At 42.7% G+C, this 124355-nt stretch overlaps 2 protein-coding genes across 8 annotated transcripts; both read left to right on the top strand.

Annotated features, from left to right (window-relative positions):
• Positions 1-52025: 52025 nt before the first annotated feature.
• klhdc8a (kelch domain containing 8A) lies at positions 52026-121457 on the top strand. Of its 7 annotated transcripts, XM_086291264.1 has the most exons (10): positions 52026-52348; positions 56596-56646; positions 85785-85815; positions 85911-86109; positions 86395-86605; positions 95116-95280; positions 95359-95577; positions 115643-115744; positions 116355-116503; positions 119772-121456. In XM_086291264.1, the coding sequence occupies exons 4-10, from the start codon at positions 85945-85947 to the stop codon at positions 119823-119825; spliced, it is 1065 nt and encodes a 354-aa protein (XP_086147390.1). In that variant the 5' UTR covers positions 52026-52348; positions 56596-56646; positions 85785-85815; positions 85911-85944; the 3' UTR covers positions 119826-121456. The 7 variants fall into 7 exon arrangements, with proteins under 7 accessions (XP_086147390.1, XP_086147385.1, XP_086147389.1 ...); XM_086291259.1 differs by having other exon boundaries at positions 85785-86109; XM_086291263.1 differs by lacking the exon at positions 56596-56646.
• LOC147329873 (uncharacterized) lies at positions 64177-65110 on the top strand. Its single transcript, XM_086294153.1, has one exon. It carries the CDS (start codon positions 64253-64255, stop codon positions 65108-65110), a length of 858 nt encoding a protein of 285 aa, XP_086150279.1. The 5' UTR covers positions 64177-64252.
• Positions 121458-124355: the final 2898 nt, after the last annotated feature.

The raw sequence follows: 124355 nt of genomic DNA on the forward strand, positions 1-124355 counted from the left end.
CGTGCCATTTTCCACACATCCCCTGTTTTATACTTTTGTGTTATTGAGCTGTGTTTTCAAGCGTACAGAGGAAAACTTTTCTAATTGGCAGGCGGAGGAGGTGGGGGGGCTGTAAATAAGGTCAGGCATCCCACATATCTGATGCCAAATCACCATCATCAATGGGAGATAAATCAATCCCTCGCTGCTTTTTCCTCTTCATCCCGCCCCGCCTCCCATTCTCTCTCAAACTCCCTCTCTCCTTCGCGCACATAAGCACTCCCACCGAGGCCGATCGATACCGGAGCGGGTATTGAGCAGTGGCTGTGGTCCAAATGAGAGTTTGATTTCTCGTGGGGGGTGTTAGCCCCTGTAACCATGGTGTTGAGTCCCCATCGGGGACCTCTTCGCCAAACGCTCGTTGATGAAGTGCGTGTGAGAGCAGCGAGCGTGCGCTTTAAACACCTTTTGATTTAGCTGCGCTCGAGAACAATACTTTTCATTAGCGGCTGATAGCATTCATTAAGAGCAATTCAGCATGGCCGCTAATGAGCTGATCTGCTCTTGAACACTTCATCCTCCTTGAAAAATAATCAAGCGCGAGAGAAACTTGCCCTGACTGGAAAACCAGAGTTCATCACAGCTCCAAATCAGTGACGAATAGCCGGTTGATTCTTTGCTTGGGAAGCTCTAGCTTTGAGCTCCTGACTGCAAATCCACCCGTTGGAGCCTATTCATTTACTAATCTGGCAATACAGTTTGTCTAAACTGACACAAAGCCTGTGCCTTCAGTCCAGTACGCGGCCAGAGCAATCGCAGAATCCGTCCGTCAGCCGCTTCTTTGCCCGCGGGAGCCTCAGTTGTCTTTGACAGGAATTCGTTTGTAGCACCTTACAAATTCTTTCACCCCCGTCAGATTTCTCTGCCCTCTGTCTCCTAACAACACGTGGAGCAGCCTGTTTGTCTGAGGGTGAGCAATGCTATCTGCTTCTTTCTTATATTATTCATATCCCAGTGCCTTTGCAGCGGAAAAACAAGCAAGGCAGAGAGAGGAGAGAAAAGATGGGGAAGGGACCTTTGACAGAGCAGCTCTGATGAAGAGCGCGACATAGTGAGATACATAAACATGAGGTCAGAGAGTGCTGCGGCGAGAGACGGAGGAGGGAGGAAAAAAGCCGAGAGAACGAACGAGTACAAGGGAAAAGCAGCTGAGAGGCAGCGCACAGCTTCAGAAAGGTTGTCCGTCATTGACGGAAATCCACCAATCAATGCTTTGGCACAACACACACATTAACCTGTGATGAAGGGTGTGTGTGTGTGTGTGATGGAGGAGAGAGTGTGCTACTGGTTTGAAATGCAGAACACGTCAAGAGTCCTAGGGAGCTCCTTTTGCAGCAAAGCCTCATTAAAGAGACACTTGCCTTAAAGCAAGGATATACTGCCAGACCACACACACACACACACACACGCAGGCAGACTCACTCAGGCTAACAGAAAGGGACACACACGCAGGAGCAGCTCCGGACAAAATCGAACCCGAGTGCAGAGATAAATGTAGACGGGTAAATGCGGCGCTCTAATCCCTTTCCCCATTTCCTCTCCTTGTTCTCCATTTGAATAAAGTTTCATTTAACACCCCCCACCCAACAATCTCACATTAATATTATATTCATGTATATTTGATTGTGTCAACTCTGTGGAGAATGGCTACGCTGTATCTTGTGTGCCTTTTTAAAAATGCATCGATGAATAAATAATGTCTGTATTCGCTGATTGAAAAAGCCATATTGCCAGGAAGCCATGATGAAATGATAATGTAATATCTGTCCCTGTGCCGAATAAAGTCAAGCCATCCCTGCACCCCCTCTTTTTTTCTTAATTCTCTCAGTAAATGAAACCTGAAGCTCTGCAACTGCACCTTACACTGCCTGATGACATTCTGCTGTATGGTTTGCACTGCTGCACTAAGTGTGTTTTAATAAAGACGAAGCTTCTTTCTGTACGTCTGAATGCTGTGTGCTTGTTTCCAGATATTAATAAAGAGAAGCCTGCCATTTGCAGTCCACCCCACCCCCACCCCTCTGAGCGTCTCCCCCTGCTAATTGACAGTGATAGCAGAGACTCGTCTCCTGGGCTGATGTTGGGAGCCTAATAAAGATGCATTACCCACCTCCCATCTTCACATCCTCCCCCACCTCCTCCTCCTCCTGCTATCCCCACGCAAGCTGATTAAACTGATAAACTGTGCCAAAAAAGAGCCAGAGATGGGGATGTAAATAATGAAACAGCAGCGAGTAAAAGGAAGAGTCAGTAGGGGAGGTGAGAGCAGAGACGAGCCAGAGAGAGCAACCCCATTAGGAGCAGCTCCATGTCTAATGAATAAAATGCAAAGTTTGATATTGCCTGCTTAATTTCACAAATTCTTAATTGGTATGACATTTTAAGTTAAAGGCTCTGGCCTCTCAGCGACCTCTGAGGTGTCAGACTGTAAATAAACCACACACAAACTCTCTCACGTAAACTCGACAGGCAGCCGCTGCTGCTTGTGGCTTTGATATTCTCTCATTAGCATAGCAACAGCAAGATGACCATCCGCAAGGGATACAGTAACCCAGGCAACCAGAGCTGGCCGGTCCAACTATGGGAACCAGAGGCACGAACAGAGCTCTCCTCCCAGTCCTCACAGTAATGCTTCAGTACTCACGGCTCTGAGCAAACGAATTTGCGCCCCAAGGGTGTAGCAATGGTTTGCAGTTTTTACCATAAGTGAGAAATACATTAACGTGTACTCGTAGTCATTTTTTGTTTCCTGAATCACATGGGTGACTTTGGTGAATTTTGAATAACGTTAAGTGTCTGCAGCCTCTTCTCAAGGAAACAGAAAGTTATAAATTTGCATGTGATTAAAGAGGAAAAGGTGAAAAAACACAGCGCTGTGTAGATGCTCTTCACTTTTTTTTCAGTAATGAAACTCAGTAGCGCTTTTAATGCCAGCCAAAATCAACTGCCAGCCATCGAAGGTTTGCACATAACCCTTTGTCCTTAAAAGCCACAAACATGTCTTATGCTAATGCAACCTTATCACCATATTGCACAATTCTGCAAAACCCTGAATTTCCATCAGCCTCCTTTCTCACGACCCGTGCCAATCTTTTTTTGAGTTCCTGTTTTCTCTTAAGCTTGCTGAGCCCCAAGTGACTAAGAGCACATGAAGACTGCGATTATGGTTAATAAAACACAATTTTTAATTGTAGCATGGAGTGAATGATACTTCTTCAGCACCCCGACACCTACAGTGTCTACCAAGGTACATGCTGGCATGAACTGTATGTAAAAGACAGAGCGCTGTGACATCACCTGTTAGACTGTGGTGTCCCAGAGGGTGGCAGATCTGACTGAGAAAGTGAGGGACACCGCATGCTCACAAGGTAAGTAATAAAGATTTTAACCATCACATGCAGCCACGGCATCTTCAGTCACTCCTGACATTAATTCTCCAAGTCTCTGCAACACTACAGGATAAACCTTCTTCTTGAAGATATATATTTTCTTGTTTTGATGATGGCAGTTGTATAGAGCACCGTCAAACACATCATTCCAAAAACCTTCCATGTGTTTAACTTGGATGAGAGCACATGGTGGCTTGTAAGAAACGGTTCTTCTGAAAGATACCAGTGACATCAGGCTAGAAATAACGCTTTCCTGTTTTAAAGGCTAAAACCCTTGTTAGAAGCTAAAACAATAAAATCACATTAAAACACATTAAAAACAATCATTCAGAACAACTTAATGGATGGTGTCCAGGCTTAATGGTTTGGGATGATGATTTTTTGCAAGTCAACCCAAAAGATATCCTGGTATCTTAAAAAAACAACAACCCAAAAACCAAAACCCAATTCAACCCACAAATTTTGAGAATTTTAGTAGAGAGAAACCAAAGAGCAAAATGCTAACTCGTTTGTAATTTCAGGTCCAGTTCCTGCCACACTCTGTTGCTGCTTTATCAGGATTTGCTTATTGTATCTGTCTTTCTTACTGTTAGAAATGTTGCATTTAAATTACTTGACACATAAAAAAAAAGTTACTCCCTTTAGGTTAGCTCCTCTTCTCAGACACTAGCTAAATGCTAAAGTATCACAACCACAACTTAGGGACAAAAATGCCATTCCGCTTCACTCCAGCCCCTGTGTATAGGACAGGTGTGCTTTAAAAATATAAGGATTAGAACATACATATATATTCATGTTAAAATATAGTAAAAAGTTGTCAGAAAAATAAATACTCAAATGAAGTATTGACACCTGAAAAATCTCCTTAAAGCACAGTAATAATGTATTTTTATTAAGCAGTTTTGTGGTAGTTTTGCGGTGTTTTTTGGCGACTAGGCTCGGCTAGCATTGTTTATGCTAGGCTAAGCTAAACTGGTTTCTTTCTGGCAGTAGCACCGAACATGAACACACTGACAGAAAATAGAAAGGCAGTCTGGTTTTACTCCTTGCACAAATATGAATGAGCCAACTATTCATTCAAAGTCCTCAGCAGTGCATGATTTTTTTTTTTAAAGTGGCTTTTTAAAAAAAAAAAGTCTCTATTTGAGATGAGCTACTTCTCTCTAACAAACATTTGACTCATGTGCTATTTTTACTCTGTTCTCAGAAGACATTTCAGCCAAACAGCTCTTCACATTGAGTGAGACATTGTAACAAGCTCTCCACCCCTGTTCGTACCTTTCCCACCTCAATTGTAGACCGTGCTGCCAGGTGGAACTGTGTCAATCTCTCACTATCATTTGGCATGAAAACCTTGCAGAGTTTTTTTTCAAATGCATATGGTGGAACCTGCACAGACGGATACCTCATGCTGGCAATTTCATTCCACCTGTCAGTGTCTATCCCTTATGCCTGACATGTACAGGCGCACAGTCACGCACACACATGTGGGAGAACAGCGGAGGTGGTAGTGCTGTAGTTAATTAGAATGTAACGTATCAAACTGCATTTTCTCAGTACCTCCGTGTGTGTGGGGAGGTTAATTGTGTGGGCAGAGTGACTAGCTGCATAGCTGTTTGTGTTAATTCAACACAGAAACACAGGCTATGTATGGGAGTATCTAATAATAGAGACATGGACAGATTGGAAAATCCTCTGCCCAGGAAGAAGAAAAGTGCTTTAACTACATCTCAGAGTAAGCAAAGAGGCAGCGGGAGGAGAGCAGGAGGAGGAGGAGGGAAAAGTTGAGAAAAACGAAGACGAGGGAGAAAAAGGGTTTGTTTTCCACTCTCTGTTCGTTCTTTGTGATCAAGAAAAAGCAATGCTGTTCAGTTTCTGGATGCCGCTGTGGTGGTATACAAGACTTTTCAGCACCATATTTGCCTCCTTGCTCTTTGTGTGCAGACCCTTCGCAGGCCTCCCAAAGACACAACTCTTTAATGAGCATATTGATCAGTGTTTCTCACACCTTCATTTTCCCCACAGAGAAAGGAAGGAGGAGAAAAGGATACAAGGGGAGGGGGGAGGAGAAAGCGATGAAGAGACGAAAGCTTTAGAAAAGCTTTAGACTCACAAAGTGGGGTTTTTTTTCTAAAGACCGCAGGGGAGTCAGCTTTGTGCCTGTAAAATTCAATTTACCTTTTCACAGATGGGCTGTACTGCAGCTGGTATTGAGGTGCACAACTCGTAAACTGCTCTGAATGTGTGTGTGTGTGTGTGTGCTCCTCGTATTGCATGTGCATTAGTGAATATCCATGTGTGTGTGTGTGTGTGTGCACATGTGCAGGTGTTTGTGTGTTCATGTGTGTGAGCAAAGCAGCAGTGTAAGCCACCCTGGTGTGAACCTGGGCTTTCTCTCGGAGCGCCGTCTCGCTCCGGTCGCTTCTCTGCATCACATTACTTCTCCACCTCCACCCACCCAGCAGCACAGAGAGAACGGGAGGGAAAGAAAAACATTACAAACAAAAACAAGACGAAAAAAAACATCAAAGACAGCCTGTGAGAGCAACTTAAATTGCTGGGATATGAGTTCTTTGTTGACTCGAGGGAGAACAGTCAATACTGTGCAGTTTGGGGGAGGTGGCTCTGTTGTTAACATCCATCCCTGTGTCTCCTGGGTGTGGGGCTGCACTTTAACAAACACTATGTAAGTGATAATAATATGCTATGTCAGCGGAACATCCGGTTCCACTTTGTATGCGACCCGAGTTCTTTCAAGTGACGCTCTGCAGTGACATTTCCTCACAAAATCAATTCCTCTCAGCCAGCCAGACAGCTTGCTTGGCCGCAGAAAACATCTGAAGATTACATGCTTGTTTGCACTGGTAACTCTGCTAGTAAAACTAGTGACAAGATAGGACAAGGAACACTTGTAGATAATGTTTTATTAGATATTGAGTGCATATGCTCTGTAGCGCTGATGTTACAGAGCATATGCACAACCCTAAAATGCTACAGAGCTGGTTAACTGACAATGTTGGAAAAGCCATAGAAAGTAATTTTTCACATTATCTACACAGAAAAAAAACAAACATGCATGTTCAACTGCAGTGCTTATTTTTATTGTGTTTATGTGATGTTTGTATTTTGTGCCACATCTTTGTACACAGCAAATTCAAAAGTGTTAAATGTTTTGGTGTTAGTAGTCTTAGAGTTAATTTTACTCTAAGTAGAGTCACATTCTTTTAATGTAACTCTGAGGTGTAAAATGATAGTAGTTAAAATCGAGTGTTAAAAATGAGTGTTTCTCTGTCAAATCTGGAGGTGTTACAATGGAAACATTAACTCTTGACCTCTTAACTCTGAACTCCTAGAGGGGCTATGACACTAATAGAGTAAATTCACAGACTCCGCCCCCAGCACCATAGGCTCCAATCAAAGCTGAAGTGAAGCCGTTTCAGAACATTTTGCTCTACATATTTGAGTTGTTTGCCATGGTTGGTAAGTCATTTTTTCAAAGATTGTTTCAATTATTATTATGAGCTTTTACTTCTGTGGCTCTTTGGAGTTGAGACAAAGCTGTGTGAAAGGCATTAGCCATGTTGCTCGGTGATAGCATAATATTCTGTTTTAGCTAGCTGAAAGGTATTGTTTGCAGGCAAATATCACAACCTTGAAAAAAGCTTGCATGTGAATTTTCAGTCACATTTTTGGTCAAATACACCTAAAACAATGTCTAGAATGTGAAATGTTGGTATAATGGTGCTACTTGAAGCCTGAAAAGGATCTCCCATAAAAACAAAAACAAAAAAACCGAGCAAACAGCAGTAGCTGACATCCTACGTGGGTTACTGACCTGGTAGCCTGGCTGCCCCTGGGTGGGTCCGGGATGGGCGTGAGGTTCTGGGGTGCTCCGTCTCTGGGCTGGGACCCGGACCGGGCCTCGGGGGCTTGGGTCCTGGTTGGTGTGTTGCCGGGGTTGTGGGCGGGTGGGTGCATGGGGGCCCAGCCCTGGAACAGGGTGCCGCCGGTGCATCGAGCCACCTGGGGGGCTCTTCAACTGGTGGGGAAGATTGTCACATCTTGCAGGAGCTTTCCTCTCCTCAGGAGCTCCCTCTGCAGGAGGGGGAGATACAGGAGAGGTGGAGGAAGATCTCAGCATGGGTGTTTATTGTCTTATGTAGTCTGGAAGATGAGTGGATGGTGGGGTGGGTGCAGTTTTCTCTGTGGTGGGGTTGGGTGGACTGTCCCGGGCTCTGTGGGGCCGGGAGGCGCTGCTGCACTGGGCCCCGGTCTGGATGGGCCTGGGCCCCCTTTCCCTGGCGGGTCGCGGAGTATGGGGGTGCCTACTGGGGTCAGCGGGGGAGCTGGCCCCAGGGAGGGGTCACTTGCCCCTCCCTTCCTTCCCTCCCCATCTCCAGCTGCCTCCCTCTTCCCGCTCCACCACAACCACCCACACATGCAGGACCTTGGAGTAGGGGTATGTCACCAGGGTGCAGAGGAGGCTACCTCCCCCCCCCCCCCCCCCCCCCCCCCCGTCCCCTTCTGGCTGCCTCTGCCTCAATTTTATCCCACAACTTAGACATTCACATTACTCACACTCTCATTACACATACATATAGGATCTTGGGGGTGGGCACGATACACGGAATCCAAAGTACCATCAGGGTGTACACCCCACCCCTGGCGTCGTTGCCCACCTCTCAATTTTAAATACACGTAGACATTGAGGGCTAGCAGGAGGGACCATGCGCTTACCTGCTGCTCTCTGGCAGGTAGCTCCATGCCCTCCTGGGTTTTAAATGCACCTTAGAACACACATGCATCAACACTACAATGAGCGGGTGGAGGGAGGTTTGGAGTCTTCTCTCACCCCCATTCTCTGCGACCTGCTGGAGCGGGGGGGGCTAAGAGGAGGAGTTGGCCGTCCGACTGCGGTCTGGAGTGTGGGGCCTTCCTGCTGCTGCGGAGTCGGGGCGGTCTGCCTCCCCCCACCGCAGGGAAAAGGGTAACACCACCTGGGTCTGGGTGCAGTTCCCCCCTCCAGGGGCAAGGGTACCTAGACCCGGTTCGTAGAGTACGCTTGGGGAGTGTGATTGTGTGTACAGCGTCTCTTTATGTCTGTCTCCACGTTGGTTGAGTGTGGAGTAAGTGCATATGAGAGCATGAGGGTGGGAATGGATGTTTGTATATGTGTGTGCCTGTATTTCTGTGTTTATATGTCAGGTTGGGTGTCAGGCGCCACCTCTCTGGGGACATCTCAGGCCCTCCAAGGTTTGGAGTCCTATCTCCCCCTACCACCACTTCCCCTGCCAGTGGCGGACTCCCTCAGACATCGGTGCGTTGGTGGTTCTTTGTGTCCGGGGATGGGCGTCGAGGTACACACCGGCTCACTCCTTGGCAGCCGCTTATCGGGGCCTGGAGCCTGGGGCTTGCTCGGGCCACTTCGGAGGTGGGGTGCCCTCGGCCTCTCGGCCTGGGGCTCGGTCACTCAGGCACGGCTGGCTGCTGGCGGAGCTCACGGGCGCGTCACTGCAACTCCCCCTGGCTTCTGCTCCGCGGCTGCTGAGTGAGCCCTCATCTGGGACTCTCCTCAGCTCTTTCTGGGACAGTGGCGCAGCTGCCCCTCTGTTGGTCTTCCTTGGTCTCTTGTGTTCTGGGGGCCTCTGGATGTCTGGAGTTTTGATCTCCTCCATACCTGCTTCATGCCCTGGAGGACGGGGCTGTGGCCCCCCCACACCCTCTAGCAGATCATTACATGAAGGAACCTTTTAAAAACAAGCGCGTCCATGCTCACAGGTGTACACACGGGTGATCACACCCACAAACTACACCCTTTTTGGCTCGTACCTCAAAGCACACTGTGTTCTGTTGATCTTATGTGCCGCACAATAATGTTTAATATTTAGTATTTACTGTCATATTCCCATATATCATTGTGATGTTGTTTATTCTATTACTCTTGTTCTCTTCTGCTTGTTTTCTTTTTTCTTTCTCAGCAGGTGATCCAGGTGATTGATATATGCATTTTTTTTCTGCCCATTCTGTTGGTTTTTGTCTTTTGCCCTTCTCCCCCGTCCCTCTTCTCAGCTGTTTCTCTTTCCCTCTTTCTTTCTCCCCTTCTTTCCCCCAGTCAAGTCTGTCCCGTATTCAGTAAGTGAAAATAAAATAAACAATAAAAGGTGAATCAAATGGACCATTACGGCAAGGCTGGGATGGTCAATTTGGTAAAGTAAATCCGTTGGGCATCTTTCTTTGCCTTTAGACAACAATTCTGATGGCAAAAGAGCCAAACGGGACAGGCAAAAAAAAAAAAAAAAAAGTAGCAGACGTCCTGACTGGATTCTACGTTAGCATAGATCCCTCCAGAGTTTTGTGCACACGGTTTAGGTAAAAATGAAAAAGGTTGAGGTTTTACATTTACATTTCAGTATTACCTGTTGTCTGTGTCCTTGTCTTTTGGGAAAATACTTTACACAAGTAATGGCTCAAAGAGGATTTTTTTTTCTGTGCTGCAATTGTTTACTGGATTATTTGTGCCATTAATTAGTGTCAACTAATTTTTTTTCAATCTCCACACAGGATATGCTTGTGAGGTTTGAATGTGGGGGAGAGAAGAAGTGCGTTGAAGTTCCACAAAGGGATGAATGAAGGACATGCATATTGTATTGAAGAAATAAGTGATGAGAATGCTGTTATTTGCATTTACCATGTCAGACCTTTTGATAAACAAAATTCTAATGAAAGTGAGAACATGTATACTGTTACTACGGTGGCCCCTAGAGACAAAGCACGTACAAACTCCAAAACACATGCAAATTCCAAAACACATGCAAACTCCAAAACACATGCAAATTCCAAAACTCGTACAAATTCCAAAACACTTGCAAACTAAAAAACACTTGCAAATTCCAAAACACTTGCAAACTCCAAAACACTTGCAAAACCCAAAACACTTGCAAACTAAAAAACACATGCAAATTCCAAAACAGGTACAAATTCCAAAACACTTGCAAACTAAAAAACACTTGCAAATTCCAAAACACTTGCAAACTCCAAAACACATGCAAATTCCAAAACAGGTACAAATTCCAAAACACGTACAAATTCCAAAACACGTACAAATTCCAAAACACTTGCAAAATCTAAAACGCTTGCAAACTAAAAAACACATGCAAATTCCAAAACACGTACAAATTCCAAAACACGTACAAATTCCAAAACACGTACAAATTCCAAAACACTTGCAAACTCAAAAACACATGCAAATTCCAAAACACAACGGAAGTGCTCCAGGACGCTAGGGGCAGTGTTGAGCTCGATTTGCAAAATAAACGGCAAGTTTGTCTGTATGGGACGGTCTAGTCTCCGTCGCGCTTCCCAGGTTGCCTAGCAACCATGATACTAACCGCTGAAAACGTGTCATACAACTTGGTTTGACAGAAATGAGGGAGAACATATTTTGTTCATTTGTTTGTTTGTTTCTACAAGAGCTTTGTGTGATTTGATAAGTATCTGAGGCTGAGACCACAGGACAGTAAAACATGATTTTTGGGCTTCATTTCTGTACTGAACAGTTATTTCAAGATTAATTAGTAAATAAGAATTAGCTGATGTTGTTCATGAGACTAAAGTCATATCACTTTGGTAATGTAAATATAATATGGCCAATATTATAGTTATTATATTAATCATTATTAGCTATTACAGCAGTGAACATGAACTCTGTGTCAAATACTGAGCTTCAGTACAGATTCAAGTTGCAGTTATTTATATGTCTTATCACCTTAAATCTTCACTCAAAGACAAGTATCTTTGACAGTGCATATATAGGTGTATCATATACTGTATAAGAGACAAATGTTGTTCCTTCATGTTGGCATTACTAAATTTGGCTCATTGCTTACATATATTTATAAAAAGAAAATGTACAAGCTGTGATAACTGTTTCTGAAAAATGAAGAGTAGACCGATATATGAAATATTCCTTTATTGGGTGAGAAAATCAGACCATGTCATAACTGCTTTAAGTCATACAGAATAGATATCAGAGCCTTAAACAGGCTGACTTCTGCTAAATGGGTCAAACTGGGCAGAAAGTCTACAAACACATAACATCCTTATAGAATAGGATGTAACACTATAGATCAACTTACCTCAGAATATATAAAGCATATAAGCAATTACAGCAATATGATGCAACAAACACAGCAGTACTACTGATCCAAAATACTCAAAGCTTCACAGAACTGAAACAAACATTTATTTTTAGTTCCATTCTGCTGCTGATACACACTTTAGGTTTCTGAATATTAAACTTGTTGCTGCCTTTCATAGTGCGTAACTTGAAGGCCCTGAGTACTTTCTCCCACACTGGAAACACTGGAATGATAAAATTATTTGAACATTACCTAATAAGACTGATTCAGGACAGACAATTAGTTATGTTAAACTTTTCTAGCAGTCCTTCACAAACAGGGAACAGTCTGTCTATTCTCTCCATCTGTCAGCTGCTGCTGGCTCTTCCTCCTCCTCTTCCTCACACACTGCTGAGTTTGTCCTGGTGGATCATCAGGGGTGCAAAGCCTCACAGATGATGTGCAGCAGTGGGTCCCTCAGTCTGTCCTCACTCTGGACACTTGCAGTTGTCACACATGGAAATCAAATGTGTGATAAGCTGCAGGATTCAAACACAAGTGTGACTTATAAATACATGTTCATACTTTTATTCCACAATCAGAGAGAAAGAAACAGAGAGCGAGTGCAGGACAGACAGACAGGTGACAGTCTCAGGTGTACACACTGCTACAAAACAGCACAAAAGAAGGAGGATTTAGTGTTTGTGTTATTACGAAACAAGAGGAGTTCCCAGATGGTGCAGTGGACACATGTGTGACCCCCTTGATTAAAGCATCTTTCTTTCAGCTTAACGAGTGAACCGTCAGCTCGTTCAAACACACGTTAAAGTCCGTTTGGCTCGACACCACCGAACAGAGGCAGCAATATAACATAGCTAACATTAACAGTGCAGTGAATCCTGCTTGTGCCGTGATATTCAGGACTGCAAACCGAGCAGCATCACTGACTTTCAGCTTGTTGTGTTTGTGGATATATGACTGACTTTAATTATCCACAAAATTATCACAATCTCTGTAAGATTAAGGTCGACTATATATATATATTTTAAAGTAAAGGCTTTAAAACCAAGTTAATTCTGAGAGTACAGACATGACTAATGTCACATAACTTTCCCGACATGTGGCCAACAATAATGGTTTAATGTTCTTCATTAAAAAAAATATTTGCGCATAAATAAGTGACATAATATTCAGTACTTACTTCTGAAAGTTTACTTTTCCTACGCTCCGCTTCCACCGTTTTTTTTCGGCAAAATTATCCACACCACCACCGCACTATGAAGTCTGGGATATGTTGGGCCATGAAGGCTACACCGACCCATCCTTAAAATTCAGGGAAATTATGGACGCATTTGAGGGCCGCATTTCGAGCAGCCTTTGAATTGGGAAAGCCTTCTCTTGTCGCTGTGACGTAATCGGCCTTAAAATTCGGCCTCTAAGGCTGCAAACCCCAAATCCGGTCATTGGTACTTCCTGGCTTGTGTAGTTACTAGGTAACAAAAGCTCAACACTGCCCCTAGCGTCCTGGAGCACTTCCGTTGTGTTTTGGAATTTGCATGTGTTTTTTAGTTTGCAAGTGTTTTGGAGTTTGTACGTGTTTTGGAGTTTGCATGTGTTTTGGAGTTTGCATGTGTTTTGGATTTTGTACGTGTTTTGGAGTTTGCATGTGTTTTTTAGTTTGCAAGTGTTTTGGAGTTTGTACGTGTTTTGGAGTTTGCATGTGTTTTGGAGTTTGCAAGTGTTTTGGATTTTGTACGTGTTTTGGAGTTTGCATGTGTTTTTTAGTTTGCAAGTGTTTTGGAGTTTGTACGTGTTTTGGAGTTTGCATGTGTTTTGGAATTTGCATGTGTTTTGGAGTTTGCATGTGTTTTGGAATTTGTACGTGCTTTGTCTCTAGGGGCCACCGTAGGTGTGGACCCATATAGACACTTTAATAGTGTTGAAATCAAATCTGACAGTGTTAATTTGGACATGCTGGATTTGCTGTGTACCGGCCAAAAACAGCCCTCTTTCTTCCAGTGTGGAATGTGTCTCCTTACCCACACCGGCAGCATGCAGGTCCACTGTTCTGAGTTTCCAAGGTCCACAGCTTTCCACAGGAATTGCATGTTGGCTTTTAGAGATGATGACGACGATGGCCATATGACAGACATACTTTAGCAATAACCATAATGTTGTTGCACTGGCCCACACAGCAATTATTACTGCCCTCTATTTAAGCCTGAACTTGCAGGGTAACTCCATTATTCTGTGTTATTTTGCTGTGTTCAGAAAAACAACCAGATAACGCACAATGAAGAAGTTATCCACTGTCTCCACCACCTTCCAGAGATTCTGGGAGGCACGCAAAACAGCATATGCCTAATGTGTGTGGATGAATAAGGTTTTCTTTACATGTCATGTGCAACTATCTCATCACGAGATTTAGATTTGGTTCTTTGTGAGTCATGTGAGTCACCAGACTCAATCAGCACCACTAATAGAAAAAAAACAAGTAGAAATAAGACTCAATGATGCTGGTGATTACTAAAATTACTACAACAACTCTTTTCAATTAGCTTGTGAATGTTTGTTATATTGTCCAGGGGACAGGTATCATTCTGCACATCCACCTTTGATCTATGTGCTCTACTTTATTTCATTCTTCAATCAACTTCATCATTTTACAGTTGAGTGTGAAGCTGCAGATGACGAGAATAAGAACCTCCAAATACGAGGCCCGAGTTCTTGGGCGCAAAAGGCTGCTATGCCCACTCCGGGTTGGGAATGGGTTGTTGGCTCAAGTGGAGGAGTTCAAGAATCTTGGGCTCTTGTGAGGAAAAACGAAGGGAGGTGTTGGCTACAGTGAGGAATATAAAGGGTTCCTACCCTCACCACAAGCTGTGGGTAGTGACCAAAAAAATTACACTGCAGATACAAGTGGCAGAAATTAGCTTCCCCAGAAAAGGAGTTGGGGTTCACCCTTAGAGATAGGGTAAAGAACTCTACTCTATCAGAGTAGAGCTGCTGTTCTTCCACATCAGAAGAAGCCTGTTGAAGTTACTCAGGCATTTGTCCTAGATGCTTCTTGGACATGTCCCAGGTGAGGTGTTTCAGGCATGTTCAACTGGATTACTTGGGGATGTCCTGGTGTCCAGAAGGAGCTACAAGAGGAAAACAGAGTCCTGGGCATCTCTCCTTACACTGCTGCCCCTTAAACCCAGAGTGGACAAACAGCAGAAAATGGATGGATGGATGGATGGATGGGTGGGTGGGTGTCCACTACTGTAACAGAATGTATGTGACAGAAAAAAATAAGGAAAAGCATGAAAAAAGTAACAAAATAACTGCTTGCATTGTATAAGTATTTGCGTTACTTGTTACAACAATAAAGTAACATTATTCTAATGAGTTTCTTTGTAGAGATTTAGCCAAAACAACATGACTGTAGTTTCTTTGTTTCTGAATGAAAACTGAAAACTTTTCAATAATTTCTTCTTCTTTTTTTTGTCCAGTTTACTCAAAGAAAAAAAAAATGGAGAAAACTGAATAAGTAAATTAAACTAAACAGGAAAAGTGCAGGAAAGAAGCAAGAAGAGAGAGTGGAGTAGAAGAAATGTGAGGACGTAGGTGTGAAGAAGATGAAGCAGCGATGAGAGAGAGAGCGAGAGAGAGAGCTTGTATGTGACTGTGATGGCTCTGTCAGGTTCTGTTAGCGTGATTGAACCTTCAGTGTAGCTCCTGGTTTATGTTTGTGCGTTCATGTGAGTCCATATCTGTGTGTTTACGTGCACCTGCCACACTCCACACTTCATACAGAGTTTTTAATGAGGAGGAAAATTCTCTCCTCGGCAACCCGAAGTCTCTGCAAAGTCAGGGATGAAAAGTGAGAGAGAAACGGTTGTCTTCATAGAACAATTACAGTGACACTCCCCCTCTTTCTCCAGTAGTAAAGACACTGTGCAGCTCTGCACCAGCCACAGCAAATGCTTTGACATTTCAGAAGCCCGAAACTGGAGCAACAAAAAAAGTAGCTTTCTTTGTCAACAGAGCAAACGTCAGAGTTGAAAGGGAGATACAAGAGCGGTGGGGAATTTATTCCCTCTTTGTCTGTCAGTCTGCGTCTCTGTCTGTAAGTCTACATGTCTGTCGCACACATATTATCTCTATTTGTATGCTTTGCTGTTGTATGCATGCAGTAACTCCCCATATTTATATTTATTGCCTAAGGTTTAACCATATTAAATAATTCACACATATTCAGGTAAACACATTTGAATAATGCATCTATGACAATCATTTTAATTGTATGTGAAGGTAAAGGCTTAACGTTATGTTTATGTATTTCAGTTTGGGTTGGGTTTTTTTTTTTTTACATCAGTGATGTACATATTATGCCCAACACCATGAGCCATGAACACAGCAGCAGAAGACACTCGTGGTGTCAGCAAAGAACAGGAAACTGAGGCTACAGCTCACACAGGCTCAATAAAGTGGAAAAAAGTGGCCTGTTCTGATTAGTGTTGATTTCTGCAGTAACACTTTATAATACGGCCCATGACTAAGTGCATGAATTGCAATGCGTTATATTTAAAATTATAATGTAATTATCTTTACAGATAAATACTTAAGTTAAATTTAATATATTTAATATTATATAAAGATGTTAAAAGTCAAGTTTAAGCTACTTGATAATAAGGCCCTGAAAAGTACAGAACTTTTAGGATGTAAAATATGGAAATATTCTTTGTTTTCCTGTAAAAATTACTGTAATATTACTCAATACTTAACTGTACTTACAGTTTAATTATTCCTTTGTTTCCTGTAAAAACCTTGTTACCCTGTAATTCTGGTGTACCTACCTTTAAGTACTTGTAAGTATATTTACATTATAATTTCAAATAAAAAACATTGAAATTCCATTTAATTAGAGGGTATTATGCCCTTAGTCATGGGTCATATTATAAAGTGTTACCCATTATTCAGATGGTACGGTCAGAATTTGCTGTAAACAACATGAAACAGAGCATTCTCATTCCTAACACGTAACATGGCAACAATTTGCCATGTCCCGAGGCATCTCATAGTAACGCGAAAGATAACCTTCCGTGTCCCTATGATACGCTTCGGATTGTGAAGGGAATCCAATAGAATAACGCTCCATGACACATACATATAGGGCCTTGAGGGTGGGCACGTTAACGGCGTCCAGTGGACCGTGTGTGTATTCAACCCCACCTCTGGCGCCGGTGCCCACCTCTCAATTTTAAATCCATGTAGACACTGAGGGTTCTCGGGAGGGGCCGTGCTAACACCTGCTGCTCTCTGGCAGCAGCACCATGCTCTCCCGTGTTTTAAATGCACCTTAGCACAACACGCAGCAACACTACACATGAGCAAGAGGAGGGAGGTTTGGGGTCTTCACACACCCCTGTTCTCTGCTGGCCATTGGGGCGGGGGGGCTGGAAGGAGGTGTTGGCTGTCCAATTGGGATCTGGGATGCGGGGCCTCCCTGCTGCTGCGGAGCCTGGGGCGGTCTGCTTGCCTCCACCCCGGGGGAAGGGTAACATCTCCTGGGTCTAGGTGCCGTTTCCCCCTCCAGGGCGAGGGTACCTGGACCTGGGGTATAGAGTATGTTTGGGGAGTGTGATTGTGTGTACAGTGTCCATTTATGTCTATCCCTACGTTGGGTGAGTGCTGAGTATTTGTATATGTGTGCATGAGGGTGGGAATGCATGTTTGTGTCTGTGTGTGCCTGTTTGTCTGTGTCTGTATGTCAGGTCGGGTCTTACACTCCACCTCTCTGGGAACTCCCAGGCCCTCCAAAGGCCTGTCTCCCCTCACCACACTCCCTGCCAGTAAATGATGCCCTCAGGGGTGCCTTGGTGGCTCTTGGTGTCCGGGGCTGGGCGCTCAGGTATGTACCAGCTCACCCACGGTGACTACTTGGCGGGGCCTAGCGCCTGTTGCTCGGTCAGGCCCGGTGGCGCCTGTGTCCGGCAGCCTCGCCTCTGTCAGTGCGCCCCAGGGCAGCTGTGGCTACAATGTAGCTTGCCATTGCCAGTGTGTGAATGTGTGTGTGAATGGGTGAATGACTGAATGTAGTGTAAAGCGCTTTGGGGTCCTATGGACTAGAAAAGCGCTATACAAATGCAGGCCATTTACCATTTACCATCTTCCAGGGCGTAGGGGGCCCTCGGGCCTCCGGCCTCTGGGCCTGCGGCTCGGTTCACTCTGGCACAGCTGGCTGCCGGCAGAGCCGGTGGGCACACCACTGCAGCCCCCTCTGGCTTCTGCTTCGTGGCTTCTGGGTGACCCCTCATCTGGGGCTCTCCTCAGTTCTCCCCAGGAGGGTGGCATGGATGCCCCTCCGGTGGTCCTCCTTGGGGTCTCGCACTCTGGGGCCTCTGGATGTCTGGGTCCTGGATCTCGTCCATGCCTGCTTCATAAACTACACCTCTGTTGGCTGATATTTCCAAGCATATTGTGCGCTGTTGGTCCTGCTTGCTACACAACAACATTCAATATTTAGTATTTACTGCTGTTTACACTTAGCTAGATTAACGTGATGGTGTTGTGTTCAGTATGTTGCTCTGGTTTTTTTTGCCTGTTTTCTCTTCTTTTTCTCTCAACAGGTGATCCAGGAGGTTTTTTCTCTCTCTCTTTCTCTTTTTAAGTGCCCTCTCTCACTGTCCCTCTTCCCTTCTGTTTTTCTTTTCCTTCATCTTTCTTTCTCCCTTTCCTATCCCTCAGTCATGTCTGTCCCATCTGTAACCAGTGGCGTGTCCAGCGGGGTGGCCTGGGGGGGCACAGGCCACCCCCCCAACCAGACTGGCCACCCCAGGTGCCACCCCAAAGGCAAAACAATAAAATTCAATCAAATATCAAATGTCCGATTATGTTTTCACGGTGAAGCTGAGATATCCGAGTGTAAGTGAATGCAGCATCGGCTTCTGCGCTACGTGCATCACGTTAGCAAAGGTAGGAGAGCCAAGCACGAAAGACGGCACTGCAGGAAACAATTTTTCGGTGAAAGAAAATGAGGACAGAATAAATGTCCCGGTAAGTAATATTAAGTTTGTTGAGTTTAGTAAACTTCGGTGAAATTAGAATACCAAGGAAAAAATAACACTTAAAGAATTATTGCAGCCGTCGAATATTTCAGACAGTATGCTACTGAGGGCAGCTAACATAAGAGTTATGAGTTATAAGATGTAATCTAAGTCGTAACATTGCTGTATGGAGCTGCAGATTTGGTTGCAGGTTAACATAGCTGGACTGGCCATCGGGCATACCGGGGATATGCCCGGTGACTTATTTTTATTTTTTTTTTGTAATGGCATGAACAATAAGAGGTGGTGGATTGGCCAGATGCAGGTCGATGTGTAAAAATAACTCAGTTGTTTGGTGGTGGCTATGGCGGAGCTTCCACAGAGGCCAGCAGGTGGATGAGGGAAGGGGAGGCAGGAGGAGAGACCCGAGGCAGCCGCCAGTCCGAGTGTCAGGTGAACTGAACTCCAGGTAAGAAGTTATGACCTGCAGTCTATCTGGGTCAGATATAAACCAAGTTTAGGTGGAGTTTATTTTCGTTGTGCTGACTTTTTACCGTCAGTTACAATAACTCGTACTGCGATCTAGCCAGCTTGACGGAGTTTTTATACAGCTGGGTGGGTGCTATGATGTTACTGATAGTGAACTTTATTTTATTCATAAGGTTAGTTAGTAGAGTTGCCAACGGCTCCTTAAAAAATGGAATGGTCCCTCATTCAGAGAAAATATTACACGTTTCATATTGAGCTGAGAAGAGACGCAGTTTGTCCCGGACTTTCGCTATAATGAAAAAAAGACACAAAGGAGTTATTCTGTCGTTATGCTGCACAGCTGCCTCTTCTTCTCTCATTCTCTCCCCCTGCCTCCCCTGTTGCTACTTCAATCATTAAACTGATCAATGATCAGCTGATCGGCTTTTCTCTCTTGTTTATTTATCGCCCACTTTGCGCCAGAAAGAGGAAACCAGCGGATGTCGCTCTAAACAACAGCAGCACGTTTAAGCTTGATCAGCTGTTGTTAGAATTTATTTAATATTAATTTCTAGTATCAGCTGATGTTTGCTGGAGCCACAGCTGTAAAGCTGCTGGTCATGATATCGGTTTGGTTATGTGATGAGAGGGAAACATGAAGATGAAACCAGGAGATGTCCTTACTGAATCATCAGAGCTGAACAGGTGATGGAGAAACAGGTTTACCTTTTAGGTGACATGGATGAGTTGAAGGGAAGTTATGAACTGTTTCTGAGAGACAAATAACACCAGGATCCTTTTTTAAGCAGCTGACAGCTGGTAACTCTAAATCTTACAACCAAAGTTTTTATCTGACGTAAAATGTATAGAAATCATACATATACCAACAAGACTGTACATCACTGTCACAACAGCATTTGTTTTCATTCAAAGGCTTTATGGCTTTACTACCTGGTGGGTCGGTCTGTAGTCAAAATGCCCGATTTTCTGTCCCGGTCCAGCCCTGCAGGTTAATACTGGCAGTGTCACCATGCCAGCTGACTGTATTTTATCATCAGCCAGTGTTGTTCTTTATCAATATTACCAAAGTTTACGATAAGGCAGCATAGAAAGTATTTACTTGCTTTCAGGTTTTATTCAAATGTTAGTCTTTTCATTTGTTTCTCCACTTTTTTCCTGTTTCAAAATCAAACACCAGTTTGTGAGAAGATTATCTTCTTTTTTTAACAGGCAGATAAAGTTTTACATTGGAATTGGCTAATTTGTCAATTGTTTGTTACAAATGTTCATATTTTAATATTAAAAATGTTTTTGCCCAAAACATATGTGCACTATATGTCAGTAAAAATACTATGCAAATATTGCTGTCCTTGAATGCTGAGTAAACACTGACAAAGCACTGATTGTATCTCTTGTACTTTATCAACGCAGTATCTAAAAACTTTGCACCGTAGTGGTTAAAATCTCATTCCAATAAGAGTTAAAAGCGCATTCAGTTATTAGGTTTACAGGATTATTGAATTATGGTTAACGGTTGGTAGAATTTATTTTTAAACATTATCTGCCAATTACATCTGCCACCTCTCTCCAAATCTGTGCCCCTACCTGGCCCCCCCAACAAAAATTTTCTAGACACGCCACTGTCTGTAACAACTGAAAATAAAATAAAATAAATAATAACAACAAAGGTCGATCAAATGGACCAATACGGCAAGGCCGTGATGATCCATTTGGCAAAGTAAATCCATTGGGTATCCTTGTTGGTCCTCAGACAACAATTCTGACGGCTAAAGAACCAAATGGGACAGGCAAAAAAAAAAAAGAAAAAAGAATGACGCTCCAGGCGGTAACACACACTCCAGCCGTGTATTCCAGCCCTAACCATTCCAAATGGTTCCAATGTTTCCAAAGGCGTAACATACAGACGGGTTGGGTGGCCGAAAGCATAACATACCAATGATTTGTCACATAGCGTCGGTACGTTACGTTCTGGGATGAGAACGTGTTGCATGAAAGTGTCGATCCATCCTGACTTGTATCAACTCTTTAGACTGGTGTTGTCGGTGTAATAATGTGGGGTTTTTTGTTGTTGGTACACTTGTTAGTTCCAGCTAAGCATCATTTAAATGCCACGGCCGACCTGAGTATTGTTGCTGACCAGGTCCATTTGGTACACACACCATCTGATGGCTGCGTTCAGCAGGGGAATGGATCATTGCTTGTTTTCCAGTTTCCAGTATTAGTTAACTCTCTTGTGGTTACCTTCTGAGATGACTTGCCTATCTCGTCCTCACTGTTTCCACCTCAGTGTACATCGAGTCCTGTCTCATCTCTGTCTTAGTTGGATTTCCTGCATTGTGTTTCTGACCTTTTTCTCGAATGCCTACCTCTCTGCACCTTTTTGTTGTATCACTCTTTTGGAATGTATTGAATGGCTTTTTAAATTCAGTTTACTTTTTGATCATTTATTGTGATTTTGCTCTACTTTTGTATGAAGTCCTGTATAAACCTCAGTATATCCCTTTTATATTTTACAGAATTGCTTTTAAAACATATCAAGTCAGTCAGAAACTATGACTCACTATAGAGGAGAAAATGATCAATAAGAAATGGTCAATTATTCTCCCCCATGTTCTTCTTTGGTATAAATGCTCTATCCTTATATAGGGCGACCATGGTTCAGGGGGTTGGGAAGTGGGGCTGGGTATTGTCACTGATTTCTAGAATAGATTCAATTCCGATTCACAAGGTCCCGAATCAAATCTATTCGATTCGATTTGAATCGGGGAAATTTTGCCTCAGTCAGAAATATTATAATTCTGATCACGTATCAGTACATTTCCATATTTTTATATCTATACAAAGAAAGCTGACACTTGCGAGACTTTATCAAAGGTGTAAGCACAACAGCAGATGCCTTTGTGTCAAAGTAGCTGAGGATAAAACACAGAAAAACATGAAGGTGATTTTCCTGGCCTGGGATTTTATAGCAGATAACCTTAAAAATATTCTGCAGTAGATCAAAAATGAAAGAAAGTCATTAATCAACATATGAATATTACCTGATGCTGCTGAAGTGAAGCAGAGCAAAGTTACAGGGGTTTTATTACAGACACAACTAAGCGTTTTGCAATTTTGCATAATTTTAAAAAGTTTACATTTGTTCAGAAGCCTACTGAACAGCAGAAATGAGGCTTTCTTTTCAGAAGTAAGTAAAAGAAAAACACAGCGGCCAACAGCGCTGTAAACAAGGAAACTGTTCTTGAAGTACACTGAGAAAGAGAGAGAGAGAGAGAGCTGTGCATGAAGTGTGATTTTATCGTGGTGGAAGCAAAACAGCAAAACTAAGAGTGAACTCATGACGATGTTTACGTGAAGCGTAGTTTGGATCTTCTTTTGCTGCTGGTTCAATCAATATTGTTTAGAGAGAGATAAAACCTGCAGCTTCAGAATCAGCGCAAAAAGGGCGTAAACACAAAGCAAGCCATCAGTGAGCTGTTGGCTTTAAGCCCCGACCGTGTCCGTGCTGTCGGGTGAGAAAGCCACATCTCACTGATTCTGAAACGCGGGTCCATGCTTTGTGTTTACGTCTTTGTGCAGAAGCCGTGTTCCTGCTCTCATTTACTGTTTTAAATGTTTGGTGGTTGTTGAAATTTTGTGAGGTTTAATTTGAGATTCTGGATTAATCGATTCAGGATTTTAATGAATCGATTTTACGTTATCCAAGCTAGAATCAATTTTAATTGATAAATCGATAATCAATACCCACCCCTATTGGGAAGCTCATCTTGTAACCGGAAGGTTGCTGGTTTGATCCCCTGCTCTGTCTGTCTTGGTCGTTGTGTCTTTGGGCAAGACACTTCACCTGCCGCCTACTAGTGTTGGCCAGAGGGGCCGATGGCGCGACATGGCAGCCTCGCCTCTGTCAGTCTGTCCCAGGGCAGCTGTGGCTACAACTGTAGCTGCCTCCACCAGTGTGTGAATGTGAGAGTGACTGAATAGTGGAATTGTAAAGCACTTTGAGGGCCTCGAAAAGCGCTATATAAATGCAATCCATTATTATTATTATTACTTTGCAGGCCCAGCTGTTTCAGTGCTGATGTTGTGACACTTAGCACTCTCGGATCACTCGGGTGTAATAAAACAAAATGACCAAATAAATGATGCTGTACAAGTTACATGACTTAAATGGCATTAGTCACCAAAGAGATCGCAGTCAGTTGTTGTCAAAGTGACTTTTGTGCATCAAGATGAGTTGATTCCCTGTGATAAAGAGATGTGTCTAAGAAAAGATGCGTTGATCAGCACAGATTGATCTGATTGCAGTGTGTTTTTGCAACACTGGTGGACGTGGAGGGCGTCAACCTCTGGCTAATCAGCTGCTCACTGCAACTACTTGCAGTCAGTCTCTACCAGCTAAAAAAGTTCAGTGCTATCACTGGGCAACCACGTATTTCTGTTAATTACAAGGAGGTTGCCACAAGTTGCACACAGAACTTACACACTGGGGTGCTACAAAATTCTTCCTCTAAATCACTTTAAGGCAACATGAGAATCACAAATGAGGACTGCACAGAGGATAATGAAGTAAATATTGGAGTTATGGACCCACAGCGCAGTCATTTGGCGTGTGGAGTGTTTGGCTTCAAAGTATTTGGGTATTTTATTCACCAACTGCCTTTAATGGACCTCCATAAAGAACCTGACGATGTCTGCTGCTTAACAGAATGTGGAACTGACAATGCTCACTTATAGATTATATCTTTGTTCTTTTTTTATGACTGTCCTCACAAGAAAAACAGCAGGTTTGGGAACTTTTACAAATGTGAAAGAATCTGCCATATAGTGCAGGAATTTACAGTAGCAGGTGGTTGAATAACTGACACTGGTGAAAACATGAAGTACGGTGCAGTGAGAGGCTTTGGTTTTTGTTTTGGTTTTTTTTTACTGTTTACAGTTTTAATGGGGAAGAAGCAAAGAGTGAGGAAAACGTTTTCCTCACTCTGGTTATTTATTTTGACCACACAGGTCGGTGGTCAAAAGTACAAAAGAAAAAGTCACTGGTAACTGAAAAGTAACTGAAAGATGGGTTGTTGTCTTCTGGACTCTAGACACGTTGATGTTCAGTTTGGTGAATTAGCAAAGGGGAGGCTGTGGCTGCCGTGTTGGCACAGTTGTCATTTTACACATCCATATTCCTAACTTCTAACCTTGGATAAGTTTGGAAAGGTAGGGTAGTTAAGGTAAGTTGTGTTTCCCTTCTACAGTCTTTTGTTTGTTGTTTGGCTGTGCCCACTCTGATGTTTTCTACCTCTAAAGAGAAATAAACTATTCTGTATGGAACTGAAAACCTGAAGCTTGGAGCAGGGGAGTCACTTTTGTGTCGCGCTTTAGTTTCCCCTAGGCTGTGAAACCAGCATGCACATGAATGAGTTTTTACTTTTATTTGATGGACAGTAAAGATTTTTTAGACAGGAAAGTGATGGAAGACACACAGCAAAGGCCCATGGGTTTGAATCAAACCCAGGTTGCTATATTAAGCCTTGCAGCATATGATTGCCTCCTCAACCAGGTCAGCTAAATTTATACCTGGAAACGTTTTTTTTTAATCCAGTGGATTATAACTGCTGTTTATTTGGGTATTTTGACATGAGCATCTGAGAGAACTGACTCACATGTACGGCAAGCCTCAAGTGGCCATTAGAGGAACTGCAGATCATTAACGTTTCTGTGTTTTCTTCATCTTGTAGCCCTGCAATGTGGTAGTCAATGAACTCCATAGATGTGTTTCAGTCACCACTAACCTTAAAGAAAATATTCAGCACCTTAGCTGCTACATCCTCCAGTACCAGCCCAGCTGGTAGCTACCTATACCCTGGTTGGCGGTCGTTGGTTGGCAAAGGGCATGATGCTTTTCTATAAAACCTGGAGCATCTTTCGAGAGAGCACTGTGCATGAACCAAGACACTGATGTAGGGCAAAGAAAGTGGAGCAGTTAGCTGTAAGATGTTTAAAGAACTGCCGTACACTCATGTAACAGTTCTATATAGCTTTTGCTATGACATGCAACATCTTTCACTTAAAGTAACCACATCTACTAACATATATCATCATCCTAGCAATAGATAAGCCAAGTAAGATGAATGCAGAAGTACAAAAACACATACAGTAGGTTGCAAAAGTGTTTGGGGCTTCTAGAGAAATGAATTAAGGACCAATCAGGAGCCTTGAAGATAGGAAAGCATGCTACTTTGTCAGAAGGGCTACATTTGATTTGGCAAGTTTTTTGCAGCAGATACCCTTCCTGACTCGACCACCAAGGGATTTACGTCTCCTCCTATGATCAAACTGGGGATCTTTTGCTTTTTACACTTTTGCACCTGACTAGACACAAACAGAGAAAAGAAGAATAAATCAAAGCAAGTGCTGCTCGTTTAAATTGGACTTGCAGTCCATTCACCTGTTCCTCAGGCGTATTAGGACCGGGGAGTAGAAAACCTCAGCAGCACTGACATTCTGATGGTGTTACTGGTGGAGCAGAGACACCCAATGGCAGCTTGGAGTACTGCGACTGCCTCAGACATCAGATCGTCACTTTGACACAGATCCGCTGGGTTGAAGTTGAAGTTGTGGTGACTCAGGTAAACAAATATGAAAATAACCATGTCTCTTCTGTATTGATGTAATTAACTTGCTTTTATCCAGCCTCTGATCAACTGTACGTGTTTGTGTGTGTCTATCAAATCCCGAGGCTCTTTGACCGTTATCAGAATTTGGATTCCAGTCCCGCCGTCTCAGTTCTCCGCAGGCTTTGTCAGCCACTTGGGATTTGGAGCAGACAGTGTTGCTACTTAGATATCCAGACATCAGGACAGAGGGTGTTTCCCCTGGGAGATAAGGGAGCTTGATGGGTGACTGTATCACAGCATGGCAGGGGCCCGTTTCCAGCCGAGGATAAGACATTGGACTGCAAATCGTTCTTCATCTGTGAAGCTGAAGGTCAAAAACTAAAGTTGTCTGGAGTCATGGAGGGAGATTTAATCAAAACGTGACTGAAATGCACAAATTGAAGGCTGTTGGTGCACACTGCTCCACACCCTCTTCTTTGACAAAACAAAGACACACTGATTGTATTTGTGTTCATGTTATATCTTAACATATATAGCACATACTGTATATATTTACATAGATATTTATTAGAATACCACCTCATTGAGGCGACTGTTGTGATTTGGCGCTATATAAAGAAAATTGAACTGAATTGAATTGAATTAGCACAGCATAAAATGACTTGGTGATTGCTTTTCTCATTTGCATGATGCAAAGTTTTGAATGTGAGGAGTAATATGAGCTTCATAAAGCAGAGAATTAATTGGAAAACGTTGCACTTAATTCCATCTATTTCCAGCAGGACCAGCATTGCCAGCTGGTGACCCAGACTAAAATACTTTAGCAGCAACTGAACACGATTTAGCCGACACTCCTGGTGCTTAGACAAAGTCAGGGTGTCATCAGAGTCAGGATCTCCTGTTCTCATGTTGCTTTCAGAATACATAAAATTGGTGAACACTTTTTATCTAGCACAATTACCAAACTTGAACTTTATAAGTCTCTATAACCAAATACAGTCGACATAAATAATGATGCAGGACACTTCTTGGAAGAACTGAACATAACTTAGTAACACACAGAATAGAGCTGAACTGTTTGGTGATTAGACTCCGATGACCAATCATGGCAGAACAGAATCTCAACAGTGATGGGATTTGGGATGGAACCCCTGGGAGTCTAGAGGCTGGTGCTGGTGCTGATGAAGATGGAGGTTTGGATGGAGCTCCAAGTGACCAGGGTGTAGCAGAGATGTTGAGGAGGGAGGTTGCATGAATGCGAGTCTGAAAGGCAGAATGAGAGAAGACCAGTGAGATTTAAAGTACACAGGATTGAGGCTGATTGGCTCAAAGAAGATAAGCAAGATGATGATTGGAGCAGAGCAATGATGTCAGCACTGAGGTCGACAGCGTGGGAAAGTGGAAGTGATTGCAAGGAACAGACTAACAGCTGAACAACCAGGAAAGGGGGCTGAGGAGTTATAGATCCTCCTTATTGAACTTAGTCAGAAGCTTCATTATACTAGTTCTGTTTAACAGGGCATTGAACACTAAGCTAAAATGGGGAAGTAGGAAACTAACCTACTAAACACTAGCATTTTAGGGCTCTATTTAAATCTGCACACAGCTTTAAGAAGCTTCTGCAATGGTGTCACATTCAGAACTGAAAATAATATCAGTTTTGCATTAAAAATGGCATTCATTGTTCCGCTTTGTTGCAAGCCCAAACTCTGATTCTTTAAAGACACATTCTTTTTTGAATACACGTACATGTGTGCAGAAATCCGATCGTGATTGCCTTTTCTAAACACCAAAACCTCCCTAAGCCCTCAGCCCGGGGACAAAGCTGATATTTGGATTTTATTGTGCTGATTCTCTCAGCTCTGTGCCTGCTAGATTTATTGGGATGTTTCACCACTCGTTACACTGTGGATTCCCACTTCCAAGGACATAAAAAGACAGAGTTGGTAATGATACATCCCTTGTATTGCAGCAAGCTGACAAGAAGGAGATTTCACCCTCTTTCCAGTTCTGATGCAATGCCTTATTCATTACAAGCCTATTGCAGCTGTCAGATGGTCTCTCATTCCTTTTTATTTCTTAGTCCCCTCAGGGTAATGTACATCTGATATCAAGTTAAATTAATTTTTTTTTTCTCATAGGCCGACTGTTTGGCGTGTTGTGGCGATGCCTTTTATGCGTTAAAATGGTAAAGCTCCCTCTGGAAGTAGGTGGGTGCCGATAGAAACTACTCCCCGGCGTTTCCCTCATGCCTGGTGTTGACTTTGGCTCGTTTTTCACTCTTTCATCCTCCCTCTCTGGTACATGGCGTGTCCCCCATTCTTCCACCCTCATCTCTGTTTGTTCTGATAACGAGCATCGAGGCGCACACGGCCTGCCCACAGAGAGAGCGGTGGAGAGAGTGGAGCTGAGAGAGAACGCTCTGTTTTTCATAGGAGACTCCTTGTGTTCCACTTTTGCCGTAATGGCCTATTTGTGTACGGCAATCTCACTCCAACACCTCGCCTCTGATGCCTGGTTTATTTTAAACAATGCAGCGTATGTTTCCCCAGACGTAATTATGCAGGCATGTGGGCTTGCGTATGTGCATTTGTCTTAATGCCTTCATGTGCATGTTTGTGTGTCTTTTTCCAACTATGTGGGAGGCCCACTCCCGCGCCTCTCATCTGTCAGCTCAGCAGGGTTGCTATGGGAACGACAGAGGGCCGACAAAAGTAATGATGATGCTCCGATTTGTTGCGAGGTGACCTTGAAAAAGCAGCCTCGTATGCAGGTGAGACACACCAGAGGCTTTATTTAAAAAAGGGTGAAGTTATGGCTCTGAGCCACCCCCACCCATTTCTGCAACGCTCTGTGACAAGAATCTCTCACGGTCGTCCTTTCAGCCGTTTTACATCTCTGAACTTGTTGAATCTCTCAATGGCCCATCTAGGGTTAGGGGTATGGTTTTTAATTTAACAAACTGTAAACCAAAACCCATCCCTAACACTTGACAGGTTTCTGTTGAATGAACGGGTGAGCCATCTATCCATCAATCCACCCATCGGTTTGGATGGAGGGCAGCAGGTGGCAGCATCACTTGTACCCCAATGCTTCCTTTTGAATGAACACGTGATTCATCCATCCATCCAGCCATCCATTTGAATGGAGGGCAGCAGGTGGCAGCATCACTTTATTTTGAAAGTAATAACTTCAATATTTACTTAGCATGTGGCCAAATCCTAAACCTAGCCCATGACAGGTTGCTGATCAATGGCCAAGAACAATGAATCAGAGTTTCTTGCTCACTTGTTTTCATCCAACCATCCATCCATTTGGATGTAGGCCTGCATTACTTGTACCCCAACCATAACTGTAATGGTTGCCAGGAGTCTGGTGTTAAAAAGCTGCTGCAATGAGGCAAACCTTCTGTTTCAGATGCTTCTTCAAATATTCAGAGTTTTACACACGAGAGCTGCAGATCACCAAAGCGCTGGTGTTGACGCTCAGCTTTTAATCAGACGCTGATGGAGTGGCATGGAAGCCAGGTGGAGACTCTTTCTAGGAAATTAGTGCCATTAACTGATCAAGTAAAGTAGCCAAAATGCACTGCAGTAGCATCTGTATTCCCTAATGGAGAGAAACTGCTAATAACTGTGTGTGCGTGTAGGTGTGCTCAAGTTGGGTGTCTGGAAAACAGCAAGAGTAACAAATGCTCATCTGTGTGCAGTCAGGTCGGTGCTCATGCATGTGTGTGCCGGCTGGGGAAATGAAAAATTGAGGTCACAGGAGGTGCAGACCTACTTTGAGAGATTCCGGTTTGTTTGTTAGTGTCAAGCAACCGCCATTTAACGCTGATCCCACCTCCTCATAGTCTGGTTCACATTGACCTCTATCACCTCCTTGTGTACGTGTGTTTGTGCGTGCATGCACTCATTATGACCACACCAATCAACCAAGGACCCACTATTGATTGCGCTGCTCTCTGTTCACCTTTCCACTTGTTTACTTGTTTTAGTGATTAGCTTGACCCTCAACAAGCTAAAGCTCATCACAGCTACTTTCCAATGGAAATGGGGAGGAAGAAGCACTCTGGGTAGGAAGGTCGGGGGAGTCGTGAATAGAGAGAGGGGGTGAGTGAAGGAGAAGGTGAGGAAATGAGGAGCTGAGGGAAGGAGGCGTGAAATCCCATGATGGGCTCTGCTCAGCATCCTGAGGATTACAGCAGCATCCACCAGTGCAGGGTAAGGCAGCATTCCTGATCTACACAACGGATATTTCAAAATGAAATATCCAGCAGTGGAAAGAAAACAGAAGTTCTTTTTATAAGATGATTATGGCACGAAAGTAAACAAAGGTTATGTTGGATTTATTTCACAACAGAGATCAAATGAAAAAAGATATAAGAGTGAAAAATGGTACCAAAATGATAGAAAACAGCATAATCATTGGATATTTTATGCTGGGTTCAGACATCCCATTACTTTTGTCTGTTGTGATAGTCACTGTGTCTTGCCTTTTCATGATTTAGAGACATGACAAATACTCTGATCAGTCATATTTGCAGCTTTTTCAAGACAAGGGTGAGCGCGATTTTGACAAAAAGACATTTAACAGTCAGTGCGTATTTCATATATAATTAATATTTATTTTGCTCCCTCAGTTATATGAAGCTCACATCGGTCAACTTCACAGAAGGGTGTTAAGTAGAATTCCCTCCAAAAATCGAACATTTGAGTTTTTCTGTCGAGATATGTTGAGGCATTGGTTGGTTTTAAATTGAGAGTTGTGAACATGGATGCCCTCATTCTTATTGTAAAACCTAAAAATCTCAAAATGATTTCTTCCATCAAGAAGCCAATATTGAAGCATTTTTATATCCAACTAAAGAAATCTGCTAGTTAAAACCTCACTCTAGATGTTTAACATCTGTTTTGCGAAAAACTGCCATTTTTAATGTAATTTGGATTCTCACAGCTTGTGTAGTAAAATCCAATAAAACATGAGAAACACAAACATTAACAGTGGATTAAAAAAAATCTTAGAAAGTCTGTCAAATTTGCCATGTTGCGGACATAAGAACACATTATACCAGTTTTTTTGTTTTGTTTTTTTGCTTTATTGTTGATTAACGATGCAAATGAACACTGATATAAAATTTTGCCAGCCTTTAAGTTGTAATGGTATTGGGTTGAACCTACTCATTGTTGTCTACAGAGACAACCAGAAAGGTCGATAAACCCGGGTGATGCCAATCTTTAATGCATTCTGCTCTCAACAATTTAAAGCCTCTGAGCAATAAATTAGGATACATCTTCTCTGTAGAATCCTTTTTGTTTCCACACTTCCACATCAAAGCAGTCTGAATGCTTAAGTAGAGTAGGAAAGCTACCATCCATCCATTTACAATTTTAACTCAACAGTGCAGACCATCTCCGAGACAAGCTTTCCCAGATGAATGTGCCTGATCCCATCTGCCGGTGGATCACTGACTTCCTGACGGACAGGAAGCAGCACGTGAGGCTGGGAAAGAATGTCTCGGACTCCCGGACCATCAGCACCGGCTCCCCTCAGGGCTGTGTTCTTTCTCCTCTGCTCTTCTCCCTGTACACCAACTGCTGCACCTCCACCCACCAGTCTGTCAAGCTAATCAAGTTCGCAGATGACACCACCGTCATTGGGCTCATCTCGGACGGGGATGAGTCTGCCTACAGGAGGGAGGTTGAACGTCTGGTGTCTTGGTGCAGCCACAACAACCTGGTGCTGAATGCCCAGAAGACAGTGGAGATTATTGTGGACTTCAGGAAGCACACAGCTCCACTCCCCCCCATCATCCTGACTGACACCCCCATCACCTCTGTGGACTCATTCCGCTTCCTGGGTACCACCATCACCCAGGACCTGAAGTGGGAGCCCACCATCACCTCCGTCATCAAGAAAGCCCAGCAGAGGATGTACTTCCTGAGGCAGCTGAAGAAATTCAACCTGCCAACACGGACGATGAAGCAATTCTACACTGCAATCATCGAGTCCATCCTCACCTCCTCCATCACCGTGTGGTACGCTGGAGCCACTATCAGGGACAAACAGAGACTGCAGCGTGTTGTGCGCTCTGCTGAGAAGGTGATTGGCTGCAGACTCCCATCTCTGCAGGACCTGTACACCTCCAGGACACTGCGGCGTGCAGCCCGGATCTCAGCTGACCCTTCTCACCCTGGTCACAGTCTGTTTGACCTGCTCCCCTCAGGCAGGAGGCTCCGGTCCATTCGCACCAGAACCTCTCGCCACAAGAACAGTTTCTTCCCCTCTGCTGTTGGACACATGAACAATAACCACATGATTGTCCCCGCCACTAACACATGACCCTACGCTGTGTAACTGCATCATTTCATGTTTGGCACTGATCACCACCTGCACTCATGTATATATCTTTCTACGTAGCACTCATAATTCTTATTCTCATGTATATATCTCATGTATATCTCATGCACATATCTTTCTTTCTACATAGCACTTTAATTCTTATTGTCTGCACTGAAGCACCGCAGCAATTTCCTAATGTTGTAAACCTCAACATCTGGCAATAAAACCCATTCTGATTCTGATTCTGATTCTGATTCTGATGAACACAACAGAGTTGAAAGACTGACTTCGAATTTCTTAAAGGGGACAATCTGAGACGCACTTGAAAACACAGTCAAGGTTAGCTGCTGTTAAAACTCTAACCACCTTCTATAGCTTCAGTCACTTCTGTTTTTGCATCAAGTTTGAAAGAATGAAGCCGCCATGGCAGCATGGGTGTTATACTGACAGCTTCTTCTCCTGATTTACAGGTCATGGCTAATGTCGTATTCAGACACATCCACCAGAACAAAACAAATAATTAAAACATTATGGTAGCCAATATGCACTGTGTTCCAACTACAGGGGGATCACACTCCTCAGCCTCCCTGGGAAAGTCTATGCCAGGGTGCTGGAAAGGAGAGTTCGTCCGCTAGTCGAACCTCGGATACAGGAGGAACAATGCGGTTTTCGTCCTGGTCGCGGAACACTGGACCAGCTCTTTATCCTCTCCAGGATACTTGAGGGTGCATGAGAGTTTGCCCAACCAGTCTACATGTGTTTTGTGGACCTGGAGAAGGCATTCGACCGTGTCCCTCGGGGTGTCCTGTGGGAGGTGTTGCGGGAGTATGGGGTGTCTGGCCCATTGCTACGGGCCATTCGATCCCTATACAACCGTTGCAAGAGCTTGGTTCGCATTGCCGGCAATAAGTCGGACTCGTTCCCGGTGGGTGATGGGCTCCGCCAGGGCTGCCCTTTGTCTCCGGTTCTGTTCATAATTTTTATGGACAGGATTTCTAGGCGCAGCCAAGTGGCGGAGGGCTTTCGCTTCGGTGGCCTCAGAATCTCATCTCTGATTTTTGCAGATGATGTGGTTCTGTTGGCTTCATCGGGTGAGGGCCTCCAGCTCGCACTGGAACGGTTCACAGCCGAGTGTGAAGCAGCGGGAATGAGGATCAGCACCTCCAAATCTGAGGCCATGGTTCTCAGCCGGAAAAGGGTGGAGTGCCCACTCCGGGTCGGGGATGAGTTCCTGCCCCAAGTGGAGGAGTTCAAGTATCTCGGGGTCTTGTTCGCGAGTGATGGGAGAAGGGAGCCGGAGATCGACAGACGGATTGGGGCTGCAGCTGCAGTAATGCGGACGCTGCACCGGTCCGTCGTGGTGAAGAGGGAGCTGAGTGTAAAAACGAAGCTCTCAATTTACCGGTCGATCTACGTCCCTACCCTCACCTATGGCCACGAGCTGTGGGCAGTGACCGAAAGAACGAGATCGCGGATACAAGCGGCGGAAATGAGCTTCCTCCGAAGGGTGGCTGGCCTCTCCCTTAGAGATAGGGTGAGAAGTTCGGCCATCCGGGAGGGGCTCAGAGTAGAGCAGCTGCTGCTCCACATCGAAAGGAGCCAGCTGAGGTGGTTCGGGCATCTGACAAGGATGCCCCCTGGGCACCTCCTGGGTGAGGTGTTCCAGGCATGTCCCACCGGGAGGAGGCCCCGGGGCAGACCCAGGACACGCTGGAGAGATTATATCTCTCGGCTGGCCTGGGAACGCCTTGGTGTTCCCCCGGATGAGCTGGAGGAGGTGGCTGGGGAGAGGGAGGTCTGGGCCTCTTTGCTTAGGCTGCTGCCCCCGCGACCCGGCTCCGGATAAAGCGGATGAAGATGGATGGATGGATGGATGGAATATGCACTGACTCGATGCCCCTAAAGAAAACCTCTAAAAAGAAATTGTCCAGTCATAGCTTAGTGCCAAACTACCTTCATTTGGAACTTTAACCAGCATTTCTTTCAGTTACATGACAACCTTTTTCGTGGTGTTTCTATAGGTTTAGATGAATTAATCATTGTCCTGCTCAGTAATTGATACAGGAAGGTTTACACTCCATTGACATGGCTGATTCTGTTGTGGTACACTTCTGCTTTTGAACACATGCCATTGATTATGTATTGGTTTGTCAGGTATGTCACTGGGTCTGGGGGGTGACTGTGGAGGTAGAGCAGGTCATCTGCTAAACAGGAAGGTTGGTGGTTCAATCGTTGGTGTGCCAAAAATCCTTCAGCGAGATAGTAACCCCAAGCTGCTCTCCAAAGCATCTGTTCATCCCGATTATGGACGTGTGTGAATGATAGATGGCATGCCATTTCTTGTTTTTTCATTTAATGTATTTTTTTGTATCCATGACCCTATGTATCTTTGTTGATCAACAAATGTATTGGCAAGCAGTCCACCTCATTACAACTACTCTAACATTGCAAACTAACAAGAGAAAAGATAATCCTTTATTAGTTCCACAGGGGAGGAGATTTCAAAAGAAATACAAAAAAGTACCAAGCAAGGTCATCAGTTGTTTCACTCATGCCTTTATAGATACATGTAGCCTGGCTAAAGTAAGTTAAAGTAGGATTTGGGAAGTGGGGGATCTCAAGATCATATATAATGTTTAAAAAAAGGGCAAAGGACTCACTCAGAAATAAATCCAGCAGACTTTTCTAAACAAACTATAATCCTCTGGCTTATGTCAGAGCTCTGCTCTGAGATTCACTGATATTTGTGGACCGAATCAACTGAATTTAACAAGATATAAGCACATGTTACATGACTTATTCAGCTAATTTCTAATCTAACACTCAGTGAGTGAATGTAATCAGCATCCAATATCTAATTTGAAGGTAAAATAAACATTTCCAGTTCAGAAGATTTCACTTTCCACGAAGTTCTTACCTTTGAAAATAATATCTCATCTTCCTCTCCTGTAATCTCTACATCTTTCTCCATCTCCAATGGTATCACACTCTAACAGCTTTTGTGTCTCTGAGAAACACAGCAGCTGTACATTTAGCTGCTAAGACACAAACCACAGTAACTCTTTGTGTTTGGTGATATTTGATGAGCTGATTGAAAAGTTGCATTTGAACTTACGGCCCACGTCTCTGTTTTACACTGTTTATGCTTGCTCCTCTTTAGTATTGCTAGCTCAATGCTGAAGTTCAATGAATGCAACACATGAACCATGAATGAATCAAGAAATGAGAAGACAAAAATAAATGAGTTGAGCATGTGAGTGAGGTATGGGATGTAATTTTTTTTATTTCAGGTGAGGTATCTCCATGCTATTGTTAGAAGTGATGTCAGGTTGCAGCTCATGGAGGATTTACTCACGCCCTATTATGGAATAATCTGTCAGTCAGCTTTAAATACTCATTAACTGAAGGTTCCGATCACTTTAACCCATTCAGACGTCTCTTCTTCCTCATGTTAAGCAGGTTAATTGTTTTTTTTCCTAATTATAAAGATCATGGTTAAATCTGAGAGGGGCCCGCATTTGGTTAGCTTCCTCATGGCCTCAGTTGGTTTTTGCTCAATCCTCTGGCTGTTTTAACAAAGGCTAGCTTGCAGTCTTTGATGTGTCTCAGGGATAAGGTGTTTCAAAAGAATGTTAGTAATCAAATGAAAGGACCAGGGCAGTTTTATGTTGACATTTATATTACAATCATGCTAGGAAAAATGTAGCTTGAAGACCATGGCACAACCAAAATCATTGGAACCTCATACAACATGCAGTCACTGTCTTAGAAACAGTTGTTTCAAAGACAGTTGGAGAAATGTGGAGATTTTTATTTTGCATACCCAAGAGGACACAGAAGAACAAAGTCAAACTCAAGGCGAGCATTTATTGCTGAGATGTCCAGGAATATTAGGGAATGCAAATATCAAGAGAAGACTAGTAATACATGTCCAGGAATCACAGGGAAAACAGAACTAGGGAACAGAAGACTGAGACAATATATCTGCATATGAGTTGATGAGAGAGAAGAAACAGCTGGGGGACTACACACAGCTAAAAACAATCTAGATAAGGAGCAGGGGGAAGTCAAGATACAGAACAAACAAACAAAATATAACAGGAAATACGAAGGAATAAACAAGATTGGCTTAACCCGGGGAGGACAGAGGTCGGCAAAGACGAGAGATAAACACAGAGACGAGACTGAAGGAATAAAATGAAAATGCAAAGGGAACTAATGAGATAAAACCTCAAAGTCATCAGAAAACTACGGACTGGATAAGAATTAATACAGAAGGAAATCTGACAAACAAAACTAGAAAATAAATCATAACAAAATAAACAAAGTTTCTGTACTTTTAAATTAAAGCAACAACTCCCACCAATAGAAAACTAAGGACTAACTCAATACAAAAGATACCTAAAAAGCAAAGCACAAGTGGCAAACTTTCAGTTCAGTTCATTTTTATTTCAAACATTTCAAACATGTGCCTTCACAATCATTACAAAATATCTTTCCATTATTTGTTTGAAAAGGAGAAGGCAGAAGTATATACTTATTTGTCCCTACCCCCTCAGTCAACTTAAATATATACAAGGGCCACTGAAGAGGTAACAAAGAATATTAGCAGGACTATATTACTAAGGAAAAACTCCATGACAGAAATGAAGGACTGCCTGGAGATCCTTTATAGTTGTGTTCAAAGCAACTTTGGTGCATCTACACAGAGGTAAAAAGGCAATAGGACAGATTCAGTCTGCTATCAGAGTATGATTAATGGGGTCAGGTTGGCAATTAAATGCAATCTGCTGATGATAATGCAACAATCAACTGTGGCAACGTAGTGAAAATTGCAAACATGTTGCCATCTGTTGTTTGTTACACAGAAATTCATATTAAGTATTTACGTTCACAATTCAACCAGAATCTCATGACTCTGAAACAGATACATGTTGTTTCATGCAGTTATGAATTCCTCCACAATAGTGATGTAGTTGCTGCATGTCAGCAATTTAATTGCAAAATGACATTGGCGCTTGGCAGCCAACTTGCAAACCTTCACCAGTCTGTCTGAGAGGGATTACAGTCAGTGCAAGTCAGACCGTAACTGTGTGGGGGACAGGTTACCTCCAAATAGCCTAGACAACTTCTGCAATCGCCTTGCACGATTGTTCCATGCTCAACTTCTGGGTAATCAGTTAGACCTTAACTATTTGCAGTTGTTTGCTGAATGCAAAAAAATGCTTACAATGCCTACACCTGATGACCAGTGAGCTTTTTCTTTGCTGCAAGGTCACTGTCACTGCCTATTTTTGTTCTAGTAACTGAGCCATGAAGCAAAGCTTGTTGCACTACCCTGTCAATAAACGTGGATCATAATCAGGCAAGAAATTACTTTATCCTCAGGTTCGTATTAGAGCATGTTGAAGGACTTCTACTCTGCCAACCTACCCCTAGTTTTATTAAATGCATATGCGGAAGAACGGAGAGCGTAGCAGAACAAATTCGTACTGAAACAACAGAAATACAGTCTGACAGCATAATCCTGACTCAAGTTCCACTCAATAGAGCTTGTCACAGCAGGAAAGGCTCAGGTGTAATGGATCACCTTAACAGTGACTGGCTTCCATTAAGTGTCCCATTAATCTGTGTCAGTCACCGAGCATGCACAATATACAACAGAAGACTGGAAAGGGCTCATCTAACTGGAATGCTGCCTTCAATATTGACATCAGTAATGATGGCTGTGCCTTTAATGCCACCTCATGTGAAACTATTTGATGTGAAAAAGGTCTATTATACTTCAGGCTATGGGACAACTGTGTTTATTTTTTGTTGGTATTCAATACAACGAATCATTTATTCTTATTTAATTTCACAGTTTTTCAGAAATGTTACAAAAGGTCTGATCTTGGTAGAATCGAGACAAAGCACCAAACTTTCAGCATACTTCACTTCAGAGCTCTTGCCACAAAAACATGTCAGTTAAAAAATGTTTTCAGGGTAGAAAATGTTGACAAGCTGTACACCGTGTCCAGTCTGCAGAGCACTCACTGATACTTCACTGTTCACTTTCTATTTTGCGATTTACTTGTGATTCATCGCTTCTTGTGGGCAGATAGGGGACCTAAAATTTGAATTGGGCAACCACAGTGAATTTATAGCATCTCATTCAGCTGCAGTGAGGCACTCTTCTCTGCTGGAGGACCTCTTTCAGAAGCGGGCCAATATATTTTACATAATTATCCTGTCTTTCCCAGCATTAGCAGAGAATGTGATTACACCATGCATATTAAATGAAACCATGAAATGTAGAATATTGACTACCACTGTCAATTTCTAGGAAACAGAGACCAGGACACAACAAGAGATGCTAAGCAATCATCAGCACAACACATCATCAAGCTATTTCAGTGTGGAGTGTACTTACAGATGGCTGCAGGGCTGATTAGGATGCTTGATGAAGCATCTTGGTTATTTTACGGTACCCTTGATCATTTCTGCATGCTGGGAACATATGTAAGCTTTTCAGAGATACTTCTGATTGACACTGGTATACACGCCAAGTGAGATTATTGCTGTGTATTATCTGCTGAATGGATTCAACTGTCCATTTAGGACAAGATTTCTTTTTTAAATAAGTAAAATACCTGTTTTTAGGCCACTTGGGTCACATCCAGTATCGATAAGAAGACATGTGGCCGTTCAGCTTTTAAATGCTGAACAACTATGACTATGACTCTGTTACCACCAAAGTCTAAAACCCAGAAAATATGAAAAAGCTTGGCTTTGGTCTTGAAGGTCTTGAGTAATCAGCCCCCATCTTATCTTAAAGACCTGATAGTACCATGTCACTTTAAGAGAGCACTTCACTCTCAGACTGCTGGTTTACGTCTTTACTGCTGCTGGTTCTCAGGGTATGTAAAATGAGATGGGAGGCGGAGGCTTCAGCTTTCAGGTCCCTCTTCTATGGAACCAGCTCCCAGTTTGGATTTTGGAGACAAACTCTCGCTAAACTTAACACTTCTTTTTGATATGGTTGGCTCAGGTGACACTAAGTCCTCCCTTAGTTATCCAGAATAAACGATATAGCCATTATATAACAGATCATTCCACTGTTGCTATTTTGTTGCTGTTCTATATTTAGTGGATAAGGTGGTACACAGAAGCTTCTGGGTTTGAATCCAGCAGCTGGCCGGGCTTTTCTCTGGGGAGTTGGGGTGTTCTCCCCACACTCGCAAGTGTTTTCTCTATGGCATGCTAAATCGTTCTGGTGCACAGCCAGCAAAGTTATAGTGACTATTAGCATTTAAGCTTCTAAACAATTTCTTTTCCCATTAGATCTACATCAAGTGGCTCAAAAAATATAATGCTTACTGTGAAGAAGTGGAAGAACAAACAGTGCCTTTCATATTTTACGTTGTCTGTGTTCTGATGTACGTCCCTCTTCTGTAACATCCCTTTCTGTTGTAAGTCATCCGCTACATTCATGTGGTCACCACATGATTCACAGGATTGATATATTGTGTAACCATATGATTAAGAGCTACTACTAATAGGAAATGCAAAAGGGAGGAAGTAAGCGCTCAGCTCACTCTACATCCAAGAGAATACATGTGTGCTGCTGAGCTGGATGTGCTACGATACAACCAAGCCAGTCATAACCGAGTGAATGTTGGTCTCTGCATTTGCTCTAGCTCACTGGTTCTGACCAGTTCAGGATGAAGCCCATTTTGTTTTACTATTACCCAGTTATGATGTACTCTGAACACATGATCATGATGGTTTTTGATCAACAAAGTTAGCAGTGAACTGTTGTGCAGAGTGGAACGTTTTTCTGCTAAGGATGTGTATGCATCACTCAGGGATTTCTATAAAGATAAAAAAAAAAAAAACACGGCTTATCGCCTTATAAGCACAACTGACATGAATGACAGCTTGGCTCAGTGTCCACTGGATCTGTAAGTAAGTATATGTGAGCTAACAAAATTTCCACAAGTGGCCACAAAAATTGGTTGCAGCGTTTAGTATTTGAACATACACTACAAACTACGTGTTTACATGTAATTCTACAGTTGCTGTCAGGGTCTCATGCTGCTTTGTAAGGAATCTTTCCACGCAAAGTCAGGACTAAGTGTCTACAATCAGACAGCTGCTGTGTAATGGAGGACGTCAGATCCCAGGCTGCTGTCTATCAGTCCTCACAGGGAAAGGCAAAAGAGTCTCAACTGTCAAATTACTTTTTCAAGTCAGATTGGAACAAAAGCGGTTTGACTCAAACTTGAAGGTCATAACTGAGGAATTTATTCATTGTTTCATCTCTTCCTGGGCCAGAGCAATTACTCCTGTATATTCTAATCTCGCTTTGCATCCATGTACACTTCTGGCAAACTTCAAAGGGTTTCTTTGAAAAACACCCTTCCTCTTCCTCCCCAACCACCTCCATAACAAATTACCATACAAAAGTCTCCCAGCACATGATGCTACACTACACTGACTCTCTTCACAGACAGAGCTCCGCTGGATGATTGAAGTCGAGCTCCCCTGAATTTCCTCAGCTCGCTTCCATGATCAAAGTGGATGAAGGCAGGCGGTTAGCAAGACGGCCCCAGAAGTGAAGCTCTGCCTGGGGCTCACTCTGGTCTTTGCATGGAGAAACACTCCTCTGCCTCGTACCGTCTGCTCTGCAGAATAAGCATTGTCTAGCTCATGCAGGCCTTAGGATTCTCCACTTACTTTTACTAGTTGGAGTTTTAAGCACAGCCAAACTTTTATTAGCATTTTAATCTTATGTGGTGTATGTTTCTATAAATTTAATAAATGTCAATGAATAATGCAGGAAGTAGTAGTCGTAAGAGTTCAACTGTGATCCCATCTGAAACATAAAATATAACTGTAATGTCTTTTAGCATTTTATAGCCTGATAAAGGCTTCTGCAACTTTTTACATCATTTTAGCCTTTTATTTAAAGCAGTGCAAGACCTTTACAAACTTTTCTTTCTTACACTCCTCTCCACTAGACTCCAACTAAGCGATGTAGCTGCATTACTGTAAAAGCCATGCAAAAAGCCTGTTACCTTTTGGAACCGGGCTGTCGGGAATTAAGTCATAATATTCAGTGCTGGCGTTGCTTGCTTTTGGTGTTAGTTTCTCACACAGGGTTTGGATAGAGTTAACCCAAAGTCTCTGAGCCAACCAGTCGTCTTCTTCTACACCAATATGACCTGGTGTTGTATATGTGTGTATCATCATGTTGAATTAGAAGAGAGACTTTCCCAAAACTTCTGACACACAGTTCATCACATTTCCACAATTTGCATGCTAAAGTACTTGAATTAGGACATAAGAGACAATTAAGAGTATCATCCATAATGACTATATGTATGTATGTGGAAAAGATATATATAAATCTTATAAAGTTTGTATCTGTCTTGTGTGAAACTTGTATGAAAAGCATACAAGAGTGAAAACAGATGTAAGATCCCTTGAAAATTTATATAAATGAAACTTGTATGCTTTGGATACTTCCTAAAACAATATATGAAAGTAATGAGAAAGTGGCCACTTTCATGAGTAAATCATATAAGCCTTATATGAGTCACTATATGAAGTAGGCCACATATGCAAGTCCTTTATAAGTTTTTACTATTTCTTTTCCATATGGGTATGTTCGCTGTGGACCAGTCTTCATCTGACCAACTTTACACAAACACGGTCAAGGGCCAACATCTATATGGCATACACAAATATTTTATATAAATGCCACATCTATATATAATTGTACATTTGGCAGTTCAATTGAGCACTGAATGCAATGTCAGATTAGAATGGTGTGTAAAATACAACAAATGATAGCATAATGATGGTAGTGTCGGTTTGTATTAGGGGTGGGTTTTGATTATCGATTTATCGATCAAAATCGATTCTAGCTGGGATAACGTGATATCGATTCATTAAAATCCTGAATAGATTTTTAAATATAAATTAATTTTTGCCCAAAACGCCAGAATCTCAGGTTAAACCTCACAAAATTTCAACAACCACCAAACAGCTAAAACAGTAAATAAGAGCAGGTACACTGATCCTGCACAAAGACGTAAACACAAAGCGCGGACCCGCCGACGCATCAGAATTACTGAGATGTGGCCTTTCTCACCCGACAGCACGGAAGCCGACAGCTCGCTGATTCTGATGCGTCGGCGGGTCTGCGCTTTGTGTTTACGTCCTTTTTGCGCTGATTCTGAAGCTGCAGGTTTTATCTCTCTCCAAACAATATTGATTGAACCAGCAGCAAAAGAAGATCCAAACTACGCTTCACATAAACATCGTCATGAATTCCCTCTGACTTTCGCTGTTTTGCTTCCACCACGATAAAATCACACTTCATGCAGAGCTCGCTGTCTCTCTCTCTCTCAGTGTACTTCAAGAACAGTCTCCCATCTAAAAATCTGTTTTCTGCATTATTCCCTTACTTATTATGCACAAGTCTACCGTTGTTTACAGCGCTGTCGGCCGATGTTTTTTTCCCTTTTACTTACTTCCGAAAAGAAAGCCTCATTTCTGCCGTTCAATACGGAACAAATGAAAACTTTTTAAAATCATGCAGAATTGCAAAACACTTAGCTGTGTCTCTAATAAAACTTTGCTCTGCTTCACCTCAGCAGCATCAGGTAATGTTCATATGCTGATTAATGGTTTTCTTTCGTTTTTGATGTACTGCAGAATATTTTTATAAAATCCCAGGCCAGGAAAATCATCTTAATGTTTTTCTGTGTTTTATCTTCAGCTACTTTGACACAAAGGCATCTGCTGTGATGCTCACACCTTTGATAAAGTCTCACAAGTGTCAGCTTTCTTTTTATAGATACAAAAATATGGAAATGTACTGATGCATGATCTGAATTATAATATTTCTGACTGTCTGAGGCAAAATTTCCCCGATTAAAATTGAATCGAATGGAATCGTGGATCGAATCGATTCGGGACCTTGTGAATCGGAATCAAATTGATTCTAGAAATCAGTGACGATACCCTAACCCTAGTTTGTATGGTCCCTATCTCTCAAACAAAGCGGGGGGTGCTAGTATTGCAAAATAAACCTGTTAACTTACTCTCATAAGCATTACTCTGTACACGTCTGTACTGATAAACCTTTGTAAGTATGAAAACAGAAAGCACTTTTGCCCTCTTCAAAATTGTGCTACAGTAATCAACAACATCTTCTACCTCATGTGTTTGATCTGGTCAGTTTTAGAAATGTGGACCTGACAGATGATAAAACTGGTGCTAAGCAGCCAGTGGTCTGCACTCTTGTTGCAGCATCAGCCTAATTATCCAGACTCCATCAGTTGGTTTTCAGGAGTGTTCACAGCAATATCATGGTACCTACATCATATTGTAAAGCTCACAGCACACATTTTCTCTCACTTCCAGGTCTCTGTTTCTTTTTCTGTTCGGTTTTCTGACAGAGTAGCCTACATTCAAAATTCCAAATAATCCATATTTTATGCCACTGGTCCTTACTGGACAGTCTGAGCCTGAGCTTTTGGCACATGAACTCTTTCTGAATTCATTACTAAGATGTTTTCATTTCGTTAAAAATTTATTTTAAAATGATTTTTAATGATTCAACAGGTGGTATAACAATGTATTACCAGCAGGGTGTGCTTAACCACTGTGAGAATTAACAAATGGGATTTCTGGTGAAACACTGTGCTGTGGATCAGTGACTTTGGTAGTGTGTGTTTATTTGACCCAGTGATGAAATCATATTCTCTTGTAGTTTGATGGTTGCATCAGTATGAAGTTCAGCATCTCCGCATCACTTGCTAGGCAAATATATAAAGCACCAAATTAAAGAAACAAAACAAAACAAAAACAATATGAATGATAAGAAACACACGTTTGGGTATAAAATAACACCGAAAAGCTTATAATCTACATCTTTAATTCATTATTTTGACATGTTAACATGCTGTGGTAGGTTCTAGACCAGGGGTGTGGAACTCCAGGCCTAAAGGGCCGGTGTCCTGCAGGTTTTAGATCTCACCCTGGGTCAACACACCTGAATCAAATGATTAGTTTGACTTCTGGCTTTTGGAGAACTTCAAGACATGTTGAGGAGGTAATTTAGCCATTTGAATCAGCTGTGCTGGATCAAGGACACATCTAAAACCTGCAGGACACCGGCCCTCGAATGTGTTCCAGACATATACACCAATAAGGTATAACATTATGACCACCTGCCCTTGTTGAGATCAAAACAGCCCTGACCCAATGAACCACTTACTTCACTCCATCCGGTGTGCTGTGGTATCTGGCACCAAGCTGTTCAGAGGAGTGTGTTGCCCAAAGTGTGTGTTGACCTTCTCTAATCAACCCCCATCTACAGCCCTGCTTGTTAGATCTTCACTGAGTTCCTTGGACTTTCCTATTATTCTGAGCATTGGTCAATCCAAGGAGTGATGCCAGATGTAGTCGGTCATGGTCACCAAGTGAAACAGGCCTTTGTGCTGTCAAGTTAAAAGAGACTATAGAACTTTGAGCAGCAATTATTTAAACAACTTAGGTGAGTGGTTTGATATATTTGAGCTTGTATGTATACTTTTTCTGTACAATCATTCCTCTCTGGATAAAGGAACAGAAATCACTTAGCCCAAAATTATTATGATATTCATTGCCATGATGAATGCATATACATTTCTGACCACAGCTGTACATGTTGTTGCACGTGCATACATAGATATACTGGTGGATCCTGTGTTAGCAAGTTATTCTAAACGTATCATTTGAATTCTTTTTCTCCTGTCCAGGTGAACCCATCAGTTTGCTCATGGGAAGAGATTTAATCCAGTAATAGGATGAAACTGGAAAATTGTGATGCAGACGGGCACTGACAGTAATGGACAGATGGATCATTTTGCTGACTGAGGCTTCATCTTCTGAGCAGTAAGTTGAGCACTACACTGCGCAGTAGAGATTCTGCTACAAAACAGAGTTTTCTTTTATAAGTACACAATTGTTTTTCACAGTCTGAAAAAAAAAGCAATTTAGCCCCCCAATTACTGCTCCTGCTGACCTGGTATGAAACAAACCCCGCAGCAACATTATAACTCATACATGTGCCAAATACTATAAGCTGCAAGTTTTGCCAAGTAAAAACTGCTGGCTGTAGACAGTTTGACTCCCAGTTGAATTATAGATGTAGCAGCGGATTCCTTTCCCCAAGACCAGTGTTCTGCTCCAATGGAAACATCAGTGATGGGGAGTGACATGTCGACAAGCCAATTATGTGACTGGCCAGCTGTCATCAGCAACAGCATCTCCAAAGTCATCTCTGTCTCACTCACTGAGGCTTCAGAGAGCCTGAAAATGCAGCGCACTGACAGAGGACCACACAAATCCAAGGCTCTTAGATAATAATAATGCAGTTGAAAAGGCATGGTAAATGAGCTGCAAACTACACAGCCGCAACTGTGTGTGTGTGTGTGTGTGTGTATGTATGCATAGTGTGTGTGTGTGTGTGTGTGTGTGTCCAGACCTAAAGGAAAGAAAATGATGGTGCTGTATTCAGGCTAGGTCCCTGGAGGACAGGCAGCAGTGCTGACAGCGAATTGGTACCCATCTTCAATGCTGAATTTCTGGGGCATGGTCTTTCTGTCTGCCTTTTTAAAAAAAAAAAAAAAAAAAAAAAAGAAAGGTGGGGGGGAGGAAAAAAAGGCGAAGGAGATAAAATAAGGGGTGCTTCATTTTCAAGAGGCACTGACAGTAACAAAAGCCGGACTGTCCATCTTTCTGTCACAGCCTGACGGACAGAATGTAGATTGTAGACTGATGAATGAAGATAATTGTGGCCTTCACTGCCCAGAGAGCAGCAACTAAAGAAATACTGTAACACAAAAAGAGTTGGAAGAGTCGTACCTTTTAAGTTAATTATCAACGCATGGGCAGTTTGTCTGAAACGATCATATCCCAGCTGATTATGCCACACATACTACAAGCATGCTGCCTGATGCCTTTTTAGAGCACTGTATTTAAAACAGTGGTCACACATGGATATAAAAAGTGCAAACACAAGTTTTAATTACATTTATCAATAACTATTAATAACAGACTAATATGCACATCAAGTTGCAACCCTGTAACGCTGCAACTACAAAACCACAAACCAAACAGTAATCACCAGTCTCACACGCTTCTGTAGTCACGTGTGGGCAGACAGACGAGGCATCATCTCATCATCATCTCATCATCATCTCATCATCATCTCATCATCATCTCGTGGGAGTTTTCATTTAGCCATCCAAGTTTTAAGTCATCATTAGTGAATCATTAGTGATACATGATTAGTGAATACCACCAACCCTAAACCTAAAATCTGTTTTGGTGCTTCCCAAAATATAAGGTGACTTTTAGTGTTACCACCTACAGTATGATGACTTAGACCAGAAGCTCTGCCTCTGGTCACATAAAAGGCTTTTATAACATCTGTCAACTGTTGGACATATTTGTAGTAACATGGTTATGGCAGGTGAGGAAACAATATGAGATAACATATAGTGTAGATATAAGTTGTAAATGCAGTAAATGCAGTTTCAATCGTCCTCTGGGATTAACATCAGCAGAAAAACTGCACACCAGGAGCTTCATGGCAGCTGTGAAGTGCTGTGTGTGCAGCCCAGTGTTTTAGTACATACAGGAAATCTGCTAAAGGCACAGAGGCTAAAGTATTACTGTTTAATTCTCCTCCTTCCTTCCTTGGCTCCTTTTTGTTTGTACCATCTTTGTCTGTCAGTGCTAACCTTTGCACCACTGTGGCTCACACAAGACAAAATACATTAAAAGCTATTTATTTTCATTACAGACTCATTTCTTTGAACTCGGACTACCAGAAATGTGTCCATTTATCTCCCTTTTACCACTTGGGAATGCATACACACGTTTTAGCTTTCAAAAAGGTATACTGCCATCACATAATTAGTTTGACTTCTAGCAGTGTAGACAGTAACCTTTCATTCCTCTGGCTGTTGTGAATGCATGCTGTGTACTTATCGTCTTTTAGATAAAACTGCTTGCTAACAGCACATTTCAAACTTTTTCTCCATATTCTGATCGTGCTCTTGCCGTTGTTTAGAGTTTCAGCCCATGAAAGCTATGCAGCTGCCTTTAAGAGGCCACCAGGTGGAGGAGCAGCAAGCAGTGATGGTTTTGTAATCAGTTTTAAGTCTCCTGTCTACTTGAAATGTCTTTCACAGTGTGGACCAATTTCAAATCCGCAGCTTGTACTGGACAGTGCAGCTGATGCTGTGAGGAGTCCCCCTGACAGGCCCCGTGAGGCCACTCTGTACTAAGGGCTACTGCTCATTGTCATATAAATGAAACTGCTGGCTGCTCACCTATCTTTTGATCCATTGTGGTCTTGGTTCATTTGCTCACGCAGCTGGGCATGACTCAAAGGGACTAAGCAGGTTTCTATGTCACATGGATATGAATAAAACAAACATAAATTAAAACAGGAGCATGAAAAAAGGTAAAGCAAGAAATAGAAGGAAAAGTTAGAAACAGAGCATTTTTATTAGACATTAGGCTGTACCACAGCATAAATAAACCATTAACGATAGCGCTCTTCCGTGAAAGTATTTTTAGTGAGTCCACATGTACACAGCCTCCATATTGTTTTGGTGAAGCTGCTGATCATAATGCATCAGGACAGGAGGTCTGTTCACAAAGGATAACACTGCTGCATGCTCACTGCTTTTTACAAATGTTTTCTAGTTACATGTCTGCAATTTTTAGTGATAACATAATTTTTGAAGACACTATATTAATTATAGAAAAAACAGGAAGTTCAAACATTCGTAATTCATCTCATGTTAAATTTGATTTCCTGTAACATACCTTAAAAAGGTATATTGTTGAAAATCACAAAAAGTGGCTCATGTCTACAGGGAAAAGAGTTTGGTCAGGGCTACTGTACATATTTGTACAACAGATAAAAACAAACAACTTTGATATTTTATTTTCCTGGGAGCATCAGCAGGTATGTGTGCGCTGGCTCCAACTGTACAAACACACTCTCACAGAACAGACTGTATAAAAGATGCATGTAGCATCCTGGTCCAGAGAGTGAAGCCACAAAACCTTAAACTTTCATTCTGTGTGATGACCAGTGTTGGTCAAGTTACTTGAAAAAAGTAATTAGTTACTAATTACTGATTAACTCTCAAAGAAAGTAATCCCATTACTTTACTGATTTCACTGACTTCAGTCTGACTGAAGAAGTCACTTGGATGAGTGACAAACGTTTCTCCCACAAAACGCTACGTCCAGATGAACAGAATCAACTTTTGGAGAATTTGTTACTTACTTTATTACTTTTTAAAAACATGATACACAACCTGAATACATAATAAAGCAACAGACCTTTCAGCCCAATTCTATTTTTCTGCATAATCCATCATATGAAATTGTTTTTATTAGTCTGAATCTTTTAACTTTATGCACATTGCATTAAGTAAAAATTTAATTTTATGCAACATTCTCTGTTGAACATTGTTAAACTTATTTTCTGCATATTCCAGATTATAAACTAAAATTATGTTTTATGTTTACATTCACTCTTTCAAATAGATTCAAGTAAAACACAGCAGAAAATAAATAAAATCAAAGATTGAGCAGCACTAAGTCCTGTCTCTTAAATCTATTGTCACCTGTTTAGCAGGAGTGGGGCGGGTGAAGGTTTGCCCGGTGCCACAGCAGTCATGTCAGTGGGAGGATCCGGGGGTTTCTCTGTGAACATCACATTCCCATGGCAGTGTGCTCGGTGCTCGCTCAGATTTGAAGTTAAATTTTTCGCGGTAGAAAAAAGTTTTCTTCCCACGCAGAGTGAACAGCAGACGCTGATGTTTTTGTCACTTTTTACAGAGTCAAACTCAAAGTAATGTCAGTACTTCCAAGCATTAAATGCTGCACGGTCGTACTCTCTCCTGCACACCATATTACCCATTGTTGATCTGCACACGTCTGGTACCACGGACGTCGCACAAACAAAATTATGGTTTAGTAACACAGTAACGCAGCACGCTTACGGGAAAGTAACAGTAATCTAATCACTTGTTTTGCAATAGTAATACCTCATTTTACTCGTTACTGGAAAAAAGTAATCGGATTACACCAGCAACACATGACTTCTTCATTTTATAAAAGACCTGCGGATGTACAGAAATTTATGAGAACATGACCCTCGACACCCTGGATAGTTAATCTGAAGAAACACTTTTCTTACGGATTTCAGTCAGTAGTTTTAAGTCTTATTAAGCACAATATGATGTTCTTTTATATAAGATCTTGTTTATAGTCAAGGAGAAAGCTAAATCAGGGTATGGTGACTGGAGAGTCACCGTTTTTAATTTAAAACAATTACAAACTCATTTTTGCACTCTCTCAGATTCCTCCATCATCTGATGAAAAGGTTTTGTCTGTAGCTCTAAGTGAAATCTGTGGATAGCTAACTGATGCTGACCAACCCCTGCACCACATCCTGGACATCCAGCTAAACACGTCACCTGTAATATCCATTTGACCAAGATGCAAGATGGCAACAGTGAAAACTCTCAGCTCAAGGCTTCTCAACAGGGCTTCACTAGTTCCTGTGACACTAGAGTAAAAATAGGATGGTAACCTGCTTGTGACTAGGAAAAATTGGTGGTTGCCTGGTGACTGCTTTCATTTTTTTCACTAATTACAAGCATTTACAGAGACCAGATGTTGAGCATGCAACACTGTCAACCCTCTGGTGGGAGGCAACCATAGACAGTATTAAATTCTCCAGATGTGCTGTCCCCATCTTAGTAGCAGATAACACAGACGTGACGATGAGCAGTGGGTCTAACTGTGAAACTGCATATTTATTGACTAATGACTTGTGATTGGCAAGTCATCAGCCAAAGAGCATGTGGTTTTATGCCACAGACAATTCTCAGACAATTCTTGAAACATAATATGACCAAGATTTAAGCATTTATTTATTTATTTTTTATTCAACTTGACCCAAAACAAATTACGGAGCCCATAAATTCATCAGGAAAGTGTTTTTATAGAGATAGAGACAGAAACTGTTTTTTCTATTCGACTACAGGAAAAAAATAAGCTTTTGCAACCACAGTGTTTGTCACAGCATCAGGTCTTTGACTGTACTGTTTGTAAAAAGGAATTTATATTTCAGATCTCTGAGGTTCTGGCTGGACTCTGAATGTAAGCAGTTAACGTGAATGTCTGTGTAACAGATTTGTGATTTTGGTATATTTATCAGTTAATTACTGTAATATCGCAAACAGATTTAATGTAACTGCCAACTTGACCCCATTCAATCACAAACTGATCGCAGACCGAAAGGCGACTGAGTCATTCGCATTGCTGTTCTTTCGCCATCTCGATGCAGCAAGGTTACTTTGAAGTTGGCAACTGATTCAAACAGTTGCAGACCTCAACCTCCCATATTGTCACGGCGAGTGAGATGAGCCGTATAAAAATAATAAATGAGGATCCAATTGCAGGCAGTAGTGGAGGAGTGAAGGTGGTTTATTGGACACGAAATAAATATAGACAAACAGCAAATGGAGCACGAACTAAACTAGACTGGAGACAACTAAACTACTGAATACAAACCGGAACTCAAACATGAAGCAAGGTGGACGATGGTACAAGATGGTGACGGCAGGGAAACACACAGATGACGCAGGGTGGAAACACAGACGGACCAGCAACAACAATGACGGAAGACATGACTTAAATACACAGAGAACCACAGGGGAATTACACACAGGTGGTGGACACAGCTGGGAATAATCAACAAGACGAGACAAAGGTAAAAATGAACACACTCACATGAGACGCAGACCTTCACAATAAAACAGGAAACAAAACACACTTTACTAAGACACAGACTAGACAGAGACAGACTTGAAATGACATATGAAACTAAACCCACATCTTAGACCCAGATAAACAGAAACATGGAACTCTAAATAGACATAAACATTACCATAACACGACAAGAGAACAAGAACACAATCCCTGATGCAAACATAAATCAAAACACAATAAACTCAAAATACTGGGTCCAACGGACCCAGAACCGTGACACATATGCTGTGCATGCTTTGTATTCTGGGATTCAGCAAGGTACTACATGCATGAAAAGATCTGTTGGGCTAGCAAAAAGCCATGAAATGAACTTAAACTCTCCATGTTCTCTGATAGTTCTGAACACAACACCTTTTTCCTGTTTTCACTTTTACTCCTCCTGCCCCAGACACATCTGTCCCAAAAACCAGACTGAATTTCTAATGTAGTTTTAAGTGATGCATTTTGGTTTACTTGGATTTCTCGCTGTGAAAAGAAACCAAATCACAGTAAAAACCGAATCAGACCAGACTAAATGAACTATAGGTGTGAAAACGCCTCAAGTACTGAAACTAACTCAGTATGAGCTAAGTATAGTGTGATAAATGTCAATATATTTGGCGCAATAAGATATTGTGACCTAACCTACAATCTTGTGTTGCATTTCTTTTATTATAACATCAATAGCAGCACAAAAGTGTAGCGCGTTGCTTCTAAGCCTATCTGAGTTGAGCAGAAGCTCAGCACACCTAAACAGAATGCAGCCATCATTCATTATTTTGATTCCAGCTCTGCATTTCCTGCTTTGATGTAAAATATCATAAGAAAAAAGATCAGCTAATGTTAGTCCGTCTGTGCAGGGCTATGTCTGCTCTAGAAAATAAGATCTAAGTATGCTTTAAGGAGATCAAATAGATATCAGTGAAACTGGAAACTGCATTTCCTAATTTATAACAGCGCCACGTCCATAAAGTATTCAGACCATCTCCTCATCTCAGCTAATCTTCTGCTCCTGTCTATAAGAGACGCAATGTCTTTCTCTTCCACTTCAAACACTTCAAGTGTGTCAGTGGGCTCTCCTGTACCAAATATAGGTTAACACACATGCCCCCCCCCCTTTCGGATTATACCGTCACACGGAATGAATATGAACTTGTGCGATGAAAACTGGAGATGAATGCTTCATCTCTGACCCACATAATGGCGATATATCAGGCTGGGTAAACGGATCTGAGCCGTGTTACCGCCTGCTCCTCCGCTGTGAGCTCCCGGTGCGGTGGGAGCTTTTAGCGGCGCGCCTCGTCTCTCATCTTCCTCCGCCTGGACCTGACTCTCCTCTTCCATCCTCTCTTCCTCTCTCCCTCTTTCCATCTCGGTACCAGAGGGAGGAGAGGAGGGAAAAACTGAGGCGACACACGCCGGGAAAAGGGGCGACGGAAACGGGAAAAGTAAGTAGCTCCGGAGGGGGAAATGAATGGAAGCGTTATCGCTCTCCCTGATAGACGTGACTCCCGGCTCAGTTGGGAAGTAATGCTGGTACTTTAGCTAGCGCCGTTTCAGGACTCGTTCCATTATTCAGGCGACACGATGGAAACCTCGAGAAAGTTACCTGCTCTTAACTTCAGCTAGTGGCTGTGACTTGGGTATAAGTAGGCTAGCGGCTCCATAGTGTCCGGTAGGCTAACATAAAAACTATTTTAAGAGAACCTCACACATTCATTGTCCCTTGAGAGTAACTGTTGTGTTAACTGAGGTGCTTTTATGTCTTATACCAAACTTATTACTTCTTCCAAACCCTGACTTTACACATTGAAATATAGTTTTTTGTACATCCTTAAGCTAAAAAACAGCACTTGTCTAATGGTTGTCCAGAGATTTGAAGAAAGGGGAGATATTGGTGATATAGCACTAAAGAATAGCACAGAGTAACAGTGAATGAGAGTCCAGTATTATTTAAAAAGTAATGTAGTGAAGCCATGGGCAGCAGAGTGGAAACCTGTGCTGTAAGGTGCACATTCATACAACAATATACCCCAAGTTGCCAATTTATTGGATAAACTTGGTTAGAACTGATGCAGGCTAAAGAAGAAGCGGTGGTTCAGAGGTGGTGGTGCCTGGTTTCTTTAGCATTTATGAACAGCCTGTTTACTTGTTGTCAAATGGGGCCAGTGTAAAAAATATGTGGTACAAGCAGTCTGTGGGCTACTGTTGCTTGTGCTGCTGTTGGGCCATCAGCCAGTCGGAGAGAAGAGCAAAGTTATAACCTACAAAGGGGTGAAGAGAAACAAAGTGTTAAAAACAATGAAAAGTGTCCAGTGCAGTCACAGTGTGTTCGAACTGTATTTTTTAAATCTTTGATGTGTTGTTTTGTGTGCTTCTCCCATTCCTGGTGAACTCTGCTGTTCCCTTCCCTGTTGTGGCCCACTTGTCAACCAGTCAGCGTTCGACAGCTGCACAGCATCATCCATGTTTAGCAAAGTGCAAAAATCAGAAAGTCCTTACTGTCCCTGTATTTAGGAATACAATGAAATTTGAACTTCTGCTCCTATTTGCTGCAGTAAAATAAATAAACACATGTAAACATAACAAACAGTTTTCATATTACACATAATAATATGCATAATGCATGAAGTAGCATCAAGTGCAAGATAAACATGCTAGATAAAAAACTGGGAGTTATTTGGGGATTTTGAAGAACTGTACAGGAGCAGGTTTGCATCATTTGAAAACCCCTCTCCATAGACAAATACCTACTCAGACAGAGTTGCCATACACACACAGGCCTGCCAAGCTAAAGGTTATGAGGGTATGGACTGGGGATTCTTATAGATGGCTATAACTAGTGGATGAAATGTTACTATACTAATAGTACACTTCTCTTGCACTTCTCTAATTAGTTTTAACCTAAAGCTGTACACTCAAACCTCCATCAAGGTATGGTTAATGTTGAGGTATTATTAGGTTCCCATAAAGTTGTAACTGACTTGGACTGTTTACCTGTTTTTTCAAAGTTCACTAGTTCTCTTTCCCCAAACTTTTTCCACAGTCTGTGAAATAATGATTGATGATGATGGATCCATTGTTACAGTCCTCATGACAGTGATGACAGTGAATATAACGACCTTCCAGGCCTTATCTCAAAAGGTCACTTACTCAATATTCACCACGCTTGTCTGTCTTCAGTCTGTCTAGCACAGATGTAAAGGAGGAAGAATGACATTTCTTCCCTTCTCCCCCAGGGAGATTGGCACTCTTCTATTTTACTCTTTGCTCCAAAGTTGGAAATTCTCAGCTCAGCTTACACTTACATAAATGTCGAAAAACCCCAGGAGAGACATTGGTCCCTTTGCTCAGTGTTAACTACTGTTTCAAGTCTAACAACTACCATGTCAATTGGCAGAAGACAATTTATTTAAAGAGTGATCACCCCTTGGTGGCCATTGAAGAGGCTGCAAGTTTAGACTTGGTCACGCAGGTCACATGGGCCCAGAGACTAGCTGACGAACCCTGCCAACCCAGACACTAGGGAAAAATGTGTGTTCCTCGACTGGTTGGGAAGTAGTTGCTGGAGGTTACTGGTTGCTGCCAGGTAAAATCTGTTGCAAGAAAGGTGCTGCACCAAAGACCATCTTGTAATTGCTTTGGTTGCGAGCAGATTACAGTGGTTGCCGATAGTTTGCGTAGAAGATGCCAACTTGTCTGCAAACACTCAAAAACTAACCACAGAGGTGTAGTGAATCTTGTATTGTGTATTATATTGCAAACCTGAAACAGAGACTGTTCCTCGTCAAAGTACAAATGTGCCTTACTAAAGAAATCAGCACATTTCAACTTACAACTTTTAGTTTGAAGGGAAGCATTCTCAGTTTCCGGTTTGCGCAACCACTCCAGTCAATGACCAAAGCAATTGCAAGGTGGTTTTTGTTGCAGGACCTTGTACCTTTTCGTGACCAATTTCAGCTATCAACTGCCAGCAACATCCTGCAACCACTTGCCAACCAGTTGCCCTTCACTTAGCTACAGCTTGTTAAAGGTTAGGCCATTATTTTGTTACAATACCATTTTCAATCCCACAGTAAGACTTTGACCCCATCCTGTAACAAGAGAAACTATAGTAAAGAGATAATTTCTTCCAAAATTAACATAATTTTCAACTAATTCTTCCAATTATAAGTTAGATTTTAAAAAATAAGAAAGAAAATAGAACATTTCATTACACATCCTTAAGGTAAAATATATTTTAGAATCTACTAATAAACTAAGAGTATAGCAAACAACACAATACATTTAATTATTTAATTATTGTAGAAGAACCCCAAAAGGTTGATTCTGTTCATCTGGACGTAGCGTTTTCAGCGGGAGAAACGTTTCATCACTCATCCAAGTGACTTCTTCAGTCTCAGCTGACTGCTGGTTTCATCAACCTTATAAACAGTTTGGGGAAACCTGATTTCCCCATGGACATGATCAGTGATCTTTGATCAGTGTTTGTTAGTCAGTGGTCATGACAACCCATTGTTCATTCAGGGGGCTGGTTTTAGTCATTGTGCAAATGTACTGTTTATAAGGTTGGGGAAACCTGCAGTCAGCTGAGACTGAAGAAGTCACTTGGATGAGTGATGAAACGTTTCTCCCACTGAAAACGCTGCGTCCAGATGAACAGAATCAACCTTTTGGGATTAACTCACCTGGATGAGCATGTATTAAGATACTGTCGAAGAAGAACATTATGGAAAAACTTGACTAAAATTGAGTTTTAGTTACACTAAAATAAACAGGTTTACTGCATTCTAAAACTGAAAATTTAAGGTTTATCATCTTATTAACATCTGCCTGCAACCTCTTTCTTATCCACCTGTCATGCTTCTCCCTGAATCTGCAGCCCTTCAGTTCCTCAGCTCTGCTCTTCAGGCCTGAAACCCATCTGGTTTCTGCTCTGCATTTTACTCTTTATTTGCTCAGATCAATTCTCCACACTCAGCTATGTTTTCCTTGCTGCTCCACAGAGCCAGAACCACACCACACCGCAGATTAAAGACACACGTCCTTCGTGTGTCTTTAATCTGCTCTGTCACGGCTCAATGTTCCATCTGCGACCTGCAGTCCACTAGCTACTACGTTAGTGATAACTGATGACTAATTTTGCTATCGGATAATTGCTAATAGTTAAAAAACTAACTTAAATGTGTGCATCAGCCAGGTTAACATTTCTGATTACTGTTTAATACTTCAATGTTGTTGAAAATTAATGCTACTGTGTTGTTCAGTGTTATGAATATTAACTACTCTGTGCCTGTCTGTGTGCAGCAGTGCTGTAAAGTTATGTGTCAGCTGGAGGAGGCAAAGATGGCACTGTTAGCATCAATATTGTTGCAAATGAAAATAGTAATTTGATATTAATTTTAGCATTGATTCACATTTGAGCATAGATTGTTTTTGACAACTCATCTGTAAGTGTCTATTGTAGCCAGCCAGGGACCAGTGAACTTAATCAATGGAAAGCCCATCACATGCCCAAATGGCCTGCAAATGGTCAGTCCACTTGCCTAACATGCTATTTTAATGGTCCCATGGTCCCTACTAAACAGACAAACGAGTTTGAGTTGGTGCAATCTTTGAACAGGTCATGAAATCTGAGGATTGTATAAGACAGTGAGGTGCAGAGTTTTAAAGTGCCAACTTCTTGACTTCACAGGTGAGGCTGAGAGATTACCCAGAGCTTCCTCTGTGGGATTCCAAACTGAAGGTAGTGCCATTAGTTTTCTTCTAGTTGGAAGGCCTCACCTCCAACACCTCTGCTTTTCTTTCACTACACCTTCTCTTCCTGCTCGCATCTTTTCCTGTCTACACATGCATTGATTGGTTCCTTGTGTGCGCACACCCACATGCTCAGACACACACATAAATAGCATTTCAGCCAATTGTTGTGCATAGCTCGCAGTGGTGCATTATGTTAAATCAATGCCTGCCTCGCTGTAACACCAGCACACCCATTATTCGTAAGACAAACTAAGGACAGAGCTCCTTCCTATTGATGTTAGCAAGAAATTTACAACTGATAATACTGTGTGTGCACACATGTGTGCGTCAGTGTGTGTGTCAGTCAGTGAGTGCTGTTGGGATGATGAGCCATCATCCCAACAGCCTGACAAGGCAAATGGCACTTAAAAATATCAGTCTGGCAGTAGGTCTCCAAAGTCACAGTTTTGTTTGACAGCTGGTAGCACATGCTTTGGGTGATATGGTTGTGTTACAAAACACACAGTAAACATGTATGTCTATGCAGAGTGAACTATTTTACATTGTTCACCAGCTGTATGAAGAAACTCACCAAATGAACAACAGATAATAACATTTTGCCTAAAATCAATGTAACAGTGAATAGTCACATTAGTTTAGTTTGTATGCACTTCAGCACAGAGTCAGTCTTTTTTGTCATTTTTGCTGTGAAGTAAACAAAAATTCATTTGCAGGTAACATTTCTTTAACTTGATAGTAACAGTAAGGACACTGTACACTGTAAAAAAAAATCCTACAAAAACAGTAATATTCTGGCAGCTGGGGCGCCAAAATAATACCATAAAATAACAGAAAATAACTTTCCCATGAAAATACGGTTATTTTCAGTTATGACAATACAGTTTGTTGCCCTAATTTTACATGGGATTTTGCCCTTTTCAAGTGCTTTTAAACATTAAATTAGGAACATTTTAATGTGATTAAACAATGAAATTACCTATAAACAAGGTCAATGAATGCGGCAATATGAATAATAATACTTAAATGTACAGAAATATACAGTTAACAGTTGGTTTAAATAATAATGGATTGCATTTATATAGCGCTTTTCGAGACCCTCAAAGCGCTTTACAATACCACTATTCATTCACTCTCACATTCACACACTGGTGGAGGCAAGCTACAGCTGTAGCCACAGCTGCCCTGGGACAGACTGACAGAGGCGAGGCTGCCATGTCGCGCCATCGGCCCCTCTGGCCATCACCAGTAGGTGGTAGGTGAAGTGTCTTGCCCAAGGATACATCGAGAGTGTCTGAGCCGGTGCTCGAACCGGCAACCTTCTGATTACAAGGCGAACTCCCAACTTTTGAGCCACGATCACCATAAATAACATTATTTGATGTAAAAAAAGTTCATAAGAATCATTTTATATATTTTTCCATAGCATTACATTTGAATTTAACAGTTCAATCTTTCAAATAACGGACAAATATTTGTGAAATTATGATACATTTGTGAATGTATTTTAACAATCTAAATATGCATATGTACACACAAATATATTTAAAAAACAAGAAAATTATGTTTTATTACATTTACAGTGATTTTACGTTAATTTACATTTGAAATGTAAAATCACTGTCTATTTATGTAAATTTAATGATATTCTAGAAAAACACTACAAAACTGTAAAATGCACAATAAAATACTTTTATATTACAATTTTTTTACAGTGTAGTCCTGTAGTGCCTTGAATGCCTCACAAACTGTGTCTGGGAGAAACATTTTCATGTCGCGTTCACTCATCTTGTGAATGATTTTCTGAAATATAAAGTGAAACTGCAGGATTCTTTCACATCTCTTTAGTAAATCAGAAAATAAGCAGGGGAAAAACTGCAGGGCTGCACATGTTTTAACAAAAGGTTCTTATCTTAACTAAACAGTCGAAGCATCGGGAGCAGGATTAGCAAACACTAGGTAATGAACTGTGTGTGTGTGTGTTTGCACAAAAGTCCCCAGGTTAGATCTTTCCTGCTGATGACACAAATTGGTTGCTTTTTTGAGTTTTTGTTTTTTTCTTTTTGTAATATTGGCCTGTAGCCTCGTTCTGCTCTGTTATGTATGCAGTTTACTGAAACCAGAGTGTAGCCTGGCTTACATGACTCTGTTTTTCTGCTGCAGCCTCACATGCACCTGCGCTGCTTCTGTTTTTGGCTCATTGTTGCTGTCCTCATTATCTGTGCCCGAGTACATTTCAGGCCGAACTGTATACCCGTCAGCCAGTATACAAGTCAGTATATCTGATTACTGTACTCTCAGCACTGTCTTCATACTGAGTAGCATGGCAGCTGAGTTAGCGGTGATATGGAAACAAGTAGTGTCTCCACCTATGGTAGTTGTCTAGTTTGTTGAATACATGGCTGGCAACAGTATTGTATTCACTTAAAATAATGTCTTGGGGTCACAGTTGAGTCTATATTTCCCACAGTTAGGCTCTGTTGGTGGTTTTAGTTGTGGTGCATGTCCATGTGTGGAGTGTGGAGTGTGTGTGCCCAAAAAGAGGTCAAGGTTTTTTCTTTGTAGAGAAATAATTTTGCTTGCCAAAGGCATTTTAACCAGCACCAAAGAAAACTCACAAGCAGCAAAGTGATAATGTTTTAGAATGAAAAAAACAAACAAAAATCAAGCGGTGTGTGGATGTGTTTAATTACATCATTCAACAAGCAGCACATACTTGGTGTGTTGGTCTTCTTAGAGGCCAGCTCTTCTTTATCCCACAGCTGGTGGATCAGCAAGCACAGATGTAGTGATCTGGTTTTGACAGGGTCCCACTTTTACACTGATAGTGACCTGAGTGCTTCATTAGAAACACTAGAGCCCAGCTTCTCCCAGCAGTATATTACAAGGTGGCCAACACGCACTCATGTCAAACTCCATGTTTCAGCACCAGCGTAACATCGTAAATGTTGAACTGAAGACTAATAGTCTCTCTAGTTTCACACCGTTTTCCAGGCTTCTTTTTTTCACTGCTAAATCCTGATTTTATAACAAAAAGAGGTTCACTGACAAAATCTCCGGCCACACTTTAAAGTCTTGGTGATTCTGTGATTTCAGCAGTATTCACATGTTGAATCTTCACTCAGAGGCACAGTGTGAAGTCCTATCAGGATAAAACTTCTTGTTAGCGGCTGTACTGACGATTTGTAGTCAACAGTTCTTTAGGTTTCTACATCGGTCATGAACTGTCTGAGTAACAGTTTAAAATGGAGCGTTTCAGACAGAGGCTGAACGAAGGTCCTGCAGCAATGTACAGTATAAAGACACAAGTGTGTTCAAAACTCTAAAATGTAACTTTTCTAGTTATAAATACATTTTCACAGCTGTTTATTCAACTGACAAAGATGCTTTTTTATCGTTACCAAAGTTGTACCACAGCTTCCTGTGTTTGATGAGGTGCAGTTTGTGTATAATCTATTCAGTAATAGTCACAAATAGCAGAACGATGCAAATTTCTGTCTATTTACTCAACACAGACTCATTGCTGTTGGATTGTAATTCTGAGTGTTTCGGTGGTGACTGAGCATGGTAGTAAGCCAGAAATAACCCAGGAAGTACACAGCGTACTTTATTTAATGAATTATGAAGTAAAATAATAGATATTTAGATTACTTACAGAGCAATCAACAGTTGTGGACTGCAGCTGATGCCAGTAGTTCTGTGTAAGCTTGGTGTGCTCAGCTTGTGTTACTGCTTTCAAAAATTGATATTTATTCAACCACAGCAGTGGTAGTTACTTTACCACAGGTAACTTGTTAGAGTACTTTGTAGTGTAGTTTGTTCAGAGTCTTTTACCCTGTGGCGTGAAACCCATACTTTCGGCTTGACAGCTCATTGAGAAAGGATATAGTACTCTAAATGCAACACTTTGTACGGTGCCACACCCAACACACCTGATAAAGCGGTTACACACACACACACACACACAGTCTCACGTTATTTTTGTGTTGCTCACTTCTTTTCCGAGCGTTTCAGTGGAGGGTGTTGCACTTAGTCGGTGGCTGATAAATCTTTTGCCGCTCAGCAGGTCCGTAATTACATCTGACCTGGTTCAGCCACAGCAACACGAAGTGGAAGAAATTTGAATTTCTTCAGGTCAGGTCAGAGACTTACTTTGGTGAGTAAAAATGGTCTGCTTGAACTCACAGTACACAGCTTGCTAAATTACTGTGTGCAGCACTGGAGCTAGTGATCGTCAGGGACCTGTAATGTTAGTCTAAGTCTTCTTCTGCCTAACAAGGTGAATGTTGCTGTACCACAGCAGGTGAGCAGCGTGTTACTGCGCATCGGTCTGTGGGACAGGGGGAAAAAACATGCCAGCCTGCTTGCTGGGTTAAAATTTTCAAGTACACTAACCTTACCTCCTGCTGATTTTATATCCATACGCCCAGAGGAGGGGTGTTACACAGTCCTGCACCCTTAAACGCATCTCCTACACCTAAACCGTTTCACTCTTTATAGAAGTGCAGCCTGAAAACAAATGCCCTCAATATGCACAAATGCGCTCACTCTGAAAGTCACCCACTTAAATCTTTAAAGGCTAGAAGTGCAGCTAACACACGCACACGCACACGGACACACACATACACACACACATATTAAACAATGCTGCAGTAAAGGAACCGTTAGGGAGTTAATTCCAATTCTGCTGACAGTAGATAGGTTTTACCATTCTCTCTCACTATCACATAGTAATTACTTATAAGGCCACAGGGATTATGATGTCCCCAACTCCCCTCTGTAATAGAGCTCTTGCTCCATATAACCCTTTAGCTTTGCTTCCCAGTGTCTATCATCCCCCTAATTAAGCTGTCCCTCCCTCTCATTATCGCTGTATGTAATATCCTCCAACCATTAACTTAGCCCACTTCACCCACTCCTCACCATTACTAACCCCTCCCCCCTCTCGCTTCTCCTTCAGTTTTCCTGTCTTGTTTTTGTGCTTCTCGCTCCTGCTCTTTTCTTCACTCAAGCCTTCACACCACTGCCACACTGCATCAGCTTGGTCTAATTCTACTCCTACACAGCAGTGAAAGGAAGCAGAACCACAATGCCCTGAATATGCCCGTGTTTGAGTTCGGGGAGTGGGGGTTCGGGGTGGGGGGTGCGTCTTCACTGACACAATACAGTACAGAGATAATTCAATATGCATTGGCCTTACGTAATCAGCCACGTTTTTCGGTGCAGGCACATCATGTCCAAGCATGCATCGTGCTTCGTTTTCTCAGCTCTGATCATGTTTGCTGTTTCCTAAGTGCCTGCGTCTATTTCCGTCTTGTCTCCATGGCTCCTGTCGCAGCCACATACAAAATGCAGTTGCATCTTCAGATGAGTTGATCCACAGCTTCAGCGTACTCCAACTCTCAGCTGAAAACACATTGAGACGTTTGTGCATCTGAGCATCAAGGCACGACTGTGTGTGATGAACGTCCCCTGGGATCTGTGTCCTGTTCTTTGTTGACTCCATAGTCCGCTGTTTCCTTATTGGTGGCTTTTGAACAGTTCCTTGTTGTATTTGAGTCTTGATAGCTCAGTTAAAAACAAACATCTTTATTAGTTGACCTATGAAGATAATGAAAAGTATTCTTTTCTAAGGACTGTGTAGCTCTATCTCTGTAACTGGAAAAAAAACACCCTAAAAATGGAAAAAGCAGGAAATGTGTACCGATTTCTAGGGTTGTGTTTGTTTTTATTTGTTGTTTTTTTTTGTTTTCATTTGTTTTATGTACATTTTAATTATCCCTTCATTCTTTTCATTTGCTCTCTACTTTGCTTTGACTGACATTTTCCTTGTCTGAATTTCTACTTCACTGCAACTTACTGGTATTCAGGAGTCTTTCACCCTCAATCATTTCATAAGCAGTTTCATTCTTTCACAGTTTTTAGACTGCATGACTCAGGGCATTATCATTCCCAACGCGTAATATACCGACGATTTGTCACACCCGAGGCGTCTCATAGTAACGCAAAAGGTATCCGTCCACGTCCTTATAAAGCGCCCTGGGTTCTCACTATACTCCAATATAGCAGAGGCTCAAGCTGTCCATTCCAACACAAACACATGATAAATCAACAGTAAAATAGCTTCATGTTGTGGCCGTTACAAAGTGTATTCCAAGCTGATTCAGGATCTGAAAGTGAACAGATTAAGGTAATAGTGCTTTGTTATTATTATTATTTTCCCACCTAGAGCAGGTCGATATGACCAAAAATTTTTTTTTTCAAATATAATTTGAAAATTTGCGATAACGATATAACTGACGATATAATTGACACTAGACAAAATACTTTACAACTCCACAACTTTATTAGTGCAAAAAAAACATCAATGTATTTTCACTTAAACAAGCAGCTGATTTTTATGTGCATTAAAGTTATATAAAAATGTAACAGTGCAAATGCAAATTCTTTGCTGACAGTTTAACCAAAAGGCATTTCCAGTGGAAATTGGCCGACATATCCTCAGCATAACCATGTATAATATCCACAAAACTTACAAAGAGGTTATACACACACAATACGGTAATATTATGTTGAAACACAGTACGTATCACTCCGCGAGGCTCCTGCCTACGATAGCCATAATGCTCCGACAATCCATCAAGCGGTGCGGGTTTGTAGCTTAGCAAAGTCGTACTAAAACATTTGACAGATTTTCGAGCGCCGTGTACATACAATTGTTTCGAGGTCAGTAAACACAACCAGAATTCATACAAAAGGCACACGGGATTATAAGCACGTGCGCATTCGCTGTCAAAATAAAAGACGTGCACCAGATAAGAAGTTGCAACGCGCGTTTGCGTACACATAAAAGGCACTGTTTTTGTCCGCTAGAGTGGGATTTTCACGGCATATTCTGCACCACATCTCTGTGCATTCATCATTTTTTTTGAAGCCAGCTCACCTCCTGCAACCACTTCTCCGAGAATACGCGCTTCTTTTGCGGTTCGGACTCCTTCTGACATTTCTTTGGAGGTGGAGGAACACCAAAGTAACTGCTTAAAGGAGCTTCTTCGACATCTTTAAGAGTTTTAAACAAATGTCTGTCCTCCTCCAGAAAATCTTATGTACACAAACGCGCGTTGCAACTTCTTATCTTGTGCACGTTTTTTATTTTGACAGTGAATGCGCACCTGCGGACCACTTATGTGCACCCCTGATTATAAGGGGCACTGCCGATTTTCAGAAAAATCAAAGGATTGATTTTAAGTGTGCCGCATTTTCCAAAAAACACGGTAATAACGACGGCCCGCTAGCATGCTCTACCAAAAATAGTGCTTTGTTGTGTATCTGACGGACGAAAGCTAAACCAGTTCCAGCAGCAGTTGCAGCATTTTTACAAACCGATTCTGGTTCATCCGTTTCATTCAACGATCTGCTTTCACCCTGTGGTGGGGCGTGGTCTGCGGGGCCGTGCGGACGCACCTGCACGGCATCCGCAATCACGCCCTCCGTGTTAAAACACGGGGACTCAGGGGTTGGTGGTGGTGTGGTGTGACGTGAATCAAATAAAGTTGGCTCTGAACGTCGCTCCGTGGTCCCGCCGTGCCTTATTCATGCCACATTGGTGCCGAAACCCAGGAGGCGGCATGGCGGGTACCTACCAGAGCCAGGAAAGGAAAGAGCTGGCCGAGAGGGTGGCCGAAATAGCGGCCACCCAGCGGAAGCAGGCGGCGGAGGTGCGTCGCCAACAGGAAGAGCTGCGGAAGGAGAGCGAACGCCACCTGGGGAAGATGGCAGAGCTGGCAGCGCTGCTCTGGGCCTGGGCGCCACCCCCACAAGTGTGTCCCGAGGACAGTGAAGCGGTGGAGGAGCCGTGTGGGTCACCTCGGCTGCCGGAGGTGGTGGACGAGCCACGCGGGGGTCCGAGCCTGCCGGAGGAGGAGGAGCAGCCGGGTGAAGGGCTGCTCCTGCCGGGAGCGGTGGAGGAGCCGCTCCAATCGGAGGCCGAGGACGAGGCGGGCGAGGGTCTACACCTGCCGGAGGCAGAGGAGTCGCTCCACCCAGAGGTGGGCGAGGGGCTGTGCCTGCTGGGGGCGGAGGCGCAGTGCGGGGAGCCGCTCCAAACGGGAGTGGCGGAGGCGGTGGCGGAGCAGCTGTGCGGGGAGACGGAGGTCCCTGCTCCAGGGCAGCCTGTGCAGCCGGAGTTGGAGGCAGAGGAGCGGGACAGCCCCGCTAGGCCGGGGATCGGCGGGCTGGCTAGTCCAGCCTCGCTGCCACCAGTCGATTCTGCGCGCCTGACGTCTGCCCAGCCGCCTGTGTGCAGGAGCTCACGGCCATGCCTGCGGGGCCGTGTCCGCTTGCTACGCGGCCGACCTCCGGACCAGCTTCGCCGTTGCCGCTGGATGCGCGGGCGGCCACCAGAACGGACGCTTCCCCGTCGCTTGGTCAGGGGCTGGGGCGCCGATGTTTAGGGGCCGAGTCTCGCCCCAGTTCGCGGGGGGGGGGGGGGGTTGTAGGTTCGGCCAGATTGCTCCCCGGCCTCAATCGGGCGATGGGGGTATGTGGTGGGGCGTGGTCTGCGGGGCCGTGCGGACGCACCTGCACGGCATCCGCAATCACGCCCGCCGTGTTAAAACACGGGGACTCAGGGGTTGGTGGTGGTGTGGTGTGACGTGAATCAAATAAAGTTGGCTCTGAACGTCGCTCCGTGGTCCCGCCGTGCCTTATTCATGCCACACACCCTTCTCATTCTCTGTCGCCGCCATGCATGTATGAAAATGTGCGAAAATGTGCGTATGAAAACGAGTATGTGTAGTGCGCTCATGCACGTTTTACCCATATTCTATCGCAATATTTCATTTTCTTATCGTTGCGCAACATTATACCGATATTCGATATCCGTGAACGATATGATATGGCCCAGCCCTATTCCCGCCTACTCTCATTCCCAATGCGTAAAATAGTGACGATTTGTCACAATCGTAGCTATTTTACACGTTGGGATGAGAACCTGTTGCATCACTAGGTGCTTAATTTTATATACCTGTAGCAATGAGACTGGAAACTGGAGACTATGTTCACAGTTTTGAACCAGCCACTGTCAGTCCAACAGTCCGTTTTGTTTTAAATTGAACAAAAAGTGAGGGTAAAATATGCTAATAAGCACGGTTTCCAGTCTGTAATGTGTCAGTTTAAGTGATGGTATTGGTGTTGGTAAAGAGCTAGCAAACACAGTCAGCTAGCTAAGTTAGCTCAACCTTTTGTCCAACACAAGAATGTCCTTTTTCTGTGATACTAGATCTACATGACGCTACACTTACTAGTCATACATGATGCTCTGTGTTAGAGCAGTGTCCAGATGGTTGTGTGCAGCTCTGACTGTTGCTCAACACAGCTTAACAGAAAATCCACCACCTTTTGGTGACCAGCACCTAGCCAAATTCTTAAGGAAGCAGACCACAAAATAAGAAGAAATGACAAAACTCATGGAATCCTGTGACTATCCGGTTGTTCAGTCTGACGTCACTAGCCGGGTCTGGGCCTAAACGCCGCTGCAGGTCCATATATCAAACGATCACTATGGCATTACTGAGAGTTGAAAAACTGTCTAAAGTCTTTCATCTTTAATAAAATGATCAGCGTTCTCCTCTACCAGGTGTAACAATTGAGTTTAACATCCAGGCATCCATGAAAACGGAATTTATGACATTTAACGGAGTTAGAAGTTAGCTCGCTAGTTTCTATCTAAATACAATATAGCATGTCCTGACTGCGGGGTTTTGGAAACAAATTAAAACGTACAGCTCTGTTATCACTTCCAACATAAATGAAGACAGAAAACTAAAAAGCAGTGACGTTTGTAGGGTTACTGAAGTTTGGCTAGCTGGTATATAATGATATTCTACGTGACCGCTAGCGACACAGCTATGTTAGCATAATATAAACAAGCTAACTTTTTTTCCACTCGATAAAAGTTAACGTGAGTGTTCTCGGTGGTCAGGAACAAATGTAATCGCATGGCAGGATGCTGTAAAAGGACCAAACTTCAGCCAGGAGAACAACTTAGATAATCCATCCACAATACGAGGTTAGTCATTCATATACTGCTGCATGGGCTGGGCTGTAGTTACATCCTAAGGTTTTAAAAACTGAGCTTAAATAAATGATTAGCGGTAATAAAAGCCGAGGGAGGTCAACAGTGATCACTGACTGTTTTAGGAGCTTTTTGAGATCAAATAGAAGAAAATACAAAACATTAAACATGTTAACAACACAAAAGCCATATTAAACGCAGACTACTTTAGACCCGGAAGTAGGATTCGTCGCGTCATCACTGAACAACCGGATACTGGCTATAACCAGCTGTTATACTATACTGGAAAATGCTGTGAATGGCTGCATCCTGATATAAGAGCATCTTGTCATGTTGTCGACCACACATAAGGATTTACTTCAGCTTTGACACTAAGGATTAGTTTTGTCGTTAAACAGGTTAAATTGGCAGGCAACCTGACGTTAGGTGACTTCTCCATTCATCACAATGGAGCAGCTTTTTCCTGCTTGATAGGTGGTCAGTGTGTTTGGGTTTTAATGGACCGGTGGAGTGTTGTGAAAGCCAGAGCAGGAGAAAGAAAAAGGTGCTCTATTTTCTCCCCCTTAAAAGCGGCAGTGTTCTCACTTTTACTGCATCTGCCAGCTGAGCACACAGACACGCCCAAACACACTCGAATAAATGACACATAAAAACCATAAGGACAGCCAGAGGGAGGGAAACACAAGCGATCTGTTTGCCTTTTAAATACAGATAAGAGAGACGCCAACTGCTCCCCAACAGCCTCAGCCAACAATCAGCCACAACTGATTTAGTCTCTGCTCGCTCATTACAGGACCTGGACCCTGTGCTGGCAGATTTAGGCTGCCAGTTGACTTCATGGGTGCGAGCACAGACACAGGAACAGCTGCGCTGGAGCATTTTGTAATTTCAGTCTTGTGTAAAATATGTAAATGCTAATATAGCATAGCATGATGGCAAGCAGCAGCATAGTTTAAAGAAGCTCTGGTGACAGCAGCAAGATAATTACACCTCATTGTGATTTCCTACCACGAAGTCTCTGTCTGCTGAAAGCATTTTAATAATGATAGCTCATGGTGTGTTTGTTTGCATACAGCGGAGATAAGATTAGTGAAGAGAGCAGCCTTTGCATCTCTGGAGGCTGAGGGATGTAGTCTCTCCTCCTCCTGGCCTATTGATCTAGAGGTCAGCTCAGATTCACACAATAGAGTGCAACCCATAAGCCATCAGACATGTTCATTTTTCCCTGCTTTGTGCAGAAGCACATTTGCCTGTTATTGTCTGGAGCACTAAATCAGATGGAGCTGGGCAGCCAGGAATGCCAGAGCCCCATCTAATCTTCAGGCTGATCAGTGGCAGGGTTTCAGCTGGGAACAACAAGGTGATTCAGCCGGCTGCGAGGAGCTGAGCTGTGGATCTGTCAGCCGGAGAGGCTGAATATAGTAAGACTGGAATTTGCCACATGTTCTCTTGAGAAGAGCTATTGCACCTCAAGCTATTACAGCTAAGAGGCTATGTAAATGTCAGATAGAGTATACTGTGGCTGGCTTGAAGTAAAGCAGACAAAGGCCCTGCTGTCCGGAAACTCCTATCCAAAGGAAGTTCCTCTTTAACTTTCTTTAACTAACTCCTTCCAAAGTGTGCACCTCTCTTCAATATGGCAGTTTTACATGGCTCTCCCCAAACATTACCTGTCAGTGTGTTTCACACTTTGTGTTAGCATTTTCTTCATGTGAAGTCTGAGCTTCTTTAGCTTTCTCTGTCAGTGTCAGTTCAGCTATGGCAGCTCTTACTGCCAGTCCTTCTAATCATCCCACAAGGAGCCACAAACATAAAACCCATTATCAGCTTCTGAAACCAGATCCTCAGAATATTACTTAAAGTGCTAAAAGAGGCTTTTAGGTAGTGTGCTGCTCAAGTTTAGCAGTTGAATATGGAACAGCACTGGTTTTATTAAAATGTCACAGTGAGAACTGTGTGTTGCTGTGCAGTGCTGTTCGATATAAGGATATATATCGGATGACAATATAAAAACATCTATCGTTTCATTTTATACTATCGTTTGTTTTGTGGTGTCGCAAAATAAACTGTTTACGGCAATATTTTTTCATGGTTTTGATGGTCACTGTAGTGGTTATATTAATTCCTTAAAGTTCTCTCTTTCTCTTATATTTAATATAACCACACTACAGACGGACAAGCGCCTGTTTTTATGGGTTGTAGTTTGCAACAATGACCGTAAAACCATCGCGTCTCCGCTTGTTTATTTTCCACATAAACCTTTCACAATAAAGCTCAAGATCCTGTTGAGACTTTTCAAAATAAACTGAATTATGTGAAAGATGCAGAGTGTTTACGGATGAGAAGTAAAAAAGAGCCGCCAGGTGCCAAAAAATAAACCTTAGACTCAAACGCTAGAACAGGCTTTACCCCGCAGTACGCCGTGTAATAAATACAAAGAAAACGGCGGCCGTTACAACTTATGTCTAAAAATGTATAGTTTCATGCATCGGTTAAAACACTCGACTCCAGGTATACAACGCCCAGCTGGAAACACTTCACGCAAGTCGAGCTGCCCGAGATTCACAGAACTTTCAGAAAATGTAAATTTTTTGTGATTTATATCGTTATCAGGACGATAGATGTCTTATATCAGGATATGAGATTTTGGTCATATCGCACAGCCCTACTGCTGCGTTTAAATGTTCAGTTTCATCCAGTGAGCACACAGAGTGCTTTTGAGTTAGACGATAGGTGTAAGAAGACAGGAAGGATGTCACCAGCTGCATTATAAATGGATAGAAAGAGTTTGATTTGATTTGATATACCTTTATTAGTCCCACAGGGGAAATTTCAGGTTAACCCTCTCAGGCTCAAATTAAACTTTTTGTTGCTAATGCACAGTCCTGCAGTGATACTTCTGAGTAAAAAAACCTCATAAAATATGTATGTGGGGTAATCAGGTTGTTAGTTTTTAACTGTTGCAAATCTGCAATGCCTGCCTTGAGAGGGTTAAGGCTGCCGACCTATTGCACGCAATGGTGGCGCCATCTTACCCTCCGACCATACATACATTACACAAAAACATCACGTCACATGTTGTTAACCATTATCAGGTACACTTCTTGCTTTTCAAACCCAATCACAGGTTAGTTATCCATCCTGTCACAGTTTATGCTGTAAAGGCAGCAGAGACTAACTACAATTTTGGTTGAACTCTTTATCATTCAGAATTTGTATATGAGATATTTGACTTTTCCTTACTGATACAACTATTTTAGTGAAATTTTAAGGAAGGTGCTATTCATTTGTACAATGCAAGAAAAGAAGGAATCTTATGTATAAACTACAGTAGCAAATGATTTATGCACAGATTATTCTTTAGGTGTGCCGAATAGTGCTTTCAACTGATACTCAAAATTCAATTGTAAAGTTGAATATTTTAAAAACTGTTCAGCTGTAATCAGCTGGATTCCCACCAGAAAAGTTGTAGTAGCCAGCACTGCTGTGAGGCTAACGTAGCACCATCCACCTGTGCAGCTCTTACTGCATGTAGAGAGGGAGAGTGGTTAATGATTAGCCTAGCATAATCAAGGAACAGCGAATGAATATTAGCTGGATATTGAAATTAAACATTGAATGTATTTATTTATTTATAGTCTTTGTCAAGAAGTGTGTGAGAGCACAACCCTTATGTACATGAAGCCTTTTCTGATGAGTTAATGGTATCAATCGCAAGGCTTATTTAATACAGCACAATGTTTTTGATGGTCCCATTAGGGTCAAAAAGGAGGCTAAAGCAGGCTGTGCTTTGGGGTGACTCTATCTACTAGCTTGCATTTGAGTGTGCAGTGTCTGTGGGTTTGTCAGACCTTGTCTGTTGATATCCAGTTTCAAAACACCAAGATGGATATGGCAAAATGCTCAGCTGTATTTACATCTTGGATACTGTATATATCTGCAGACTCAATCAGCACTACAGGAAATAAGCACTGCCATTCTAGCCAGTGTGTGCCAACCTGGGCCATGACGACTGTCTCCCTTTTGTAGGCATTGGACTTAAAATTAAAGTATGGTTGAGGAAGTATTTGGATCTTAATGATTCTACTCATTAGTTTGGGACTATGTCTTTCTACATACATAGCAGAATAAATACGAAAGAACAGAAAAGTGAAGGAGTAAGATGTCCCAAAGCTCTGTGATCATTTACGAAATCATTTAATGGAGTCCGATTCACGGTGATGTTGCTCTCATAACATATTTTACCGTTTCGGTTGTCAGACGATGGACAAAAAATGGAAGTTTGATTGTTACTTATACCTGGCATGTTGATCAGCAGGCATACCAAGCTGCTGAGCTAAATGTGAAATAATAGTCATGACAACATCAGGTAAAAGAAACAGAGAGCAGCTGTGATGCTGACACTCACGGTGAGGGACGACAGTTTGAAGCTTAAAGCAATAAACTCATGGTATTTAAGTACAGTCAAAAAACATCTGTTACCAGGACATAAAGTGGAAGTTTGAAATATTGAAGAGAACAACCACTACTTTCAACATGAACCTGTCATCTATAAAGAAGAAGGTGAATTACAAGAAACAGGTTGCAGCTCCTGCATGAGCCACTCAGGTTTGTGAAGGAGCTCCGACAGGTTCCGAGTGTACTCTCGACTTAGCAATGAGCGATTCAATAAACATTCTGCTGGTGAGAGTTGGACTGGGATTTGTCGGGATCGGTCAAATTTCTGAGAGGCAATTTCTCCAAAGAAACGTTCAGCAATTTGTCTGAGGTGGGTAATTTATGTAAAAATAAAATGTGAAAAGCGAACACTCCTGTTAAGTCTGTTTAGAATAAAGCAATGCATTTAGCATTAGGCGACTGAGAAGCTATTCATGAATTGAAATTGTTTACCAAGACTTTCTGGCTCTGTTTTAATAGCAGTTACACTTGTTTGTGATTTTATTTTTTTAATAGGCCTAAATAAAATAGCCCATATAAAAACGCTACTAAATGACTGTGGTTAGTAGGAGTCAGTTTCATTGATACTATTAAGGTAATAATACTGGTGACTCCAGGTATAACAAAGTAACAATTTTCTAAGCTTTTAAACTTGAACTTGAATGATGTTGTTAGTCTGGTGACTCCTTCAACATGATTGGCTCCAGTTACGGGGTGGGCATCTCCACTGTGATATACATTGTGCCAGATGTCACCAAGGCGATATAGGAAAGCCTGGCTATCATGGTCCCCGTGCCTCGCTGGCTGACTCTGTGATAGGCAACATGTTTTGTTTGTTTGCTTTGCTCTCTCTCTCTCTCTCCTCTGCCGGGGCGGTGCTCATTACGGGCTCCCGCCCCTGGCCCACGCACCTGTGCTCACCGGCACACCTGCAGCCAATCCCAGCTGATTGGAGACTTTCTGTGTGTGTGTGTGTGTGTGTGTGTGTGTGTGTGTGTGTGTGTGTGTGTGTGTGTGTGTGTGTGTGTGTGTATAGATCTGCCCTGGACCCGAGAGAGCGTGTGTGTTTTTGGAATCTGCCGAGGAGAGGAGTTTGTATAAGATTAATCCCTGTTTCCCCTGGACCCTGGAGCCCCGGATCCCTTTCCCTGCCACACTGTATATATATTTGCACCTGGTGTCTCACTGTAAATAAACGCACTCTCTTTTGCCAAGGATTTCTGGTCTGCGCCTGAGTCCGTTTCAAACATTGTGACACTGGTGGACGAATGTCTTCCTGTGCCAAAAGCTCCTGATTGAAAGGAGATTGCTCTGGGCTTTGAGAGAAGTGGAATCTCCCCAACTGTGATGGGACAATAGATATGAAACATGCAGTGATCCAAGCACCACATAACCCAGGTTTCCCAGTATTTTAATTACAAGGCAATATACTCGATAGTGCTTCTGGCTGTTATGAATTCAAGCTACCTTTTCCTGGTAGTGGAATTTGGAACCACTGAATGATGCTGAATGTCTGGGGCCTTCTTGACATGTCTTTTTATTATAGCTGAAAAAAGTGTGTTCATTATAACATTGTAACATTTATATTATTTCAAATATCAACCAAAGTATTTAAGTGTCATTTGAGTTCACAAACCTAAACTACACATACTAGCCTACGATACAACAAGCTATATCTCTGTTTAAACAAAACCCGCCCAATTTACTGGAAAATGTTTCACCAGTACTGCTGTCCCTATAAGCATGTGAACTGGTGTCATTAAGTTCACAGTATGTAGGAGTGCTCCCCAAAAACGTGCTTGCACTCAACGCTGCACTAAAGAGGGCTGGGTATCGTCACTGATTTCTAGAATCGATTCTATTCCGATTCACAAGGTCCTGAATCGATTCGATCCATGATTAGATTCGATTTGATTCGATTCAATTTGATTTTAATCTGGGAAATTTTGCCTCAGACAGTCAGAAATATTATAATTCAGATCAGTACATTTACATATTTTTGTATCTATAAAAAGGAAGCTGACACACGCAAGACTTTATCAAAGGTGTGAGCATCACAGCAGATGCCTTTGTGTCAAAGTAGCTGAAGATAAAACACAGAAAAACATGAAGGTGGTTTTCCTGTTCTGGGATTTTATAAAAATATTCTGCAGTAGATCAAAAACGAAAGAAAACTATTAATCAACTTATGAATATTACCTCTGAAGTTACAGCAGTTTTATTAGAGACACAGCTAAGCGTTTTGCATAATTTTAAAAAGTTTAAATTTGTTCAGAAGCCTGTTGAACGGGAGAAATTAGGTTTTCTTTTCGGAAGTAAGTAAAAGGAAAAAAAAAAAAGCGGCCGACAGCGCTGTAAGAACGGTAGACTTGTGCGTAACAAGCAAGAAAATAATGCAGAAAACTGATTTCGGGGATAGACGGGAAACTGTTCAGAGAGAGAGAGAGAGAGAGAGAGCTGTGCATGAAGTGTGATTTTATTGTGGTGGAAGCAAAACAGCAAAAGTCAGAGGGAGTCCATGACAATGTTTATGTGAAGCTTAGTTTGGATCTTCTTTTGCTGCTGGTTCAATCAATATTGTTTGGAGAGAGATCAAACTAACAGCTTTAGAATCAGTGCAAAAAGGGCGTAAACACAAAGCACGGACCCGCCGAAACATCAGACTCAGCGAGCTGTCGGCTTTCAGCCCCGACCGTGTCCGTGCTGTCAGGTGAGAAAGGCGACATCTCACTGATTTTGATCCGCAGGTCCACGCTTTGTGTTTACGTCTTTGTGCAGAAGCCGTGCTCCTGCTCTTATTTACTGTTTTAAATGTTTGGTGGTTGTCAAAAATTTGTGACGTTTCACCTGAGATTCTGGAATTCTGGGCAAAATACATTTATATAAAAAATCTATTCAGGATTTTAATGAATCGATATCACGTTATCCAAGCCAGAATCGATTTTAATCGATGAATCGATTATTAAAACCCACCCCTAGCACTAAACTGTTATTGTGTGGCCCGAGTTATATAGAAGAATGGGTTTCAGAGCATAGCCACACTATTTCCCTGTTCTCAGTCTCACTGTGAGTGCAGTCCTCGTATTCACCGGAGCTAACAAGAGAGATGAAATGAAATAATATTAATTGAGTTGACTGACAGCAAATTAAGGCACTATAAGTGTAATGAAAGTATTAGACTTAACATTAGCATGAGGGCATTCCAGAGGGCAGCGACTGAATCCACCCTTTTCAGCTGCATCATCTCACTTGAGTCCAGTTTGTGCATCCTTCAAAAAGTATTGAGAGGATAGAAGGAAAAGCTGTTTGTTCAGCGGGTGAAATACTTATAAACTACTGACTATTTGCTGTTAGCTTCCTCCATGTTAAGTTAGCTCTCCTGCTAATAGCTGGTACTCTCCTGAGGTGTCTTTTTTCTTTGTCTTTTCTTCTCTGAACTCAAACATGCATATCAATAGAGGATTTTACCAGATAAGGCTTGTTTGAGCCAAACCCTGATTGATTCAGACTGTGCTGGGAGAGCTGTTGGCCAATAAACAATGCCTTGCTTAAATGCCTATGTGCACCCACAGAGAGAGAGGGAGGGTACACACGGGGTCAGTTGTAGAGCAGAATAAACACACCATGTGTTTGATCTCACCTCTAAATAATGAAAAATAGGTTACTCCACTGAAAAACAACCTGGTGTAGGAGGTTACTGAAGCCTTTTCCCAGATTTTAGCCCAACCTCTAAGACAGACTTGAAAGGAGGATTAAAGCAGAAATCACATGATGTGTTTTTTCAGAACATTCAAAGATTGCTGCTGCATTTCACTTGTAATGTTGTTGGTGCAGTAGCCAAGATGACAGTCTCTTTCATTCTAAATGTACAACCCGTTTGTAATCTGCAGGACCATGATGGTGATGAATATAGATGTCTTTAGTCTATTTGCAGGATTTCTCCCAAGCAGATTATCCTGTAAAAACAAGCTGAAGCAAACATATTTATGCAGATCAGGCACAGGAGCTGCTTGATGTTGGCATTTGTTTTGGCATCCAGTTGGCTTTTTCACATACATTTTCACATACATTTAACATGGTACTCCAGTAATTCAGCATGGCATTTATGTAATGTCAGGATCCACAAGATCCCTGACTTTTAAACACCAGATTGTTGCATCCTGTATTTCCTTCAATGCATTTCTTTTATTAGACCCTTTCTCCCTGGTAAACACAAACTCCCCAACACCAGTTTCTAATCTAATTTGCATGTCACACCCACATACATTTAGCTGTGAATGTACTGTATGTGATTACGCATGCCGTGCCACATTACAGCGTGCGATCACGTCAGATTCAATTGTTCAGGCATCGTGTAACTATTTTCATTGGTTACTGTGGTAACAACCTAGATAGTATGTGTGCATGCTAACTGCTGTGATTTCCCAGCACAGCATGAAACAACATGCCGCTGTCTATAGTGATAATGTGTCCTGTCAGTCTGTCCTAGCGGCACCTTGTCACGGTGAAGGAGTGTCTCTGTGACAGACGTGTTTAGGCAGTTGTTATTCTGAGCTTATTGGATTCTGGATGCCAGCGTATCCATGGGTGTGTTTACAACCATTAGGTTCAGTTAAAATGTGTGGTTTGATTCTTGGGTGAAAGACATATGGTCGAACACAGGATTTTTTGATAACACGGATAAGGGAACTGCTTCTTTGGTACCAAGCTGATGACGAAGTTCTGAAAGTGTGGCAGCGCTTGTTTGTTTTTTTAACGGTACCACAGGTGCTGGAGATACGGACAATGGCAGCAACATGTGGAGAGTCAGAGGTAAGCTAACAAAGCTTCAATTAGCGGCTAACGTTAATGTAGCTGTCCTTGACCATATGAAACAGGCTAATCACTCTTTTGATCAACTTGTCATTTGTTTTGATGTTAAATGACAGCTTACAGAAGCAACCCTCTCTCTTAGAGAATGCTTTGTTCATCAAGCGACCAAGCTGGAGTATTTAAATGATCTGATGTGGATTGTACCAGCTGGTGCCTGTGGTGGTGATTGAAAGGTTAAGCCTTTTACATGCAAATTTCAGGTTGGCAGCAAGTGTCACACCAAATCAGGTGAATGAGAAGTGAGACCGTCAAAGCTTGAAACTCATGTGGTTAGTTTAGCCTAAGAAAAAGACCAAGCACTAATATGTGTATGTGTGAAAGACTTTGTGTGTGGTCACCAGTATATGAACCTAGACAGCTAGATCAGAAATCACCAACACCGTCCACCAAGACAGTACAAATATGTGGGCTGCAAACAAGCAGAGTGCGAATAATCGACAAACACACACAGAGCTTGTTGCTTAATCTGGCAAACATCATACAGACTAAGGGTATTTTGTTGTCCCACTCAGACGAAGAGGGCAGCCAAAAAGAACTGATATGTTCTGATACACGAGCAAAAACTTCAGTCAGACACTGAGATGAAATTTTTATCCTACCTGTTTCCCGTCAGTGTGTGAGGGCAGCGTGGATGAATCCTGACAGCTGAGATGGAGCACAGGATTCATCCAAAGGAGGGCTGCTTTACTACGAGTAAGTCCACCATATAAATGTGAAGCCTGTGTCAAATGTGTAAAAGAACTTTGAACATTATTTTCCATCCTGACAAATACAACATTTATGTAGTTACTTCTGCTGTTCCACTGCCACTTTTCCTGCTTGTTGGATGCTGCTGCAAATATGTAGTCTAAAGAAGCTGACACACTACTCACCATAAGTAATAAGAGGAAATCAGTCCGTCTAATGCAAAATCCTAAAAAAAACTTTACTGATGCCTGAAACGTGTCATTGTAAGATTTAGACCCAGATGTTTCACATCTGCCTAAGTCATACTAATAGGTGTAATTTGATAGATAAGACAGTTTTTAAAAATGTTACGTAACAAATATGTGAGAGGAATAAAAAATTGAACTGAACCTTTAACATCTGCAGCAGTCAAATGCAGTACACATATTATTGCAGTAACCCAAAAACATAAAAGTAAAATTCCCCTAGGAAACATTTGCTGCTCAGTAGGCACTTTCATCTTTGAAACTTGACTGCTTTATTGCTACTTCTACAACTGACTACCTCCTCCATCACTAAGAGTTGTGCTTGTAACATATTTAAACCTTATTTTTTGACATTCATTCATATACACTGTTCTTTCACTCCCTCTATCAGTTCTGCATGAACTACTGTCTTTACTGTGGAGATTCATGAGAAGTGAATATTAAAAGCTTTAAAGGAAAATGGTTTGTGAAGTGTAAGCTCTGAACAGTCTGCTTAAATGTTAAAATGAGAGTGTTACATAAGTAAGTAAGTAGGTACACTTCTATAAACTCCCAATGACTGTCCTGATGTATTGGCCCTAAAATAGCTGAAAACTGTGAGAGTTTAGAGAGAGAGAGCGATGGAGAGAGAGACAGGAAGGAACTGCTTGGTAGGGTCAGTGGTCAACTGTTACTATAGATACATATAGATACATACATATCTACTTGGCTAACACCCAAGGTTATTACAATTAACTGAAACCAAGCTGAAAACTAGAATTAAGAGTGATAAAACATTTTAATTAACTTCTACTAAAGTGTTTTAGGTAGAATTTAGATTTTAGTTAGTTTTTTTTTTTAGTTTTGAAAATAATGAAAACAGCAAATCCTGTGTTTTCATCTCACCTTACTCCTAGAATCTTCATGGGTCGCAGCAACCCTCTACACCAGCGGTCCCCAGCCTTTTTTGCGCCACGTACCGGTTTAATGTCAGACAATATTTTCACAGACCAGCCTTTAGGGTGTTGCAGATAAATCCAACAAAATAAAATGATACGACCAAGACAAAAACTGTGCTATTTTGTAAATATAATAATAAAGGCGAATTCACTGTGTAATTCTGTAACTTTATTAGCAGTGTCCTCCGGAAATGCGCCAACAACATTGAGCATAACATCCTCCTCTCTGCCCCTTAATGCTCTCTGGTTGCTATGGTAACACGTAAATATTTATTTCAAAATAAGACACACAACTGCAAGGTAACCAATTCTGATCATTTCAGTTCCTTCTGCAGATTATTCCAGGAAGCAGGGGCAGCGTATTTAAAAGCCCTTTTCCCCAGTTCTGTTCTGATTTTTGGGACAATCAATTGTATGATTTTGTTCGAACGAAGGTTGTATTGGTTGTGGTTTTTACACATATAAACACATAAATAAGATGGAACCAGCCCAAGGAGAGATTTATAGATAAAGATCAACCAATGGAAGAGTCTGCGAATATGCAAAGATGGACATTTAGCAGCAGCATACAAAGAACAATGATGTACACGATTTCCATAGCCAGTAATAATGCTCTCTCCAAGTCTACAAAACACATGTGAACATGTTTGGGCTGGGTCCCACATAGCCTTGGTTGTCCTCAAGAGAATAAAGAGCTTGCCCCAGTGTTCAATAACAGGACATAATTAAATCAATGATTTACATAATCTTTTAAAGCAAAAATGAAATAAATAAATAAATAATGTGAAAATAAATGTGTAAGTAAAGTGAGTAGAGTCCCTGAGGAAAAGTAATGCTGGATTTCTTCCTTGCAAGTTTGATTAAGAAGGGATTAACTCGCATGGCGGCACAGTTGGATCCAGTTTAGTCATCTCAAGTATTCTAATTTGTTGTATCAAATGTTATTAGCAGTTGGATCCATGCCTTGGCTTCAGGTTAGCTTTTGCAATCTCAGTATTTGCATATTCATTTTTCTGAGGTCTATGAGCAGAACGACCAGCGGAGAGACTTCAGATGTTTCTCCTTCGTGATAACCTGTTTGCCACAAATTATGTTCATTGTCATTCAAACTTGGATGGATGGTTGATAACACAATAATGACTCGTAAGACACAATTTTTCATTAAAATGCATTTCAGTATGTTTCATTTAACGAATGAAGGTTTCACTAGTTTTACATTCAGATTAGAGTCCCTGCACAGTGACAGCAGAGGGATAGTAGGAAGGCAACCTAATTAAAAGTTTCAAGTTGGAGGCATGCTGATTGTAAATGACTTCAGATGATGCTGGTAGGCTTACTGTTGATCTCAAGCTGTTCAAGCAGTTAATTGAAAAACAAAAAAACAAAAACGATATGGCAAACCAAATTGGTTACAGATTGCAATTAATGCACTCTGTGAGCTGGGCTGGATGAAAACTACCCAGCCTTGTTAGCAAATCCCCCTCGCCCCCCGCTGGGGTCAGACTATAGGAACACAACCGCTTTTATTTGTTTTTCATCCGTTTTCATAAGCTATTATTAACAACAAACCAAGCGATAAGCAATCACAGGCAAACGACGTTAAAAAAACAAACCCCAAAAAACAAAAGCAGCACCTCTTGAGAAAAGCCTAACTGTTGCTATGGCAACATATCCCTGCACAATAAAATGTGGGAGATTTTATTTTGAAGGATGGTCCTCTGTATTTTCACCCTTTGTCCTTTATCGTCTCTGTTTGTGAGGTGATCAAAGGTGTGACAGATAAAGCTTGCCAGTAAAATGGACAGAGAGGCGGAGAGTGTACCTTTCCAAGGTGAGGGGGCATGTTTTTAAAAGGAGATGTAAAGCTTTAAAGGATAAACTGCTTAGAGAGTGTGTTTAATCACAGCTGGATAATTTAACAGTTGCCTTTGTGTGACCTCAAAACACCTGAGTTTGGGAGCAATAACCATCTGTGGTCTGTGAGACAGAGTGCGTTTAAGGTGATGTACTCTGTGATGTAGTCAAAATTAGCCTTGCAGTGCATCGTGGGCTTATTCTGGAAAGCTTCCTCCCACGTCTGTCACAGACTTCCTCCCCCTTTCCTCGCTGGAAACTGTGTGTAGGCAGGAGAAGTGGGTTACACGCAGGAAAGAGAAAGCTCCTGAGGGATGACATAGGAAAAAACAACAGCAGGGCCTGGCTTCACAACGACAAGGAAGGAAAGTTAAACATGAGAGATGCTGACTCACTTCAGACTACAGCTGCTGCTCATCTGAGGATACCTGTAAGAGGTGGATATTTAAATTCACAGTTACACATGAGCAAAGTGATGCAGGGAAAGGTGTGTGACTTGTAGTCAGTTATCCCCGTTCTGCAAAAGTCTGTCATGGAAGCAAGGTATTTTGTGTCATTGGCTTGTACATTATATGACAAGATGACTCAAGCAAGCAATTAATATTTTTTACTATGTAAGAAGATAAGAACAGGTGGATGGTTCTTTTTAATAAATACAACTTAAGATGAAAAGGGTGGAAAAGGGTAGTGGGCACTCTGGGTTAGGAACAAGTGGAGGAGTTTAAGTATCTTGGAGTCTTGTTCACGAGTGACAGGAGGTTGGTAGACGGATTGGCGCTGTGGCTGCAGTGAAGTGGATGCTGTACCGGTCTGTTGTGGTGAAGAGACAGCTGAGTGTAAAAGCGAAGCTCTCAATTTACATCCTTACCCACACCTATAGTCACAAGCTGTGTGTAGTGACCAAAAGAACGAGATCATGGATACAAGAGGCGGAAATGGGCTTCCTCCGAAGGCTGGCTTTTACCTTAGATAGGGTGAGGAGTTCAGCTATCCGGGAGAGGCTCAGAGTATAGCTGCTGCTCCTTCACATCAAAAGGAGCCAGTTGAGGGTTCAGGCATCTGACAAGGATTTCTCCTGGTCATAGCCAGCCCAATCCACCAAGTACTGAACCACCTGGCCCCGGCGACAAGAGTCCAGAATTCCACGGACAGTTTAACCCCAATTGATGATTCTGGATGGGTGGGGGCTGGAGACCGTAGTGCCAGCGGGGACGTAATGTGTTGTTTAAGCTGTGACAAGTGGACCTTCATAAAAAATGTAACCGATAAATGACCCGACTGACTCTGGCTGCGATCTCGTATGGGCCAATAAACATTGGATTGAGCTTCTTGGATTCGGTATGTCTATTCAGGTGTCTTGTGGAGAGCCAGACCCGGTCCTGTGGTTGAAATGAATGGTCCAGGAAATGTTGACAGCGATGTTGTTTGGTATATTGAGCACTGAAAGTATATAACATGGCCAAAGAGACAATTAGGTGGAGATGAAGCATCACAAAAGCATCCCAATTGTTGGTTGGCCCATATTGCCTATTCTGAGGGTGGTAGCCAGATGTGAGACTGGAAGAGGCCTTCCAGAACCTGGCGGTGAATTGGGACCCCATATCGGAGATGATGTCCTTGGGGAACCCATGTAGCCAGACGACATGTTCTAGAAAGAGTTTGACCGTCCATTTCGTAGAAGGGGGGGCGGATAACGCGACCAGATGTACCGCCTTGTAGAATCAATCCACAAGGGTAAGGATGGTGTTGAGATTGTTAACAGACAGATAGAAGTGACAAAATCATTAACATGGGACCACGGATGTCTGGGAACAGGGAGGCGCTGAAGGTCACCAGCAGAATGTTGGGTGGAGGATCTGACCCGGGCGCAGATGTCACAAGCAGAAACGAACTCACGGATGGCCCAACCCATAGAGATCCACCAGAAGGCATATCAAAGAAGTTGGAGGGTCGTGTTGGGTTCCAGATGGCCCAAAAGCAGGGAGGAGTGTGCTCAGACCATGCCCTCCTGACGACATTTGGAGGGAATGTAAAGCCAACCTGCAGAGGTGTGTGGAGGTGCTGGTTCGGCAGACAGGGCAGCACAAATGGATTCCACCAGGGGCCAGCGAAAGGGTGCTGAAAACCAATGGGGGCACGTAGGAATAGTTCCTGGTCCAATGTGTGTCACGGTTTGCGGGGCAAGCCATGTTGTGTTAGTGCAGGAGGACCCAAAATGCAGGCAAAGGCTGATGGTATGAGTGGCGAGGACAGAACTAAACATAGACCTAAACTGGGAAAACTAGTAACAAACAAAACCTGAAACCAAAACTCACAGAATGACACACAGAGAAAAACACAAGGGGGCTACACAAGGGATGATGAGTGAAGAGAATGAAGAGCAGAGAGACGTGGAGATTCACCGTTCCAGGGAGGAGCTCGATGGGCATGTTGTAGGAGCGATGTGGGGGTAGATTAGAGGATCCCTTTTTACACCCGACCTCAGAGAGATTGTGGTAGAAAAATCAATGGACTCCGGAAGTGGGAGTTCTGTGGAATCCATTTTGCTGTAGACACTGAGTACCCCAGCCCAGGATCTGGCTCCTCCTGGTGGTCCCTGATGGACTTGCGAATCGGCTGGGTCTGGAACCAGATAGGGTAGGACTGGAGAAGGTGGCCGTCTACTGAAGTGGCCAGAATGAAATGGTCAACCAGGCGTGAAGTGGCTGAGCTGTACCTCTCTGGAACTGGAAGAGTTCTAGAGAAGTACGAGGTCGTGACATAACTGGTTGGTCTATCTTCAAAGCTCATCAAGAGTCTTGGAAGCCTCATGTCCTGCCATCTTATCTCAGATGTCATCGGTCAAACTCTCCATAAATATTGAAAGGAGAGCAGCATTGCCCCAGTTTAACGTAGTGGCTACAATATGGAACTCTGAGAAAAAGTGACACATGGATTGCTTACCCTGACGTAAATGATATAGTTGCGACTCCACCTCCACTTCACTACAAGGGGGATCGAAGGTCTTCTTTAACTCCTCCGCAAACAGGGCATAATCATTGCAGGCTGGGGACTTGGCATTGTAAAGGGCCGCTGCCCATTCCTGGGCACAGGCAGACAAGAGGGAAGTTAGGCTAACTCCTGGTGCACTGATCATGGCTTTGGAAGCGGTGGAACCAGGATGGAAGAATGAACAAAGCTGGATAACACTTATGGCACCTGAGGCGCGCGCTGGCTGACAGTGGCAAGGGTTCTAGAGCTCCTGACATGAGGGAACCAATGTCTGAGCGGAGAACAGGTGGGTCAGTCTCCCTTTTAAACGCAAACCCCGTGGTGACCTGACCACTACCTGACAATCTTTCAGTTTTTGACAGTTTCTCTGAGCATTCAGTGGTCTGACCTTAGGATGAATTTGTTGGGACATCGGCTCCAGGGCAGACTGGCAACTATTTGGAATGTTGTTTTCCTCAGACAATAATCCTTTTCACTATACAATCATGGACTTCAGATAGTTTGGTAATGGCCCTGTAACCCTTCCTAGAGTAATGAGCAGCAGCAGATGCTTCTCATTGTTAGTCCACAGCATTCAGGCCTGTGTAAGCACAGTGCCAAGAAGGAAAGACATCAGCAAACTATTATAACTTGTGCTTTTATATAGGCTCTCAGAGGTCATCATTAATTAATCAAGTTAAGTTGATTATCAACACCTTGTTATAGTGCATATGGAAGGTATTTACAGCTTGTTCCACATTGTGTCATGTTAAACCTTGTTGCAAAATGGATTAAATTAATTTTTCAGCTCAAAATTCTATTCACAATAGCCTATGATGAGCATATTATCAGCAAAGTGTGCTTTTTAGGTATTTATCATAACGTGTTTGGAAGCACTTGGAAGTGTCAGTGAAAACAGCAAAACCTTAAAAAGCATTAATAGGTTAAAAAAATAAAGTTAAATGAAGGTTACAATCTTCCTATTTGAATATTGACCACAACATTAAACAGAGGGATTCCCATAATTGACAAAACTATACATTATGTATCTCCAAAAAGTTGATTCTGTTCATCTGGACGTAGCTTTTTGTGGGAGAAACGTTTCGTCACTCATCCAAGTGACTTCTTCAGTCTCAGCTGACTGCAGGTTTCCCCAATCTTATAAACAGTACATTTGCATAATGACTGAAACCAGCCATATATACGTATACATTATGTAGTCCAGCTGGCAGGGCAGTGGCATACCGCCTATATCCATTAGAATCCATCTAAGGTGAACCAAACTCTTCCACCTACTGCTGGGTCCATCTCAGTGGAAAGGATAATTGAAAGGCAAAAAGTACACTGAAACAAAAACAATCGGGTGCCAAACACATTAAAGTGACTCCAGGTCACAAATTCTGCTTCCCATCAACAGACTTTGTTTAGTGCATGGGTGTCAAACTCCAGTCCTCAAGAGTCGGTGTCCTGAAACTTGTACGTGAGTCCCTGCTGCAACACAGCTGAATAAAATTATTAGGTCATTAGCAAGATTCAGCCATTTGATTCATGTTACAGCAGCTCATGAGTGAATGAACATGGTGCAATAAAAGTACATTTTTCAAACACTTACATTTATTTAAATGTACTTGAGCAGGGTTAGGGGTTGCCACCTCAGCATGCAGTCAAGTTCTGTAGAGACTTGGAATTGACCTACTTTTATTCAGGTGTCTTGCAGCAGGGACACATGGAAAAATTTCAGGACACCGGCCCTCAAGGACTTGAGTTTGACATCCCTGCTCTAAACTATGTCAGTTATTACGGCTTCAGACCTTAATGCAGGGTTTGCTATGTGTGTGCGCTTAGTCTTACAAGAGTTTCATGTGTGATGCAGGTGATGCATGGCTATTTAAATTCTTCCTTTTAAGGCCGTGGCCCCATCTCCTCTCCTGCTGCAACTTTACTCCTCCCTGTGAAGGTGCTTGCACCGTCTCTACATGATAGCACGACTGTTTTGTTCTTCCTGATCTAATTATCTTAATTTGATTTTTGCACATATGTCACATGCAATACATTTGCCAATTTATCCATGGACTTCTTTGCACAAGTGATCCATTTTTCCTCACATCATAATTAAAGTTTAATAAATCTTTGTAAATCTTTATTCAGTTGGCAGTGTGACTTCGTTCTTTGTTGCAGCCTAAGTATAACACAGTACACACAAACCGAGGAGCAGAAGGAAGAATAAATCTATGAAAAATGTCAAAATTCTATTGCAAGAAATATCCCTGAATGAATTTAACTCATAACATTTGCTTAAATTGTGTGTCTTGACTTTAACTTCTTGTCACTAATCTAATGTAAACAACAATCTTTTTCTTTTTCCATTCACTAAACTTTGTTTTATCAAATAAAAAAACTTTATGGCGTCGTTGTGACATCATATGACATCATAGGTTGTCATTTTAAAAAAATATTAAGTGTGTTGTACATCTTTGTCAATGCCCTTTCATATGATATATTACAAGATCAGATGCTTAGCCAACAGAGGTATTCATGTCCCCCAAGGTCTTGTGTATTGCTGTGAAGTTTGATGACGGTCCATAACGAACTGTGGGTAATATAAAGTTTTACTGATTTTCACAGTTGGTGTGACCTTGAACCTGACCGGTTTTTTAGCAAAATTAAATAAACTCAAGCTGTTATTGGCATCTATTTTCTCTTGAAAACTGTGGACGACTGCACTGCTGACACTAACAGAGACAGAGAGACAAACAAACTGAATCGATTACATACTCCCCCACTGGGGTGAGAAAAATGAAAACATGATAAGTACAGTTCATCAATGACAACAGATCTGACTCTGATTGCATGAAAGCCTTAACTTATTTTAGATAGCGTCTAACATGTTAGACGCTAAAATTAACATGTTGTTGTAAACATTCATTCTGGTAACTCAACTGAAAGCTACATGTACACTACCATTAAACACTGCCACTGATTCCCATCTTTATGCTGTGCTATGTTGCATTACTAAAACCATTTTTGCCTGATGCTGTCTCCGCTCCAGGGCCCAGTGTGAGGTGGAAGACCATCCAGAGGTGAGGAAACACACCTTTCATCTTCTCAGCGTTCCCTGAATAATCCTGCCCTTAACTCTTCTCTGGATCTGGGCCTCCGCCTACCTGCTCCCCAGCTCCCCAGAGAGTCTCCGACTGGGTGCCGATGTCATGGCGGTGCCCAGTGTTCAAGAGTTTCACTGGCAGAGCCTGGCTCGACTGCCCAGCGGCCGTGTCTATCACACTCTGTCTGAAGTGGGGGGGCAGATGTACATGCTGGGGGGCTGTGACGCTGCAGGAAGGCCATGTCCATCCCTGGAGCTCTACTCCCCAGAGGTAAACAATGTGGACAGCGGAGCTGATAGTTTACTGTTTTCTGAGCAGGAATTAATAAACATAAAAATCTTTCAGTCCGTTAAAGACACAAATACACTTTTTTAAGCTAGAAATGAAACAGATATGAATTTATAAGAAACACGCAAGCATTGAATCTGTTTGATGTGTATGTACCCTGAACTAAAGGAGCCATGGACTTTATCTGAACACAGAACTCTAATTTAAAAAGTTAAATACAACCCAGTTCTTTGACAGCTGACGTGTCTTCCTCCTCGCAATTTTCAGGGGGACCGGTGGATAAGCTTGCCCCCTATGCCCACTCCTCGTGCTGGGGCAGCTGTGGCAGTTATGGGAAAGCAGATCCTGGTGGTGGGAGGAGTGGGAGAGGACCAGAGCCCTCTGAAGGTGGTGGAGATGTATAACACAGAGGAGGGGAGGTGGAGGAAGAGAAGTGCTCTACGGGAGGCACTGATGGGTGTATCCATTACAGTGAAAGGTATGGATTATACATAAACTGTATGCACCACACTGCGTCTGTTTCTGTTTCTATAGCAAGTTTCTATTATGCATTTTAAGCAAAATTACTTTGTAATGGTTACTGAAAATAATTAGAATATTCCTCCTTAATTGCCCCCTTACAAACAACTATTCATAGTTATGGTAGACTTGCAACATGCTAGCTTTTACTCCAGAGTTTGCACTTGGCCTCAGTTTCATATACTTTTAAGAGATTTTGACTTCTGTAAAGGTCTTTGGCTTTGCTTGTTTGTCATTTTGTGTTGTATTACCCAACATGTTCTTCTGTGGATTCTGTTTAATGGTGACTGGTAAACATCTCATAGCTACGTTGTGACTACATACTGGCAGTAGAGGTTGTATTATTGATCAGGACTGATTGTGAAATGAAATGAAATCAGCAGTTTTGAGGGAAAAACAACAAACAATTTTAAAAAAATCAAGATTCATACGTCGGGATTGTACTGTTATATCTCTTTGTGAGAATATGTACAGTCCATGGGAATTGTTGATATTGTAGAACTGTAATAACACAATGATGCCATTTGAATACTAAACCATCCCACTCAGAAAATCTGTAAGTGTTGTTGATTTCAGCTGCAGAGCAGACATGTGAAGAATACCACCAAACACCATCCTGGAGTTAAATGTGTTCTGAACACATTTAACACATTTAAATTTCCTCCAAGCTGCCAGGCCACACTGCGTTCTTGGAAAAATTTAGTTGTAACTTTTGCTGCACAAAGAGTCAAACCAAATACTGAAAGTAAAAACGTACATTATATTTTTGATTAGCTGCTGTTTTTCAAAGTGGCCACTGTTAGCTTTGATGACAGTTTAGCCCTAGCTGGCCTTATGTTTACCAGTTTCATCAGGTTACCACCTAATAGTTTTCAGTTAACAGGTAAGCTATCTTACGGATCTACCATTAGACAGATAAGCTAACAGTAACTCCTGGAAGTTTTGGCTTCTTAATGTTTCTGTGTTCATGTGTTGTATTCTGCTTAGGTAGTGTTATTGTACAGCAAATAGCCCTTCACTGGTGACACATCTGGTGATTTATTCAGCATTCCAGGCAGCAATGTGGTTTAACATTACAATAACCAAAACTCATCACCAAAATACTCTCAGGGCCATTTGGACAGGTAGGATAGTGATGAACAGCAGCTTTAGCTCACCTGGCTGCCACAAACAAGTGTTCGAAACCCTAACAACACATTTCAGAATGAGTTTAATGAGTCCAGAGTGAAGGAAAAGCAACCAGTAAGTGCTCAGCATATGTAGAAAACTTGGAGACTGTTGGAAAGGCTCCACATGATGACCTCATGAGACTGAAGAGTGTGCAAAGATGTTTTCAAAGCAAAAGTCGGCTGCTTTGAAGAATCTGAAATATAATATAAAAGAGCTTTTAGGTTTGTTTACTCTTCTCTCTGCTTTCACTGTTCTGTATTCTCTTTTGATCTTCTTAGTATATCCCTACACTGTAAAAGAAATAAAGAAAAAAACAAGTAGTGAGCATTCACAGTGAAGTAGGGAACATTAATAAGATCTGTTACAGACATAGACATACTCCTCATCCTTAGTTGGGGTGTATAAGTGTGTGTGTGCCAAAGAGCCATTTAAAACCTTTTCTGACAGCTTGTATATAAACATACATTAATAGGTCAAATTGCTGATGGACCTCATGAGCGGGCTGCTCATTTGTCTTGCTTTCAGCTGTGTTTGTCATGATTCGTTGTGTGGCAGGCAGGAGGAGGACCCAAAATGCAAAACTCACAGACACGGGGATGAACTCAAAAAATCACAGCTTTAATGCTGGAGAGGCAGAACGTAGGAAATACAAAACTAAACTGGGAAAACTAAATACAAAGCTCGCCAAGAGACACAGGGAGGAACACACACAACATGAGGGAGAACGCGACGCCGAACAGAGGGAGACGCAGACAGAAATACACAGAGGGTTAACGAGGAAAGTGGGAACACACGGGGAACACAGCTGACACAGATAACCATAACGAGACAGGGCGGGGTGAACATAACACTGACGGGAGACGGGCAGAGTCAAACAGGAAGTACACAGAGGTTCAGACAGGAGGAGAGAGCACGGGGAGAACACAGACATAACAGGCTGGGGAAAACATGGAATAAAACACGAAAGGGGACAAGGGCTCATGAATACATAGAGGGGCACACAGGGGGTGAGAGTCACAAAGGGAAAGCACACAGGGAACAACATAACAGGGCAACTCAGGAAACAGAACCTAAACAGGGAACGAAATACAAAAATACAAGAAACTAAGAATACTGGGCCCACATGGCCCAGGACCATGACATCACCCCCCCCTTAAGGGCTGGCACCAGACAGCCCAAACACAGAAAAAACCAAACGGAAAACAACCCAGGGCGGGCGGCGGGGGCCCAGGACGGAGGGCCAAAACAAAAACTACCACCAGAAGCACAGGGGACAGTCCAGAAATCAGTCCAGCGGGCCAACCCAAAGGGCAGCAGCACCAGAGTCCGAACAGTTCAGGGGGCCGACTGTGCGGACGGCAACGGCGGCGACACGGAAACAGTTCAGGGGGTCGGCCGCGCGGAAGGCAATGGCGGCGACGAAGGAGACGACGGAGCAGTTCAGGGGGCCGACCGCGCGGAAGGCGGCGGCGAAGGAGACGACGGAGCAGTTCAGGAGGCCGGCCGCGCGGAAGGCAGCGGCGGCGGCGAAGGAGACGACGGAGCAGTTCAGGAGGGGCGAAGGAGACGGAGCAGTTCAGGAGGCCGGCCGCGCGGAAGGCAGCGGCGGCGGCGAAGGAGATGACGGAGCAGTTCAGGAGGCCGGCCGCGCGGAAGGCAGCGGCGGCTCTCCAGTGTTAGGCGTGCTGGCCATGGCCCGGTGGGCACAGGACCAGTCGAGGCAGGACCAGACGAGGACGAAGACTCTGAGGCTGCAGCAGGCGAAGCACAGGCTGGAGCTGCAGCAGGCGAAGCACCGGCTGGAGCTGCAGCAGGCGAGGATGAGGCGGCCGCAGGTGGCGGCTGGACAGGCTCCTCGGGCCCTCCAGCTGACGCGGCGCGAGGCTGAACGGACCCCTCGGACCCTCCAGCGGAGACAGGAGGCTGAACGGGCCCCTCGGACCCTCCAGCGGAGACAGGAGACTGAACGGGCCCCTCGGACCCTCCAGCGGAGACAGGAGGCTGAACGGGCCCCTCGGACCCCCCAGCGGAGACGGGTGGCTGGACGGGCCCCTCGGACCCTCCAGCTAACGTGACGTGAAGCGGTGGTGTCGCCGCAGGGTGCCGGATAGGCACACCTGGGAGTCCAACAGCAGCTGCAGGACAAACAGTTATGTAGGCCCCTGGCTGGACTAGGAGCTGAGGAAACACAGGCTGCTGAGGCACAAACCCAGAGAGAGAGAAAGCAGGTAGAAAACAGTCTATAGGGCTTAACATCTTGGCACGAAAAACCATGAAGTGAACAGTGGTAGGGACCACCAGTTCTGAGCCAGCAATCATTAGGTTCCCAGAGTCTGCATCAGTCCAAGGTGGCTCACAGGTTACTGGCCCAGTCTCAGTAATCCTAGGAGAGGCCAACATAAGCTGGTTGGACTTGACCGATGGTAGTGTGCGGCTCAGAGGAGCTGGTTCAACCATACGGAAAACAAGAATTGCCACTCGATCCACAAAAACAAGGCTTAGATCATCAGGAGCTAACTCCTGAAAAAACAGTAAATACACAGGTATGGACCTAACCAATGTCACCGTGGTAGCATGACTGTGGTGTGTTGGATGGATGTGTTTGTTGGAACCTGTACCCGCAGTGATCTGTGGCGTCAGAGTGATGACTATATTGAGTGGAGAGACAGATACAGGTAAAACGGTACGTAAACCATTAACTGAAGCAGGTGACACTTCAGGCTGAGAGTGAGTGGTTACACCATTGTTCAAGGCTAAAATCTTATCCAGTGATGAGTTCACAGAGACAGGAGAAAACGGTGTCACATTAACCCTGATCTCAGCCTCCATCTCCTGAGTGGAGGTACTGGTGCTGGAGCAAAACAGTTCAGAATAACCCTGTGTATGACCTTCAGGAAGACAGAATTCATATAGTGACGTTACACAGTCCAGGTTACCATGATCAGCATTTATGTTTTCATCTTGACAGGTTAGAGTGAGTTCATGATCGGCATTCACCGTTTTCAGTTCATTAAACACAAGAGTAGCAGGGAAAACAGGATCACTAGTCATGTTACACTTTAATTCATGATTTGCCAACTCTGCAATATCCTTGCTTACTGTGGCTTCAGAGGGCCCCGGAGGTGAGAAAACACAGTTCTTGAGGTCAGGCTCAGAAACAGATAGCTCAGACTTGGATGGAACCTCAGACATGGTAAAAGACACAAAAGGAAACACCTTCACCCCACTACTCACACGATTACCCTGAGAATCAGTGGAAGCCTCTTTCAGTCTATGTGTAGATTTTGTGGTCCCTGCAGGATTGAGTGAAGCAGTCATGATCGACTGAGAAGGACTGCCTCTAGCCTGTGGCTTGGTGAATAGCTCATTGCTAGCCATATCACCGGCTAAGTCTGTAGTTACTTCACATGCCGTCCGCTCAGAGGAAACTTGGGGTGACAGAACAGGTTCACTCACCTCCGAGCGTCGGGCGATGTGGTGACGACGCGAACGCCGTTTTCTTTTGGCCGTGGGCCCCGTAGACGTGGGAGATGGAGGCTCCTGAGGCGTCGCAGCGGCTGAGGAGGCGGTAGTAAGCGGAGTGGCAGGCGGGAGTCCCAGGCAACTCCGGGGGCCCCCAAGGGCTAGCCGTGTCCCGCGGAAAACCTCATCGTAGGGGGGAGCGAGCCATGGCTCCCCTCGTAGCTCTTCCTCCAGTTGCGCGCATACGGCGCGCTGCCGCTCCTCGAGGTCGGAATCCGCGCCCCCCACAGCCACCTCGTGTTGCTCAGTGGAGGGCAGAACGGGCCGTGGCGGTGCGCGACAGCGGCGGGAACGCCGTTTCCTCTTAGGGGCGGCCGTGGGCTCAGCCTGGCCTTCCGTGGCGACCGGCTCCTCGCCCTCAGACCACATCCGTGCCAGGCAGGAAGCAGGAGACGAGTAGCCCGATCGCGGCGGCGAGGGTGGGTGGTCGGTCTGTGGTGGGACAGCTGACGAGAGCTCTTCCTCGGTGATAAGCCAGGGCTTCCAACGGAGCTCGTCCTCCCGATACGCCCGTAACACCTGCTGCCGCTCCTCTTCACCGAAGTCGCTGGCCTCTGGCATCTCCGTGCGCCACGCAGTGTAGACAGGCGGTGGCGAAGATGTAGAAGCCGATGAGAAGCGAACAGGCGGCGTAACGGTGGTGAGCCCCATGGTCCCGATCCTGACCGTTTCCGGTTCTTTCTGGGACAGCTGCCCCGGGCGGATGCCCACGGCGGACACAAGAAAGTCCCGGATGTGGGGGCGCAGCGCGCCGAATAGCCACGGGAGCCCGGACACCATCCGCTGAAGACGGACGGCTACGGTCTCCCGGTATTCGCCTCTAGGCAGCGTCGCCCATTCCTCACAGTGGTATTCCACCGTGTAGACCAAGTCTTCCTGGAGGTCCGCGGAGGGGTTGTGAGCTGCTGGGTCCAGTTCGTGGTCGCGTTCTTCTGTCATGATTCGTTGTGTGGCAGGCAGGAGGAGGACCCAAAATGCAAAACTCACAGACACGGGGATGAACTCAAAAAATCACAGCTTTAATGCTGGAGAGGCAGAACGTAGGAAATACAAAACTAAACTGGGAAAACTAAATACAAAGCTCGCCAAGAGACACAGGGAGGAACACACACAACATGAGGGAGAACGCGACGCCGAACAGAGGGAGACGCAGACAGAAATACACAGAGGGTTAACGAGGAAAGTGGGAACACACGGGGAACACAGCTGACACAGATAACCATAACGAGACAGGGCGGGGTGAACATAACACTGACGGGAGACGGGCAGAGTCAAACAGGAAGTACACAGAGGTTCAGACAGGAGGAGAGAGCACGGGGAGAACACAGACATAACAGGCTGGGGAAAACATGGAATAAAACACGAAAGGGGACAAGGGCTCATGAATACATAGAGGGGCACACAGGGGGTGAGAGTCACAAAGGGAAAGCACACAGGGAACAACATAACAGGGCAACTCAGGAAACAGAACCTAAACAGGGAACGAAATACAAAAATACAAGAAACTAAGAATACTGGGCCCACATGGCCCAGGACCATGACAGTGTTTGTTTAAGACATTCGTGATAGCTGGAGGGTTTCAGCCCAGCTAATTCCTGGGGACATGAGACTGTTCCTTCAGAGTGTACACAGAGGGAGACAGATAACCATTCACACTCACATTGACACCTCCAGAAACTCTGCAGACTACTCAAATCTGACTCCGGTAGCACGTGGGTACAGTTTTATTACCCACAGGCTGGACACCACAGTAATTAGAACTTTTGCTTAACAGCAAAGCCGGCTGGGGCTTCACAGTTTGCATGAGTTCTATGCGGGTACTCTGGCTTCCTCGCACATGCATGTCCAAAGATATGCACGTTAGGTTAACTGGCAATTTTAAGTCGACTGCAGGTCTGAATGAATATCATCAGTGTTTGGATGATGGATGTCCAGAGGCTCAGCTCAGGACAAATACGCTCTCCCTGAAACATACAATGAAACACAAACCCGTGAGAAACATCACTCACGTGCGGCTGTCTGATCACAGCTGTTTCACAGAAAATATGAATGCATTAGCATGTGGGCAAAAAATTAATCATGTTAAGTGAAACAAAGAAAGATACAGTTATATTTTTGAAACAATGGCTAAAATAACCACTCAACGTTCCATTTAAGACAAATTTAACCCAATTTTAGCCTTTGTAATGTGCACTGGTCATCATCAGCCAATCAAGGAAACATATCAAAGTTGCTAAGTGCATGAATGGGAATCAGTCACAGTTTGGTGAAGTTATCTTTTGAATAGGTTTTGGCTGGAGGTGATTGTTTTATGGCTGTATTGAGTTATATATGGTCTAAACTGATGTCTAATGTAGGCCGTTATTTATAGCGTTATTCAGACTAAACAACCCAGTTTTCAATGAGTAATTTGGGGTAAATAAAGGACAGAAAAACTATTTCCATCAATGTGTGGTGCTTGCTTGGTATTATTCCTGGTGTTGAGTGAGTCACACATATGCCAGGTCCATATGTATGATTGCCACCCTGAGCTCAGTTATACAATAGCTATCTGTCACCTTGTTAATCTCCCAATTGTCACGTTATCTATTGTCATCAGTGGAGAATAACTTTAGTCAAAATTAAAACCATACATTTTCTGTGCCCAAACTCTGAAATTTCATAGGAAATAAAAGAGTTATGGCTAATTTTATGTGCCTAAAAATGAGAGCAATAAAAACAAACAAGATGCATCCATCAAGAATTAACTGTGCAAAGTGTGAAGAAGATAATCAGAGTAGCTGCTCTCCAGTTTGAACTTCAGAACAACACTTGGGTGCACTTTAATTTTTACCAAAAAGTCGGCTCTGTTTTGCTGTCTGAAGTCATTGGAGCGATATTTGGGGGCTCTGATTTATTCCTACATTTTGCAGCTAGTATGACCGGTCTTCTCAGGGAGCTTCTCTATGACTCCGGTGCATCTGTCAGTGTCCGAGGGAACGCAGATAGATGCTGTATACACATAGACTTATTGGCTGTGTATGGGCTCCATTGTGCTCCCTCTATCTCCCTGACCACTTTTCGATCCTCTGCCCTTTGCTCGCACTTTCATCCCCCAGCTCATCCCGAGCAGCTGAAAAAGAGACAGATCGTCTGACAAAATAATCAATAATAGCAAATTAAAACAAATCTGGTATTTCTGAATGGAGCGTCAGCCACCACATTGACTAAATGATGCCATTTTTATTGACGTTTGTGGGATCGTTATTTTCTGGATATTTAATAATGAACTTGTGGTAATGAGACATTCTTTTCCCCAAATGAATATAAAGTGTTTTTGCAAACTTTCTTCCCCTCTTGTCACTAATGCAGATGCATTGAGGTTAGAATCTGAAGTCAAGTGGCTTTGTAAAGAAACACTTGACTAAAAATGCAGATTGCTTCCCTGCAGCTCTTTTCCTCTTCATTTTGACGATTAATGCTGCTTTTCTCACGCTTCGACACTCGCCTTCGCTTTCGATTCTTATGCTTGGGGTGTCATGCCAAAGTGCCAGACGTGGACTCTTGCATTTTTATTCTACTGCTGTACTTTCTGTCCTTCGTCTGTCAGATTTTCTTGCCTTGTCACAAGCTAACTTCTCATCCGTGTCTGCCTGTGGATGAGCAGATTTTTTAGCACTTCATGAAGTGCCCACAAGTTGTTTCCATCAGCTAGGATGCGGTGGAGAAGTGTAGCTCCACTTTTGTAATCATCGTGATATAATGTCTGAAATGTCCTGTCTCTGTGCATGTGTCTAGATGGCCGTGCTCTGGCTCTTGGGGGAATGTGTGCAGACCTGCTTCCCCGTAGTATCCTGCAGCAGTATGACCTTCGAAAGGACGTGTGGGCGCTACTTCCTTCCATGCCGACCCCACGCTACGATGCTAACACACATCTGCTTGGCAATAAGCTCTATGTGGCAGGTACTAACACACGAGCACAGCTATTATGTCTGCACTTTATTTGTCACTCTAGTAGACAACTTTTTTTTTACCCTTAAGGTGGCCGTCAGTGTAAGCGACCGTTAAAGGCCTTTGAGGTGTACGACACAGAGACGCGATCTTGGACTACGCTACCCATGATGCCATGCAAACGTTCCTATGGGGGTGTGATATGGGACCCAGCTGGCAGGCTGTGCCTGTTAGGAGGACTGCGGCAGGGCGGGGGACACCAAAGCTCCAAGTTCACCAAGAACGTCAATATTTTTGACACCAACCAAGGTACAGCGCTTAATGATTTTAACCTGTATGCTAGTTTTTAATTTGTTTTTCACATGTACAGTGGGGCAAAAAAGTATTTAGTCAGCCACCGATTGTGCAAGTTCCCCCACCTAAAATGATGACAGAGGTCAGTAATTTGCACCAGAGGTACACTTCAACTGTGAGAGACAGAATGTGAAAAAAAAATCCATGAATCCACATGGTAGGATTTGTAAAGAATTTATTCGTAAATCAGGGTGGAAAATAAGTATTTGGTCAATAACAAAAATACAACTCAGTACTTTGTAACATAACCTTTGTTGGCAATAACAGATGTCAAAGTTTACTATAGGTCTTTACCAGGTTTGCACACACAGTAGCTGGTATTTTGGCCCATTCCTCCATGCAGATCTTCTCGAGAGCAGTGATGTTTTGGGGCTGTCGCCGAGCAACACGGACTTTCAACTCCCGCCACAGATTTTCTATGGGGTTGAGGTCTGGAGACTGGCTAGGCCACTCCAGGACTTTCAAATGCTTCTTACGGAGCCACTCCTTTGTTGCCCGGGCGGTGTGTTTTGGATCATTGTCATGTTGGAAGACCCAGCCTCGTTTCATCTTCAAAGTTCTCACTGATGGAAGGAGGTTTTGGCTCAAAATCTCACGATACATGGCCCCATTCATTCTGTCCTTAACACGGATCAGTCGTCCTGTCCCCTTGGCAGAAAAACAGCCCCATAGCATGATGTTTCCACCCCCATGCTTCACAGTAGGTATGGTGTTCTTGGGATGCAACTCAGTATTCTTCTTCCTCCAAACACGACGAGTTGAGTTTATACCAAAAAGTTCTACTTTGGTTTCATCTGACCACATGACATTCTCCCAATCCTCTGCTGTATCATCCATGTGCTCTCTGGCAAACTTCAGACGGGCCTGGACATGCACTGGCTTCAGCAGCGGAACACGTCTGGCACTGCGGGATTTGATTCCCTGCCGTTGTAGTGTGTTACTGATGGTGACCTTTGTTACTTTGGTCCCAGCTCTCTGCAGGTCATTCACCAGGTCCCCCCGTGTGGTTCTGGGATCTTTGCTCACCGTTCTCATGATCATTTTGACCCCACGGGATGAGATCTTGCGTGGAGCCCCAGATCGAGGGAGATTATCAGTGGTCTTGTATGTCTTCCATTTTCTGATGATTGCTCCCACAGTTGATTTTTTCACACCAAGCTGCTTGCCTATTGTAGATTCACTCTTCCCAGTCTGGTGCAGGTCTACAATACTTTTCCTGGTGTCCTTCGAAAGCTCTTTGGTCTTGGCCATGGCGGAGTTTGGAGTCTGACTGTTTGAGGCTGTGGACAGGTGTCTTTTATACAGATGATGAGTTCAAACAGGTGCCATTCATACAGGTAACGAGTGGGGGACAGAAAAGCTTCTTACAGAAGACGTTACAGGTCTGTGAGAGCCAGAGATTTTCCTTGTTTGAGGTGACCAAATACTTATTTTCCACCCTAATTTACGAATAAATTCTTTACAAATCCTACCATGTGAATTCATGGATTTTTTTTTCACATTCTGTCTCTCACAGTTGAAGTGTACCTCTGGTGCAAATTACTGACCTCTGTCATCATTTTAGGTGGGGGAACTTGCACAGTCGGTGGCTGACTAAATACTTTTTTGCCCCACTGTAGTAAAAGTAGAAAGAATTCTTGCCATATGCATATCAGGATTCATTGCATATCAGGACAGATAATCGTATTAGAACTGCACATCCAGAACACACCAGCTCAAGTTTGAATCTTTCACTAAACTTAAGCGGGGCTCAACTTCAGAGCTGAACAGAGAGCAAAACATGAAACAGATCTGAGGCGTTCAAAGGCAAGTATGCGTCATACTCTTTTACATGCAGCTCTGTATCCAAAACTTATCAGGTTGTGAAAGAATAATTCAACATTCTGCAAATTATACATATTTGCTTTCCTTCTGAGAGCCTGATGAAAAGTTCAGTGTTGAAATAGCAATTCCAATCTGTCCTCAAGTCCCTTCATTGCCTCCGTTATCATTTCCCTTATGCGTTATATAGAATGGATAAAAGAATTTTCTAACCTAAAAACATTTGACAGCTAAATGTGTGAAATCTCACGTTTGATTGAACCTAATGTCAAAATGACTATGACTGGGGGAAATATTTCTTAACGAACAACATTATATCAGAAATCTGTTAACTCCAGCTTGACAGCAAGACTCCTGCATGCAGTCACTGTGTCAAGCTAATGTTTGCCAAGAAATACTTCCAGCATGCTACTTCCTATAGTCATGTTTAAACCAATATGTTGTCATTCCAGAGCATCATTTACTACTGTTCTGTCAGCTGCATCTGGTGTCTCAGACAGACACACACACACAGTAGGATTGGGCGATATGCACTATAGTCCAGTCATCCTGCTTTTTTGACTGACTGATAGAATTGCCACCAGGGCTCCAGAGGTTAATGTACGCCCACCAGGGTAGTGCTATCAACCCTCCATACTGCACACAATTGGGCTCAAAAGCTAAAAGACTCAGTAGTGTGCAGGTGAAGGAGCAACACACAAAAAATGAATGATTTAGCTTAACTGTAATTAGTTAGCATAAGTGGATGGATCTCAGCTGAACAGTTGAAACAGTGTTAAGTCACACATTTTCGGTCTTTACCCTTTTAGCTCACACCAGCAGTTCTACTAACTCATCCAGTCTTTTTGTGTGTGTTTAAAGTATCTCCTGTTTATCTGCTCCACTCTTTACTGTCCTCCCCACATACAGCAGAGATTTTCGCTGTCAAAAACACTCAGCAGGAAAAAAGTGAAGAAGAAATAAACAAGATCATCACATAATGCTGTAATTTAAATAACCTCCTCTTTTCTATCACTTGATGATAGAAAATGTTCACATCATTCTATTATTTAATGACACACACACTCGTTTTCATGTCTTAGTGAGGACAAAGAATTGACAAAACGCTTTCCTCAGCTCTATAGCCTAACCCTAACCACCAGAAATGAATGCTTAACCCTAACCTATTTGTAACCTAACCCTAAAACCATATTTTAGGCCTCAAAAATGCCTTCAAATTCATGAGAACTGGCATTTGATCCCCACAGTGACTGTTGGGCCCCCTAAGTATAGTGCCATTCCAATTTCTGGTTCTAAAAAAGACCCAAACACACACACACGCACACACACACGCACACACAGACTTACATCAATTTCAAGTCACGTAAAAGTCCAGGCAGGAGCGTGAAATAACACATTTTTCCTTCATAAACTTTTATTGCACTCAAACTATTTGAATTTCAGCACCATGGACAGCTCTAAAACACAACTGTTTGTAATGGTGAACCTACACAAATTCGGCTGCATGCACATGCAGGATATAGATCATATGTACACACACACACACACACACACACACACACACAAGACTACTCCATGTAATCTGCAAATCCATTTGGTTTTGATTAGTTTCTTTTGTTAGCTTAACAAATTGTTGTTGTTCTATTAAAACACAAAGTATAGAAATAAAGTTCTGTCAATCAGGCATTTTTGCTTTGTTTTATCCCAACGCTATAATTTATTCCGTCAGTCACTCTGACTGCCAAACTGTCACCAGACTTATATATATCGCACACAAAAGTAACATCAGTCTGTGAATGTCAGCGACCTGAGGAGAGTATCTGCTGGACTTTTGAACAGAGCCTCTTGGAAAATATGAACGTATCATAATTCATATTTTTGACCACACTCGTCTCCATTTACATGACCCTGCGTGCACTCTCATCTTCACACTGTCATTTCTTGCATTCTGTGATTATTGATGGCTTGTGTTTTTAAACATGAAGGCATAAAACAATGATTTCATTGCACTGCTAATGTACTTATATAAAATGTGAAATCGAAATTTAAACGCATGCAGTAATGCCTGCATGCTCTGGTTCAAAAATACTGCGCTGTGAAAGGGACACTTCAAATCCAACAACGAGTACATGTCCAGCTAATAGATCCAACCTGCAGTATTTATTTATTTATTTATTTAGTTATAGGTGGAAAAACTCCACAGCTGATCCTTTTATATACAGTTTCTATATAATTTCTTTGGATTTTTTCTTAACTCTCCTTTCGTGCTCTGCACATCTCTCAAAAGTTGCTGCAGTGATTTTAATGCCCAAACCAACTTTTACAGACAGGTAAGAGAGTGCAGACCGTCATTAGCGTTACAGCGGATTCCTTTGTCACGCGTTAGGTGATCGCTCAAACATCTCTCCCCACAGAAGGACAACGACCTCCAGACCAAATAACCCTCTCTGTGCCAGCCGTGATTTTAACACATGTAAGCGGTATTCCAGGAATCACTGACAGAAAGTTACATCGTTTTCAATGTATGTTCACAAACTTTTTATACAAACTTTAAATGAGGGATTGTTGCTTTTCTTATTATACTGCTTGTTGTTCAGCTGCCGCTCTTCATTGGCACTGGAATTATTGGCACCTCTTAATGCTCAAATAGCCTTCTACAGACAAGCAGCAAGACCCGTCTCTGCCTGTCTGTGAAACTTTCTTAGTGAATGCCATTGATGTGTTTTGTCCGTTAATAAAATTAATCACAAAAGATTTTCGATTTTTACATTATTGTTTTTAAAAGTATACAGTCCAGAATATGTACTAAAACTGTGGTAATACATCTGCAAACTTTGTGACATCATTTTGAATTTCTAACAGAGTGTAACTTAAAAATATATAGAAGTAATTTTTACTTGGTGCAATGATCTGACAAACCAGAACATGCCTGGTTAGTTTATTTAGGTCACTCAGTCAGAGAAACCTTTTTTAGCGCACAGCTGAAAAGAATATCATTCTTTTTCTTTTATCTTGTGGTAACTGTGAGAGCATGTAATCTCCTCCTTGAAAGAAATTGACGGTTTCAGCTGAAACAACAAAAACTGAATATCAGGAAAACCATAAATTTATAGAATTCACATAGTATGGATGGCATTTTTTGGTAGTCTTCTAATGTCCCGTTTTCGCAAAGGCACCATGAGGTTGTGTCACGGCTGCCGAGGCGAGCCGTGTGGAATAAGTGAGGATCCAGTTGCAGGCAGTCGTAGAGGAGTGAAGGTGATTTATTGAACACAAAAGAATGTGGACAAACAGCAAACGGGGCTCGAACTAAACTAAACTGGGAAACAACTAAACTACAGAGCACAAACCTGAATGAAAACGAGCAGAGGAGGATGACGATGAACAACAGGGAGAAGACACGGTGGATACACAGACTGACACTGAGTAATACAGACGAACCGGCAACAGGCAGGAGAACACACAGGGCTTAAATACACACACCAGTAATCAGGGGATGAGAGACAGGAGGGCAACACAGCTGGGAGGAATCTGGGCTGACGGGACAGGGGAAACGTAAACTGATCACACTCACATACGACACGGACCTTCACAATAAAACAGGAAACTCAGATACATGGAACCAGACAAGACATTGAACTAAACAGACAGATTCACAAACAGATGGGGTGACACCATAGACAGAGACACAGACTCAAAGGCAGACCAAATATAACACACAGAACTCAAACAATAATAATCATCATCATCATCATAAACTAGAAAATGATAACTAAAAGCGCTGGGTCACCGACCCAGGACCATGACAGGTTGTTTCTATTTGCTCAATCAAACTCTGCCCAAAAAGCTGTCCTACGCATATCTATCACAATAACGCTGGTTGAATACACTTTAATTTGTATGGTTGGTTAAAACAGAGCTTGAAAAAAACATTCCCCTCTAAGATACAAGAACGGGACTGAAAATCCTTTACAAAGCAGCCAGTGTCCAAAGAAACACCTTCATAAAGCCTGTCTCAGAATTAATTAACCTCTACGTCTGCACATCTGTGTATTTAATTTTCTTTTAAATTGCATCTATTTATTAGATTATATTGAAATGGATGAATGAAGAACTGTTTACTGGAAATAGTTTTGATGATCTGCAAATGATGATGCCCAAATTGACTGTGAAGTTTTATCCATTTATTTTACATTTTCAAAACTTGAATCAAAGTTTTTATATTTTAATCGGTGAAGAGGTTTACAACAAAACCTAGCAAAAGAATATGAAATTCAATTCAGTTTTATTTATATCGCTCCAAATCAAAACAGTGGCCTTAATGCGCTTTATATATATATTAGGTAAAGACTCTAGAATTATACTGAGTAAACCATCTATAGCTAACTTTTCTAGTCTGCAACTGAGTGAAACGACGTATTTAAAGTGGAAAGTAGATAAGAGGACAGACTCCCAGTGGCTGACTGCTAGCTGACAACTAACAGTCAGGCGGTATCTGTCTATTAAAGTAATTCATTACACTACTCACTTATTTCCACATTGCACTCTCATATAATGAAGAGTTAATAATATAAACCCAATGCTACAGTCCCAAACGCTAACACAAATCCCTATCCTAATGAGGACACATAGGATATTTTATAGTGTCTACAGAAAACCAGTGAAAGCCGTTGAAGGCAGAACACACAGACTTTGAAGGTTCCGGCTCCTAGGCTCAATTTAGTATTCGCTCAGCTTTAACATTCTTCTGGGATCTTTGTTAGCTTTGTGTTATCATGCTGTTTGTCCTCCCTGCACACAAACTGAAATCAGCTGATTGCAGCTAATTTCTGGAGGACCTCTGTGTCACAATTAAAATAATGGTAGCTGTAATGTAATTCAGTTACTTCGATACAGTAACTTGTTACATTACTGCATTACTGAAAAATGTAATGCATTCAAACATTACCTTCCATCCATCCTTCTACTCTCATTTCCTGTCTTTATTTTGCTTTTCAAAAAAGAAAAGAAATGCTAATTCCTACAGAGCACAATGAAGACTGGAGGACTGAGCACCGCTTGACTTCAGCTTGATACGTGAGGGATGTTTTCATAGCACTCAGAGGTTTCATCAAGTCTTCTACCCAAAAATAAAAGTCATTATCTCGTTTTTGCAATTGCGTCCCTCTTCAATTAGACCCTGCTCTCTTACAAAGCAGCAGAGGTGGGACCAAGTCATTGTTTTGCAAGTCTCAAGTAAGTCTCAAGTCTTTATCCTCAAGTCTCAAGTCAAGTCTCAAGTAATGTCAGGCAAGTCAGAGTCGAGTCTCAAGTCACTGGTGTAAAAGTCCGAGTCAAGTCACAAGTCTGAAACTTTGAATTTCAAGTCCTTTCGAGTCTTTAAAAACAAAAAACGAAAAAATAATGTTGCAGTTATGCTAAATGTAAATATTAGACCATGTAATTTTAAAATCTGTGTTTTTCTCAACACATGACAAAATAGTGAACTTAGAAAATATACACAAATTGTGAAATTGCACCTCTTTAAAATGCAGCTCAATTAAACCTAGCTCCAAGAATAATTTTCACCGACAGTTCTGAGATAAGCTGCATGTTATTCTTGGATGCGCTTGTAGGACCAGCTTTAAAATCGCATGACAAAAATATCATACACATTAAAAAAAACTGTATCACCAACGTAGCCTGGACAACATTTGCTAGTTAGATGAAGTCAGCTATCTCATCTTAGCATATTTATAATTATACGGTTCTTGGAGTGAGTGCATACACTCATGAAGTTTAGTAACTTCAGGTCACTGCAACAAGCCCAGGTACAGTTTACCGACGGATGGGTGCAGGACCTTGAACTGCACCGTGTAGAACGAAAGACCATCGTACGTATCATAAGTTTACCAGTCTCACAAATTGTCGTCATAAATACACATTCCTTAACCGTTTATTAATAGGACCTTTGAGCTCAATGGTAATTAATTAGTAGTGGAAATAATTTCTGGTAGCGTTACAGAAATGTAGCAGTGACAATAATATTGTATGCTGTAATCACCGCGCGGATAGGAGGCGGCTGGCTTGACCGCGGCTCACAAATGACGGCTCACTTTACCGCAGTCTGTAATCGCACTGGGCAATTAGTGATACAAAAAACCTGTTTTATCCTGTGAATAAAAGTATATGTTTTTGTCAATGTACCATAATAACAGAAGCGAAACGCAATATTGTGTCAGGACAATTCACTATTTATGCACAATAAATAAAGGAGCATAGTGCGACAATTTCTGTTCAGCGCCAGACTTGCTTGTAACCTATATCACTAATTATGTTATGAAAATGACGTATTAACTACTAAAAAACACTGACCTTCGTGTAAATGCTTGGAGCAGACTAACCTGTGAGCTGGAGTGTTCTGGGACGTTATATTTGGTCTTTGAATGGCTGCAATCCAGGCCATCCGTCGCGTCTTTGTTACTTCGGAAACATGGCTTGAACAATTTCTCTTCAACGACGTAATCCGATAACAACCGATCTCTTTACCCGTCGGCTTCCCGTGGCTGTCATGCGACCGGCTATTGCAGTTAATAACACAACAGCTTCTTGACATTTTTGTGTTTCTTTTTATCGCTGTATAACTGATTTTAATTGAAAGCCTGCGTGCGCTAGTACCGCTTGCCACGAGTTCCCAGAATCCTTTGCGGTTCTACCCGTGAATGACCTCACATTTTCAATCTCTATATAATATGCATGTTAAATTTTATATTTGGGGTAAAATATCAAGTCTTTTCAAGTAAACCGGTTCAAGTCCAATTCAAGTCCCAAGTCATTGGTGTAAAAGTCCAAGTCAAGTCACAAGTCTTAGAACATTTTTTCAAGTCAAGTCTAAAGTCATAAAATTAATGACTCGAGTCTGACTCGAGTCCAAGTCATGTGACTCGAGTCCACACCTCTGCAAAGCAGTGATTAACATCAACCTCACCGTGCAGATAGCTGGTTTCTTTCCTTGCTTAATTCTGTGCACACTCCATGTCCCTAAACACAGTGACATGACTTATCCCTCTATCCAGCAAAGGCACCCCAGAGTAACAGGTGAACAAATTGAGAAGAGACCGGAAGGAGAAAAGGGAGAAGAAAAATCAATAAGTCATTTTAGACAGCTGGAAAAGTGGTCACACTTTGGGATCGGTCGAATGAAAGCCAAATAAAGCAGAACATGGGCGTGATAATGTTAATGTATGATAATGGGGAGAAAGTTTGCTTTATGTGTGACAGAAGAGGAAAGATGAAAATAAAATAACTTCCAACACACACAAACGCTTGATACTGATCCAGGCAGACGTGCGTGCACGCACACACACACACACACACACACGAACACACACACAGCCATACCCCGTTTCTCCAATCTAATTTTGGTGGAGATGAGATGGGAGATGAGCTGCTGAGGGAGGGTTGGGGATGAGAAGCACTTTAAATTACAAGATCCAGAAACAGATTGCTTTATCATCCATCTGCAGCAGTATCTCTCCACACATACACACACACCATGCAATCTGCTGTCACACAGTGATATTGTATTACTGTTCCATTTCATATTGCCAGTATTAAGACACACGCCTGTTAGCGAATGTCGCAATGTGGGCAAGACGCAACAAGTACAAAGGAAATGCAAAGAACGAAGCTGTGGCAAGAAAATTGCCTGAAAATGACACATTTTTGTTTTAGAAAAAATATTTAAGGTGTCAGTTCACCCAAATTCCACCCATGCATTCTCTTCTGCTTATCCTTGTCAGTCGCGGGGATGGCTGGAGCCTATCCCAGCTGTCTTGGGGCGAGAGGGAGGGTACACCCTGGACAGGTCACCAGTCTGACACATAGACGACCATTCGCACTCACATTCAAATTCAAATTCAAATTCAAATTTTATTTGTCACGTACACAGTCATACACAGTACGATATGTAGTGAAATGCTTGGACAACTGCTCGTGACCTAAAGAGAACAAAAAAGGAAAAGGCTATGAATAAGATAGGAAATAAATATGAAAAATTAAAAAGGGTAAATTTAACTAGGAAGGAATAAAATATAAATTAAGGTTAAAAATGAAATAACTGTACAACACAAATTAGAATGAAGGGTAAATTTAACTGGGAAGAATAAGATAAAGATAAATATATAAATTAAAGTTGAAAATAAAATAACTGTACAACAAAATACACAATATAGAACTATATAAGAATGTATGAAGAAATCTAAATATAAATAAATATATACACAATAACAGCAGCTGTACAAGTATTAACCGGAAATGAAGAATATAGTGACCAGTGTTGTGCAAAACCAAAGTCCAGAAAGTCCAGTGTGTGTGTAAGAACCGTATGTGTGGGTCAGTACTGTGTGGTGGTGTGATTGAGAGACCGTATCGCCTGCGGGAAGAAGCTCCTCCTCAGTCTCTCTGTGTTGGTCTTCAGGGAGCGGAATCGCTTTCCTGACCTCAGCAGAGAGAACAGTCTGTTGTTGGGATGGCTGAGGTCCTTCACCATCTTCCTGGCCTTGGTCCAGCACCGCCTGCTGTAGATTGAGTGCAGGTCAGGGAGCTCGGAGCGGATGGTGCGCTCAGCTGACCGCACAACCCTCTGTAGAGCTCGTCTGTCCTGCATGGTGCTGTTCCCGAACCAGGTTAAGATGTTTCCCGCCAGGATGCTCTCTATGGTGCACGAGTAAAAGTTCCTGAGCACCTTGGAGGGCAGTTGGAAGTCTCTCAAGCGTCTGAGGTGGTAGAGACGCTGTCGGGCCTTTTTCACCACGGTGTTGATGTGACAGGACGATGACAGGTCCTGCGTGATGTGAACTCCGAGGTATTTGAAGCTGTCCACTCTCTCCACTGGGCACTCGTTGATGACGGGGGTCTGGTAGTTCCTCTCCTGCTTAGTGCTGAAGTCCACTATCAGCTCCTTTGTCTTACTGACGTTTAGAAGGAGGTTGTTCCTCTGGCACCAGTTCTCCAGATTCCTAATCTCCTTCAGGTAGGCCGTCTCGTTGTTATCAGAGATCAGGCCCACCACGACGGTGTCGTCAGCAAACTTGATGATGGTGGTGGAGCTGGTAGTGGCCACGCAGTCATATGTGTACAAAGAGTACAGCAGGGGGCTCAGAACACACCCCTGGGGGGCTCCAGTGCTGAGAGTGGTGGAGGCTGAGACATGTCCGCCCATCCTTACTGCCTGTGGTCTGCCAGTTAGGAAGTTGGAGATCCACTGACACATAGATGAGCTGAGTCCCAGATGCTCCAGCTTGGTGGTGAGTGTGGAGGGAATTATGGTGTTAAATGCAGAGCTGTAGTCTATGAAGAGCATTTTAACATAATTCCCCCTTCTAGTGTCCAAGTGAGTGAGTGATGTGTGGAGGAGATGAGAGATGGCATCGTCTGTGGAACGATTTGGACGGTAAGCGAACTGTAGTGGGTCCAGTGTGTCTGGTAGTGAAGAAATGATGAAGTCTCTGACCAGGCGTTCAAAGCACTTCATCACTACTGAGGTGAGGGCTACAGGGCGATAGTCATTGAGAGAAGCAGGGTGGGGTTTCTTCGGGACAGGAACAATGATGGACTCTTTGAAGCATGTGGGGATCACCGACTGAGATAAAGAGATGTTGAATATCTCAGTGAACACAGGAGCTAGCTGGTATGCGCAGTCTCTTAGGATACGACCTGGGATGCCGTCTGGTCCTGCTGCTTTCCTGGTGTTCACTCTCTTGAAGGCTCTCCTTACTTCATGCTCGGAGATGACGAGCACGTTTCCGGTGCTGGCAGTATCTTCCTGTCTGCAGCCGTTAGCGTCGCTAACACTAGCATTGTTGGAGACCTTAGCTGCAGCCTCGAAGCGAGCATAGAAAGTGTTCAGCTCGTCTGCCAGAGTCACGGCCGCGTTCGTCATACCGGTTGTTGGTGCTTTATAGTCCGTTATTGTCCTTAGTCCCCGCCACAGGCTCCTAGAGTCACTCTGTTGGAGTTGTGACTCTAGTTTCCTCCCGTAGCGCTGCTTCGCCTCTTTCACCGCCCTCCGCACGTTATATGACGCGGCTTTGTACGGGTCCATGTCCCCCGTCATGAGTCCCGTGTTGTAGGCAGCGGTGCGGGATCTCAGAGCGTCGCGGATGGTTTTATCCACCCACGGCTTCTGGTTGGGAAACGTTGTGATAGTCTTTGTCTCCACGGTATCATCCGCTAGTTTCCCGATGAATCCCACAACCGCTTCCGTAAACACGTTGACGTCATCGTCGGAGCTGTTTCTGAACATGCCCCAGTCTGCGTCATCGAGTGCGTCCTGTAACGCGGCCACCGATTGATCCGTCCAGCGCGCGACCTTCCTCTGAACCGGAACTTCCTGTTTCAGCCTTTGTTTGTATTTTGGCATGAGGAAGATGGCGGCGTGATCAGATTTGCCAAACGGGGGGCGGGATTGTGCCTTGTAGCCGTCCTTGACCGTAGTGTAGCAGTGGTCCAGTGTCCTTTCACCCCTGGTGGGGCAGGTGATGTGTTGATAAAAGTTCGGCGCTGCGCGTTTGAGGTTGGCGCTATTAAAGTCCCCCGTCACAATAAGCGCAGCGTCCCGGTGTTGTGTCTGGTGCTGTGTGAGTGCCTCATGCAGCTCGCATAAGGCGGTGACCGTGTCCGCTTGTGGTGGAATATAAACGGCACTTACAATGACCGATGTAAATTCCCGAGGTAGATAAAAAGGACGACACATGATGGACAGTAGTTCCAGATTTGGTGTGCAGGAGCGTGTGAGAGGAACAACGTTCGCACTGTTGCACCAGTTGTTGTTCACCATTAAACACACGCCGCCTCCCCTTGACTTCCCCGAGTCCCGTGTCCTGTCCATGCGGTGAACCGAGAAGAACTCGGCCGGCTGGATGGCGTGGTCCGGCACCGCTGGGTTCAGCCATGTCTCGGTGAAGCAGAGGAGATTGCAGTCCCGAATGTCTCTCTGGAACTTTATCCTGGCCCTGAGGTCGTCAAGCTTGTTCTCCAGTGACTGGACGTTGGCGAGCAGGATGCTAGGCAGAGGTGTGCGGTGTGCACGAGCTCTCAGCCTGTTCCTGACGCCGGCTCGCTTCCCTCTAGGCCGCCGCCGCTTCCCTTTGTTCTCCCTCGAGATCTCACTCGGCCAGCTCGGATCCGGAGTTAAAAACTTCGAATTGTGAGTACATTGTATACCAATAGAAACAAGAGTGTCACTGTCATACCTAATGTACCCAATGGTGATGATTTTGCCGATTTAGAAACGCTGAAAACTAACTTAAAAAACAAAGACAAAGAAAAAGTGGTCGGAGCAGTCGTGACGGCAGCCGACCTCACCGGCGCCATCTATATATACATTCACACCTATGGGCAATTTAGAGTTTCCAATTAACCTATCCCCACTAACTGCATGTCTTTGGACTGTGCGAGGAAGCCGGAGCACCTGGAGAGAATCCATGCAAATATGGGGAGAACATGCAAACTCCACACAAAAAGACCCCGTCCTGATGGTGGAGTTGAACTCAGGACCCTCTTGCTGTGAGGCAACCATGCTGCCTGAGTAATGTTGCACCCAAATTACTCAGGAAATATTTTTCCCACTTTCTTCAAGTGGTAACTCCTGATATGGACAGTTTATTTTTTCGAAGTTTAGGTTTTTTCATGTTTTTTTGTTTAGTTTCCAAAGTAGTTGATTTCAGTGTTGTGCACCACACAAAGAAAATTCCGTTCATCTCACTTTAACAGTGTTGTTAAGGGTAAAGGCCCAGGCTCATGTCTTAGAAACTGGACAAAAAGCTGTTTAAATATTTTGCAAGGGTCCTGGAGCTACTGGAGCAATTTCTCATGGAATTCAACTTGAAAAATATCCTCTAACTTAAGTTTATGTAGCATTCTTACAATCCCTGCTTGTGAGGTGATACTTGGCTGCAGAGCTGCTGGTGTTTGAACTTCAGCAGAGATGTGCTGAGGTGAGGTGCAGCTGATGATGGCGAGCTATCGGAGATCGTTTAACAGCAGCTCTGTGAAACAGAATTGTTCAAATAAATGATTTGTGCAAAGATACGCTAAACTAAAGGTGACAAACTCTGAGACTAACTCTTGAGGATGATTGGTTAAACATCCATTCCAAGATGCAATTAAAAATATCCAGATACCTTACAGAAACAAGACAATTTCCCAAAGAATTCCAGTCACCCTCCTGTCATCAGCTGCTAATACGAACCTGGACCCCATTTTGCCTTTAGGGCTCTCTTGCTGTGAGGCAACAGTCTTAACCACTGTGCAACCCAGTGAGGCTAACATGTTTTTTAAAACCTATTAATAAGCAAAACATTTTTACAGTATGTAACAGAATGATGAGCAGATGCCTCTCCAGTACGTTCTTTATACTATAGATGGACCCCAACGTTACAATCTAGAACTGCAGCAGGTTGTGGTAGTGCTTCTCCTGCTGTGCATTCCCACTGAGCTCCAGCATTGGTCCCCTATTAACAGTGGCTCTCCAAAGGAAAAGAATGACTTCAGTCCAACACAAGGAACATTAACAGTACCAACCTGAATCTCATGTCTCCCTACTTTGGACGATGTAGAACTAGCTGGTTAGCAGCGACTGAGCTTTCAAAACAGTTTGTTGCCCGGTGGTAAATCAGTAGTGTTGTTGTGCTGGATGACTCGAGTCATCTTTCTTGTTTTTTTGCTTAATATGACTTTGGTCAAATCCCGAGAGATTTAGCTTTAGAGAAAGAGAGTGAGTGAAAATAAAAGAGAGAGATGAGTGGCGGTGGTTAAGCAAGCTAGAAAGTGAACAGAGAGAGAGAGAGTGATGTTAACAAAAAAAAAGTGATGAAATTGGAGAACAGAAAAAGAGATGCAGACAGCTGAGATTTAATGTGATTGTTATGTTTTTATAATCCTGCTTGTAAACACAGTTGTCACTACGTCAGTTGACTAATTTGTCTAATCTTTACGGATCTTCACTGCAGTAGAAATGCAGACATACGAGAACCTGAAGGGAAAAAGTTACTTTGGGTGGAAAAACAACATCTGTGGGCTTCTCAGCCTGCATATGAACCATCCAATCAGCTTTTCAGCTTCAGCTTTATTTATATCACATCAGTTGACAACAACTTTGTAAGGTGCCTGTTCACTTGGCAATGGTGGGGAGGAAGAACTCTCATTTAAAAGGAACTGAACCAAGGTCAGGGAGGCTCAGCCATCTGCCATGGGTCAGTTAGAACGGTGAGGAGAGACGGTGGAAGGAGACAGAAAAGAGGGCATAAAAAAAACTGAGATTAATATTTCTAGTAGTAGTAGGTGTGGCCTACACCTTTTTCTATGTTTGTTTGATTCCTACTGTCACTTATAAAATGTTATTAAATAATACAGTTTATATAACAACGCTAAAACATTCTGGATGTCTTTGAATTAAAGTAGTTTGCATACTAATTGCAATTTATATTCTGACTACACTCTAGCCTTGTGTGTATAGTATTTTGTATTGAATTTTATTTTATTTTTTGTTTAGTTTAGTTATTTATTTTCATTTATTTGTGTGTGGGGAACTCATAAAGTAAAAATGTCATTGCTAAGCACCACTGCTGTGCGGCATACATGACAATAAACCTCTTGATTCTTCCTAAATTAACCAAATAATAAGTCGAGATTTGTGCTTGAGTCTTCACCAATGGTAAAAGTTTAAATCTTCAGTAAGCACAAAAGCTGTGAGCTACAGATAAACCTCAGCTGGTGTTTCAGTGTGATTGAAAATTTCAAATTCAGTTGCTTTTCTGTTACAAACCTTCAGCTGGAATAATGAATTCTGCTGCTTTTACTGCATCTAATAAAGCAGCACTTTCCTTTGTTCTGCTAAAGCTCGTACAGCTCAGGCAACATGAACAATAACCACAAATGATGCAGTCCCCCCCGAGACCTACTTATAACAAACGAACTCCCATGTTGTGACTGTGATTTATGTCCCGCTTGAGATAATTTAAAAAAACAGAAGGGACTAAAACATAACAAAGCAGATGGAATGAAGCAGAAATGAGAATAGAGCAAAAGTGGACTGGCTTCTTAGACCAGCTTGTAATTATTAGAAATGACAGAACATCATAGTGAGATACATTCTGTCCAAAAGGATCATCTGTGCGGTCAGCAGTCTGTAAGATTTCAAACGTGACATACCCAAGCTATCAAAGAGCGAGAACCAATCACCATCCCTTTCTAGTTTTAATCATGAGGGACAATTACAGAGGAGAGCCACAGACGAAATTACCACCACACAGACTACAAAGCCCAGTCTTCAGAGAATCGCTTCATCTCCTTCATTCCGTTGTCTCGCTCTCTCTCTATCTGAAATCCTCTCTCTGTGTTTTCTCTCTCGTTCTCGCCTCTTTATTCTCCTCTGCAGTCTCCCACCAGAGGAGAATAATGCATGCTGGTGTTTTCCCCGCATCCTACAAAGAAAATCTTGGCGTGAAGACTTGTGTAATCCCTCCAAAGCAAATAGGAACGAGGCCTGCAGTTGCAGCTCAGTCTCAAAGGATTGAACCACAAGTCTGTAGAAGGATGTGTTGACACAGCTGTAATTTAAAGACAAAAACCCAGCCTGCAACACTGTAAGCACTCTTTGAAAATCAGCTATTACTGTCTGAATTCTTTCTAGATTGATGCCTGTTTTTATGAATACAAATATAGAAGAAAACATCAAAGACGAGGTTATAGAACTGCCCTTTTGTAATGAAGTCTTTAACAGACGATGTAGTGCAGTGACGAGAGATATTTTTATTCAACCGCTAAAAATAAAAAGCAGACACAGGAAATGCACCGTGCTCTGAAGTGGCTCGTTTTGTAAAGACGATTTACATATCACTACATGAGATTGTTTTGCTGTCATACAGCACTTTTGTTATATAATATTTCAAAATACATCCTACAAAAATGACCCAGTATTACTGGACTAAATTACCATCAATTCCCAAAATAACTAATCTTCTTAAGGTTTAGTTTAATCAAAAGACTCTGTTGCTGCAGCTTAAATGTCGATGATTCAGAGCATACATCCAGAATCTTTCACAATGCAAAAATCAAGCAGTTTTTAGATATTGCTTTGGACAATTTCTGGTGAATCAGGTCAGGATATTTTCCACAACTGTCCTTTCTCACATGCAGCAAACAGCAGGAAATAATCTGCTTGAGATGTCTTTGCACTGGTAGGGTTGGTACAATACTAGAATATCAAACCCAGTACCAACACTTAAACTACTTGATGCCATTTTGACACCACGGGGGAAGAATGTTTTTTCTTAATACAAAGATAAAAATAGTACTAGTCTGGATGTTATATGGCATTTTTCTACTTTCGTGGAGGACTCAAAGCACTTTTTACACCATGCCTCGTTCACCCATTCATACAAGCACTTTTTTTTATGCCTAAGTGTTGTCGATCTAACGTTCACACTTCAATGATCGAAGAGCAACTTTGGGTTAGTTTCTTGGCTGAGGATTCTCTGGCATGCTGCCACAGAGCAGCCAGGAATCAAACCACCAACTTTCCAATCACTGGATGACCTGCTCGACCTCCTGAATACAGCCAAACCACCAATAACAACAATGTCAGTCACAGGACTGTACTTAAGTTGTCTGACATAGTGCCAAAAAATACAGTAACATAAGTACAGCCCAAAAGAATAAAATAAAATAACAACAAATTGAAAACAATATTGTGAGGTTGTCAGAGGTTGTCCCGCGCTCGTCATGTCTCATTGCTGATCAAATAGAGTTGGTAAGGCTGTCGTTAGTGGCTGGGAGAGTTTTTCCTGCCTCAGTCACACTGTAGACACATATAACTGTATTATCCTGTTTAATGAACACCGTCTATTAATCGTACTACTTTAATAATAATAGATTGCTATTGTGACTGTCAGTAATTGCTGGCTACTGTTTATGTGTTTGTATGTCAGCTGGAGGAGGCAGAGGCGCCACTTTTGATATCAATACTGTTGCAAATAAGTATTTAATCCAGTAGCTGTTTTTAGTCGTGATGAGTACCTGAGTATCAATGGTTTCAGCAAGAAAGCTCAGTCAGACTATTGAAATTTGCACTGACTTTGTACTGTAGAGCTGGAACACTAAAGCTCCATTAACATCTGATCCAAGTCTGTTGGACATTAGTGTTATGAAATGACTCACATACAGCCTTAAAGCTGTGATTGTGTGTGAACATTTTTTAACAAGCAATTTGATAATAAGCGACATAAAGAAGCTAAAGCTTATCTGCTTATTATGCATCACATTATTCAACATTACAACCATGTTTTGGTGGTCTAACCTGATTCCTAACTATAAATAACTTCTGGGTTGTTTTGAATTGCACAGATGATGTTCAACACCAAGACAGGATTTTTTTGCTATGGAGAAAACAGAACAGAGTGGACGGCCAGCTGGGATCTCTGCTCTGTTCCCTTTAGTTTAACTTAACCAGGCTGGAAAGAGAAGCACGGCTCTTCATTAGACACTGCTGCAACACACAGCAAGACTCACCATCTGGCTTCTTATCTCGTTTTCATTCTCTACCTCTGTTTGTCGCTCTCGACCTTGTCTCTACCTCTTAAAAAGATTGAGTAGGAAGAAAGGGAGAGAGAGAGAAAGGAGAAAGAAAAATGGTAGGAACAAGGCAATGCGGAAGAGAAGGTAAAGAAGGAGAATGGGGGGAAAAACAAGTGCAAAGAAAAAGCAGAGAGAGAAGAAAGGTGAGATAGACAAAGATAAAGTGTAAGACATTCCTTTTCTCTCCTGTTCTGTCTCTATCTTTTTAATTCTCCCTCGCTTTCCTTCACTCCCTAATGAAGTTATCTGTCTTCCTCTGTCACGATTTTCTCCTGTCTGGGTTTTCTTCAGATAAACAAAGCTTGGCAGCAACAAAGCCTGAAAGTAAAATGAGAAGTTTTTGCAGAATCTGTTGGGGAAAGAGAAACATTGTTTTCAGGGCTGAATTTCCATTTCCTGTTACTATCAACTACACATTTTATCATCGTGAGTGCCGCAGATGTCACTTCCCCGTGACAACCACATCAGACAGCACTGAAGAAAACACTGTCCGTCTTAAGTTTTGGTGATTAAGGAGATTAAATTATAAAGTCTTTCCCACCTGTCTGATGATTTTAATGTTGTTACCAATATTTTAGGATTAAAGCTGCCAATAGCTGTTTGATGGTGGATAAGAATTAGCGCTCAATTAACCCTGCACCTGCGTTCAATTCCCAGCAGTGAGGCTTCAGTTTTGAATGCAGTGGTGTTATTGACACAATCAAACAAATGTGTCCAAAATGCTGACTTTAAGTCATTTGATTACATGTAATTTTGTTACACAAGTAATAGGTGTTAAATTTAAAAAGGATCTGGTTAAATGGTCTGAATGGTTAGTATACATTCAGATCATACCAACCACAATTATAAATATATGTGTAGATGGTAAATGGACTGATTCTTATATAGCGCTTTTCTACTCACTGCATGCCATATCACTGTTTTCAGTGCCTTCCGACTAACATTCATACTCCGATGGAAGCATTGGAGAGCAACTTGGGGTTAGTTTCTTGCCCAAGGATATTTGGCATACAGGCAGGGAGCTAGGGATGTACCCACCAATGTTCCAATCAGCAGATGACCTGCTCCACCAACCTCCTGAGCTACAGCCCGATAAGGCCTCCTAGATGCACTGAGGACTGAAACAGAACAAAGTCTCCCAGCAACTTGAAAGCTTGGCAACGTACCTTACCAGCTCTGCAGTGAAATATGATGATATGACGGCTATGACAATGTTTCCGGCAGCGTCAGCCCAAATGATAAATGTTTTTTCTTGTTGACTTTTTCAGTGTCCTAACACACATTCAACTAGACTCCCTCCCAACATTATTTTGACCCTCCTTTTCTCCCTTCCTGTACTTTGAATTCGTTATAACCTTTTTCTGTCCTTGTTGCCTGTGTGTGTGCGATCCTTGTCCTGGCTGCAGCTGCCTTGTGGGTGACCTGTTTGGGTAGGTCATCCTCTGAAAACTCAGCAGCATCCTATCTCGCTGAAGGTGGACTACGGTGCCACCAGACTTCACCTCATCTACTTTATGAGCTTGTGCACACACACAAACATGCTCACCCCAGCTGTCGCTTGTTATCCTTTCCCTTTTTTCAGGCACCTGGCTGAAGTCAGAGGAGACAGTGGCGATGAAAACAAAGAGAGCTGACTTTGCTGCTGCCTTCCTGCGTGGACGGATGGTGGTCGCAGGAGGACTTGGTAAGAGAGATGAACTGCAAACTAATTTCTGCTGATCAGCTTGATTGAAAAACCTACACACAAGGACTTGATGATTTGTAATCACTTTTTACTGCCTGAACACTTTGGATTGCTGGGCTTTAGATAGTCTGAATAAATTATCAGTGGCAGTTTTGTTAACTAAGCAAAATCCTGAAACTTCTCTGTAAACATGAGCTTCCCCCTGAGAAATCTCCTGCACACCAGCAAGTATAACAAGGCCTCACAAGCAAGTTCAAACATTTGATACATTTTACTGTAACAATCAAGAGAAGATTATTATCTCCATTTGCAGTAAAGTATACTGTAATTTATACTGGCATGGCTCTCTTGTGGGACCTCCATGCCCTTCCACATGCATACATGAAAAGCCAAATACCAGGACAGCAGTAAGAAGATCCCAACACAGTACAGAGCAGCCATCAGTGACACAGATAAGACATTCAGTCAGAAACAGAATGAAAGGACATGTTGGGATGGACGTGGGTTGCAGACTAAATACATTTTAGTCTTAGCTTTGTAAACTGGATGTATAGAGGACTAGAATAAAGCATAGAGATTATTAGCTGAGCTGTTCTTCTCCATTCTTTAGGTCATGAGCCTTCAGCACTAGACACTGTGGAGGCCTTTCATGCTCAGAAGAAGAAGTGGGAAAGGTTGGCTCCAATGAACTTCCCCAGATGTTCCGCTTCTTTTATCGTCATCAGAGACCGCCTCCTGGTAGTGGGAGGAGTCAACCAGGTACACATGGACTTAGTATAAGTGGAAGGGTTATGTATAGTCTGTAGAGTAAACCAGAGAATAGTTGCATTACCTCACCGCTGAACAATCAGGACAGCTGTATCCATAGTGACAGATGCTGTCTCTCATAAGCAACCCACAGTTCACCTGTTTATTTGTTTCTAAACCTCAGCAAGCAGCTGTGATTTCATGCCGAGCGGCACTCTGTGGTGAAGGACTAGTGAGTAATACGTTCTGAAAAGGACCTTAACAGTCTGACTACCTGCTCACTGCACATCTGTCCCATTGAGATAGAGCCTCTGCTGATCTGAGCCTGCTTTACACAAAATAGCTGTAAGTGGGCTGAAAATAACATCCCCGCTCACACTGGTATTATTAGCAGATTCCCTATCCAGTTAAAAAGATCTTTATTTGCATTTCCATGCATTCTTCTTCTTGTCAAAACTTGGTGACTACATTACCCACAATGCAGCCATATTTTTTTTGCTTTTCCTGCTCCAGTGGCATCACCTGAGGACATTTGTCAGACTTCACGCAGCTCCCTCTGGGACCTCAAATGACTTTTTACAAAGTTTTTCCACACATGCAGTAGTACTCCTTGTTACCTGTAAACAGACTTTGATGTGTAAAAGCTCTGGAGTTTCCCTTCGAGCGCACTTTATAAAAAGACTTTTTTGAAGTAATGTGAACAGAAAAACAAGCAGATCTCTGTTGTGTGTCAGGTTCTGAATTCAAACAGCAGCAAAAGCTCCCCTGGCAGGAACTCCACTGCTTAAATAGTGAAAGCAGAATTATACTATTTAATATCAGGTTCATAGTGAACGAGCTCACTGCCTTAGAGGCCTAGAGACCAGCCAAATAAAATCCCTCATCTGATTGCTTTGGTTGTTATAAGACTGCAGTGTTAACTTGTAGTTTGCATGAAAGATGCAGACCGGACTCACCTTTTACTCTTCAAGCTGTATTGGAACTTGAAGATGTTTGACACACGACGGAAACAGAGCATGTAGAACTTCAGTGTAAAAGTAACAAAGCAAAACCAACATTTTTCACTGCAGATCATTTATCTGAATTTCAGGAGCTGGGCTGCCCTCCAAACACTCTACTTCGAATGATGCATCTATTAATTAACGTCCATTTATTTTTGTTTCACTGCTCCATCCTCCCTCCCCCTCTTCTCCGATGTCACCATCTCAGAGGTATTGGAGGATTTGTCATCCACATTTGGGGTTGGGATCCTCGGTAGTGAAAAGGTTGACCCACCTCTAGGCCTGTGTGACCGGGGCCTAACTCTGTATTTAACAAGGAAAAGGTTTCGTTTTCAAACACCACAAATCTATTAACCGCAGCATGCATTTAAATGTAGTTTTAATTTAGCGGTGTTATATTACATCACGTACTCCACTAGTATTTATTTGACTTTTAAATAATCTGTCTGAGAATATATGTAGACTCCAAATCATTCAACCTCTGTTAATATGAGTAAGAAAATAGTATTAGCTGATAATAAGCAAATGTACACTGCACATTAATGGGAACCATTTGTCAGTGGAGCAGATTGTGAGATTCAGTATTCAGCATTTTTCCAATTATTTCCAATTAAACAGCAGTGCAGTGTTTTTCCTGCGTAGAGAAAGACCTAAAAGATGTTTTAGCAGAACAAAAAACACCAACAGTTTTTTTTAATAACCAGTTTTTTAAATCGTACTCTTGATGTATTCAAGTATAAAAGACAGCGAGACACATAGAACTGTTAAATAAAGTAATACACTCACTGATCGACGCAAAATGACTGACTTGCATGTGCAGTCACGCTCCCGCCAGCCCCATCGGAAGGCTGAGTCCGATCTGGAAAAAGGCCACAGTATTACTTCTATTTACCTTTAAAATAAGTCCATCTCTTGCTTTGTCACCGGTCTGTGGTCCTGAGCAGTAACCTGCTCTGTAAAAGCAGCTCCAATTCACGAGTGATAGCCTGTCAACACTGAAGTGGACCGCGCTACCAGCAGGCTAGGAGGAGCGGACATGTCCGCTGAAGGTAGTAAGTTTATTTCAGGTGAGGGAGGAGGAGGGTCAGGTAGCAGTCAATAACAAATTTATAGTCAACACAGTCGTATCTATTTTTATGCCCAGTTTCCAGGTTACGCTTGGAAAAGGTTGGACTCAGAATGGCATGGTAGGTACAGACATTGATCAGTTTTGACCATTTGATTAAATCCTGGATGGAGGAGATAGGATCTGGAAAGAGTACATTTAATAAACATAGCATCACTAAATGGAAAAGGGGCACATTATGTCAGTGAAGGCAGGCCGACAACAGCAGAGCCACATCATCAGCACTTTCATACCTGCAGTCCAAGCTGCACCATCTGCTGGCAAGAACGAGCGACGCTTCAGTAGCAGCACATACACAAAGTTCAAGCCAGCATCATATATGCTTTCAACTGTTTCAACAGTCCGTGTATCACCAAATCTGATGAGGAGCTTCAGTCAAAGTCAAAAAGACTTTATTTATCCCCAAGGGGCAATGTAAAGTCCTGTCCTATTCTACGTACTGAAGGTTTAGATTTAAATGTATGCTTCCAATTCAGTTAATAGATGAAGAGATTGACAATGAAACAACACAACAGCACAAGTGCTTCATACACAGTCACAGAAATAAGCAATAAATACTCCTTAGACTGGCTGACGCAACTCACTAAAACAGCAGCACATATCTTAGCTAGTTTTTGTTTATTTTCTTCATTTTTAGTGTTTTGTTTTTAGCTACTAGCACTAAAAACTGAGGGTTTTATTGCTGTGTTGAAATTTTGGACCAGTCTAGAGATTAATTCATTCACACATTTCCAGACGCTGTCAGTCATTGATGACAGATTCGAGTGGCTTAAGAAAGTCAGCCTGTACATAGAAAAATGGAGCACTGTGTAAAACTGTTGGAGAGGTTTTGTGTATAAAATGTCTCTTTCCCAGTTTTGTAAGTGCAAGCTGAGCCTTAGCTAAACATTGTTTCTGTTTAGCTACCAATTACCTGAAAGTGCAAATGGTTCATCCACGTGACAGACAATATTGGACATTTTAGAAATTGTGACACATCCAAAAAGATCATATTACATTAAAATGCTGTACATATTTACTAAGAATGGGAAGAAAAGTAAATTATTACATTGAAGTCAGGGACCAAATGTGTATTTTAATTTATTTCATATATCTGGATTTAGTTTCTATGGAGACATCTCTTCAGCCTTTGACGGCCAGTCTTTTCTTTCAGGTTCCCAGCTCGGCACACGAGATCCTCTACATTAAAGAAGAAGAGTATCTGTAGCCTGTAGCGACTGACGCCCAGATGATCGCAGATGATCGCAGATGAGCCGTGATTCCACTTCCTCCTTCCCGAACACCCGTTGTGACTGTAGTGCAATATTTAAGAACCATCACAAACACTGAGAAATGAGTGCAAGTCTGACTGCCTGATGTAATGTATCGGATAAGACTGCCCCCTGCTGGGCGTAACTGGCACTGAGCCCCACATGTCAGCACACAGATGCACAATGGAGGAGCTGGCTCTTTCTTTTTACCGAGCTGATCCTTGATACCTTTATGTATGCAACACTTCTACATTGTACACTGTAGTGCATACTTGAGGAAGGAACTATTTTGTAGCTATCGTGTCTATTCCTGTGGACAGAAGATACGTGGAAGATGTATTTATATTGCATATATAGCGGTTTCATATCTGCATTCATTTGATTTACGTGTAGCTTGCCGACTATTGAGCAAGGGTAGATTTCAATTTAGCTAAATGACACAACTGCAATCCTTATCTCTAATTTAATATGATCTAGAAACAGTTGAGTGTTTGGTTAATAAAATATTCAGTAACAACATTTGCACTGAATCAGTCAACACTGAGTGGGAGCTTTGCCTTCAATTATTTCTAGTGTAATGTGTTGTAGTAATTACACTCAGAATGCTGTAATAAAACTCCTCCGTGCTGTAATAGTGCACATTTGTGGCCAAATGTAACACTTTGCATCCATGAAATGAGACTTGTGTTAAATAACCGTGTTTTTTGTGGTTAAACTAGTTACTGAATTGCTGTTATAAGCAAAGGAAGGAATCCTGTGGGACTTACAGGATGATTGTAGACATTTTATTCCTGCAGCAATACACTTTCTCTGCGTTTTATAATGTTGTGTAGTGCAGTAATATTGTAGTCGTCTCACTCAGGTTATGTTCTAGGTTGACTTTTGTTTGTCTGTTCTTGTAGCTAACAACAAAATCATCTCTTTGGTTTATGTTCTGTGACAGATGATTAATCTGTGGAGTTTTTATATTAATTGTGATGACAGTTCAGCCTTTGCAAAATGTTATCTCAGTCTGCACCGTGATCATGATCAGTCATCGTTCCTACACCCGATCATGCCACACTATAGTGTAAACATGTCATATTGTTATATTCAGTGAAATAAAAGTTTGTATTACACCTTTTTCCCCACAAGATGGCAGTGGTGACACATCATTCTGAGCCTACACAGCACATTACAGCTGCATCACAGGCGGTCGAGGTCCATTTGTTCATAGAGACACATTAATAGCCTCTTGACATTTAAAAAAATATTTAATTGCTGTTAAGAAATCTATTTCACTTTTGTTCAGTTAAAATGACCAGAAACACTGTTGATAACGTGGACGTGCATATGTTTGCTGCACAGCCACAGTGCAGATATCCTTAACCCCCATTGAAATGCCTTGAAATTCATTGTGTTTTGGTGGAGATGCGTTTTTTTTTTTATTATTATTATTATTGTATGATGATTCCAATTACTGTTGAGCCTCTTTGAATATTTCCATGTGTTTGTGTGAAAAGTAATAAAATAGGTAATTGTGATTATGTAACTAAAATAATGAAATACAGTTATATATTATATTGTTTACTATATTTAATAAGACTCAGGTCAAGTTTTTTGCACCACTGGACTAACAATGACAGCAGCAGTCTGATACGGTGATTCATGGGGAAGAAGATCTTTAGCATATGAAGTGTAAGGTGTCGACCCTAGCTTTATCCCCGACCAATCAGAGGATGTCATTTTAGTTGATTGCCAATATTTCTCCCAAGTCTTGGCAATCAGGGAACAAAGGAAGTAATCAGTCTAATTAAAAACTCACAGACAAACAAGATTAAGTCTGGTTGAGTCTGTTTTGCCTGTCTTCAAATACAGTTAGGCTTTAGATTTAGAACTCAGGTTAAAGTAAAAGGTAAACCTTATATCTTGACTGTTTTCACAAGAAAAACAGTCAAAACAGTCAAAAACTGTGAGCTTTGCTCACTGACTGGGACAGGTGGGAGGGGACAGCAGGGAGACCAGGTGCCTGGAAACCACCTGCAGTGATCCTAATCCATCTGGTAGACAGTATGGCCAGCAGAAGGTTGTTACCAGGGACAGCGACTTCAGTCCAGTGCCCCTCAGCAGCTCAAAGGAGGGTGCTGAAGGGCGTCAAGGACCTAGCCTAGGTCCCACGGGGAAACCGAGGCCACGGCCCGCCTCTGGCTGGGACTGCAGGAACTGCAGGATGGCATCCGCTGTAGTCTCTTGGGGGTCCAATTGTGGACCGTGCACCTGAATATAACAATCCTGAGCGAGGGAGTAGGCAGCCCTGGTGGATCTGCACGGGGCTCCTGCAGCTTTAGCACATGGGCTGGCAGCCCTGGGTATGGAATTTCACCCTCTCAGGGGCTAGGCAGCTGCCAGAGCCCTGTGGGGAAGGGATAGGACAGAGATCCGCTCGCCTGGGACAAATATGTCCTTCCGAACTGGGAGCTCCCACAATGTCCCGGCCAAAAGCAACAGAACGCCGAAACAGAGAATATGTGGAGCCAGGGGGGGGGGGGGGGGCACTGGATAGATAGGGTCCTACAGCCATCCTGCTGATCCACCATTGCCTGTGAGACACCCACTTTTCCCATCTTTGCCGTAGGCATGTCAGGGAAGTGGAGACCAGAGTCAGCATCCTCCTCCTGATATCCACCCTACTGTCTCCTGCCCAAGGACAGGGGCAAGGTAGGGGCCACTGGAGAATAGGCCCGGCCTCCCAGCAGAGGGAAACTGCAGGTGGATGCCCTGGGTCATGAGCACGACGCGAGATACACCCCCAGAGCAGACCAAGCCACCCTGTGCTGCCCGGCAGAGAGGGAACGGCCAGAGGAAAGCTGAGCCTCAGCTGCACATGCCTCCCTGTTTCTGGTGCATGCAGATGCTATGTCTGTAAAAGATCTCCACCTTTGAGGTCCCCAGGGCCCTATGCTGGAACCTTAGAAGCCACCTGGTGTGTGGAAGACCTGGGCTCCCTTCTAATTGCAGAGCGCCTGAGCAGGCCACTTGTTATCTCTTGTGCAACACCGTGGCTGTCTCGAGCCTGTTGCAGGAGTTGGGCTGTCCCTGGGCCAAACATGACTGCAGAGTCGACAGACAGTCTCATCAGAAAGTCCTGGTCGTCCAGCTGGAGCTGGGACTGAGAGCCAAAGATGGCACCGCAGCACCCACAAAGAGGCCAAGGCACTACCTGTAGCGATAGCAGGCTCCTTCGTGAGGGAAGCCAGGTGAGCAGAGGCACCTGCAGATTGCCTATATCGCTGGGGTCTCCAGAACCTGCCAGGGGTAAAAGAAATCCTGCGAGACTGTTGAAACAGGCTCCCCACCACACACACTGTCACCACACACTAAACCACATACTGTACCAAACCCTGTACCGCACAAAGTACACAACCACTCACTGGAACAAGTGCAGATCAAGTGTCTTAGCCTCCTAAGACCCAAACTCTTTCATGGCATGCATTTTTAATTTCTCTTTGCTATTTCAGTTGAGTAATCATGTGGAAAACTTTTTATTTGGTGTCTGAACACAGCAGCATTTTTCCTGAGTACAAAAACAAAATGAGAAACAACAATTGTGTCCCTTTGAGCAATATGGCTCAATTGAAAGAAATTTGAAAGTGCAAAACTGAGTATTGTTATCTTGACAACCCAAAATGTGATGTCCCCATATGTGGACGCCATGTCCTAGGAGGAGAAATATCCACGCGACATGACCTGGGGGGGGGGGGTCATTCCCCATACATATGAAAATGTAACAGACTGCAGAGATAGTCTCAATATGATAGAGACCAGAGAGATCATCCAGCTTGTTATCAGCACTCAGTTCTAAATCTTCTATCTCTGATAGTATAAGAATCCATTAATGTCTATAGAATTGACAGGATCACTGCTGACAGGTTTTTAGAGGTGATGCTTTTTCAGGTAAGGCCTTGTATATTCCAGCAAGACAATCCTAAACTGCATACTGCATCTGTTACAACAGTATGGCTTTGTAGGTAAAAGTGTCGAGCTTCTGCCTGTAGTTCACGCCTTTCACCAACTGAAAACATTTGGAGCCTCATGAAAAGAAAAATATGACAAACAAGACACAGAAGTGTTAAACTGTAGCCTGGATCAAAACATAAATGGGATAATTTCCTTCTACCAAAAGTCCAGAACTCAGATCTGATTTCATTTTTCAGATGTTAAAAAATCTGAAAAATGAAATCACAACCCTGTGTTTGTCCCTCTGTCAGCAATGACGCATACATTTCATTTCCATTTTCATGAAGCAGCTGTTGGTTTATAGCATTTATCCCATGAAGGACACATTTTTTTATTGTAGCCATTACCTTCAAATGCTCACACATCATTTGGTTGAGTTGAATTTGTGTTAAAAACAATCTGATTTCATAATAGAAGCTTGAGTGAGGGTGAGTAACTATTAAGGATGCAGACTAATAGTTCCAAAGAGTCATTGTACTGATTTACACTGT

Source organism: Aulonocara sp. 'chitande type north' Nkhata Bay, linkage group LG5 (genome assembly GCF_057382095.1).
Source record: "Aulonocara sp. 'chitande type north' Nkhata Bay isolate Kocher_YH1m ecotype deep benthic linkage group LG5, A_spYH_male_GT1.1, whole genome shotgun sequence".
Lineage (NCBI taxonomy): Eukaryota > Metazoa > Chordata > Actinopteri > Cichliformes > Cichlidae > Aulonocara > Aulonocara sp. 'chitande type north' Nkhata Bay.

Excerpts from the sequence above, each read along its gene's own strand:
- LOC147329873 (XM_086294153.1), top strand. The coding sequence starts at position 64,253 with ATGCCACATTGGTGCCGAAACCCAGGAGGCGGCATGGCGGGTACCTAC.
- klhdc8a (XM_086291257.1), top strand. The coding sequence starts at position 83,012 with ATGAGGGAACCAATGTCTGAGCGGAGAACAG. Across the intron at positions 83,043-85,784 it reads AATGTCTGAGCGGAGAACAG|GGCCCAGTGTGAGGTGGAAG; the intron begins GTGGGTCAGTCT and ends TCTCCGCTCCAG. Across the intron at positions 95,281-95,358 it reads CAATAAGCTCTATGTGGCAG|GTGGCCGTCAGTGTAAGCGA; the intron begins GTACTAACACAC and ends TTTACCCTTAAG.